The sequence below is a fragment of the Pollicipes pollicipes genome, unplaced genomic scaffold (genome assembly GCF_011947565.3).
Source record: "Pollicipes pollicipes isolate AB1234 unplaced genomic scaffold, Ppol_2.1 Scaffold_4002;HRSCAF=4701_pilon_pilon_pilon, whole genome shotgun sequence".
Taxonomy (NCBI): Eukaryota; Metazoa; Arthropoda; class Thecostraca; order Pollicipedomorpha; family Pollicipedidae; genus Pollicipes; species Pollicipes pollicipes.
In genome coordinates this window covers 45224896-45339127 of record NW_023596420.1, presented here as the reverse complement: position 1 = coordinate 45339127, position 114232 = coordinate 45224896, and the positions used below count along the sequence as shown (strand labels likewise).

Sequence of the window (114232 nt, the reverse complement as noted above, 5' to 3'; positions counted from 1 at the left end):
GTGCAGGATTCATACTTGTACTCTGTTCTTATCGAGGGAGTTGGTTTGGAAAGTCGTGTATCACGGTTGAGGGAAAATGACGTCTAGTTAAGTGAGGAATGCTTACAATAAATTGATGCCTTTTGTTTTGAGGCGTCAAAAGTCATCGGCAACATTCAGATGCATTCCTGATTTCCTATCACATATCTTCCATAGCCCAGAGAGAACCAAAACCGCTCATCATAACGTATTGTGGAAAACGGCAGTACAGGTTGAGGGTTGGCGATGGCCCAGATTATCAGGCTGCGTGCACATTCGACTGTAGTGTCTGCTCGTACCGCTGGCAGGGCCCAGCAAGCCGCAGCACATGCTGGCACACTCATCTCTGTACATCAGTATGCGCATCGACATTCACCAGGTCTAGCTAAAGCGACGTACGACACTTGACTTGTCATGTGCAGCTGCACAGTGAAGGCGAATATGGCAACGAATCTCAATTCTGGCCAATCTATATGTTGCCAGCAATCGATGGCAAAGCAGACTGCGCCACGTTTTGCGAGAGCGATCTCGAAACGAGATGCTGTGGCCTTAATAGTAACGCCTGGGTCATGAGCAACAAACAGATGTGCAGCCCTGTTTATGATGACTATCCCGCCAGAGCATTCCAGTAGTTTACAGTGTTTTGGCCACAGCTGCCAAAACTGAAAATCATTGCAATCTCGTCGATGCGATCAATCAAAGCTTCCAAGTCTTGCCAGACACGCAGTCTGTCAGCTTTAACGGCGACATTACTGGGCTTAGAAACAAATTTTGCACCATAGGACCTCCTGGAATCCCAGACAGCGTTAAATGGATCAGTAGAATCGCTCGTCATTAGAATAGTAACCTCTACTCACAATGGAGTCGGTGAACTAGGAATAAACTGCGCACAGTTCGGCCCTGGACCATCAATAATCGGACCGATTTAACCCCGAAATGACGACTATATTGATGATGCACTTCCCTGCCACTGCCTCAGGCTGACTGACCGTCTCCACCGCTCGTTCCGTCCCGAATGCTCAGTTGTTTAAGCGCCTGCCTTTCCATCCACCCATCCGTGGTGAGGTGGCTTGAAGTCGCCTGAGGCGCTCGCTATTTACCATTCACAGGAATGGTGTGCGGCCGGTGGCAGCGGCCGCGCTAGCGGTCAGGTGACGTCAGAGGGCAGGACGGACCATGCCGAGCACTGTATCACGTTAAACTTTCGCCACCAGATCCCGCCATTGACCTGGAATTGCGTGATCGGATGGTATTTAGCAGGTAGTAGCAGGACTCACGCAGCAAGCACTGCTTAGCGTGACCTCTGATCTCAGAAATCTATCCGTTCAAAAAGTACAGCCAAAATATTTCTTGAATGGCCGGCCATGTCCGGAAAATACGCATGGATTCCTAATTACACGATCCCGTTGCAGACAAGTCTAACCATTTCATTGACCTTCACTTGTTGAATTTTCATGCATGGTTTATTTTCCAATACATTGACGAATAGTGTTGTTATCGGCATCCGGAAGTTTCTCGCTACATCAGCTTTTGGTGCGCCCCACGTAAGAACAGCTGACCACTCTCACGTCTGTCATCGCGTTATTCGTCTCACGCCGCACGAGGTGTCTCACAGGCTATGACCAGACATCTCGCCGGGCAGACGACGTGGCCACTAACGCGTAACGTTCCCAAACGTGTTCGGCACGAATACGAATGCATAAAAAATTTGCTGCAGCGGGAAATCTGCTGGCTGTGGACACTCGGATCATGCAGACTTCACCTTCACATGAAGGTTCGACAAGGTTTGCGAGAGTCATCCAAATCGAACCGAGGGCGGCCCGGCTGTCTCCAGTTCGTGGTGACCTGCCAGCGGCGGTGAAGCCACCTGCGTTCAAAGCCACGACCATGAAGGCTGGGCAGGGCTGGTGGTGTGGTCGGTGGTCTCCTGACCGCCGCAGCAGCGTCTGATGGTCATGCACGGCTGGAGCCTGCCGCCCGGCTACCAATGAGGGGTGCCACGCAGCGCGTGGACAGTGATGACCGCTGCTGCATATCGTGTGCGCTTTATCGCCGCAAGCCAAGGGTAGGGTCAGTGAAAGTGGTGGACAAGACCTCAGCGGCAGGAGGCGCGAAGTTTTTGTCCACACCCTGCCAAGGCTGTCTGTCACGGCGTTAACGTCGGAGATTCCTGCTCATTGGGGTCGGGGGCAGTGGAGCGTGTGAAGGCCTTTGTCAGAGACGTTACGCCAGCCCGTCTGGTCATCTGTTGACGACGAACAGCTGGCGTAATGGCACCGGAGTGACCAGACAGTGGTGTGTCAAAGATGCCCTAGCCCCTGGTACCGACTTATTCCAGATGACTCACACATCGCAGTGTCCTGTGTCAAAGGTAACACAGTTCCAGGTTGCCAGATGGAGCCAGCTAATTCCTCTCGAGCTGTCTCGCAATCTTCCTGGCTGTTTAGAAGTGTAAGGGATCCTGACCAGTATTTGAAACCCCCAATTATCTTGAGTCGAGCTTCTTTTCATCCCACGTGCGATGGCTGTCTCCACCGCCTCCGCCACGGCACCGACACCGTCACGTCACGGGACCGCCCCCGAATGCGTGTGCCCTGACCGCGCAGCACACATCCAATTTAGCCAACCTCCGCTACGTAATCACCGACCCTGCGAACGATTCAACATTGTTCTCCCGATCCGCAACGGATTCCCGCGCATGCGCGAAGGTCATGCGTTGCAGCGAGGCCGCCGTGGCCGTCAGTGGGTCAGACTCCACTCTCGCCGTGGCCGTCAGTGGGTCAGACTCCACCCTCGCCGTTGCCGTCAGTGGGTCAGACTTCAGCGGCGGAGGTTCCCCTGGACCAGCACGTGACCCCGAGCACGGAGGTCGAGGCGTCGGGGGGAGAGAGGCGCGCTGCCTTCGGCAGTCGGTGCGTGGCTAGCATTGGATGCCGGCGCGGCCTGGCACCCCGGCAGGACCTCCATTGTGTCTGGCGTCGTCGGCCCTGCAGGGTGACCTTGTCACACGTGGACGCCGCGTCGGCCGACGCGTCCGGCTGCCGGACAGATTATGTCTCTCGGCTCACGGACATTGTGCTGGCAAGATGGCAACGTTTAAGGACTGCGAACAATGCCTGTGTCTCAATTTAGGAAAGGGTGTTGCAGTGCGCCGGAAATATGTGCATTTTGTTTCCGTCCAGCGCGCACCATCTCAGGTTTATGCAAATATATCGCTGGTTTGGTTTGCGTGCAAAAGACAAAAGTCTCGCTTTTATCTTTTGACAGACGTAAGCATAGTGTTACGCCTTTGCCACCTACGAAGCAGATGAATTTCATTCGTGGTTGTGTAGACGATGCGCACATGGACAGATCGTAGCTTAACCAAGAAGAATTGCATCAATTCCGCCTTTCAAACACGCTGCATACAACACACGTCATTGCCGCGCTCTCAGAGCCTCGCACCGGCCTGGCTCTGCTGCAATCTGAATGGCGACTGATTACCGATCGTGGGGAGGTTCGGCGATTGCATGGCTCTACAGGGGGCTGAGCGCAGCTGATACAGCAGGTGGCAAAGCTTATCCAATGGCCCCCGACATGGTAAGGAAAGCAGCTCCAAACCGCTGTTTTGTGATGACGCAACGCCTCACTGCATTAGCATGCACTTCGCGTGTTAGCTTCTTGCCGGCGCGTCTGGTGAGCGAAACGGCGCGCCGCTCGCCGCTAATGGGTGCGGCGTGCCCCGCCGTCTGCCCGCCGCACGCCCCGCGCCGTGGCGAGAGGCAGCCGTCCCCACGGCACCTGCCGCACACGCGGAACGCAGCCGCAGGAAGCGTTGCTTCACATTCTGCGACGTGTAATCGCTGCATGAGCTCCAGGATCGTGCGTGAGATTTACCTACTTTGGGAGCAGTAATCCGACTGTTCCGTTGTTTAAGCCGTCTGTCTTCTGACGGACAATCGCGCCGAAGACATTATCAAGCCTCGTGGTCTGTCTGGCGTGGCTACTTCACAAATGCAGCGTACACGGAACTCTGCTTCTATACATTGCTTGAAACCGTTATCAGTTATTTGCGCTATGCTTTGATCGTAGCTCTCCTAAATAAGACATGACGATGCCTGTTGTCTGCCACGTCATCTGCTTTTGCTTTGACATCGCCCAGTCATGGTCAGTGGCTCACTTTGATCTCAAATTCAACGACTGAAGACTTCAAAACTTCATTGACATTAATTTGATCAAAGTTCAATGGGTCAAGCGCTCCTCGGGCCGGCCAAGCATAGCTCTTGTCAATGCAAGCAGTCATGGCAAAACAAGTTCTGGAATCAGAGGAACGTCGTCGGTAGAACGCCTCCTTTCCATTGGCCATCGCGGGGTCATGGGCTTCTTTGACAGCTGGCTGACAGCTGGCTCGTCGGCAGCTGTCACGATGGTCCCTTTTTATGCTGGTGCGGAGGCAGTCGGTCCTCTTTTTGTGTCGGTGATCGATTTGACCGAGTGAATGATGGCCTTTACGTAACTGCTGTCTTGTCTTCCGACGGAACCATGCGATTGGAGTACGTCAGAAAAGAGCACTGGGAATATGACCACTACCACCATCTCTACATGCTGGTCATCGCTGGAATGACACACTTGAGTTTCGAAAGTGGAAAGCAGTCTCAGTAGAAAAGCCGGGGACGGCTTGTGATCTATTTGAGATGGGTACTAGCTGACTCCCAGGCATCAACTGACACGCGAAAAGGAGGTCTTTATGGAGTCGGCCGCTGCGTTGAGCGGGGCGGTTCAAGTCCAGTCTGCCACACCCGGCCCACGAGCGTGCGCGGCGCGCAGCTTTCATCCCGTGAAGAGAGGTGTTTACACGGCCGTGTGCAGGGTGATTGGACTTGCCTCGCCCCCCTCGACTGGTGTCGCTCGGAGTCGGCGCCGGCGGTGCTCCCGGTTCAGTCCAATCACCTCTCACACCCTGTAAACCTCTCTTCCAGGATGAGGCTGGTGCTCGTGGTCGGAGCGCTGCTGGCCGGCGTGGCGGCGCAGCAGGTGTACCTCCCTCCCAACGTCGACTCCACGGGCAGCGGTGGCGGCGTGCAGTGTGCGCCCGTGCGCACCATCACCCAGTACAGCACGGGCTACGTCACCGACACGCGCTTCCGCCAGGTGACGCGCCAGGTGCCGCAGTTCGTCACCGAGACGGTTGTCTCCAGCCGGCGGCGTGGCCTCCGAGGTGGTGCGCACGTCCCTGCTGCAGAGCACGGCGCTGCTGCCGCGCGACGTGGTGCGCACGTCCGTGGTGGCGCGCCAGGTGACGCGCACGCGCACTGTGCCCGGCGGCGTTCGCCAGCTGACGCGCACGGCCGAGCAGGTGGTGGTGAGCACGCGCATCCAGCAGCAGGTGCGCACAGTGGAGACGACGCTGGTGCAGCCGACCACGCTGCTGCGCACGGCCTTCCGCACCAGCGTGCAGGTGGCATCCGTGAACGTGCCGCAGGTGCAGGTGGTCAGCCGGGTGCAGACGGTGCCCGGGCCGGTGGTAACGGTAACGCAGACGCAGCAGCGGATCAGCACACGCCTGGTGACGCAGCAGTCGCCGCCGGTGGTGTCCACGCGGCTGGTGCAGGACGTGCGCGTCATCACCAGCCAGGTGGCGGTGCCGGGCGCTGTGCGCACCTCCACGCGCGTGGTCGCCTCCACCCAGGTGATCCCCGTGCAGTCGGTGGTGCAGGTGCCGCGCGTGCAAACGGTGCAGGCCACGGCCACGCGCCAGTTCGAGCGCACGCTCTTCCGCACGTTCACGCAGCAGCAGGTGGTACCGCGTGACGTCGTCTCCACGCGCGTCGTCAACTCGCAGGTGGTGCGCACGCAGACCGTGCAGGCGACGCGGCGCCAGGTGGAGTACAACACGCGCCTGGTGACCGTGCAGCAGCCGGCGCAGCCCGTCTACAGCACCGTCTTCCGCACCGACGTGCGCGTCGTCACCGTGCCTGGCCGTGCCGTGCCCGTGGTGCGCACGCAGGTCGTGGACCAGGTGGTGAGCCGGGAGGTGGTGCAGACGCGCGTGGTGCCTCAGGTGGTGCGGAGGACCGTGCGCGTCACGCAAACGTGCCAGAACGGCGGCGGCGGCGGCGGCGGCAGCGGCGGACGCGGAGTCGGAGGAGGAGGAGGAGGGGAGGAATAGGAGGATTCATCAGAGGAGGAGGAGGGTTCATCAGAGGAGGTGGAGGAGGAGGAGGAGGAGGATACAGCGGAGGAGGAGGAGGAGGAAGTGGTGGTGGTCGTGGTGGTGGATACAGCGGAGGAAGAGGAGCACACGGTGGGAGAGGGGGTGGATACAGCGGAGGAGGAGGCTTCATTCGGATTAGTGGGCCTGGCATTGGCAAATCACACAGCTACTAGAGGGGGGCGATAGATCAAAGCAAAAGAACTCGGCAGAACCATACGCAAACCGTATATTCGGACCAGTCGCTTTGAAAGGCAAAGCGTTCCAGATGCAGAACGTGCAAGCTGGTGACTGAGCAGAAAATGGTATCAACCGGTCGTGCTGAGACAATGAGCCCATCGAAACATTGAACTTCATGATCTTACTTAAGTCGTCGGCCGCCGAGACAGCGGCAAAGGTGATGAGAACGCTGTTTGTACTATTCGCTCGTATAGATATACTCGGAGAGAATACACCTGAACGTTTAGCATTGCTGTATGGGTAAAGAAGCGTAATCACACACTGAATGGGAGCATTCGGTTTTGGGGGGGCTTTTAAAGCTATGGGGCTCAATATGATTCGGTGCCATTTTACATAGTTTTTTACATGGCTTTGATGCATTGGCATAGCTCACGGTCAAAGTACAAAACATCCGGTAAGCACAACGGTTATTAGGGCCAGGTGCCCGCCGCCCCCTGTGAGAACAACCAGGGTCTAAACAGGAGTACGCTTGCGTGTCCATGGTCTAAGAAATGTCATCCTTTGGGGAAGTGAAATTCCGTTTTCATTGCAACTTTCAGCTGCGTTATTTATGACGCATCAGCTCATTTAAGAATGGCATAGAAGTTCCGCTGTGAGGCCTGCAGATTACCAATCTTAAGTTCAAATAATCTATGTGGGATCCTGAGAAAAGCACATCTGTTGGAGACAGCCATAACGGTGAGTAATATGTAGGTGTTCATGCCTTTTGTGTTATTGCAGTGATACTTTTCAAAATATACATCACGCCGTCTTGTATTGGCTCATGCGTGACGCGTCGACAAATCGATATGTTTCCACTGAACGGCCTCACGGTGGCCTCAGGTACCCATCGCAAATATGGAAACCATACACCAGTCACGTGGCTGGGCTACTGCGCCATCACCGTGGATCATAGCAGCCTTCCTCCCAGCCAAGTGTCTCCCAATGGCGTCTGTCAGTGGGCGCACGGCCCGCGTCCGCCTCAGCGTGTGCCCGCGGCCCGTGACCGCCGCGTGACCCGCGTTCCCTCCGCAGGATGAGGGCCATCGCGCTGCTGCCGTGTCTGCTGGCGGCCGTGCGTCCCTGGCCGCAGGACTACCCCAGCTATAACACGCAGAGCGCGGCCAACGCGGGCGGCCTCAGCCTGTTCTCACGCGCGAACAGCGGCGCCAGCAACACCCAAGGGTTCGGCTCCGTCTTCTCCACCGGCCAGTCGGGCGCATCGTACGCTGGAGGCTCCGGGGCGACGGGCTCGGGGGCCCTGTCCGGAACGGCGCTGTCCAGCAGTGGGCTGTCCGGCGGCTCGTACTCGGTGGGCACTGGATTGTCCGGCTCCGGGGTAGCGGGATCGGGGGCCCTGTCTGGAACGGTGCTGTCCAATAGTGGGCTGTCCGGCGGCTCGTACTCGGTGGGCGCTGGATCGACCGGCTCCGGGGGGTCAGTGGTCTCCGGTTCCGGATTGTCCAACAGCGGATTTTCCAGCTCTGGATTGTCCAGCACTGGATTCTCTAGCTCTGGAATTTCCAGCACTGGAGGGTCCAGCTCTTTTGTAGGCGACTCGGGTCTCTCGGGCGGTGGTCAGTTCATCTCGGGCGGTGGTCAGGTCATTTCCGGTGGCGGTCAGGTCATCTCTGGCGGTGGTCAGGTCATTTCTGGTGGGGGTCAGTTCATTTCCGATGGGGGCCAGGGCATCTCGGGTGGTGGCCAGGTCATCTCGGGCGGTGGTCAGGTCGTCTCGAGCGTTGGTCAGGTCATCTCGGGCGGTGGCAGCGGTGGCGGGTGGTGGTGGCGGCGGCGGCGGCGGCGGCGGCGGCGGCGGCTGTCCCCAGGACCAGGTGGTGACGTTGCCGCGCCTGCAAACCCAAGTACAGGAGGTGGTGAGCACCGTGGACGTGCCGGTGCGTCAGACCCAGTTCGTCACGCGCACCACCGTCGTGCCGGACTTCGTCACGCGCACCGTCGTGCAGACCAACGTCGTCACGCAGACCGTGTTCAACACGCGCACGCAAACGCAGTTCAGCACGCAGGAGGTCGTGTCGACGGTTCGCCTGCCCGACGTCGTCAACACCGTGACGCAGACCCGCTTCCGGACGCAGGTGCAGACGCAGTTCCGCACGCAGACGGTGCTGGTGACGCGCCGCCGGCTGCGCACCGACTTCCGGACGGTGACCTCGACGCAGGTGGTGCAGAGCACGGTGCGGGTGCCGCAGCTGGTGCTCAGCACCAGCGTGGTGCAGGTGCCTGGGCCGGCTCAGACGCGCGTGCGCACCGCCTTCAACAACCGTGAGGTCACCAGCTTCGTGGTGCAGCAGCCGCGCACGATCGTGCAAACGCAGACCAACGTGCAGGTGAGCCCCGGTGGGAAAAGCGAGGAGGCGGCAGAACGGCGGCTGCGGCGCGTGGGGACGCGTGTCGGCTTGCATCACGCCTCAGACGCGCGCACGATGAGAAAGGTGCCCGAGGTTTCGTGTGGTGGGGCGGACCGAGGCTGAGCTCGCCAATTGGTGTAACGCAACGACTTCTCGGCAAAAAGCGCCACGACCGTTGGCATGCTAAGAGCACCACGCGATCGCCGATTGGCCTGCTGCTCTCCCGAGCTGAGGGCAAAAACTGCCCTGAGACGGACATGTCAATGTTTTGTTTCCCAGCGCAGTAGGTGGTTAAATGCTCAAAGTGGTAGTGATAATTGTTGTAATGTTTTTCGATGCAGGTTATTGAATTGCCGTTGGTCATGAACATTGCAATCGTCAGCAGTGTTGACAGGGATGGTGAAGCATGCAGCACGAGGGCCTCATTATTGCAGTTGCAATTCAAGTAATACGCAGGCTTCAGAGTTCTTCCAGTCCAAAATCTGAGGTGTCAGTGACGATGTTGAATGTAAGGGTGGGATGCTTGTCTTTGGCGACCGACTGATGACCCCAAATCGGTCCCACCACGTCCACTGCATACAGATCCTGCATTGCCGTACACAGAGCGCAGTATTCAGGGCACCGTCACACCAGCGGCTACACCGGCTCTCACTTACCCCACCCCCAAAGCCTGAGCTCCGACCTCACATGCCCGGTGTGCCGACAGGTCAGACCCTGGTGACCTGACCTCACATGCACCTGTGTGTCGGCAGACCCAGGTGGTCCGACCTCACATGCCCCTGTGCGCCGAAAGACCCTGGTAACCTGACCTCACATGCCCCTGTGGTGTCGACAGACCCAGGTGGTGACGCAGCAGGTGCGCCAGCCGGACCAGTTCGTGACCATCACCAGCGTGCAGGTGGTGCCCGTCACCTCGCTGGTGGTGCGCACTCAGCTGGTGCCCCAGCTGGTCACCGTCACGCGCACGGTCGCCAACACGGTCACGCGCACCGAAGTCACCACGCGGGTGGTGCGGGTGCCATCCGTGCGCGTGCGCACCGTCCTCCGCACCAACTTTAACACCCAAGTGGTGACACGTACGCAGCAGGTGGTGCAGACCGACTACCAGGAGCGCGTGCAGACGGTGCGCGTGCCGTCTCAGCCGCAGACGCTGGTGCGCACCCAGGCGGTGGTGGTGACGAGCACGCAGCGCCTGCCTGACACCTACACCACGCGCGTGGTGACCGTCAACAACCCGCGTCAGGTGCTCAACACGCGCTTTGTGCAGCGCGTGCAGACGCAGCAGGTGGTGGTGACTCAGACCGTGTCCGGTTACTGTGGGGGAGGAGGAGGAGGTTTCAGCGGAGGAGGCGGCGGAGGAGGCTTCAGCGGTGGGGGAGGAGGAGGAGGAGGACGCTTCACGGGAGGAAGCGGAGGAGGCTACAGCGGAGGAGGAAGTGGAGGAGCCTTCAGCGGTGGGGGAAGAGGAGGAGGAGGAGGCTACAGCGGAGGAGGAAGCGGAGGAGGTTACAGCGGAGGAGGACGAGGAGGAGGAGGCAGCAGCGGTAGCTCGAGTGTCCGGGACTACCCGAGCTATGGCTAGCGGTCCTAGACACAGCCACAGCCCGTGGCATGCTGCAGTAAGATTCTCGTCAAATCAGGCAGCGTGCGAAGAAACAGACTGGTCCAACAGAACGCATAAAACTTTTTGACGACCAATATGTGGGATAAGTGTATTGTATTAATCATATAAGCCATAATAAACCGGCGAATGAGTAAGTGCATATTTTTACGACACCCTAAGCCACTGGCTTCACGCTCGTCTGGCATGCAGAGGCAATGAAGTGATAGAATCGTGAAATGCCTAACACTAGTCTACATTTATGCTTCTTCATTACGGGCCGTCATTAAAAAACTGAGGATTGCTCAGAGCAAGTTGCTGCCTCACACGCGGTTTGGTAACCAAAAAGACCGTCTGTACATAAAGCATCGCGCTTGATTTGCTGCCCGGCGCTCCAGACTTCAATGGTCAGAAAGTACAGACGCTCCATCACAACATCCCGCAAACCGGTGAGAAGATGCGAGGTTACAAGGGTTGCAAGAGGGTTTGAAATATAAAGTCCCTTCACCAACAAAAGTTGAGGAAAACATCCGCTCTGACTACAGTTAGTATCTCCTTAACAGGAATACGTAGTGTTTATATGCATGGTATGAACGCAATATCACATGTTACAGGCATGTTTTACACCATAAGGCTGCAACGCCTAAGTTTTTACGATGGAGGACACTGCAGCGAGTGAAAAGGAATTGCGAACCTAGAAGGGTTGGAGCTATGAGTCGTCCTTCAAATGGTTCAAGAGACCTTTCTGGTGTCCGAACTGCTCTTTGAGTAAAATGTGATGAAAACTAAACTTTATTGAGAGATTTCAATGCCACGCTAATAAATAAGCTTCCACGAGACTTCCAGAATCGCCTAAAGACTAAGGGTCAGGCAAGAAGCCCTTGCTGTTGTAAAATGGGACCTCTTACGCAAAAGCGTGTAGATAATTCTGATAAAAGGCAAATATCGGACCCCAACAGCAACATCATGGGACGCCTCAAGCAAAGCCGTAGGGCTCCTCAGATTGTGGGGTCCCCCGGCAGCCGCTGCTCCTCGCCTTTGACGAAAAACCATGACTGCGTGCCTGCAGACAGGGAACCAGCGAGCATCTGCCGTTCCGTGCGTTCGTGATATGGCCGCAGTCATGGACGCGCCATCGAGAGCGACGACATTTGCGCAGCGTCCGCTGTTTATTATAGCGTGAGCGGGCACAGTCCTACCGAGCGCGGCGTGATTACGCGCCAGATGAAAGAGATTATCGGCATGAATATGGCACACCATCTCCGCTGGTGGCGGGTCCCGCGTGTAGAAGTGGGATGGCGTGAAATGACCGGGCACATGCGTTTGGCCCTTTGACGGTGAAGTGGGTCACATAATACTAAATTAAATCAAGAGGTCATTCACCAAAGACTCCTCCAAAAGACTACAAGTGCAAATGGTGTAAAACATGTCTGACTGCAGCATATGGCATTGCGTCGATAACTATGTATGTAAATACCGCTTATTCCTCTTAAGGAGATGTTAGGTGCATGTTTTTGGGATGGGGGATGGGGATGTTCTAGGGATGTTTTTCTCAACTTCTGCGGGTCATGGGGCTTTTTATTACAATCTCTCTTGCAATAGCTAGGGTCAAGCAGATGACGCATTAAACAGCTACCGTGAACCTGCGTCAGACTGGTGTCATTGAATACCAGCGGTAACGACATTGTTGAGGCGAGTCAGGTGAACAGGTAAGATTACCGGACTGTGACGAGGCTGCGTCTACTTTTGGGCTTCGAGCACCATCCCGACATATTTTGTTTGCAATCTGCTCTGTCGTGCACCTCAGCGGCTGCGGGAGCAGCGATCAGAACGCGGTCCTTGGTAATGGCGGCTTAGGTTATTATTCCGGTGGCGGCGATCGGCGGCCCGGTCGTGTGGGCCAAGCCATGGTTCGCAGTCACTCGCCTGGTACGCGTGAGTCCTCCCATCCCATCATTCCGCTACCTTTTACGTCACGCCAGCATTCTAATTGTGCACCATACCGATGTGCGTACTGGGCTGGTCGGCTGCGGAGAGTAGTTGGGCGCATACAGCCTTGAGAGTGGGCGTCAGCGGTGTACACGAGGCAGTCGTACGTGTCTGGGTGTCGGGCCGGCGCACGAGACCGCGCAGCTCGGTGGGCGGGACGCTGTTCGCGGTTGGGGCGCCGGCCGGCGCACGAGACGGCGCAGCCCGGTGGGCGGGGACGCTGTTCGCGGTTGGGGCGCCGGCCGGCGAGCGAGACCGTGCAGCCCGGTGGGCGGGGACGCTGTTCGCGGTTGGGGTGCTGGCGTCGGCGGGTTTGATTGTTGAGGCGCCAGAGGCTGCAGTCATGTCGACCTCATGTACACGTTCGGTGAGGCATTTCTTCTTTGAAAGCCGGCACCCGAAGAAGCGAGAGTTACCGTCTATTACCGTGCTTTCACGACATGCCCAGAAAAGAAATGTCCTTTGGTATGTGTCATGGAAGCAAGCATTATCCTGCTCTTTCGCGCACATTGAACTACTGTCGTGACGAAAAGAATTGCATGTATTTTGGCTTCCTTCATATGAAAACCAAGTGCATCGTTTAAAAAAAAAATGTTCGCCATCGGCAAAGCCTTCAAAAGCTAGCAGTGTCAAACATGACATGTTTTTTTACCCAATGTGGGTGACTGCGCACATAACTTTCGTCTGGTTTATTTGCGTGCATCGTCATACCGTTCACGTCAAGCCTTTACAAAAAATAAGGCACCCCTTTACTCCCGACGTCCCTGGTTACGGCTTGTAAGCTTACAGCTATACGAGAACACACTGCGCGGAAAAGACGGCAGACCACGTGCAGCCGACAATGCATTGCGACCTGAGAGAGGATATGGCATGAAGCTGTCTGCAAACTTCAAAACTGTGCTCAAGCATCGAGCTGATCATCAGGGAACCAAGCCTACTTCTGCCTTTGGTTGTAAATGTCACCAATTAGGGAAACGGATCATGTGAAAGTATGCCCTATTTGCCAGCTTACATCGGGCAGCGACGCAAACAGCATAATAAGTTGCTGATGTTAGCAGTTTCGACACTACCTTTCTTAATATGAGTTCCAAAAAAAATCCAAACAAGGACAGTTGCAAAAGGCCCCTGGACATCTGCGACCTGTCGTCGAGTAAGGATCAAGTCAGACGTTAAGTGAAGGGCTTCGGGTCCGTCAGTTGCATTCCAACCGGTGTTGTTGGCGGTCATTACACATAAAGCACGCAGAGCATATTCGTGCCATCAAACTCGCAGCGATAGGCAGACAGCAATGGCCGCGCCTGCCAGCACTCGTGAATCGCTCTGACGTCGTCACCCCTCGCAGCGAAACGACCACATTCTCTCCACTGCCGGGGGACCTCCCACCCACGATTCCTGGATGTATTTCGGGATCAGGCAGTTTACCGCCCCGCGCTGGTGTGAGAGGTCATGACCCTGAACTCTGCGTATGGAGGATAATGCACTGGAGCGGACTGGAGCAGGCCCCCACCTCGGCGCCCCACCCCGGTCCTTCATCACTGGCCGGAGGCCGTGTGACGGAGATGGACTCTCTCTGACGCGGTGCCCAACGACCTTGACTCGTACTCCCGTGACCGCCGTGGCCGGCTTCTCACTCCCTCCCACTCTCACTCTCTGTCGCACGCGCGACGCTCCGCCCTCTCCCCGCCGCCGTCGCGCCGCCCTGCGATTCAGCGCGACTGATTCTCCCGGACCCGGTGATAGGGCGGGAGCCGCGTGGTATGCGGGACGGGCGTCAGTTTGGTGACCCGGCGTTTGTGCAGCATCGCCGCCCTTCGTCAGGCGGCCGGGCGGCCGGCCTGATCATTGATCAATGCTTCGGATGCGGCGGGCAGTGTCCGGGGCTGGGTCTCGCGGCGTCACCAGGGCAACTGTACTACGCTCGAATAACATGTGACAGTAACACGGCGCACGTCACCCGCGTCAGCACGCCCGAGACCCTGCGCCGTACGCTCAGGAGCACAGCCAAATGCACCATGCTTCGAGAACACAGCCAGCTGTGCCGTCCTATCTAGAACACAGCCAGCTGCGCAGTACTCCCGAGAACACAGCCGGCTACGCCGTCCTCTTGAGAACACAGCCGTACTCTCGGAGCACAGCCAGCTGTGCCGTACTCCCGAGAGCACAGCCAGCTGCGCCGTCCTCTAGAGAGCACAGCCAGCTGCTAGCGGGTGTGAGCCAGTGACACAGTTCAGACCAGCCTCGGCGACGGACACCACTCCGGACGGCACCCGGGACGGCACGGGTGACGGGCCGGCTGCGGGCCTGCCGACGGCCGGCTGCGGGCCTGCCGATGGCTGCAGCGGGCCTGCCGACGGCTGCAGCGGGCCTGCCGACGGTCACCGGCGGCGGGCCTGCCGATGACCGGCTGCAGGCCTGATGACGGCGACGCCAGAGCGGTGAGCGCCGCTGCCGCCGGCACGGTTGGCAGTGACCTGACCTGAGTGCTCTCAGAGTTACACGCGATTATGACACTGAGTTGAGACGCCCGGCTTTGTAACACAACACCACACACACACCACACACACACACCACACAACAACACACCACACACACACACACACACACCCACACACACACCCACACCACACACACACACACACACACACACACACACCACACAAACACACACCACACCACACACACACACACACACCACACACACACACACACACACACACACACCACACACACACACACCCACACCACACACACCACACACACACACACACACACACACACACACACAACACACACACACACACACACACACCACACACCCACACCACACACACACCACACACACCACACACACACCACACACACACACACACCACACAACCACACACACACCCACACACACACACCACACACACACACACCCACACACACACACACACACACACACACACACCCACAACACACACACACCACACACACACACACACACCCACCACCACACACACACCACACACACACACACACACAACAACCACACACACAACACACACACACACACACACACAGCACGACACACAACGCACACACACACACACACACACACACAAGATATATATATATATATATATATATATATATATATATATATATATATATATATATATGCGTGTGTGTGTGCGTGTGTGTGTGTAGTTGTGCATATATGTGTGCATATGAATATCTATATTTATAGGCTGTTATGAACCAGAGGGAAAGAGAGCGGTGATTCCCAGAATTGTTGTTACGGCAGTTGAACTGTGGCAAAATCGTTTGCGGCAATGGGCCATTTTTTCAGACGAAATCGGGATCGCTTTAAGTTGTGCTGTGCTGTTTGAAGTCGGTGTCAGAAGCGACCACACGCGCTGTCAGTTGGAGACGGAATATATTCAGCTGATGTCGATTCAGCTGATTCAGATGACTCGTGCTTGAGCCTGATGGCCAGACTCCACAATTTTTGTCGGAGACTCGGCCGAGTGTGCATTGGCTGGTTTTTGGTAACTTTGGCTTTTGGTTTTTGACCACGATACTGCGCAACACGTGGTATCGTTTGTGAACATTAGTTACGATACACTTCGTGCAGGCCCCTGCAAACTGCTAACGGTGGCAAAAAAACCTCATCTGTTTATTTGACGTGGGGCAAACCTCTAAATGTGCTAATTACCAATGAATTCACATTTCATTGCGCAGTTTCAAGCACAGTTGGATGACTGAGCCTCTCCGGAACGGCGTTCAGCCATAGCACCTCATAAAAAGGAAGTTCCCATCCGTCAGCCGGTGTTGACCTGGCGTCGTTGCAGTGGCATAACAAACGGCGTAGTTTCTTTCGGCTTGGGCCATAGCGCATCAGTCCGAAACAAGCCTTAGAAAGGCAACATTAGATGTTTCCGGCCGGTTACAGGAGCCGTTGTTGATTGGTAGTGTTACGTTGGTTTTGTGATATGAGAACAAACACGCTCACCTCAGCATGCAGTTGGCTTTCTTTTTTTCGGTGGTTGCCACAGCCCAACACCAGCCCTTAGAAACGCCTCTAAATCTGCGAATCGGGGCTCTCCGCCACGTGCTCGTGACTGGGTGCGCACACCAGCCCACGCTTGTCAGGGCCACCGTCCGTTTCTCATCCGTCAGCCGGTGCTGATCTTGCGTCGTTGCAATCTCAGGTGGACGAGACGGGGGTCATGCTTTAACTCGTGTCCTACAAATTGTTCGCAACTACCGCAACGCTGGTGTTACTGAACGGGAATATTACACTTTCGTGCGGTTGCAGCGTTGCAGAAAACCCGTTTTTGCTCGAACAGATTAAACGGAAATACGTTGAAAACATCAAAGCGCAGTTTTTAGAGTCGTACTGCTTGCCGCTGAGCTCGGCGTGCCAGTGCGATCATTTGTGGCAGAGATGCAAGCACGTCAAAAGCCGGAGAGGCCTGGCCGCTACGGAACGCTGAAGCATCTTCTGGTTACTTTATGTGGGGCAAGCTTCTAAATGTGCTAATTACCAATAAATTCACATTTCATTGCGCAGTTTCAAGCGCGGTTGGATGACTGAGCCTCGCCGTAACGGCGTTCAGCCACAGTACCTCCCCATCAATGCGTTCAGAGCCGTGCAAATCAAAGTTTAGTTTTTTGTCCTCTCTTTGGCCATACCTGGCCACATCTGTTAGCTCAGCGTATTCGCGAGTAGTTAAGTGGAGTTACAGCCCTCATATAACCAGTACCACTTTTCCAGTCATACACCACCCACGCCGCCTGCACGTGGAGGCTGCTCATGCCCGTCGGTGCAATGCTGCCTAAAATGGTTGCGCAGTACGTGGGATTCGAACTACCGTCGTGAGGTCACTCTTTGGACGCACTGCCGATTGACCAGTTCTGGATATCATATTGACGGGTTCTGGACATAATGTTGACGAGTTCTGAATATTGTGTTGACGATTTCTGGATATCATGTTGACGAGTTCTGGATATCACGTTGACAAGTTCTGGACATCATGTCGACCAGTTCTGGATATCACGTCGACCAGTTCTGGATGTCATGTTGGCCAGTTCTGGACTCGAACCCCCCGTCGCCCAAGACTCCCCCCGGACTGCATGACCGTCCGCCCCCAGGACTGGGCGATCTCAGTCACACGTGCCTGGGCCGTCCTTCATTCCGCCACAACCAGCGGTGTGGCTGCGAAACAGACGCCCACCGCGGTCAGCCAACGATGACTCGAGACGGGCGCCGGCGCGCACGGTGTGCGCCACACCTCACGCGCGGCGATAAGGGCGCCACTGCCGCAAGTACGTACCTAGAAGCTGGCATCTCCTCGCAACTGAGGTCGATTATTTTCAGCGGACTCCCAAGTCATAACTCAGAAACATCATGAGAGCGAGGGCTTTCTTGCCTTTATCAACTTCAAGCTCATGTCAAAGTGTTGGTCGCGCTGTTTATCACCACGGCCATTCTGGTAACCCATTTGGTCACCAGCCTTTACCTACTCGGCACTTCCGATCATCGACATGTCCGCTAGTGTTGAGGTCACGTACGTTCAGTTTCACTTTTAGGTTTAAGTACTTCTTGGCATTAAACATGATACATTTTGGGAGCTTCTCCAAATAAATGGTAGAATATGCAATCTGCTCTAGTCTGCACGGGTAACTCCAAACCATTCTGCACAGAACTGTATTTTTGCGCCCCGATTGCTTTTCATAAATGTTAACGGGACCTATTTCCGGTGATCATGTTGTACCGCCTTACCAAGATGTTTTCTATTAATTGCACCCAATTAAAAGCTTTGCACAAAGCTGAAATTCCACGTGCATTTGATAAAAGAAGTCAACCTCCTGTACAACAATCTTCGCCCGGTCGATTAAAATTATTCCTGATATCAGGAAAGCATCGAAACTTCATGAGATCGAAATCCGGGGAGAAATCGGGTTTTGGCTATAGGCTAGACCAGCCCCATCCAAAATCAATCTTAAAGTAATAAGTGATTTAAAATTGGCACCTCTGCTCACATACGCACCCTGGTGTGGTCAGCACACCACAGCTGTTCCGTCATCATCAGGGCTTTACGATGCACACAGCTGCTGAGGCCATATGGCGCCGCCTGCCCCTTACCCTGGCAGGAAGAGCGGGCGCCGTGAGAAATCGATCTCCGTATCATACCCGTTCCTCTCGGGAATCCTGGCAGTGTCTCGTCGGCCAGCATATTATATGAATGATGTGGAATGCATCCACAACTGATGCAAACACAGATTGTCCCTGGAGCGTAATAAGCCTTACCATGGTGAGGGACAAACTGCCCACAACACCTGTTTACAACCCCATGCCCCAAACCTTCCGGACTGATGGGCGTAAAATACTTACTGATAAATGTACCATTTATATATATATATATATATATATTATATATATGATATATATATATATATATATATATATATATATATATATATATATAGATATATGTTGTGTGTTTTGTGTGTGTTTTATGTGGTGGTATATATATAGTGATTATATATAATATATATATATTATAACAATATAATATGGGTGTTGTGTGTGTGTTAGTGTGTTGTGTTGATATATATATATACCACCAGAACATAATAACACAACAATAACAACAGTCAAAAACCTGTTCTTTTCAAAACATGGTGACCTTGGGTTTGGTCAAAGGCCACCAAAAGAGGCCGAATTCACCTGGAATTAGTTTGTAGACAACCCATTCTCTGAACCTATGGGGCCGAACGGCACAAAACCATTACCAATCGAAGTGCCATGGTCGATGACCATGCCTGTTCAGAACATGGTAGCCTTGGGTGACGTCAAAGGTCATAAAAACGCCCAAAACCAAGTGGAATAAATTTGTTGACAACTCCATGCTTCGAGACCATGGAACTGATCAGCAATAAACCTATACCAATCGATGCGCCACAGTCAGTAAATAATCGTTTTTCAGAGCATGGTGACCTTGGGTTATGTCAAACACCACCAAAAACAGTCGAATCCACCTGAAATTGATTTGCAGTCAACCTCTCGCTCCGAACATATAGAACCGATCAACACAAAACTTTTACCAACCTAAGCATCATGGTAAATGTCCTAATCTGTCTAGACCACGGTGATCTTGGATAAGGTTAAAGGCTACCAAAAATGCAAGAAAGAAGAAGAAGAAAAAGTAGGTTTGTATACAACCCATGCCTCGAGCCTTTGGGGCTGATCGGCACAAACCCATAACCAATCGATGTGCTACATTCAGTCAATAACCCACCGTTTCCTAAATATGATGATATTTGACCTGATCCAAGGTCGCCATGTCCTGGAAGGGATATCATGTTGACCATGACAAATCGATTGGCTAAGTTTTGTGCCGATCAACCCCCTCGGCTCGGAGCATGGGGTTGTCTGCAAGCTTTCAGGTGGTTCGGCCGTTGTTGGTGGCCTTTGACCGGACCCAAGGTTATCATGTTTTGGCAAAGATAGGATATGACCATGACACATCGATCGGTGAAGGTTTTATGCTGTTCGGTCCCTTAGGCTGGAGCATGGGGTTGCCTGGACTCCTATTTTTCCGATTTTTGGTATTTTTGGTGACTTTTAACCTTACCCAAGAATACCCTGGGAGGAATAAATTATCGATCAATCAGCATCCAATAGTGAGGGTTCGGTGTTGGTTGGTGCCATAGGCTCGGAGCATGGGATCGCCAATGCGTTTTGTCGACCGTTTAGTCCCTCCCCTTGTCATGTGTTTTTAATGAGTTGTTACTGGTGCTTGGGGAAGCAAGAAGCTGTGTCCCCCAACTGTCCCAAGCCCAATTTTTCCCGCAACTCACACTCTTTACGCATTAGCATTCAAAAATACACTTTTCAGGTTAAGCTTCCACTGTGTCACAGACGTGGCAACGCCCATTGCTGTTGGAAACACAGCATGAAATCTTCTGCAACTTTCTCAATCATGTGCATAAGTGACGTACTCTGACGTCATAGGTCAGCATTGCAAGCTGATGGGGATCTCCCTTTTCTAATAGCCTGACATAATAACAAAAACCTTGAAACGATACCGGTGTTATTCGGGGATTTGGGGGGAAGTCCAGAGGGAGGGCATTGCGTTGGGGTGGCGGTCGGGACTGTGTTCGAGCGGCATCAAGCACGCGATTTCAGGCTGGTGTGGTCAGATCTGTGTATTTCTTACAGTAAGTGAAGCCCGTGCGAAGGGTAAGGGCTCAACTTGCAATATCGGCGCCGTTCTCACGCAGTTCTCTGGTTCCCACGAAACACCGGTAGGCGAAATATACGCATTGATATTCTTTGTTTTATTCCACAAGCTGTGCAAGCCTAGTGGAATAGAGGATGCGATGCTTGAACATTCTAGTTGTTTTTTTAGAGGGGTCTGATAGGAAGAGAATGCTTATCTTCTCATTGCTGATCAAACTGCCTAAGATGAAACCAGCTGGAAAATGTGGATGCTCTGGGGTTCTTGTGCCTAGGCACGATATTGCAAAAAATTGAGTTTATGCTGAAGTGTGCAGCATGGCAATGATATGATGGCAAAGTTTGAGGACATTTATGTCATAAACATCAAATCAGAGTGCTCAAAGCTTGGCACACAGTTGCCACCATTTTTAGGGCATAATAAATCGTGAAGGTGGGTAGAGGCAAGAATATGCTAGAAATATTTTCACTGAAAATTTATTTAAGAATATAATGTAAAGTAGCATAGACCGAGTCAGGTGCAGATTAACCAACCCAGTGCCGACTGCTGTGGCATGGACATGTGGATGGCACAGTAGATCAATTTTTTGTGTACTTGCTTAGGCAAATATCTAAATAATGCCCATTTCTTCTGGCTGGCATTGATTGTGCTGTAAAAATGGTATCCTGATCATTGTTGCAACATTACTATAACTATTTCATTAATAACAATTGCATACTCATCTACCATTTGTAGTCTACAAAAACATATCCACTGCACTGGACATGTACCCAACACCAGTGCACTGACTTTTGCATGTGTGCTTCAAACTCAGGCCTGGCCAAAATACACCAAGCTGGTATCATATTTTTTGTGAAAAAATCATATTGGTATTGCCTGAAACTACCTTTGCAACAACAGAACTTCTCAAAGCATTGGCCCCATGCAACTAAGCTTGTGCTGACCATACACCAAATTATGAGAGTTAAAATATATCACATGCATGCACTGAGATTTTTGCAGCAATATCATGTCCATGTTCAGCATACCATTCTTTTTTTGCAGTCTGCAATTAGTTTACATTTCTGTAATGTTTGGATATGTGCCAGCAAGATGTGAGGGCATGAGTGATTTTTGAGGTGTCTGGCATTGTAGCTGCCTCACACATATTGTGGGCATCCTGACCAACATACCTTGCTGACTGACTATGAGAGCTATGCATTTTTGATATTGTTACTTATGGTACTACTGGTGCAGCTACCAGTGAGGTTGTTCCTTCCTGATGTGTTTGGCTAGGCATGTGTGAAATCTGAAAATCATGAGTAACAGATGAAAAGATATGTTTGTGTGATGCAGTTTCCTCCTGATTAGTGCTTACTCAAACTTTAAGGAAGGATGAATTAGGATGCACTTTATAGGTACATATCCCTGTACTCCATAGCTTTTATTCTGCAGGGTTTTCTTGTCTTATTAAGCCCATAAAGATAGCTGAAACATTGGGTGGCTCTGGGTACCCTGCTTTTATAATCACATGCCCTTTGGTGTAGTAATTTACTTTTAGGCATGTAAGTGTTGTCACCCATACTTGGTTTCAGTTCACATTGATTTTTAACTATGCCATGTGGGAGTGGACATACCTGTAATGGAATGTAATCATGCATAGCACAAAGACATAGTGGCATACATATTGAATGTAGTTGTGCTTGGTGTTTGTTTTTTGTAGTAGAGTTCTTGGAGCATATGTTGCATGATTATAATATTTTTAGAAACTGACATTTTTTCATCAGTAAAAAAATCACATGTATCTCTAGCAGTAGCATCAATAACTGGCATTGGTTAAAGTCATTGGAGCCATTCTGCTTCAGTTGGGCTGCTGCTTCCTCTGTCTCCCTTGCCACTGCGCCTGCTGGTCACCTGTGTAACACTTGTGATCTCCATGAGCCCCACTGATCTGCCTGCTATGTGTCGCCGGGCAGCGCCGGGCCGGCCGTCTCCGCCAGTGACCGAACGCCAGCGCCGCCGGCCTGGGCGCCATGTCGGCCGGCCGCCGCTCGGAGGAGGAGCCGGCCGCCGAGCCGCCCCGGCTCAGCTGCCAGCCTCCCAGCGCCGACAGCAGCCCCGACGGCGAGGTGTTCTTCGACACGCGCGACGAGAGGCTGCGCCGCGCCGCCTCGCGCCACGACGGGTGAGCAGCGGCCGCCGGCGGCGAGGCCACCTCCGGCAGCAGGACGTCACGCGCGTACTCCAGCGGAAGACCTGTTGCCAAAATCTTTAGTTGGTTTAAATGGAATTGCTTTCAACTGGAGTCATTATTATGGGGCAGATGCCTTGTCTGGGTTGGTTGTGCATATGTTGGCTTGCACATCAAACAAAGTATTGCTTGATAATTTGGCATGGTTGTACAGCATGGATCTTGCATGATTTTTGGTGGTTTCACCTAAGATGAGATGCACAAAGCATGCTGTAAAAGTGCTACATGCTGTTGGCCTAAGTAGACATAGTATTACATACCTAAATGTAACTGAAGTGCATGCTCCAGCTGTCAGACCATGAAGTGAAGCCCAGCTTGGGTAGGAAAAGAGAAACGACCACTAATCCCATATCTCACCTGCAAAATCGATTCTGCCTCATGTTCTGTAACATTCAGTTGATACGCGATTAGGTTTGAATCCATTGCTCGCCAAACCTTGGTGTTGGGTGTGGACACTATGGAGCCCCAGCATGGTGCACAGGACTGAGCAGGGTCTGCACTCATCCTACTCTCTACAGAGGTGCATGACAGCATGTCCGTGGCATCCATCTTATGCAGGTGTCTGAAGGAGGGTGTAGGCTCAATGGGCAGCCCTAAGAGGCACAGGCTGCGGGCGCGAAGTGTCTCACTCACACAGTTGGTGCGCAGCAGAGAGATGCTCTCATCGGAGGAAAATAAAAAGTTATCATTCATGACCTTTGAGCTTCGTGATGGAGATTAGTCTCCGTGATGTCCAATCGGTTTTCGCCGCAATGATATTCGCCTGTTGTTATGATGAATGCTTTGTAGAGTGGGCACAAATTGCATGACTTCGTGAGATTTCTTGAGGTCCATTGCCTTCCATCTGCAGGTCTAAGCTTGGCCCGGCCAGATCCGTGGAGAATCTTTCTCAGGCGGTATCATCCCCACATCTGCCCGTGCATGAAACCAATGGGTAAGTGCGACGCACTGGTGGCTTGTGTTGTACTATTTTACCATTAATCAGCATGATCTGATAGTGTTTATTGACATCATCAGCCATTTGAAACGCGATTTAGGATGTTGAGGCTTCATCGAGATGCGACAACGAACGCTATGGACCCGCTTTCTCACGGATGCAGGCCTCGGCTTCTCATGCGGTATGATTCGCCAATGGCTCAACTTTTCCGCGCTTTTTCGCAACTTTTCGTCGCCGCGCTCGTGACCCGCGCGGCGACGGCACCGGCCGTGCCACACACCCAGTGCAGCGCGTTTTGCTGTGCGCCGGCCAGGTCGCAGGGCACGGCGCCGCCGCTGCAGCGCTCCAACAGCAGCCACACGCCGAGCGGTCTGCTGGGCCGTGCCGGCGGCGGCGGCCAGCCGGGTCTGAGCCCGGACCGGCCGGCCGGCTCTTCGGACGCCAGCCTCGCCGAGCTGGGCAGGCAGGTGAGCCGCGCAGGCAGCCGCCGCCGCCGCCGCCGCCGCCGCTGCGCCGGCGCCCGCCGGCGTCGCAGGACGGCCGTGGCCGGCAGATGCGGTGACGTATTTCGTAGGAGCGGCCGTTACGTCAGAGGCCGTGCTCTTCGTGGGGCTTTCCGCAAAGTACCGGACCGCGCAGCAAAGCAATGGTGATACACAAGATTATCCTTTCTTCGCATTCCCGAACAACGGCAGACGATCTCCGCGTGACATGCATGGCCATGAGGAGAGCCCTGGGCTTTGGCGGCCTGACTATCTCGCTTTATTGTCAGCTGATAACGTATCGAGTCGCCTCGACACCTTCTGAAATGCAAGCCCACGTCCTGTACAGGATCGAGTGATTTGTCTTCTATCACTGAGTCACACAGGCGTCAGATGCCACTGCTTTGCCGTGTCGCTCTGTGCGCCCTGATCTGTTATCTGCTGTATGCTACGAGTATGCAGACTTCCCATACTATGTGTGTGGGTGCACGTGTGAGTGCATATTCGTGTGCGTGCGTGCGTGCTGATGCCTTTGCTTGTGTCTGTGGATGTGGCTCCGCTGATCCACTAATGTGTCTGTCCACATGCCCGTGCCTGTGCCCGTGCCTTTGCCTCCATCTTTATCTGGTCTGTGCGTCTCCATCCATGTCTGTTCATCTGCCTGAGGTTGTGCCTCTGTCTGAGCCCTTACCTGTGCATGTGCCTGTATTATGTCTGCTCCTCTACCTGAGCTTGTGTCTGCCTGAGTTCGCACCTGTGTGTGCACCTGTATGTGCGCCTGGGCCCGTGCCTGTGTATGTGCCTGTATGTGCGCCTGGGCCCGTGTCTGTGTAAGTGCCTGTATGTGTGTCTGGGCTCGTGCCTGTGTATGTGCCTGTATGCACGCCTGAGTCCGTACCTGTGCAAGTGCTGTGTGCGTGCCTGGGCCCATACCTGTGTATGTACCTGTATGTGCGCCTTGGCACATACCTGTGTATGTGCCTGTATGTGCGCCTGGGCCCGTGGCAGTCGCACCTGCGCTGACCGGCCGCGCGTGCGTCGGTCGGCAGGAGCTGGGCAGTGAGGCGAGCCTGGCGACCCCAGCCCCGACGCGGCCCGAGTCCACCCGCTCCTCCGACTCGGGCCGCAAGGACAGCAAGCGCGCGCGCCGTACGCCATGGTACAGCCTGCTCACCAACACGTACAAGCAGCGCTGCGACGACTTCCGGCGCACGTTCGACGTTCCGCCGGACGAGCGCCTCATTGTCGGTGGGTGGCGCCGCCGCCGCCGCGAGCCCGCGTCCGCCGGTGCCAGCCTGGTGCTGCCGCCCCGGGGCGAGCGCGCGTTCGTCTCCGTTTACCGGGGGTCCTGTGCTGACATGGTCTTGAGTGAAATGATCGTGAAGCTCTTGAGAGACTGTGTTTGGTTGGCTTTTCACTAACATCTGCATTTTAAGGTAGCGATTTTCACGTCGCGTTATGAGCCTGTGCCGAGGGTGTGGCTTAAGCTGACGTTTTGCGCCCCAGACTACTCGTGCGCCCAGGTGGACGTCGGCAAGATGATCTACCACGGCCGACTGTACGTCTCACAGAACTACATCTGCTTCACCTCCAACATCTTCAAGTGGAATGTCGTGAGTGATGAGAAGCGAAGAAGGCATATGTGACCGCGAAACACGACCGTAACACGAAATGATAGTCTGACTTAGAAACATTCCCACATGCGTGCGCGGAAGCATTCGGACACATTCGCGGACGCCCAGGTATGCCTCATACTGCAGGCGCGCCACAAACTGACCACGGGAAATCCAGTCATGCCGACGCTCAACGTGTCGAACCGAGGCCAGTCCTCGCCCGTAGTGTCCGCACACCTCGCGGTGATGACACCCCCCCCCCCCTCGGCCAGGCGACCGCGTCCTGGGACTGAGCGGTGTGTCAGTCGGCTGACGCCGTAAGAGGTCCGTAGTGCTCCGTACACCTCGTGGTGATGGCACCCCTCCCTCAGCCAGGCGGCCGCGTCCTAAGGCTGAGCTGTGCTCGTCAACCAACTCCTTAGGAGGTCCATAGTGCTCCACGCACCTCGCGGTGGTGGTATCTCCCTAGGAGGTCCGAAGTGCTCCGTACACCTCACGGTGATGCACCCCTCTCTCAGCCAGGCGGCCTCATCCTGAGGCTGAGCTGTGTGTCAGTCAGCTGACGCCGTAAGAGGGGCGGCGGCGCCCCGTCTCGACTCGTACCCCCAGCGGCACCCGCCGGCGGTGACCGGGCGGCGCCGGCTCTGTCTGCAGTCTTTCTGCCTGCCGCTGCGGGAAGTGCGCGCCATCACCAAGATGAACGTGCTGGTCTTCCCGTCGGGCATCAACCTGGAGACGGCCACCGAGAAGTACGTGCTGAGCTCGTTCGCCTCGCGCGACCGAGCCTTCGTCAACATCGAGAACATCTGGCGCAACTGTATTGATAAACAGGTGGGGCGGCCGGCGGCCCTGTGCAGTCACAGCGCGCAGCGGCGCAGCGGGTGGGGGCTAGGTTGTTTGCGGGGTGCAGGGAGCTTGTTTCAGGTGCACACGCTATGTGTTGCTCATTATGGCCCTGTTTCATGCGTGTTTTTCGTGCCGTTTTGTCAGGGGCTCCTCCCCATTTTAATTGACTCCACTATTGGAAGGTGGAGATTGGGATTGATGTCACCGTGCAGACTTGAGCCGCAGTACATTGCACCATTGTTGGCTACTGCGCGTCTGGGAAACCAGAGGTACGGGGTTCAATTCCCCGCGGTACCCGCCCTTCCGGCCAGGGTGAGAGGCAGGCGACGCCATATAGCCTCAGCAGCTGAGTGCGTCGTAAAGCCCCCAATGAGACACACATACATTGCACCATTATGAGCGATTGTACTTAGCCGTTTTAGTTTCTTTGTAGGGGACTTATGTATTTGGCAAAGATGCGACCGTTTTCGTGGTTCGCGCCATCATCTTCCTTACTGGCTGTGCGCACCACATCAGCACCGCATCTCCGACCTGTGTGCTAGCTCCTGAATGTCTTGAGCACAACTCCCGCGCCATCTCCCTCAGCTATGGCACCCGTGCCGCTGCTGGTGTGGCTCGTATCAATGCTCTTGCCTTTCTTTTGGTTCATGGTCAAGGACAGGATCCATGGTCAAAGACAAGGATTCATGGTCCCGCGCCATCCCCCTTAGCTATGGCCTCCGTGCCGCTGCTGGTGTGGCTCGTTTCAATGCTCTTGCCTTTCTTTTGAGTCATGGTCAGGGACAGCTCTTGTGCTCTCAGAAGGGGTGAGAAGATCAGTCTTAAACAAGCGTTCTAGAAGAGTTCCCCCAAAACAGTTTTTGTGGACGTGGGGTATCAAGACGGCCATGTTTCACTAATGCTCACTTTAAAATAAAATGGTCATATAACTCGTGGTCATTAATTGAAAAGACTGTCATAGCAAATTTTCGGAGCCCTCAACACCGTTTTCTCTTGAAAACTCATTTACAGAAAGCTGTTTATGTGTCCGCTGGTCACTCGTGCGTGTGCGTGTGCCACACGGGACGGGTCGGGTGTCTCCAGTGTGCGGTCACACTGGAGACGCCCAACCCGTCCCGCCCCGTGTAGGCTGGGCTGTTGAGATGCGTCGTCAGCGCGTTTCACTGACAGCGCGCAGCCTTGTTGATCAGACGGTGGGACTCACCGATCTTCCGTATGCTGGAACGGCTCGTGACGCGCGCCGCATCCTTCTTCTGGTAGCTCCGAATCCCGTGGACATCTAACCGTGCGCGTGGGAGCAGCCCCCAGTCGCGACCCGCATAGCTGCCGGAGATTTTCAGTTGGCGCTTGTGTTTGGCGCCGTTGCCTGGTAACGGGCCTTGTGCTGTGGACCGCTGTGTTTGCCGTGCGCCATGACAACCGCGCTTGTTGGGACTGGCTGCTTAGATCATTAGGCGCCGTGTTGCCCGGCGGGGGGCGGCACGCGCAGTAGCGGTCCAGAGCACCAGGGACGGGTGTTTGGGCGCGCTATCCCTGAGGAAGTGCCTGTAGCGTCGCCCACAGTCGGACAGGACGGCCTGCGTGCGACACAGCTGTCTGGTAGTGACGGCTCGAGCGATGCCAGCCGTTGCTGACTGGTGCTGCGGACGTGCCAGCGCCGCCGGACGGTAGCGGTGATAACGCCCGCTGCCGTTGACAGGTGCTGTCGGCCTCGCAGCTCTGGCAGATGGTGCATGAGCTGTACGGCTCGGAGCTCGGTCTGACCAGCGACGACGACGACTACGTCGACCCCAGTGCCGAGGACGACTCCTCCAACAAGGCGCGCGTGCGCAAGGCGGCCAGGGTGAGTGCCGCGCGCCGCGCCGGCCCCGGCCGACCGGCGCCGCTCAAGCCATTAGGTGTCGTTGCCTGGCCCAGCCGAGGCGCCCCGGTTGACCTGGGAGCCCGTCTCTCGATATATTGTCCTGGTTGGTACCGGAGTCCGTTCCTCGATGTATTGTCCAGGGAGCTACCGGAGTCCGTCTCTCGATGTGTTGTTTTCGTGGGAGCTACCGGAGCCCGTCCCTCGATGTGTTGTTTTCCTGGGAGCTACCGGAGCCGGTCTCCCGATGTGCCGTTGGTATGAAGAGAATGGCTAGGGTAAAGTGCTCCGGCGCCGTGCCTGTGCCCACCCAGTCTGCGCATTGAACACGGGATTTGGGTGCCCGCCAAGTGGCATATTGGGGAATCATTATTGCTTCACTAGTTAGGAAAGATGACTTCGAGAGCAGGGTCCTTACTGAGTAAGGCATGGTGCTAAGACCCCGATCGTGTCACCCAGTGAAGCAATGCAGCTGTAGCGGTTCATGCACGGCCGGCGCTGTTGTGTGGTGTCGCATCCTCGGTCGACCCCGTCCCTCGCAGTGCCGGGATGCAGGGAGAGGCCTGAGGTGGTGCGGTATAGAACCAACGCCAAGCCCCCGCCGAAGTGTTACCTCCCCGTATTGAAGGTGGCGCTCGTCCGTGGTTGGACGGTGCTAGTCCCCGGTACGGCTCGAGCTCGACGCTTCGCCAGGGGCGGGTGTGAGCCGCCCTGTCAGGTCACATGGACCGAGGACTTGCGTGATGCATCCACGTTATGCTGATATTCTCACAGAATGTCGGTGGGCTATTTTGGTCGCGCAAAACGCGCGTTTTGTTTTTAATTCCCCGCAGTCGCGCCAAACCCGCAACAAACGGGTTTAATTCCCCGCAGTCGCCGCCACTTCTGCCAGGATGAAGGGCAGGCCACGCCGTAGAGTCCCAACAGCTTTGAGTGCGTCGTAAAGCCCCAATCACAATCGTTAATATATTCTGCACCGGTCGTTCTCGCGGACAGCCACTTGGCGCTAGTGTGTTTCGACGGCATGTTTACGACTGGGACACAGTATGGCTGGCAGCGCCGTACACCATCAGTCTGGCCATGCGCTGCAGCTGTGAACTGGCTGGCCAGTGAGTGGAGTGCCTTAGATTCAACGTTCATTGATATTTGTGGCGTGTTAGAGAGGTTTGTCACGTCAAAAAGGTTTCCGAGTTTGTTTTTTCCAGAACAAGCAGAAAATTGTCGCTTGTCGACACGGCTTTAATAACGAGGGGCGGGGTTGTCCCTCCTTGCTCCGCCACGCCTTCCTTATCATGCGATGCTCCCAGACAGTGGCGCACGCAGGGAGAAGGCGCGGGAGCACGTCCCCGCCCCCTCCCCACTCGGGTTTTTAGGGGTCTGGCCCCCTCGGGACCGAGTTTGGGGTCCCGGATTGCTGGCTGGAGGTCGTATTGACGGCCCCGGGCGGCAGGGTCGAGTCGCCAAATGTCAGTCAGAGGGCCCTTTGCGCCCATTGAAGCTGCCTGTCGGCCATGCACCACCAGTACCGAACAGTCGGCGACGAGTCAGTCTGGGCCTGGGGCCCATTTCCCAAGCAGGCACAGGGCCGTGGCCCGCGACTCGCATTGGTCGGGGACCCTGAAACAATGAGGGGCCCTTGCGTCTGGCAGAGGCCCCGAGTCCCGACTCCCTGAGTCCTAGGAGAATCCTAAACCTCCGTCATTATATCCAGTCCGCTGTACGGCATTCGCCGGCCGTGGGGTCCGGGGTGGCACCAACCCTGTAGAAATATTGCAGCGTAAGGAATCAGCAGTAAGCAAAATTAACGTTATCATTTCAATGAGAAAGCGATGCCGCCCGGTGCGTGATTAACCCACAACAGACAAACAGACCGAACGTATTTAAACCACCGAAGACTTACGACGTGGCGTGTCGGGAGCAAGATAAACACGAACGTAGCCAAAAGTAAGCCACCTTCACGCAACTGGCAATAGCGTACGGACAATCTTCCACGGCGTTGCGACGTCTCCTGTGTATATCCCTAGCCTTGCTTTGTTGGCGTTACGGGTGTCATAACATATGGCCATAATACATGCTCGCATAGCCCCTTCCCACAAGCTCTATGCGGTTTTCGTTGCAGACCTCCTCGCTTTGGGCGCAGCCAACTTCAATTGTCATGTCGTGTTCTGCTGATACTCAGGTTTGCGCATGCGTGGTGACCTCGACCGGAGGTGCAATGAGACGGAGCGGTATGGGCCTTCCTGGCCGCGGGTGTGACGCTCGGCCTGACCCATCTCTGACGGATCCTCTCGCCTGGCGAAGCCGCATACTCCGCGGTATGGGGTATGCCGACATATCACATGGTATGCCTTACTGTGGGACGCCCTGTAATCACATGGTATGTCCCATTGTGGGACGCTCTGTAATCACATCGTATGCCCCATTGTGGGACGCCCTGTAATGTAGCGAGGCTCGACTAGGGTGGGATCGCCCACGCGCACGCGTGTTTGCGGACTGAACTCTGAGTAGACCAGTCAGTTTGCGGCTGCTATGTAGACAGAGACGCACAGGTATAGTCATGCGTAGGCAGCACCTGCAGACCACAGAGCGCTTACGGGATGGCTGCCACGCCCTAGCCGTTGGAATGGTGTACGACTCTGACGGGGTAGCCGTCGAGGAAACCCATCATTCCGACGGACGGAGGGCGGTGACGTCACCGCTTCGCCCCGGACGGAAGAAGGTGACGTCACTGCTGCGTCTTGGACGGAGAGCGGTGACGTCAGTGCTTCGCTTCGGACGGAGCATGAAACGTCACCGCTTCACCTCGGGCGGAAGACGATGACGCCACTGCTGCGCCTCGGACGGAGGGCGGTGACGCCACCGCTTCGCCTCGGACGGAGGGCGGTGACGCCACCGCTTCGCCCCGAACGGAGGACGGTGACGCCACTGCTGCGCCTTGGAGGGAGGGCGGTGACGCCACTGCTTCGCCTCGGACGGAGGGCGGTGACGCCACTGCTGCGCCTCGGACGGAGAGCGGTGACGCCACCGCTTCGCCTCGGACGGAGGGCGGTGACGCCACCGCTTCGCCTCGAACAGAGGGCGGTGAGGCCACCGCTTCGCCTCGAACGGAGGGCGGTGACGTCACCGTTTCGCCTCGGATTCGGATTGGCCTGGCTCAGTGGAGGGATTCACTCGGCCTGTCTACCTGTGCCCGGAGTTGGCCGCACTGGGGAGGCCGCTGTTTACGGCCTCGTGCCGCCCGCCGGCGGTATGACGGCCAGCTCAGCGATGTGATGGAGACTATAGCCCGCTGTGAGGCAGACCTGGACTAGATCAGATGAGGCGGGGGCGAGGCTGCTCCAGGCGTGTTGGGAGCCCTCAGTAGCGACAGTCCCTCAGAGGGCGCCGTCCTTCGGTGGCGGCCGTCCCTTAATGACGGCCGTCCCTCATTGGAGCAGCTTTCAGTGACGGCCGTCCCTCAGTGACGACCGTCCCTCAGTGACGACCGTCCCTCAGTGGCAAACTCACTCAGTGGCGAACGTCACTCAGTGGCGACCGTCCCTCAGTGGCGACCGTCCCTCAGTGGCGACCGGCCCGTCAGTGGCAGCCCAGGATCACGTCCCTCAGTGGCGACGGCCCTCAGTGGGCGCCGGCCCTCAGTGGCGACCGTCCCTCAGTGACGGACCGTCCCTCAGTGGCGACCGCCCTCAGTGACGACCGTCCCTCAGTGGCGACCGGCCCTCAGTGACGACCGTCCCTCAGTGGCGACGTCCCTCAGTGACAACCGTCCCTCAGTGGTGACCGTCCTCAGTGGCGACCGGCCCTCAGTGGCGACCGGCCCTCAGTGGCACCCCCACGGTGGTGTGTGCTGCGCGGCGCGCCCGTCCGTGGCGCCGGCCGGCCGCGTCATCGGCGCCACCAGTGGGCGCCGGCGGCCGCCAGTTGCAGGACGCGCCGGCGGGCGCGCGCCGCCCCCGAGGGCGGGCCGTCGCCGCTCCAGATGATGCGCCGTAGTCGTCGGGGTCAGTAATGTACCAGTCGGCAGGGGCCAGTCAGTCTCGTACAGTCGGCGGGGGCCAGTCAGTCTCTGTACAGTCGGCAGGGGCCAGTCAGTCTCTGTACCAGTCGGCAGGGGTCAGTCAGTCTCTGTGCCAGTCGGCAGGGGTCAGTCAGTCTCTGTACCAGTCGGCGGGGGCCAGTCAGTCTCTGTACCAGTCGGCGGGGGCCAGTCAGTCTCTGTACCAGTCGGCAGGGGATCAGTCAGTCTTAACACTGGTGTCTGGGGGTCTCAGGGCCAGTCTCTGCGCCGGTCGGCAGGCACCGGTGCGTTGCGACCTGTGCTGCGGTGCCGCATGCGCGTCCTGGTGCCTGACGCGCTGCCTCTTATGTGGGTGATGCTGCTGCGCGTTATGGTGGCGTCGATGTTCACGCTGCGTCTACGTATTCCAATTTGTTTGGCTTGTCCTTTAGTCCAGCTAACATCACTCGTGTGGACTGGAGTGTAAACAAAGTGTTGGGAGGGTCACGCCGTTGTATGCGCCCGTGTCAACTCCGGCAGAGTTTGCTCATTCATATTCGTCACAGAGTACGAATATGACCGAGCGGAGGGTATCCAACGCCGTTGGTCCTTTCGGCGGCCGCTTTGCGTCGAGTTGTCACCGTGGCGCGGCCGACGTGGCATGGCGTGTGCCGAGGCAGTTGGGCTGTGTCCGTTCTCGCTCCGTCGGACGCGGTTCGGGGCTACGAAGTCCGCGCGGTCAAACTGAAGAGCATGAGCTCAGCGGCGGTCCACACTGACCGAGCATGACGCGACGGCCACCACTGACGAGCATGAGCCCTGCGACGGCCTACTATATAGCGCGAGCGTCGCGGCGGTACACTGACTGCGCGAGCGTCGCGGCGGGCCATTACTGACCAATCAGGAGCCCCTTCCAGCGGCGGCCACGCTGACCAAGCAGGAGCATCGCGGCGGCCACCACTGACAAGCCAGGAGCTCGCGGCGGGCCACCTGCCCAAGCAGGAGCCTCGCGGCGGCCACAACTGTACCAAGCACGAGCCAGCGGCAGCTGCACTGACCGAGCACGAGCCCCGCCGCGCTTCACTGACCGAGCGCAGCGGTCACACTGCGGTTCGGGGCCACGCCCACCAACGCAGACCGCTTACACCTGTCCGGTCCGTCGCCAGATGTCAGAGCGCGTCGCGGACCATTCCGAGTTTCGTGGCAAGCCGTCCGGAGTCCGTCCGTCGAGCAGTGTGGACCACAAACCAGTCCGGGGTCGTCCGGATCAGGTCGCAACTGTCGCACTCGTTACTGCCACCCATGGGTCGCAGTTCCGCGTCTGCGCCGTGGATACAGGTTGTCAGGGCCCACGGTTGTCTGAGCTCGGAAAAGGAGCGATCAGACGCGAGCGCTGTGTTTTGGCGCGCGGCGGGCTCAGCCGGCAGTGACCCAGAGGCCCGCGCCGTGTATAAATACCGGTTGGCGCGCAACGCGTCCGACGGCGGCCATCGGCCACCGAGCGCCGCCAGAGGTCGGGCTAACTTTAGACGCGGCGCTCCAGCCGCAACAGGCCGTAAAAAGCTGTTGTGGGCGCGAGCGAGTCCGCCCTTTGGTCGCCAGGACGCCGTTTCGACCTTCGGCAGGGGGGGAATGTTGGGACTGTGAGTTAGGTGACGTTTCGTGTGGCCGGGCAGCAACGTCCGCTGGCAGCGTGTTGTAGTTGGCAGTTGTGGTGGAATCGTATCTTCCACGGTCATCGCAGATCCAACGTGAAATTTGTGCGCTGACGTCGCTGCTTTGGAGGAAAAGCTCGCCTCGCCGGGTGTGCATGCGGGCGCCTCGCTCGCTGCCGGCACATTGAAGGCTCACGTTCTCCGGGACAGCCGGCGTTGGCCGGGCGGGGGAGGATTTCATTTGGCTGGAGAGCGCCCGTCAGCAGGTATTTGCGTCCGCTGGTCAGTCAGTGCGTCAGAATGAACGGTAGCCGCGCGGCCAGCCGACTGTTAGTGCGGCAGTTGCTGGCGTGTACCCCCGCCTGGAGAGTCGATGCATCAATGTGGCGGCTTGCCGGAGTGGTTCGTATTACGGTCAAGCTCATCGCTGCCGCGTATGGTGTAGTAACGCGCACCTCCGCGTTGGCTTCGTTAGCTGGCGCGAGGTACGCGGCGCGTCGCGGTGCTCGCCGGCGATCTGTTGCCGCCGCTGACCTCGCCCGCGGGCACCCGGGTTGGCCCCGGTCATAAGCCCTCCGGCGCCTGCCCTGTGTCTGCGCCGCCGTGTCACCGGGCAATCGACACCGTGCCGCCGCCGTGGGGTCGGCGGATATTGCGGAGTTTGACGCGAGGGTTGCATGTTTGTACGGGCCAAACAGAGGGAAACATTCAGACTTTACACAGACCCTTATAGACGTACGTCACTCCATAGTGGTCTGCTTTTTTCGAAGCAGACACTCATCAAGTAATTGTTGGTGGATGGCCTTTATTTAGTTTGTTACACATGTTTCGTTTCATGTGAAATAGTTTTTGAGGGATGACGTCATAAAGCTTCGGTTTTTATGTTTACATTACACTGACTGGCCAAGAACCTGAATGGATGGAGATGCAACTTCCGAAGTCTCGTGAAACTGTTATATCCAGTGTAAGGAAGACATTTGAGTTTTGCTCCTAGAATGCAGTCTTTGCATTCCGAGCTTTCGTTGCGATTAAGGTCGTGGGTCTCCGTTTCAACGTGAATTGTTGATTGAATCCCCCCTTTTGGGGGGGAGGGGATGAGCGGGGGTGGCATAAGTCATCACAGGAATGCGCCGAACAAGATGTTGAACCAGATATTTTTTACTGAAGAAATATCTGTTGAACTTTTTGCCGTCGATTTCTGATGTTTCAAAGTCTGTGGTTGTGAAGCCTTTTCCTGCCCAAATCGTTTTTCAGCCGTGGATAACACACGTGAGTCTACATAAGGCATTATAAATGTTTGTGAAAAGCCGGCTTTGTTGGCAATCCGCCTTGTCTGGAGCGATGTGTGGCGATCCGGCGTTGTGGCGGATAGAAGTGGGCGGTGCGCCAGGGGCTGTCAGGTGATGCTGGCGGCCGGCCCACTCCCGCGGCCCCGTCCCGTCGCCGGCAGTCGGTGGTCCGCGCTGGCGCGGCCCGGGCGCCGCTGCGGTCGGCGGAGAGCGATCCTCCCGCGGCCTGACCGGCCGGCACCCTGACGGTGACGGTGATCGACCGCGGACTGAGGTGCGTGCCGCCGCCGCCGCCCGGCCGGTGTGATGGTGGACCAGCCGGACCCGCAGCCGGCCGCTGACGTACCCGAGGAACGCCAGGTCGCGCCGCTGCCAGCGGCGGCGGCGCCGGTGCCGCCCTCTCCCGGCCCGGCGGCGGTCCAGCGTCGCGAGCAGGTGTCCGACCTCTTGCTGCTGGCGGATATGACCGGCGAGGGTCTGTGCCTGCTCGAGCTGTACCGGGCGCAGTGATGCCGCCGCAGCGCCGCCGCCGCCGCCGCGTCGGCACCGCTTCGCTGCAGGTGGGCGCCTCGGCGCTGCCGCGTGCGCGACACTCCCATCTGACGGCAGACTAGCGAGGCTGCAGTGCACCAAGCCGCCGTGTGTCACATGTAGTTTTGGATGGGTTGTTTATCTTACTGGCAAGCGTGTCGCAGCCATGTACACGGCGCATTTTCCCAGCTGCCTCGGCATTTTCACATCGAAGTAACAGCCATCTCCACTAACCCGATAACGTCGCCCCGGAAAAGGAAGGTCGATCACTTGAACCATGCCTCGTCCCGGCTCTCGGCCGTTTCGGCGAACCTTGCCGCTGAGTCAGAGCAGACGGGGTCGCGCACGTGCCAACGGTCGGCCAGGGTCACTGTCTCTGCCGTGACGCGACGCCGTGCCGGCCGGCTGCGCCTGGCCGTACGGCCGGGCCAGTACGGCGGCGGCGACAGCGGCGCGAGGCTCCGACCAGGAGGCCGGCGCGGCTGCGGCGGGACGGACCGGGCCGCGGCCCCGGACACCCGGCTGTCAGGCCCGCGCCTCTGGGACCACGCCGGCGCGAGGGCGCGCCTCGTGCAGCCGGAGGTCGCGCGGCCCAGCTGCGAGCGGAAGGGATCCGTGCTGCTGACGCCGCGCCCGGATGGTGGCGATCGCCGCTGATCGGTCCCGGATGTGGCCGTGGACGGAGCGCCGCGTACCGAGTCCGGAGTCGGAGCCGGCGCGGTGGCGGCGGCCGCTGGCCGGCCTCCGCGCCCGTGCACGGACGAATCGATGCTCGGAAGCCCCGCGCGCTGGCGGTCCGGCCGGCGCCGGCTGCCCGCGGCTCAGCGACGCCGCCGTCCACAGCGAGCCGGCCATGGCGTCGGGCGCGCCACGCGGCCGCCGCTGCCGCACCGTCAGCCGCTCGCCGCCCCGGCCACGCCGCCTGCCCAGCGCCGCCCGGCCCCGCACCGTCCCGGCCTCCGCCGCGGTGAGTCTGACCTCCGCCGGCCGGAGAGGTCACGCCGCCGGACTCCGAACCTCCCCCGGGTGATCTGGTCACGCGGCCAGCTGGACTGGGACTTGCGCCTGGAGCGGCGGTACCCTTACCTCGTCAATGACGGCACGCTGCTGTCGGTGGGACCCCCTCATGCCTCGGAAGTGGTCGTACTACGCTGCCGACAGCGGCCAGGGTCCGACCCCAGACTGTCCCGGCGGCACCGCCGTCGTCAGTGGAACCTCTCCTGTCATGGACGCGGCGGTGCTGCGCTGCCGACAACGGCCGGTTGTCCTACCCCAGTCTATCCCGGCGGCCGACAGCGGCCAGGGTTTGACCCCCAGTCTGTCCCGGCGGCCGACAGCGGCCAGGGTTTGACCCCCAGTCCTGTCCCGGCGGCCGACAACGGCCGGTGTCCTAACCCCAGTCTGTCCCGGCGGCTGACAAGCGGCCAGGGTCTGACCCCAGTCTGTCCCGGCGGCCGACAGCGGCCGGTGTCCTACCCCAGTCTGTCCCGGCGGCCGACAGCGGCCAGGGTCTGACCCCAGTCTGTCCCGGCGGCCGACAGTGGCCAGGGTCTGACCCCAGTCTGTCCGGCGGCCGACTAGTGGCCAGGGTCTGACCCCAGTCTGTCCCGGCGGCACCGCCGCAAGCTACACCGTCCACGTCGGTCGGACCGTCTCCCTCATTCTATAAGACCTCAGTGGGCTGGATGCTGCGGCTGAGCGGGAGCTGCCTTTATCAGCCGGGCGACACGGCCGCGGCGCGCGCTGCCGCAGCGGCCGCTGAAGCAGCGCGCTCGTCTCTGCTCTGTGCTGCGCCGCGTGCTCTTATCACGCCGGGTCGCTGGCGCACCCGCAGACTGCCGTGCTTACATTGATCCGGAAGCTCGCTGCGGCGGTATACCTCCACGATTGGCTGCATATGCAGCCCGCCATGTTCCGCAGGGCTTTTAGTCTCTCGCGTCTTCACCGGGTGATCATATCGCAGCCTCGTGGGTTATGGCGGCCGGCTCGTATCCGCCTGTCGTCAGGCACGTGTGGTCGGTCGGCAGGTCGTATTGGCCGTTGCGTGCTCCCGGGTCAGCCCCGCCGTGGAGCGCCGGCGTCGTGATTACCTTATCGTGTGCGTTAGCCGTCTGATCGGGTCTCTTGAAGCCCCGATAGTCGGACTTCTCGACCCCAGCCGGCTGATGATTGCACAGAGCCTGCGTGCTTGATACGAGGGACAGATACCATATCGCTGCGGGGATTGGTGTTTGTATGGTGGTCGTAACATACCATCTCGTATGCAACGGTTGGAGATCCCGTGAGAACGACTTTCGGGTGTCCCCTGTGTACATCTTTTCGACCATGTGCCGGTCCCCGAAGCGGACGACGTCTAAGCATGCCGGCGGACGTGGTGTGGTCGATTTTGCGCTTTCATACCATTACTCGGTGCAATATAGCAATATTCAGGAATCCCTTCCCAACGATTGGGAATTGCATTTTGTTCGTCCATTGAATTATATATTCAATTATATATTCAATGCAATTATATATTCAGTTATATATTCCAGCATCCATTGAATTACAGATTATGCGCTGGAAGTCTGTCAAATTATGATCTCATCAAGTTCTTTCCTAGTATGCATGAATGACGTCAAAATTTTCACGTATGTTTCTATATATATATATATATATATATATATATATATATATATATATGTATGTATGTGTGTGTGTGTGTGCGTGCGTGCGTGCGTGCGTGCGTGCGTGCGTGCGTGCGTGCGTGTGATATGAGAATGTGAAGTATATATCACTAATACAAATATAAGAATATGCATAGTTATACAACATGAACAAGGCAATGATGTTGGTGTAGGATCAGTTGGGGCCATGTGCCGACGCCATAAATATGGCACAATTCTAAATTGACTTAGCGGTACCTTTTTATCGCGAATCCCCGCCCTGCAACTTCGCTGAAGTCGCATATAACGCCGGCCTCCGCAGTGGCCGAGGTCTTGAAGTGCAAGTGTTTGAAGAAATTGGCAACGCGTCGGTTTGTGGTTGCTGCGTACCCCGGCGCACAGTGTAGGTATGCGGCGTCACGACGGCCTGCGGAGCCTGCGGACTGCGCCTGACCTTGAATACCGATGATCCAATACAAACACGCGCAGGGTTACCTCCAGCGTGTTCCACCCGGGCGTGGGTGGCTTTGAAACCCGGGCGCGAACACGCCCCAGACCTAGCGGTCATCCGCGGACGGCGCGCGAGCCGCGCCATGCTGCCAGCGGCGCTCGAGTCACCGACAGCAGACAGGTCCCGGCTATGAGAGCGAGTGCAAGGTGCTGTGAGTGGTCCGCAAACCTCTGGCCGCAGACATTCAGCTGGCCGCAGGAGCCGTTCGGCCCCGCCGCCACATGGTCTGGGATAGGAGCACGTGACTGACGGCCGCCCTGCATCGGTGCACTAATGGCAACTCTATCCGTTATGATAGCAAATCGCCTGGAGTGAGAGCTGTCTCCGCCCCCGCGAGTCGCGGCTCCGCGCAGGCGCGGCGCCGCCGCAATCCACCAAACCGTCGGGCCCATTACGAGTTGAGCTTGTGGGCTGACCGGGCTGCGGGCCGCTTCGCTGACCGCGGCCGCCACCAGATGGCCAGCCGCCGAGCCGGCCAATGAACGGCCGGCGCGGCGCGCCGCAGCGGCCGCGGCCCGTCCAGCCGGCCGCCGGCCGCGCCAGTCAGGTCGTCGCCGGCCCCAGCTGCTGGCGCTACCATGAGGCTGCGGCGGCTGCGGCGCAACCGCGACGCCTCGGCGGAGCCGGCGAAACCGGCGCCGGCGCGCTTAGGCCCCGGCGACTCGGGGCTCGGATCCAGTCAGGTCAGGTCAGGTCAGGTCGGGTTGGGTCAGGCGAGCAGAGGGCCGGCTTCTGTATCATAGTGCGTTGCTCAAGTGCGGCTCCGGCGGCCTCTAGTCCGGTTCGCATCCGCTGCGCCGTCGTGACCGTGCGTGAGGCACGTGTGCCGGTTGTCTTCGGGTCAGGTCAGTGACTGAAGGGCACCTTAGGTCAGGATCCTCCCACGGCCTCGGGGCTCGTCCTGCGCGCGAGGCGGCGATTTCCCGCCGGCTCTCCGCGGTTGTTGCGTTTCCATGCGAGCTTACGCTGTGCGAGAGAGAGTGTACGGACCTTACGGTGCGAGGATCTTGGTGCCAGGGAGGTTGTCCCTCTTTCCCTCCCAGCATTTTAGGTGGCGGACTCGTAATGCTTTAATCCCGTGCAATCATAAGCTCTTGATCAAAACGGGGCGTAGTGTACATTTTTTTTAGAGCTGCCGACAGCTGTTCAAACTCCGAACTTAATTTGCTCACATCTTGTGAGGAATTTCACTTTGAGTAAATGTTTGGTTACTTCTCCATACCCACCCTCATAACCTCAGCACAGCGTCTTGGCCGACTGCCTGTGAGGTGACGGGCGTGGCCTGTGGTCACGCCGGCTCGGCTCACCGGTGGATCGAAGGGGTCGACGGCCCCCCTCTGTGCCGACTCGTCCGAGGCCGAGACCGCGCGCTGTCGGGGCGCGTGCGCTCAGGTGGAGGTGCTTCACAGTAGCGCAGAACGCCGTGCGGTAAGCTCGATTCTTGCTTGGTTGTGATAAACAGAACGTTTTTGAGACGTCGCTCCCACTTCATTTGAGGGCGTCGCTCCTACTTCAATCGCAGGAGTGAGCCGGTGCCAGTGAATGCTAGTGAAAATGCTCCGCCGTTGCTTCCCTTTTTTAACGCAAACATAGTTTGCACTGGTAGTCTCACTCCTCGGCGAGGGAATGCGCGGACCTGCGGCAGGTCAGCGGGCGCCGCGTCAGTGTCAGACTGGGTCAGCGGTGGCTTCGGCCGCTGCCGGTGGCCACCTACAGTGGGCTCCAAGCCATCTGAGCGTCAGCGGGGCAGCGGTGTCCGCCGCTGTGGTCAGAAGCCCACGGAGTGAGAGTGAACCCGCAGTCTGGTGCGATTGAACGCTTCCTCGCCCGCTGGTGGATACTGTGGACGGCGGCTGCGTGACACACGCCTCGAGGCCTGGGAAGGAGAGGAACCTTGCCCAGGCGGCGGTGCAGGACCTGGGGTCAGGTATGTGACCTGGAGTGGCGGTCTGATTTCGTCCCTTTGCGACGTCGTCTGGGTCCGCCCTCGGCCGCTGCCTCAGGCTCCCGACAATAGGATTGCGCCCGCCAGCCGCGCTTTGTCACGTTGGTCCTGGTCGTGGCCTGGTTTTGTCACGTTAGTTCTGGTCGTGGCCTGGGTCGCTCGCCAGGGATTGTGTGGCCCCCGCGTTATCGTTCCGACGCGAGGTCGCCATGTAAAACACGACTCCGCGCTGCTTTCACTGCGAGATCGTGCCAGCGGCCTTGACTTTATACTCTGGCTGATGGCGCGGCTGTGTAAACTCGCATCGTCGTCGGCGAAGGCTGCGCTGGATTCCCTCACGCTAACCGACGGGGTCTGTCCAGCTCCGGACGCGGCGAGGCCGGCTGTGTTTACGTCGGCTCGTGTCATGGTCCGTCGACGGGCGCGGTCGTGCTCCACCTGTCAGAGGCCGGCTCCGCTCGTTCCGCCCGTCAAAGGCCGGCTCCGCTCGGCCCGTCCGCCATAGGCCGGCTCCGCTCGGCCCGTCCGCCATAGGCCGGCTCCGCTCGGCCCGTCCGCCATAGGCCGGCTCCGCTCGGCCCGCCCGTCAAAGGCCAGCTCCGCTCGGCCCGTCCTCCATAGGCCGGCTCCGCTCGGCCCGCCCGTCAGGGGCCAGCTCCGCTCGGCGCGCCCGTCAGGGGCCGGCTCCGCTCGGCCCGCCCGTCAGGGGCCAGCTCCGCTCGGCGCGCCCGCCGTAGGCCGGCTCCGCTCCTGGCAGCTCCAGCAGAGCGGCCGCTGCCAACAGCTGCTCCGCAGGGAGGCGACACATTCTGGGCTCCTGACACATGGAGCCAGTGCCACCTGGAGTGCCGCTGACGGTTATTGCGCCGGCGTCCAGCCCAAATGATGGAGGTGCCTCGCTCCGCCGCCCGCGTTTGCAAACAACCCCTTGACGTCTTTCGGCGCGCAATTGGAAGTAAAAAGACGACTGACCTCCGCTGGGCCTCTGTGGTCTTTTCGTGCAAGCACTTTTTCTCTACCCGCGTATGCACTGCACCGACGGCTTCGCGGTACAGGAACCGAGCACGCACGCAAAGACCTGGCCGCCAGTGCCGGTATTCATCAGCTGTTGTCCGGCTTGGTTCAGGCCTGGTTCCATCCACGCGGCGCCCGAGCGGCGCTGGCCGGTCTGCGCGCGTGTGTGACGTCAGAACAGGATTGCCGCGGGGTCCTCTCGGGGCGAGGCGGGCGCGCGCCGCCGTCCAGCGAAGCTCGACTTGCATCGCCGTCGACGCGAACGCGCGGTGACCGGTGTTGGTGTTTGCCCGGAAACAGCCGTTCGTGCGGCTCGCGTCTGTCGTGGGGCGTGTGACTCAGCGCGCCGCGGCGTTGACGCTATCGCCTGGGTACGGGATGTGCCGCGCGTCTCGGCACACGTATGACGGGGTTATCTCGGGTCTATCGTCACCGGTTGCGATAGTGGGGCTGGTTGGCCGCGTGCCATGGACTTTGGCCCGCGCTCGCACTGCTGCTGTTTGACTGTACGGTTGGCGCAGCAGGCTAGTGATGCCCGTGACGTGGGCGGCCGGGCAGCGGCTCAGCTGCTGTCTGGCTCAGCGGCGGCTCAGCTGCTGTCTGGCTCAGCAGCGGCTCAGCTGCTGTCTGGCTCAGCAGCGGCTCAGCTGCCGTCCGGCTCAGCGGCGGCTCAGCTGCTGTCTGGCTCAGCAGCGGCTCAGCTGCTGTCTGGCTCAGCAGCGGCTCAGCTGCTGTCTGGCTCAGCAGCGGCTCAGCTGCTGTCTGGCTCAGCAGCGGCTCAGCTGCTGTCTGGCTCAGCAGCGGCTCAGCTGCTGTCCGGTTCAGCAGCGGCTCAGCTGCTGTCTGGCTCAGCAGCGGCTCAGCTGCTGTCTGGCTCAGCGGCGGCTCAGCTGCTGTCTGGCTCAGCAGCGGCTCAGCTGCCGTCCGGCTCAGCAGCGGCTCAGCTGCTGTCCGGCTCAGCAGCGGCTCAGCTGCCGTCCACAGCGGTCGGGAGAGCCCCGCCCAGTCTGTCATTGGGTTTGGCATAGTGGGCCAATGCTGGGAGAGCCTGCCCCATCAAGTGCTTGTGATGCATGACTGCTGTGGGCACTTGGCCATCGAGCTCTTTGGCCGTACTCTAGTTGTAGGATTGCCAAAAAACAACGAACATCGTGAAAACATCACATCGTTGGTGTTCACAAATGAAATAGTGCTTACCAGGTCTGTCACCAGGAATCAGGCGGTGTGCCTGCTACCTGTGTCTATGAAATCACCCTGTTTTGCAGCTACTGACAGACTGTGTTGTAGGCAGTCGCTACGTAGTGCTACCTTGTGACGGCATAGTGTGATTATGATTTTGCTTATTATTTATGTTCTGTACGCATTTTTGCTAATTACTTTCTGAATGTGCTTAACGTTTTGACCTCGGAGTATCTTGTCGGTTTATTTATAATTTAGCTTTCTTGTCAGAAATCGCAAAGCCCCTGTCTGTGCCGTTATTAGATTGCGTGTAAATTTATCACTGACCATGAATATATGACTTCATTTTGGCTCACTTTCGGCATGTTCCCCATGTACAGCAGTTTCGTTCCCTGTCGTTTTCGGCCCTTTTAGTTTTCTCCTGGTGAGTTCGCCGTACATGTCCGATGGGATTATGAACTGGCGGCGGTCGCTAGCTGCCGCCGTGGCACGGTGAATGCGGCGGGCGGCGCCGCCCCGCTCGAGCACCAGGCTGGCTGCCCGGTGCAGGAGTCGCTCCGGCGTAAGAGACGCTTGCGGCGGATCGCCTATTTGCAGTGGCGGAGCGTGGCATGCAGTGGTTGCAGGGTTTCTATCGTGACACCGGCTGGTTCCGCGGCGGCGCTGTGTTGAGGTGACCGCTTCACCGAACAGCCGCGTCACCACTGGTGTGCTGTGTAGCGGCGCAAGCGTCCGCGATGTCTGTTGTGATGCTCGAACTCATTGATATGCTCTGCTGACAAGGAGGATGCACTGACTGCTACGACCGCTGTGGTCTGGTTCGACGGTACCCGTGTCGTGCCGTGCCGTGCGCCGGCGGCTGAAGGCTGACCCATATGGTATGCTGTGCCGTGCCGTGCCGTGCCGTGCCGTGCCGTGCCGTGTCGTGTCCGTGCCGTGCCGTGCCGTGCCGTGCCGTGCCGTGCCGTGCCGTGCCGTGCCGTGCCGTGCGGTGCCGTACCGTGCCGTAAGACTACGTGTGCCGGCGGCGGGAGTAGTAGGCTGTAGCACACCTTGGGCCGACAAGAAGCCGACCTCCATGTTGTGCGGGGCCGTGATATGATGTGATTGCGGTGCTGTACCGTTCCATGACAGTCTTTACCAATACAGGGTCGTTTTTACCACAGGGGTAGTTCTCCTGTTCTTAGCTCTGGTGTACTCTCAAACTTCTGCTCCGGCGCATGACAGTAAATATGCCTTGTATGGGCCTGCAGGAGATCTGCTGCTCCCGTGTGCTGTGCTGTGCTGTGCTGTGCTGTGCTTTGTTGTGTTGTGCCGTGCTATGATGCGATGTGATGCAGCGTAATGTGCGGTCCCGTGAGCCGCTGTATTGGCTGGCGGCAGGAGTTTTACCACTCAGTGGGCCGACTGGAAGCGGACTCAGCGGCGGGCAGCGACGCGCCAGCCACGGCGCCACCGTCGCCGCCCAGCCAGCTCCGTCCCGGCCGCGATGAGGATGAGTCGGACACAACCGAGGACGACCCAGGTACGTGCCTCTCCCACGCCGCCGAGGATGACCCTGGTACGTGTCCTCCCACACCACCGGGGACTGTTGCGGTACGTACTCTCCCCACACCGCGGAGGATTATGGGCGCCACATGACCAACGTAGTCGGTGCGCCCCAAAGCCCAAATCACCATCCTCATCACCACGGAGGATGACCCTGGTACGTGCCCTCCCACACCACCGAGGACTATCGCGGTACGTTCTCTTTCCACACGACCGAGAACGACCCCGGTACGCGCCCTTGTGCTACCGGGGTTTGCCTATCACATGTTGCATGGTTGACTGGTTCCGACCTTCGGCCAATCCCACACAGTCAAGAGTTATGCTGCGTTGGCTGGAAGCGGCGGTGGCCGCTGCGCCGCCCCGTCCTCCAACTGTGGGCCCGCGCTGCTGACGAAGCCGTGGCGGACCCGCGTTTCGAGTGAGCAGTCACGTCCGACCCAGGGCTTCACACGGCGCCGCCGACGCCGCCGGCGCCGCCGAGCGGGGGGCGCGAAACACGCGCAGCAAACAGACGCCGCACCCGGGCCGCGCCGCCCGGGTCACAGCCGCGATGCGGCCGTGACGCGGGTGACTGTGGGTGTTCGCGTTCCATTTGTGGCGCCGCTCCTGTGACAGCACGTGGCTGGCGCCAGGTGGCACCAGAGCCCTCTGTCTGCTGGCCGGCGGCGGGAGCTGCTGATCGGTCAGCGGCACCAGTGGATTGTCAGTGGGAAGGGAGATCACAGCCGGTCGGCCGCTTGCCGGACTGGGCCGGCTCCGTCCTAGCCATGCGTGGCCAGTGCGCTTGCCTGCAGTCGCCGGAACATCGCGGGTTAATCGGCGCTGACCGTCGCCGTGCACCGGCGGCGCCGTGTCCACGCTTCCGGTGACGTCAAGGCGGCCTGACCGCCGGTGGTGTGCGTCGGTGCGCCGCCCCAGCCGTCAGCCCACGTCGGCGGCGGCCGGCACCAACGGACCGCCACCGCCCCGGTCCGTGATGACGCCTGTCCGCCCGGCAGCGGCCGCCTGCTGCGACGGCAGCCAGCACACGGGTCGCCACGTGACGTCACTAGAGCTGCCGCTGCACGTGGACCAGGTGTTCACGCTGCTCTTCACCCACTCCGACTTCTCCGAGGCGTTCCATCGCGAGCGCAAGTATTACGGTGAGTGGGACACGGCCGGCCGGTGCCGGCGCTGGGAGGTGGGCGTGTCCCGCTGGGATGCGGTCTCCCGTTTGTCGTCCGTGTTTTACATTGGCGCTTGAATCAGCGGGGGGGGGGCTGATTAAGGTCCGTTCTGATGTTTTTGACGTGGTTTGCTTTGTCAGCCCCCCCCCCCCCCGCCCTCCCTCCTTCTCATCCCCCTCCGACCCGCATACACACGAGCGGAGGGGGTACTTCTGCAGGGTGACTGGGTTTATGGCTCTTTGAAGGACTACATCACTTGTGGCGTGCAGCAAAATGGCATGCACCGCTGGTGGAGCTGAGCTTTTTCCGGCGTTTTTTAACGTTTAGGCACGGTTGGCATTCCATTTTAGGTAAACCACAGCAGAACTTAACGCGATTTTAAAACACTCCGATCAAAGCGGACATCAAATAGCGACTGTTCTCATAAATAGAAATGCATTCGGCACAGGTCCCTGCGGTTGGCGGGGCCGGGGATGGACCTGAAGCCCAACCCGGGTGTGGCCTTTGTCGTTGTCAAGCCGAAAGCCTCGCGTTACGGGGGATGGAAGTGCTTTTTGGTCCGGTCTCGAGCCGGCATTTTTATCAACAATCGCTACGGGGCCTGTTGTGGCGGACTTGTTAAATGCATTGCGATCGGGCCAAAACGTAGATGATCGTCCCCCTCAGCTGGAAACGCGTCTCTCGGTGTTTGACACATTTACTGCATTCGGTATAAGGGAATCTTGCAAGTTCTTCTTGCATGCCTTTTATAATTTTGCGCTGACTTCCAGCCGTTCCGCACCGTGCAGCTAGCGTGTCAACCGTATGCGATGCGCATGCTCTTATCGAGTGCGATGTGTGTGTTTATTGTTAAAGTACCTGGCTACATAAGCTGCGTGGCCAGGAGCAGCTAGGTACTATCCACTTGTTGCTGCGTTCCACGATTGTGTAGTCACGATGAAGTGCATAAATTCGCAAAAAGGCTGGTGGAACTCAAGTCCACTTAAAGCCGTTAAAACTGGCGACGGAGCACGTACGAGCCTGATCAGCATAATCGCTTCACAATCGTGACGTGTCAGGGGACGTCAGCTCCCTGCTGTCTGCTGCTTTTACACTCTTTCGGATGTGATGCCGCACCTGCAAGCCGCAGCAGGCGGCCGGATAATGGCGAGAGCTGGCGCAGCGGCGGCCGGGTAGTGGTGAGAACTAGTGCAGCGGCGGCCGGGTGGTGGTGGGAGCCGGCGCAGCAGCGGCCGGATAGTGGTGAGAGCCGGCGCAGCGGTGGCCGGATAGTGGCGAGAGCTAGTGCAGCGGCGGCCGGATAGTGGTGAGAACTAGTGCAGCGGCGGCCGGGTGGTGGTGAGAGCCGGCGCAGCAGCGGCCGGGTAGTGGTGAGAGCCGGCGCAGCGGCGGCCGGACGGTGGCGAGAGCCGGCGTAGTGGCGGCCGGATAGTGGCGGGAGTTGGCGCAGCGGCGGCCGGTCGGGGCTCGCGACGCCGCCGACACGGGTCGTGGCCGTTAGCGCACCATCGCCGACGAGCCGCAGACCCCGGGTCAGGGACGGGCGTGACGCCGAGGGAGCCATGCGGCGCTCCCCCCTCTCCCTCCCCCTGACGGCGCCCCTGCGTGCAAGTTTCGAAAGCCTGTCCCGTGGGTCATGTCGGTCAGTTGTATGGGGACGTGGTCATACTGCGAGCGGTTGACGTAATGTGCACCAGGCGAGGTGGCAGCCGTCTGGTGGTGTCCCCGGTTTGCGGGGAGCTTCGGCCGGCGGCTGACCTTGGCTCCCGCTGGCCTCGCAGACGTGGTTGCCGGCGAGTGGCAGGATGGCGAGGGAGGCACCAAGGTGCGCAGCATCCGCTTCCAGCTGGACGTCAACCACCCGCTGGGGAAGACAACCACCGTCACTGAGGAGCAGGTGCGGCAGTGGGCGCCGCCGCTCGTGTGGGTCCGCCGCCGGTGCAGGCTGGAGGTCGGCCCCCGTGGCGCCCCGCCGCGACCTCTGTCGCGCTCGGGGCGACCCGCGCGTTTTGTGTGCTGGAGGCTGCTGCACTGCCCACATACAGTAGCCATGTTATTGTGTCGCCGTTTGGCGTATTCGTGCCGTTGCTGTGGGTTGATGATTATGCGTTGCTTATTCCTTGATGTTACAGTTGTATTGCTTGATGTTGATGTGTGGCTGAATCTTTATCCCGCCATATGACTGTCTGCTGACCTCGCCACGTGGCTGCCTGCTGATCTCATCATGCGATTGCTGACCCCGCCATGTGACTGTCTGCTGACCCCATCTTGTGATTGCTGACCCCGCCACGTGACTGCCTGCTGATCTCATCATGTGATTGCTGACCCCGCCATGTGACTGTCCGCTGACCCCATCTTGTGATTGCTGACCCCGCCATGTGACTGTCCGCTGACCCCATCTTGTGATTGCTGACCCCGCCATGTGACTGTCTGCTGACCCCATCTTGTGATTGCTGACCCCGCCATGTGACCGTCTGCTGACCCCATCTTGTGATTGCTGACCCCGCCATGTGACTGTCTGCTGACCCCATCTTGTGATTGCTGACCCCGCCACGTGACTGCCTGCTGATCTCATCATGTGATTGCTGACCCCGCCATGTGACTGTCCGCTGACCCCATCTTGTGATTGCTGACCCCGCCATGTGACTGTCCGCTGACCCCATCTTGTGATTGCTGACCCCGCCATGTGACTGTCCGCTGACCCCATCTTGTGATTGCTGACCCCGCCATGTGACTGTCCGCTGACCCCATCTTGTGATTGCTGACCCCGCCATGTGACTGTCCGCTGACCCCATCTTGTGATTGCTGACCCCGCCATGTGACTGTCTGCTGACCCCATCTTGTAATTGCTGACCCCGCCATGTGACCGTCTGCTGACCCCATCTTGTGATTGCTGACCCCGCCATGTGACCGTCTGCTGACCCCATCATGTGATTGCCGACCCCGCCATGTGACCGTCTGCTGCCCTTGCTGTCATGAGGCCCTGAGTTGATATCTGGCGCCGCGCGGCCAACAGACGATGCACCCCGTCAGCCAGGCGGGCTGCCTGTACGCCGTTGACTCTGAGGTCAACAACACGGGCGTGCCGATGGCGGAGGTGTTCTACATCATCAAACACTACTGTCTCATCAAGCTGTCCAGCCGCAAGACCCGCCTCAACATATGGTGCCAGACCAAGTTCAAAAAGTCCACCCTGTTCAAGGGTGAGAGTGGTGATCTCCTAGCGCGGCTCAGGAGGAATCCCAGTACCCCTGTGCGTGTCCTGTCATTGGATCAGCGCTCTTCAGCGGTACCCGTTTTTGGTCAGGCCTGTGACATAGCGTCGGGATGTGTGTGACTTCAGTCCACAGTCGTGCCGCGCGCCAGGAGAGCCCGGTCCGTGTGCTGCTGGTGCGTCGGTGAGGGCGCGCCGACGTCGTGTGCCAGGCGCAGCGGCTGCTGACATTCGCCGCCGGACGCAGGTGCGGCACCGAGCGCGCGCCGGGGTCACGAGCGCCTGGCGGCGGCCTCACACCCGATCCGGGCTCACCGCCTCCTGTCGTTCGCGTCCAGGCTTCATCGAGAAGACCTCCAACGACGGCATGGACGAGCACCACAGCGTGCTGAACCAGATGCTGCTGGAGACGACCGGCGAGGTCAGCAAGCACAAGCGGGCCAAGCGGCGGCGCGCCGGCAGCAAGGGCGGGGGCGCTGACCTGCTCAGCGACGGCCCGGCGACACTCAGCCCGCGCGGCGTGAAGGGTGAGCAGCGTCGTGAGGTGGGGGCGACGTGGGTGCTTCCTGCGTCCCGTTGCTTGCGGGGTGGTCCCCTGCGCGTGTGTTTCCTGGGCCTGCCCTGGCTCAGCGCCCTGCCAGCATCACGCAGTGCTGGAGCCGCGTGTCTCTCATGCGCACAGCAGCGGCGCGCAGCCAACTTGGACGGCCAGTGTTTGTGAGCTGATAGAGCGTGATCGCTGCTCTCACCATATCCTGACAATGAACTGGACTGGAGGTCTCTTCGGCTGCTGCCTCTCGCACCGCCCCGAGTGTCACTCGTGGCCGTGATCCGCTCTGGCGGCGCACCGGCCCGTCCGGTGCTCGGCCGGGCCCCCAGAGCCCGAACCCGGACCCCCGGAGCCCAAGCCCTGGCCCCCGGAGCCCGAACCTGGACCCCCGGAGCCCGAGCCCGGGCCCCCGGAACCCGAGCTCGGGCCCCCGGAACCGAGCTCCAGCCCCCGTAGCCTCAGCCCGGCCCCCGTAGCCCGGGCCCCAGAGCCTCAGTGCAGCCGTCTGGCGTGTCCGGCAGGCGGCGGCGCGCCCGGCGAGCTACGGCCGGCCGCCTCCGACCGGCTGCTGCTGCTCGTGCTCGGCTTCATGCTGGTGCTGGTGCTTATGAACGGCTACCTGTACCTGCGCATGTCGCGGCTCGGCGAGCAGACAGAAGCGTTCGCGCACCGGGAGCTGCTCGTGGCGCAGATCAAGTGAGCCGGGGCGGAGCGGGGCTCAGGTCAAGTGACCGAGGGCGGTGGAAGGGGAGGGGACGGCTAGCGGAGACGAACAAATCGAAAGGCAACTCTGACAACATGCCAACCGAAACCTTGTCTCCGGTCATAGAACGTGATTCGTACGTGAAAGTCGCCTTTGTCCGTCCCTTGCTGGCATATCGCCTGATCCCAGCGACCTCCGCATAGCAGGCCGCTATGATGTGGTTGTGGCGACTACACACCGTGCTTATGACCCGGCCAGTCGGACCGGGCCAGTGCGGAAGTGGCTGACGGTGACGCCTCGCCCCGCCACAGGGGCCGGCCGCGGAGTGTGGACGACTGTCTGCGGCTGGTGCAGCACCAGGAGCTGCTGCACCGCTCCGAGCTACACAAGTGGCAGCAGATCGTGCACTCGGTCACAGCACTGCTCAAGCAAAGCGAGACGGCGCTCGGCTCCCTGCAGGTAAGGGGCCGGCGGGGGACGCTCGGCTCGCTGGAGGCAAGGGGCCGGCAGGGGACGCTCAGCTCGCTGCAGGTAAGGGGCCGGCAGGGGACGGTCGGCGCGCTGCAGGTAAGGGGCCGGCGGGGGACGCCCGGCTCGCTGCAGGTAAGGGGCCGGCAGGGGACGCCCGGCTCTCTGCAGGTAAGTGGCCGGCAGGGGGCGCCCGGCTCGCTGCAGGTAAGGGGCCGGCAGGGGACGCTCGGCTCGCTGCAGGTGAGGGGCCGGCAGGGGACGGTCGGCTCGCTCGCTCGCCAGTGTTTGGTGGACGAGGAACGAGCTCTAGGGGTTGCGGTCTCTTCGTATTACACACGTGTCAGACATGAATACCGGATGGTTCCCCGTGTCATACATATGTCAAAGCACAGGCGGCCCATCAGCTGTTTCCCCGTAGTCAGGCACTGTGGAGGCGTGAAGGCTCGGCCGGAACCAGCTTGAATCGGCGCGGCGGGTTTAGTCAATGTACATCGTCGCCTTGGAGATGCCGCCGTCCGGACGCACTGTGTCGCCCTGACCCCGCGGCTGTGCGGCGGAGGACCGGCGCGCTGACACGACGCTTCGCTCGGCAGGCGACGCTGGAGTCCCACCGGGCGCGCGAGTGGCCGTCGCCGCCAGGTCCGGGTCCGGACGCGGCGGGTCCGGGTCCGGGTCCGGACACGGCCACCTGCGACTTGGGCCACAGCTGTCCGGTGGGCAGCTAGTGCGGCACCGACAGCAGGCCGCACCCGCAACCGACGCACCGACGGAGCGCCGACGCTCTCGGACGGCACCGCGCCGGCGGCGCTGCGCACCGCTGACCCGTGTCTGTGATAGCCTACTTACTCGGCGGGCTCCCAGGTCACACCGCTTCAGGGCACGTTCACGCGTGCGGTGCGAGTGTATCTGTTTGTCTGTCTGTCAGCCTGTCTGCCGCACTCGGCGGAGGACCGGCGCCCCCCGCACGCCCTGCCCGGCTAGTGATTGTTGTCTGGTTATAGGAGTTTTATCGAACGTTGGCTGGCGTACCTGGAAGTGGGCAATAATGCAGTTGCAACAGAGGAGATAGGATATCGCCGCAGGCTGCCTGCGGCGCCAGCTCGGCGAGTCACGCCTGATATGAAGCCGGTTTGGTCCGGAGGTTGGTGGAGCACGGCGGCGCACCCAGTTAGGAGTGACGCCGAAGACGTTGGACGTTACAGTCGTATTGGTACCTAGTACGCGCTGTTGGACCCACACGTCAGTATTGGTGCGCAGGCGCCGTCCCAAAGCGGGGTCGGTATCGGCCGGATGTCTGTATCATGTAAGTTACCAGCTGGTTGTCTGTGGCCGCTGGCGGTCTGTCGCCAGCTGTCCAGTCAGCTGCCGGCCGGTCAGATCGTCCTGGGTGGACCGTCGCCTGCCGTCGCGCGCCGACGAGCCGCAAGGACGACCGGCGGGGGTGCAGCGGCTGGGTGGCCGAACCCATCCCATCTGGTCTCCGCGCCGTTTTTTTCACGCGTCACAAAATCAATACGAGGTTCCTGTGTCTGTCCTCTGCCGTGTACTGTCGTCGGAGCCGGCGGCCGTCGCCAGGTCGCTTTTGCCGCCGGCGGCGCTGGCCTATGCGCCCCCTGCCCCTGTGCACACGCCGGCTCCGGTCGCCCCTCGCAAGGGACAGTCGGTCGCCGCCCGTGCCTCGTGTGCCCGTCTGCGCCGGGCGGACCCGCACGCCGGGTCACCAACCGGTCGTCGCGGGCTTCAGCCGCCCGACGCGCTCAGGAGGCCCGACGCGCCCTGGAGGCCCGACGCGCCCTGGAGGCCCGATGCGCCCTGGAGGCGCGATGCGTCCTGAGAGCTTGACGCGCCCTGGTGGCCGGTTTACCGGCCCCTGTGCCGCTGGCCGACGACACCCGCCACGCGTTGTATCCGCGCGTGGACGCGTAGTTGTGAGCCTGATCCCGTATAGGGCATGTAATAAATCATGTATGTCTTTGTGTGTGGTTCACATCGTACAACCGACGAGGTGGGCTACAGGCTGGGTCAAGTTTACAGGCCGAGGCATCGAGGAGTTCGGACGTGCGGCGTCCAACGCCACTAAATCACGACTGTCCGAACGGGCTGGGCCGGCCGTCTGTCGCTGCGGAAGATCTCGCCTGAATGCGAGCGGTCTGCTCAGAGGGCCGGGCTGCCGGACCACGGCTCAAGAACAACCTTGTATTTGGCTGGCAGGCGGCACATGGCTGTTAGCTTTGCAGATGCGAGCAGATGTACATCACCCAGGGCGCTACATGTGTTTAGAGAAACGTCTGAGAAGCTGTTCAACGTTGGATAACGGGGCGGTCGAAATATCAAAATAGTGTTAAATTTGGCACTCAAAACACACGCATGTTTCACAGATCCACGCTATTATGACGTAACACCGGTCCTTCCAGCCTGCGAAACACGCATCTCAGACACAAGGTACACCTGGCATAACTCCCGCCGCTGTCTTCCAACACGTGACTGACGAAGACCGCCAAACCGCAGGCGTCATCGAGGCAAAGCCGGGGCGAGGGCTTCGTCCATCGGCAGAGAGACACTTTAACACAAAGAGGTGCTTCATGTTGCTCGGGAGCGCGTGGCGCGGCGTTATTAATGAAGACACACGGCACGCCCGCTCAAGCCCGGTCAGTCCAGCTCGTCGGGACGCACCGGGTGCTTGAGAGGTATCATCGACTTCTTGCCCGGGTCCCGGGACAAGGCTTTCCTCATATCTGGCGACGGAGCCAGGCGGAAGCGGTTGTTAACGGCAATGTCGTGTCAGGCAGAACGGAGTCGTCGCACCGCGGTTGTCACATCCAAGCCAACGTTCACGGGAATAGAGGTACGCTTCTAAGCACGCGTGTAAAAAGATAGTTCTTTACCAAAAACATTCACGCCAAACAAAAAGCGACGTAAGTTTGTCACGTTCATGTTCATGTTCGTCGAACTGAAAAATTCATTTAGCACTGAAAAGCTTATCCCAGGTAGTTTTGACAATGCAATCCCAATTTAAAGTACGCAAATTGAAGTGTTGGCAAGGCTTACCGAATGCATCTTCGTCACCGGAATAATACTCCAGTACTCTGCGGTACACCACGTACCCCAACTTTCCGTACATGTCAATGGCCACCTTGTTGCTGACTCGAACAAACAAGTCGACAAAGTAGGCCCTCTTCCTGAGAAACGCAGGCAAAATTAGCCTCCCCGTCTGCCTCAACGTCAACAAAAAGCACGCTTGGTACACGTTTTGATCCACGAGCACAGCCATTGAAGCGCGAACTATCACCGCCTGCAACACCCGCCAACATCGGCTACACGTCACAACCTCCGGCCAGCGGCTTGCCGATCTCGGGCCGGCCACCACTCGCCTGCAGTGTACAACTACTCGCAAAGTTCGGAAAAGCTATCACATTTCCATAATTTTTCCACTTTGAAGAGCATTTCTGTTACTCTACAGGTACCAGAGCTACGAATGGTGACTTTACTGGATTGAACTCTACACCTCAACTTAAAGGCACCTAAAAACTGCAGGTTAAGGTCTCTTCCATGGCTAGGGTATATCTTGACTTAAGAATGGGGGAATCATTCTTCTGCCAGGGATTGCACTGCCTTCTCTCTGCAATTAGTGCGTCTCTTAGTCTGGCCCCTCGGTCCGTTTGTAAACTTGTCAGTGATACATTTCACATTTTACTTGACATATTTCACTTAAGTGCAGGGCTGCCATCCCATAGGGGTTTAGTGATCCTCCAGGGGCTCAACTCACCGCTCGGACACGTCCTCCAGGTAGTCCATCAGCTTGCGGGCCAGCCCCAGCCGGCGGAAGGTCGGCGCCACCGTCACAGCAGTCACGTGACCGTGCCACTGCTCGCCGTGCCCCTCCGTTTTGCCCATGACTGGCAAAGGGCAAACACACACTCAAGGATGCAGCACTGGGCTTCAGTGGTACAGGGATTGTTGCATGGCCATGGATTTGTGATGCACTTCTGCCTTTCAAATATGTGTCATTTTGACCATTTTGACCAGTGAAAGAAATGTGAGCATTCATTAATATGACATTTATGTCCAGCATTATGCAACACAAAAGTAAGTCATACATGTCATATAATGACAAATTGCCAGTCAGGTCAACAGTGGTTTGCTTACTCTTGGATATAATTTAAGATGCACATGTTTCACCGGACAGGGAAAAAGACAAGATTTGTAGTCTGATATAACCAGCGAGCATGTTGTTGCTAGTAATTTTTCATGACCTTTGGTGGCTTGAGCCACACACTGACAAGCTAATATGTGCTGAGCAAGTCACATCCCCTGAAAGCAAAGTGAAACTCCACCTAGCTAAGTACTCCCAAAATATGTTATACTTCATATATTTGGAGATTGAGGCTAGCGCTACAATGGTTCTATCTGCTGCCATCTGTGCGTATTACTAATAAGCAGCATCCAGAGGGAATGACATGCTGCAGGATTTCCTCCCTATACTCACTGTATCCCATGATCTGGCCACTGGCAGATTCTGCCACTTGCATATACTCTGGCCAATGGGCCATGTACTGCATATAGAATGACATCCCATACTGCACCAAAGTCAAGGCAATGCTATAAGTCACAGAAAACACATGCATGCCACTTCCCTCACTACCAAACATTATACACATCATGGGCAATTCCACAGGAATTTAGTGTCATTTGCAGGATTTTAGACATTTTGATGATTTCCCCATCTTCTTAGGAAATTGGGTAAGTGAGCCTGTGAGGAGAAATATGAACCTGTGAAACTGAGTAAAATAAAGTGAGGTGATAGGGGCAGGCATCTGGAGGTGTGACATCAGGGTTTACCATGGCATTACAATAGAGCAAGCAGCATAAGATTATTAAAGAGAGGAATGGCAAGTATATTCAGTCAGAAAAATAACAAAAATAATGAGAAAAGGAACAGAAAACACTCTGTGATATATATATATATATATATATATATATATATATATATATATATATATAAATGTATGTGTGTGTGTGTCTGTGTGTGTATACAATATGAACAGTAGATATTTAATCAATAACAAAACTAGATTCTTGATGGTCAAAATTAATTTCCATTCTCTTTAAAAACCACTTAGAACCTTATCATTAACTATTAAGATCTAAATATGCTGAAACTTCAAGACTTGAAAGGATACAGTCTCAGTCAGGGGATCCAGATTCCTGAAACAAAAGTCTGGATTAGATTTATGTTTACACCCATTTTACTGCCACACACATGCTATTTCCAAATGCATGCCAGTGGTGCAGAACTTTATACCTTAATTCAAACTGACCATGTGCATTTGGATAACCTAAACATACAATTAGGCTCTGCAGATGGTCACAGAAACAAAACCACATCATGGACAATTATATTCCTTTTAGCATTACATAAATGTTGCACATTCAATAAGACCTCCAGTAGCCTTGTTGCAGCATACACTCAAAATCCTGTCAAATCCAGCAAAGGAGCCCAGTGATCAGTGGCTCACTTGGACATCAAACACACAAAAGTGGGACCACATCCTGATGTTCAGTTTATATCATAAATACGGATCGAATATGAGGGTTAACTGTCACACAGTTTCTGAAAGCCACCCAAATGAACTTACACCAGGTTAAACTTGAACAAATCATCACAGGTCATTCGCCGGATTGTTGTCATTTTGAAGCCAGGTATAAACGTGAATACCAATGCACAATTGTTGCAGTGAGCCGCTCAGCTCTTTCTCTCTCACACGTCGACGACGCTCAATCCTATACCGTCGCCGGGAACAACACCACGGGTTTCACTAACATAAAACGCCTACTTGAGCATCATTCCAAATAACAATCGATTACGATGCCGCACCGGAGTCCGATGCAAGCACGGAGCCTTAGTGCAAGCACAAGAGATCAAAACTTTTAGTCTTATCACGTTCAGTAAATACTCCGATCGTCACGCGAAATTTGCCAACGACTGAGGTGAGGACCTATCTGCACTAATCACATTCGAAGCATCTACCCTATTCCAGCTGTATACGCAGGCATCGAACAGATGGAAATCTACTGGTTTTAGTCAGACGTAACGCGTATGAGACGAATGAGCAAATGCAGAGCTTGCTTTATGATGCGTTTTCGATTACGAGTGATCACGCAGGCGTCTTGTGTATTATGAGGTAGGCATTTTTTTCGGCGATGTAAAATATCTTTGTTGATGTAAACTAACATAAAACAGAGGAGAGTGTCAGATTTGCAGAAGCTGTATTCTCTTCTAACTTTCACACTGTTTAAACATTGCAACTATCCGAGGTGTTGGAAATGTATGAAACTATTTTATATAATTTGTTGAGTGTGATGCCAATGTTGAAAATTTGTCCTTTTCTCAGAGAGTATGGCGACCATATCATGCCGCATCAGCCAAGCCAGAGTCACGCTGCTCAGAGCTGGCAGCAGCATCAGGTCCTGCAGGTTTTCAAGCAGTCTAACCTCAGTACATGATGCTGAAGGTGTTCGTAACATCACCATGACTGCACCCAAGACAAGGAATGCTCTTTCTCTTGGCATGCTTCATGAATTGCAGGTACACTATAGCACACTGTGTTTTAAAATTTGTTTGTAAATATGAAGAGTTGGAATAGTTGCCACAAACTGGAACAAGTGCTGTTTTGAAATTTTGTGTGGGATGACCAAATGCTGCTGTTTGTCATCCAAACAGACACCAAATCATCAAATATTTCAATGCAATCTCAATGTCACAGCAAAGCTTTAACTGTACTATCCACAATGTCTGGGACTTGTGACCTGCACAAGTGAATCACTAATTTCTGTTTATCCCTATGCTTAGTTCCTCAGGTCCAGACTGACACCTTGTCTCTTTGCTCAGGAGCACATGATTAGACTGCCTGCTGAGATACGCTGTGTGGTACTGAGTGGCCAGGGCCCAGCCTTCTCTTCTGGTCACAACCTGAAGGAATTGACAAGTGCACGGGGCCGACAACACCACCAGCTGGTGTTTGAGACCTGCTCCCGGCTCATGCTTGACATGCAGGGTCTTGATGTGCCCATCATAGCACAGGTACTGGTTTTGGTGGACACTGATGTCTGACCTTGCTGTGGGGCTGGTCATGCTGTCAAGATCATTAGACTGAAACAGTATTTGTATCTACAAATCTTAACTGCCAGACTAGAGCTGGTGTTTACCTATGAGGGTTGCCTCTGTATTCTGGTGCTTTTCTTCTGTGAATCATGATGACTCATTGAAATAGGCAAGTAAATTATTTTTTAGGTCAATGTTCAAGAAAATCAGCAGATGTGTTCTGTTTATTTGTTGCTAAAAAGTGAGCAATGCACATTTATTTAATAATTGAACAGCAAGTTGAGCTACTGGTTATGCTATGGGACTGTAATGCTTCCTTGCCCCATCACAAAGATGGGGCATTTAAACTGAGACATTTAAACTGATACATTTAAGAACCATAAAGCTTTAATAAGGCAATGATGTGTGTACAGTATTTTGCTTGTTTTGAGCTGTTTTGGGGAAAATGATCATTTAATGTTTCAGGACAAATGAAACTGATTGAGCTGTTTAGCAGGCCTAGTTTCACTAACATGGGCAAGACATAAGTATTTCACCAACCATTCAAGGCTGAGGCTGACACTTGTGTCTTTCCAAAATGTTTTGCTTGGTTAAATGTTTTGTGGAGACCATATCTGCTCTGTATTGGGAACTCAAACAATGCACAAGCCCAGTGGTTGGGGCTACCATGATGCTTTGATGTCCCACCACTTCAGCCCTATGGGCTTGCATAGTTGCAGCCTGTGTCAGTGTGGTGCCAGAGTGACTGCACATGCTGGTCCCAGGAGCCCACCCCAACCCTGCAGTGACCTGCCACCGGACGCCGTCAGGTGGACGGCGTGGCGGCGGCGGCCGGCTGCCAGCTGGCCGCCTCGTGCGACATCGTGCTGGCCACGCCGCGCTCCAGCTTCTCGACGCCGGGCGGCAGCATCGGCCTCTTCTGCTCCACGCCGGGCATCGCCGTGTCGCGCGCCGTGCCGCGCCGCGTGGCCGCTCACCTGCTGCTGACCGGGCTGCCGATGAGCGGCGAGGAGGCGCTGCGCGCCGGCCTGGTCAGCCGGCTGGTGGAGCCCGAGCAGCTGCAGCGCGAGACGGCGCACACGGCCGCCGCCATCGTGCGCAAGAGTCGCGCCGTCATCGCGCTCGGCAAGCGGTTCTTCTACCAGCAGCTGGAGCTGCCGATTGAGGAGGCCTACCGACTGGGCAGCAAGGTCATGGTGGACAACATCGCGCTCTGCGACGGCCAGGAGGGAATCCGCAGCTTCATCGACAAGCGGGAGCCGACGTGGACCCACTCGCACGAGAAGGCGCACGACTGAGCGGGCTTTACGGGGGTGGGGTGGGGGGGGGGGGGGGGTATCGGGAACCGGGTTCGAGGTATGATTGAACAGGCTGTGGATGAAATATTGTCGCGGGTAAGGGGAATCCGGCAATAGTGGTTGCTGTATCTTAATGCCAACTTTATTTGCATGTTGAAGAGGTTGCTGATTCTAGAGTAGTGCCAATTATGAGATGGTTTGTATATCTAAAGGTTTTTATACCACGGTTTATCTACGTAAGTTAAGGGAATAGCTTGAGATGTGTTTGCCTGGCTCGTAGAAAGTAGTGGAGTTCTCCACAGTGGTCTGATGCTGGATTCCATCGCTTTTACTGTTGTCATGTGTCCCATAAGAAAGCCTTTATTCAGGTATCTTAAGACGGTCCCTTAAATAAGCAACATAGCATTTTTGGACGTGGTCGGTCGACGAAAGCCACCAAAAAATATTCAGCTGATCTGCCGGTCGAATCTTACCACAGACCTTATGCGTACCATGTTGCAGATATTGCCGTTTCAGTTGATGTAACAATATAATGGTCAGAACACAAGGCATCACGGTTGGTTGGAGTCTCGAGCCCCTGTTGTGCACACCAGAAGCTGGGCAGGAGGTAATAACTATCACTGGCTTTCGTTAGCCCGAAGCACCCACGACTGCTAGTACTCCTGCCGCGCCGGCTGCAGTCGCACGATAAGCACCAACACCAGCGTCCGAAGTCATAGAAAGTACTAGTAAAGAGGTCGCGCTGAAAGTCTCTGGTCAGGGAGGATCTACCCCTTTGGACGTCTTGGGAGGGACGACTCTTACTTGCTGAACGCAAGTCAGTTGTTTTCATTTCTTTCAGGCGTTAAGTTTTCGGTATTTTTTCTCCCCTCTAGTTGAAAAACGTTGCGCTTGCCTATCTTAATCATGCGCGCAAAATGACCTCCGATGTCAGCGCGCCCCTAAACTCAAATATCTCTGTCATGACTATGCAACGTCGCGATGTAAAACCCGTCGCACATGAAAAAATCGGAAAGAACCTAAAAGAAAAAGAAGGACTATCTTTGCCACTATAGAGAAGATTGGACGCCAATGGTCCAGGTTGACCGAGGCGGCGCCGCTACCGTCAACGACCGCCTACATTGGCCGATCTGCGTATGCCTCTGACGTGGTGGGGCTACGACAATTTCATCCAGGCTTTATGGTTATGTTTCTGTCCTCGCCGTCACCGATCGTAACTGCGCCTTTGGGTACGCATCGTGGCAGTGTGGCATCAGAGTTCACCGCCCTCCCCGGAGTCCTCGGCCTGGAGTCCAGCTTTGGCCTACATCGATGCGCTCCGAATGTCCGTGGTATCTGTTGACGGAACACGTAACCTAAAACGGCCTTGTCATGGAGTGATCGTCCTCATATATGAGCCGTCCGCAGGGGCGTAATTTTGTAGTCATTTTGGGGAGGGGGCGAAGAATTATGAAACTTACTCCCAGAATTCGCCGACAAACGGGTTTCTGCCCGGATTTGGCCCACTTCTCCCACAAACTTGGCGGGGGGGGGGGGGGACTGAAGCTGCCCGAACGCATAGGAAACTGCATCCCTGGTTCATTGAAAATGTCACCCATTGTCCGCGATTTTCAACCAACTTCCTCTGGTCACGATGCGAGAACCCGAGAGTGGGGAATTTGAGCCCTCGATCGGATACGTTTAAACAACGATCCGGCGCTTTGCAATGTTGAGACACTTAGTCTCGGTAAACTGTGACATCGTCACGTGCATTATTTCCAGAATGATTGACAACACAATTGTCCCTGGAGTAAAATCGTTGACGGCAATAAGCGATTAACTTGGCATTTTGGTGTGATGTGTAAAGTACTTGATATGTTACCGAATGCTGCTCATTAAATACATTCAGCTGGGCGGTTCATAAAATGCGCTGGGCTATAACTGCTCCCCCAGATCGTTCAAACGTGGCGCTAATGCGGTGCTTTATCGGAAGCGCATGGATTATTATATTCGGATATAGTAAGCGAGCACCACTCTCATTGATTTCTGAAGAAGTCCCCCATATATTCTTGGTGCTTTGTGTAGCTTGTAAGCCAGGTAGATAGCGAGTTGAATGTGGGCAAGGTTGTAGGTAATCAGTTTAGATTTCAAACTAGGGCTCAGTTTAGGTTTGTTTCTAAGGCAAAGCAAGCACCATGTACACTCCTCAAGTTTCATCAGTGTCCTGGGACTCATTTTCTGCCAGAGCATCCCCAAGAGCATCTGGGAAAAAGTCCAAGTCTGCCATCAAAACTCCAGGATTACTTCGCTCATCGTTCACTGCCAGGTATTTATGACACTTATTTGATTCATTCAGTAATGTGTAGATGCATTCCGCCAGCTCCGGACAATTGGACAGACAGAGGTAAATGTATTCTGTGCATCAGTGTTAGCATGTCATTTCCATCACTATTGAAATATGTGGAAAGGGAACTGATGTTGGTCCTCACTTATGATTAAGTTAATGATAACTCAAGACTAGGGTAACTAACCCTGCTGCCCATGTGGATTTTATCATATAATAGTTTGGTTGGAGTATTGCTAAATAGGATCAGATTTTGAACTTATTGTAAGGATATGACCAAACCAATCTATACTAGAGATTCCCAGCTGGGATACTACATGTTAGTTAGGAATCAGATTGTGTTTTTGATCAGCATTATGTGGACTGTATCTGCCACTTATTGCATTCAAAGACTGGCTTGTAACACATCACATCAGTAGAACATATTGTAGGTGGGTTTAGCTTTGCCAAAAGCAGGGTGCAGGGATACTGTATGTAAGCTTTGTTTCTGGCTCATTATGTATGAATGTTTTTATGACATGTGGATGTTATGGTGCCAGTGATGAAGCATGTTCAACTGTGACTTGAGGATATGTCTTAGTTGTAACCCACTCGCCTAACTGCAGATTCCTGCAGTCACTACTTGTTTCCAATAACTGTTTGTTTTCAGCCCTGGCCTTCATGCATCCAGGATAGTGGAAGAAACTCCAGAATATATTTTAGAGTCATTGGGACCACCTCTTCCAGTCTTGGTTACTGAAGTTCTTGCTTCATCTGATAGTAAGTATACTATTTTAAGAAAAGGGATATAATTTAAAATTCATTTTTGTATTTTGTTACTGCTCATACTTGGTCCAAATACATTTAAAACACATCTGACATTACCATATTTTCATGTAATTCTGGGTGCAATATCCTGTTTTAGCTGACATATGTAACAAAGTTTAAGTTAAGGATTGTGTGTTGCATTGGTTTATATGACCTTAGTACTCATTTTGGTAATTGCTATGTACCTTGCATGAAAAACTAAGCTTTCCAGCTACTGGTATAGTATGCATGCACAGGAAGGCTACCCATAACAGTGTAAGGTCTAAAGTATTTGTGTTTGATTGACATTTATATGTATATGTATAATGTTTATATAGCAGATCTATAATGTGACTATGTGATATGGTTGCTATGCTGGGATAGTCTGCCAACTGCATTGAGCAAACAGAAATCACATCATCATAACATGGCAAGGAAACTGCTGTCTGAGGCAGTATCATGACATTTGTTGCACAATGCAAGTTCTACACCATCATAGGGTTCATGGGCTATGGCCAGTGCATCCAACAGCATGGACCTTTGGGTGGCAGAGTCAATGTCCAGGAATAAATCCATTTTCAGGAAGGGGCAGAATCCTGATTGGGCAATGTCTTGATATCCCATGTCTGGTGTCGCTGACGCGCGCCCGCCGCGTCTGGTCCGGCAGGAGGGGGCGAGGTGAGCGCCCAGGTGTCGGAGCGCGGCTGGTGCTGGCTAGTATGCGGCCGCCGGCTGCTGGTGTGGCGGCTCAGCGGCGCCGACGGGCCGCGGCGCGTGGCGTTCTGCCGCGAGCTCACGCTGCCGCCCAGCGACCTGGCGCACAGGGCCGAGCTGGTCCAGGTGAGAGCTGGCGCCGGCGTCCTGGCTGGGAGCTGGACTATGTCCGGGAAGATTATCATCACCAGTGAACTGAAGGCCGTGTCACGACCCTCAGGTCACCGTCCTCCATGCAGTAGCTGAGGGTGGTCTAGTGATCACGGAGCTGCTTGCAGGGTATGATCGTCGCATGTCCTCATCCGTGAGCTCTCGTGTCACGTGGCATTCTGTTTGGTTTTCGGCACGCGTCTGTACATCGCCACCCTTGCTGCATTGCACTCGTTGCACTCTTCACCTGTTAAAGATCATGGTGCAGCTGCTCTGGATTGTTCTGTGGCACTTGCAGCTGCTGTTTGTTCGCAGGTGCTGGGCGGCTCGGAGACCCACGTGCCGTGCTGCCTGGCCGTCTCGCCTGAGGGCACGCTCCGATTCTGGCCCAGCGTCATCTACGAGAGCTCCAGCATTGAGAGCAGTGCCGACCTACAGGTGAGTGGAGCACGCGTGCGCCGTCACGCGTGGAGGGCGGGACGTCACAGAGGTGGCGCGGCCGGCGCATGTGCTCAGATGAGACGTGTAGTTCGTGGTTGGTTGCGCAATTCGGAAATGGAATCTAGGTCTTGGAAACGTCTGCCGCATTTTAAAGTGATGGGCTTTGGAAGGGGCATGGTGCGTGTGGTGGGGTGTTTTGTTGAATGTACCGTGCTTGTTTTTTGCTCACTTGCGGTCGTCGGAAAATCCGCATGCGTGGTTCGATTAAAAGATTGTGAGGTTTGATGGCTGGGTAACGCTGGCCTGACTCTGGCGAGACCGAACGCCCCTCCAAGTCCCACGCCGCAGAGTAAGCCACTATCGTCACACGTCATGGGCGGCGTGGTTACCGCCTGTCACGTCCTATGTATCGCGCGTCCGCCACGTGCATCACCCGTCTGTCGCGTAGTCTGTCAGGCGTCATCGCCTGCCACCTGTCTGTCACCCGTCTGCCTGCCTGTGTCTGTCTGTCTGTCTGCCTGTCACCCGCCTGCCACCCGTCCGTCATCCGTCTGTCATCCGTCTGTCACCTGTGCCTCCGCCACCCCCGCCAGGGCCAGGAGTGCGAGCGGCTGGTGTCGCTGGGCGAGGCCGGCTGCCTGCTGGCCACCACCACCTCCACGCTGGTGCTGGTAACGTGGGAAGGTGGACTGGCCTGCCGCCGCCTGGCGCCGCCGGCCGGCCTGCTCGGCGGCATTGGACGCCGCGTCTCGTCGCTCATCTGGGGCGCCATGCAGGCGGCAGGCTCGGAGGAGGTGAGCGCGCGCCCGCCACGCCCGTCCCAGCGTCGGGGCGCGGCCGACGCGCAGCGCCGACTGATACACACCGCCGCCGGGGGCTGTGCTGGTTTCTGTGTGTTTTTAGGGCGTTGTCATGCTATGGATCGTGCTTGTAATTTCCTGAAGTGTCACTGTCGGTTTAGCGTGCTGCGTAAGCCGGGCCTTGTGCGCTAAGGTTGTTCGATTCGAGGTAGATAAAGCTTGATCGTTTTGGCGCCAAACGAACGCAGACGTCGGCACTCCCCAAAACCTCGACTATCATCATCAAGCCTCGCCATTTATCGCCACCTTGGTGATGTGTTGTAGGGAGGGCTCCGTGGGCTGACGCAGCGCCCTGGCGTGACCTCCCATGCCAGCCGTGGCACGGACCAGGTCGGAAACTGTCTGAAACAGCACCCAATCTCTGCGGTACGGCCGCATCAGTCGTCGGCGCCGCTGAGGTGGCGCCGGTGACAGCCGGCTGGCTGTGCTGCTGCTGTATGTGACCGGGTCGGTGAGGGCCGGCTGGCTGTGCTACACTGTGTGTGACCAGGTCGATGTGGGCCGCCAGCCGCTGGTGTCACTGTGTGCCGCGCCGCCTGAGGAGGGCGCCGACGCGCCGGCCGGTCGCACGGTGTTCGTGTTGACGGCGCGGCACCTGCAGCGTTGGTGGGTGGATGCCGCCAGCGATGCCGACCGCATGGATGCACAGACCGACCTCGTCCGCTTGGCGCGCGACCGCCTCCTGCAGGCCGACTTGGTCAGTAGCCGGCACGCGGCGGGGCGAGGTCGGGACCCGCCGCCGCACCGTGCTAACGGGCTGGCCGGGCGGCCGCAAAACAGGTCATGGCTACTGACAGTTTCCTTAAGAAATAGTGCGTTGTGCCAGTCGCCTGGCACGATTTATTAACAGACATGCCAATGCCTGTGTTGTCCTGTGGACAACTGGACATTGACCACGTACCGTTCCCAAACCAACGTACGTAAAACCTATGTTAAGAGGGCTGGAATCATGGAATTCTTGCTGTAGTTATATATGTGTGGAGTGGCAGCCAGTTCGCGTTCGTGATATATTTGTAATTGTCAGCCCATCTTTTCGCTCCGTCGCTTTTAGGACACGGCATTTTCGAATATTTGTTCTCACGTTTGCCGCGTGGAAACTGTACCCGCTAAATCACAGCTTTACCGCTTAATACCATGGGGTCAGAGCGCTGTATGCCGAACACAAGTTGCATCAGTGGCAATACTCTCGTTTCTCTGCCTGTGTGGGTTTTAAAATGTGTCTGTGACACATGCCACTAACTGATTAAGTAACTGAAAGGCGCGCGGGGCGCTAGTCGTTCTGTTGTTCACGTCAAGTATGTGTTTCTGGCGAGGTTGCTCTCTGCTTATGCAGCTTGTGCTTGGCCAAGCGCTTGTCACACCACTCGCCGGAACCAGCCGCTGTGCGCTGCGCACTGAGCTCGTGCTCAGACGTGACGGTGTCACGCTCGGTTACAGAGTCGTGAGACCAGCAGTGCCGACCAGCTGAAGGTGACGCTCCGTGACCTCTGTGTCACGCGCCACGGCGTCCTGGTGCTCATCACGGCCCAAGACCCGCCGCCGTCCGGTGCCACGCTCCTCGCTCTGGGTGAGGCCATACTCTGCTCTGGGCGAGGTCACGCTTCTTGCTCTGGGTGAGGTCATGCTCCTCGCTCTGGGTGAGGTCATGCTCCTCGCGTGATGTCACGCTCCTCGCTCTGAGGTCACGCTCCTTGCGTGATGTCACGCTCCTCGCTCTGGGGTCACGCTCCTCACTTTGGGCGAGGTCACGCTCCTCGCCCTGTGTGAGGTCGCGCTCCCCGCGCTGTGTGAGGTCACGATTCTCGCTCTGTGTGAGGTCACGCTCCTCGCTCTGAGGTCACGCTCCTTGCGTGATGTCACGCTCCTCGCTCTGGGGTCACGCTCCTCACTTTGGGCGAGGTCACGCTCCTCGCCCTGTGTGAGGTCGCGCTCCTCGCTCTGTGTGAGGTCACGATTCTCGCTCTGTGTGAGGTCACGCTCCTTGCTCTGGGCGAGGTCAAGATCCTCGCTCTGTGTGAGGTCACGATCCTCGCTCTGTGAGGTCACGATCCTTGCTCTGTGCGAGGTCACGCGCCGCCGCGCGGGCTCCTACCCGGCAGCCAAGCGGCGTCGCACCGCAGAACAATCCAGGCTCATACCGATACTCAGCAGGAGATGGACAAGTATCCAGAAAACAGGCGGACGATGCTCCGTGACTGGGTCAACCACGAACCTAAACGCAAGGGTGACAAGGCTTAAGAGCATCGTGTGCGAAAAGGGCGCAGCGCACTGAGATCACTGCTGCCGTACCAACTCTACCACGAAGCATTTCATTGTAGACGGCCTGGATTTGTCTTGGACAAATCTCTTCGGGAGTAAATAGGGAGCGAGGTCATTTTAAAATGCCCATCTCAATAGTTGATCCCGAGAGATATTCGTCCGGTGCGCCTAGCTCATCAAAACATGGCAAAAATCGCAAATAGGAGATATTCATGTTTTCTTACAAAACAACAGATTGTGCACACAATGCCAGTAATAGCACTTGGCAGAAGCGAATTCAGAGGCTAGCGTTAGACAAATTGTGGCGACCACGTCGCTCGAACCAGCTGCAATACCAATGTTTGGTACGCCTGGGTACTGTTTTTTCGTCAACAAATGCATGCTGTTGGGTCAGAAATATAGATATATGACGAGCTGAGATATGCCGTTGACACAGTGCGATTTTGAAGTGAATAATGGTGGACAAACATTCCTCAACAATATGTGAACTCGGAATCATTGCTTCTGATCACGTGGCGATCCCACGGCCTGTATCTACGAGCTACACAGATCAGATAGAAAAAAAAACACATTGGCCGCTTTTCAACATATGGCATGCCAAACACTCACAGAATAAGCATAGCGACTTACGCATTCACTCGCGCCACCGGCCGCTCCCACAGCAGCAGCAGTAGCGTGTGTCCCGTGCTGCGGCACTCCAGCAGCACGTATCAGACGTTTCAGTTCAGTGTCTCTCCCTTCGTCACACGCGCCTCGAGGTACTCGATCTTCCGCTCCAGCTTGGTGAGCTTTTCGTTGAGCACGGCTAGCCGAGACTTGCAGGACAGGTCGAATGAGTTGAGGAACTCCGCGATCTTCTTGATGCTGTTGGTGATGACCTCAATGTACTCGCGGTTGGCCCAGTCCTGCTGGATCTGCATCTGTATCGCCTCGCGGTGGTTTGTGGCCATCCTCTGAAGGTCAGGGCAATATGACGGGGCATTGTCAATGCTCGCTGCGTTGGTTCACAAAATATGATCCCCACACACTCTGTTATATCTGAAAGTCGCGCTCACGAACGCCAGAACATGTTTGCCTCAAAATTATCTTGTTCATGCATGGCTAAATCCCAGGCAAAGCCTTTTTATGCCAAGTTGGTTGTCTAGTGAAGCCTGGCTAGCTGAAACAATACTTATAGATGACTACTGCCATGCCACAGATTTACCACACCAGCCCTGATCTAACATGTGCCCTGGTGGCTGGTTGAATACCCTTTGCTTGGGTGGGGGTCAATTCTCCCCCTCCCCCCCCCCCATAATGTCTCAGAAACAAGAGAGCCAGAAGCACCAAATTCACAGGGTGTGTTGGCCAGAATGTGAACTCACTTATTTCAAAGTTTGGAGTTCATAGGGTGTGTTCTTCAGGTCAAATGAAGTCAAGTAAGTTCACACTCCAGGTTGGTGTCCAAAGTGTCCCCAGAACTCAGATACCTGTTCTGGGAAAAGGCCACTGGTGCTCACTTAAGGTCAATGACCTTTTTGACCTTTGCAGGTCATGGTGACTAAAACCATACAAGACTGTTTTGAGTTTGGTGTGGCCATGTCACACTATTCAGAAATTATTCTTGAAAACCCCTTGGGGGGTCAAATTTATCCCCCACCTCTTTTGAGTGCATGTTCATGGAATGCATCATTATTCCCACTCAGAGTGGAGAGATATGAAGGCTGCTTGGGCTGATGATTTTTTCAGTATTTCTGATCACAGTCAAACTCAACTCATGCCATGCTGTATGTTAACATGTGGGGGTCACTTTGACCCCCCTGCCTGAGCATGTGTTAATAGAACACTACTACATCACACCACTCAATTGCATGTCATGTGTCACAAAAGCCAGTTTGTTGTTACTGTTCAAACCTGTAAAAACACCAAGATACCATTGGTTGGACAGAGTCAGTATCCAAACAGTACCAGGTGCAATTTTTCTGCAAATTTTACTTCAATGAGTCTGGCTATTCCTACTGGGAGTTGAAATGAAGTGGTATATATTTATTAAACCTGATTCCACTGGCACTAGTAATCTGTCGCTGTTTATTTGGGGCTGCCACTATAAATCATCAGTCAAATTCATGGCAGTCATGTTTCATGTATGTACCAGCCTCTGGCACCATTTTGTGAGGAAATTGTACTTCCTCAGCATCAGTGGTCACAGCTAGGTTGATGAAGTTTTGAAGACAGGCATGTGGATATAGGTGATTGTGATATGAAGTATAGCTTGGCAGTGAGATGCAAATCTATGGAGGATGTTAATGTATGAATACACAATATATGGCTCAAGGCTGGTTTTCTGGTTTTATGTCTGTGGTTAGTTTTTCAGGTGATATATGTTAATAACTTGTGTTGAAGCCCAGAGTAGTATCTCATGCTATCAATTAAGCCTTAGTTAAGGCATGAACATTTATCTCTTCATTTATTTGCATGCTGATTATCCCAATTTACTTGGTTTTTGTGTGACCAAATGTTAAATGCTCACTTTCATCTTGTGAACAGCAATATGTTTAATGGCATATATTCTCTTGATGGCAAGCTCAGTTTTATATTTACAGTCATAATCATCATGTCACATATCCAGAATTCTGATTTTTTCCAGCTTAAGGTGTTTAATCAGATGCATTCTCCATTGAAAACTTACCTTATCTTGAGACTAGCTCCCGGACTGACAGGAACCCCTCACCCCTCAGATGCCTGTTTTGACTTATATTGTGTGCAATGCAGTCCCGTGGGTTTCTTGCCAACTTCCGTATACCCCCACCTGATTTAACTGGTGACTCGGCGTCTAACCGCACAGTGGGGTGACAGTTGATGATTTCGCCCGCCCTTGTGTTCTTAATTACAATAATGGCGCGGTGTAGACGATACCTTCAAGAACTGGAGCTAAAAGACTGCAAGAATTTGCTTTGTTTAGTTTCGTACGATTGTTTAATAATCAGTCGTGAAATTGATGGCTTTTCCTTTTAACTCAATTGATCTTCTGGTTTTCGTTTCCCAGAAACCAAATTTCATATACAGGCTGCGTTTTATATCAACGGTTTATTGTCATTCAGTTGTGCACCCGTGGTGAAGTAAGGTGGTCCGCCAACAGTTTTCCAATTGTATTTTGGCTCAAAGGAATGATGGTGCTTATTTTAGAAAGCACCATCCTAGAAACTCACATCAAAGAAACTCACACATCCTAAACAGCCGAAATTCTACCACTGTCTCACTTTGTTGTAGGCTGTAGCACCATGAAATAAAACAGTTTTTTAAAAGTTTCGGTAAGTGGTGCTTTTCGAGAAAGTCCTGACTCCTTTAATCCCTTTGTGCAATCCAGGCAGCGAAGCAAGTTGGTGGCCAAAGTTAGGCGTGTCGCAATGCTTGACACGGCCGTCCTGCCCTTTGACGTGATCCGACCTTCCTGGCAGCCGCTCCCACCGGCCGCATGCCATGCCTATTACGGGCAAATAGCGAGCAAATGAAACGACTTGTACCTACCCCGCCACGGTTATGTTGATCGGAAGGCGGGCACTCGTACCCATTAACCTATCAGACCGGAAAAATCCTCAAGAGTCAAAATAAAAATGACTCCGAATAATTTTTGAGCGTGCGTAGTTCTTTTGTGTAAGTTATTTCACACCCCGGGTTGGTGAAAAGCTGGAAGTGTGTTCACTTTCAGCTCTGTTTTATCTGCACTTCCTCGCTCTGATCGCCGTCCCTGCCCCTCTAATGAACAAAGTGTTGCTGGAAATTTGAAGTGTGAACTGGAAAGTGGAGAGTGGATGTGTAATACAAACTAATTCCTTTGCCTTTCGCATTGCGAAGCACCCACCACATGTCGGGGGCAGCAGTTGGCTGTGCTGCACCGCTGTACTGTCTCACGGACCGAACTGTGTGTGGCCGAGCTGGACTCCGACGGTGCTCGGACAGGTGCAGTGGATGACGTCAGCGCCGGCGGTGCGGCCCATTGGTCGTGGTTCGATGTCATCCCTCACACGCCCAGCGGCGACGAGTGTGCCGCCGAGCTGAGGATGCTGGCTGCCGGCGACAGGGTGTTCATCCACGACCGCCGCCAAATACTATGCGTCAACAGTGAGTGCCGTCCATAACAGATGCCGGCTCACAGGTTTTCGGTTTGTGGTGCTGAACGGCATGTGCCGATGTGGCAGTTTCAGTGCTCTTTGATGTGTGTGCCGACAGTCAGAAATGTTGACCGCGGCTGCTGGGCTACGTGTCCAATCTGATGGTTGTGGCGTTTGTTGGTGTTTGACCATGCTAGGGAAGCGGTGCTGGTTAACCGTCCATCGCTGCCCATCCATGCATCCACGTCCAGCTGTTGCCGGTTGGCCGCGATGCTGGTGCGTGTGCCCTGCCACTGACGGCGTTGGACCCTGTGCGTGTGTCTTGCAGTGGCGCCGGCGTCGGAGCTGAAGGACGCCGTCCGGCTGTCGCCTCCCGGGGAGCGCATCATCGGCTGGGGCCTGGGCGCCGACGCGGCCCCGCTCGTGCTCACCAGCCACCCGGGCCTGCTCCGACTGACGGCTCGCACCGCACCCGGCGCCGACCACAGTCAGACGTGCGTCGCGCACTGACTACGCGTCACGTCACGTGGTGACGCCGCAGACGCGTCACGCGGTGACGCCGCGCTACGCGCCACACGCTTACCCTGTGCTAGACGAGCTACGCTCACCCTGCGCCAGACGCGTTTCACGCTCAACCCGGTAGACCGTCACAGCGCCCACCCCGCGCTAGACGGGCCACACGCTCACCGTCTGCCAGACTCGCCGCCGCTCCCACTGCGCTAGACGGCCACACGCTCACCTCGTGCAAGACGCGTCGCACGCTCACCCTGCGCCAGACGCGTCACACACTCACCCCGCGCTAGACGCGTCACGCGCGACGCCAGCCGGTGTCGGTCAGGCGTACGCCACTGACGGCTTTCCGCAGCTGCCAGTTACGCAGGCGGCTGTTTTCGTGTAGCTAATAGGCGCCGCGGCAGCAGTATGCGTTGGACTTAAGCGGGGATCGACATTCTTCAATTGATGTCACATTCACCAGTCGGGTTTGTGTTGCCACTGCTTGCCGCAGTGTTATGTTAACTGATCGGAAATTTCGAGTTTGCATATTGATTTTATATAAATGCCATTAGAATGTGTAGCTTACTCTTTCGTTTTGGAGATGTGCTGTCACAGTATGGACCACCATGCGTTTTCGTCGTAACTGCTCATACCGCACTGTCGCTTGACTTCAGGATGAATCTGTCGCTGCTGGGTCTGGATCAGACGGCGCCGCTGTCCCAGTCCTTCAACGTGTCCTTGACCCAGGTCGACCTGGAAGAGCTGCTGACATCCAGCTCGGATGTCAAAGCCAAACTGCGTGCTGCCTGCATTCTCTTCTGCAAAAACGATTTGGTGAGTGTTGCCGCAGAGCAGGGTGAGCTTGCATCGATCTTGCAGAGTGTGGCTGTCTCGACGAGTGGTTTCAGGGTGCGCGTGGTGATCGTAGAATGCTTAACCGCTATTTTTGTCAGAGAGAGAGAGAGAGAGAGAGAGAGAGAGAGAGAGAGAGAGAGAGAGAGAGAGAGAGAGAGAGAGAGAGAGAGAGGGAGAGAGGGAGAGAGGGAGAGAGGGAGAGAGGGAGAGAGGGAGAGAGGGAGACAGAGACAGAGACAGAGACAGAGACAGAGACAGAGACAGAGACAGAGACAGAGACACAGACAGAGACACAGACACAGAGAGACCATATATTCTCGTAGGATTTGACAGTCGACGGTGCTGAACCTGGGTATAATTCTGAGTAAATGGTGATGGTCATGGTAAATATTTGGCGAACGGCGAAAGCCATGTGCAGCAGCGCCAGGCAATTTCGAGTTTGTTGCATTATGTAGCACGTTATGTCTGCAAACTTTCAGCAGCCATTGTTTCAGTTGGTTCTGTGCGGGATCTTGGAAAATCTATCTCACTTGCGCACGGGATTGTCGTGATTCACTGTGACATAAAAGCTTTAGAGGCGGTTTTCTTTAGGTAGGTTCCGATTAGGACCAAATGCGGCAACACTGGTTCGGTCGGGAGCTGTGCCGCCGGTCACGATTGTGCTACGTTGCCGGGCTGGTGACGGCGCCCGTGCCGCCGGCAGCCGCGGTACAGCGCGCTGGTGGAGGAGCTGTTCCCGCGGAGTGCGGCGGTCGGGCCGGACTCGGAGCTGGACCTGACGGTGGTGGCGCTCAGCCGCGACATCATCGACGACTACCCAGCCGCCGACCCGCGGTGGGCCGAGGCGGCAGCACGCGGTCAGTGACGGCCCGGCGTCGGTGCACTGCCACACACACACACACACATGTACGCACGCACGCACGCACGCGCGCACGCACACACGCACGCACGCACGCACGCACGCACGCGCGCACGCACACACGCACGCACGTACGTACGCACGCACGCAGGTGGGGGCGCCACACTACCACACACACGGGGCAGGGGACGCCTCAGTGCCACACACATACAGAGTAGGGAAGGGCGCACTGCTGCCATACAGAAGGTAGTGGGTAAACACAAGGTAAACACAAGGTAAGGGCCACACCGCCACACACAGAGAATAGGGGGAGTGCCCCACTGGCACACACATGGCAGGGGTCACAGTACCACATACACATGATGGGGGGGGGGGAGAGTGCCACACACGCAGGGCAGGTGGACACCATACCATCACACACAATGCCTGTCTTTTTCTCTGGCGAGTGCAGGGACGCTGGGAAGCGCCGCTGGGTCTCGAGCTCACTTGCTGGGGGTGAAGTGGTGTTTACAGTGATCGGTGATCCCGACGGAGTGGTGGGCCTCAAGCTCAGTCGTCTCCTCGTGGTAGGGTGACGGCGAGAGTGGGACCTCTGGCTAGCCCGCCACAGACTGCTCCAAGGTAGTCAGCTGGGACCAGTCTGCCTCAGACGAATGGAGGGCGTACAGGTACGGCGGTGTGTTTCTCGCCGAGAAGTGTCAGACGCCGTCTTGCGGATGCCCCCGCTGCTGACGACGAGGACGTCCGTCTTGCTGCCGGCGAGGGGGAGGGGATGGTAACCGGCGCCCGCCTCTGTCGTCAGACGCGACCGTGTCATCAACCACCTCGCTGATCCTGCTGCACCAACTGGACGATAAGCGTGAGGCGCACCGTCTCTACGTGGCCTTCCTGAAGGCGGCCGGTCTCTGGGACCGGGTGAGGCACGCCGGCTGTGGCGGACGCCTGTCGGCGCGGCCAGCTCCGGCCGCTGAGGCACCGCCGCCGCTGCCGCGTCCGTCGTGCGGCCTGGTGTGGGCGTGCGCCCGTGGTCTGTGGTGCCGGGTGTGATTTTCGCGTCAACAGAGAATCGGGCGCGTTTTGGATGGTGCTAGGCTGGTGTGACTCTGGGGGCAATATGGTGTACTTTTAGGAACACTGTGTATCTTGGAGTACCACCGCTCATCATGTGGCGTGCCATGTGGGAAGTTTGAAAACTCGCTGCGTCTAGTTCTGTTTGCTCAGAAAGGTTCGATTTCATCTGTTTCTATGCAGTGCCGCTTGATCCGTGCCAGTGGATATAGGACTCGTGGAGCTAACCGGCGTCTTTTCCAGCTGACCAGTGTTACCGACCGAGATGCAGTGGTGACCACGACGGAGCTGTTGCACGAGCACCACGAGAAGGTGCTGTCAGCCATGGCGCTCGCCAACGTGTCACCTCAGTGAGTCTCACTGGCACGACAAAGTTTCGGCACTTGTGGCAATTACCCAATCACCTTGTAGGTTTTCTAGCTTCCATTTTCAACCAGTGTTCTCCAGACTGGCTTTAGTCGGTGGAGTAGTGAACGTGGGGTGCTGGGGTGCATTGGTGACCTGACGTGCCATGTGTTGTTCCAGGCTGAGTGGGGTAGTGAACGTGGGGTGCTTGGGGTGCATCAGTGATCTGACGTGCTGTGTGTTGCTCCAGGCTGAATGAGGTGGTGTACTGGGGTGCATCGGTGACCTGACGTGCTGAATGTTGCTCCAGGCGTAGTGAGGTGGGGTGCTGGAGTGCATCGGTGACCTGACGTGCTGTGTGCTGCTCCAGGCTGAGTAAGGTGGGGTGCTGGGGTGCATCAGTGACCTGACGTGCCGTGTGTTGCTCCAGGCTGAGTGAGGTGGTGAGTGCAGCCGTGACCCGAGTGGTGGAGGAGCGTGGGGAGCTGCCCCTGCGACCTCTGACTGCCCGCGACGTCTTCTTCTGTCATCTTTCGGCCGTGGACGACATCATTAGTGCGCTGATCGGCCGCGAGGAGGAGCTGATGACGTCAGGGGCCACTGCGAACGAAGTGGTCCGGCTGGTAGCTGAGACCAACAGCGTAATAGTGGTGAGGCTCACCAGCTGACGGTCTGGGCTCGGTATAATTTTTCTTCTGCGCCTTGTGTGTCCCTCCAGGCAGTGACAAGCAATGTTGTGTGTTGTCATTGCTCAGGCAGGAACAAATAATTTGCTGTTTGCAGTATCATCCGAAATTCGCCTCATTGGGTTTAGTTTGGCTCCAACTTTTCATTCCACATTGAACACATAGGCTCCACAATCTCCTGGTGGTTATTTTGTCCAGACCCATCCGGAGATACCCTGACGTTCTCTAACGCCGTGTTATAGCGGATGCTGACGGCGGCGGCGGCCGTGCTGGACGAGCTGGAGCCGGAGCCGCCGGCGGACGCCGCACGCGAGCGCCAGCCGCGGGGCTCGGCCGGCGTGGCGCGCGCCCTGCTGCTGCGCCAGCACGAGCTGACGCGACGCCAGGCACTGCCGGCCACCGAGCCGGGCGCCGAGCGCACCGGCCTCTACCAGCAGGTGAGGCGGCGGGCGGCCGCGCTGCCGTGGCGGGATGCCGACCCGTGTCTGACCCGTGACGTCGGCGTGGGACTGACCGCGGCTGCGACTGCGGCGGCCCGGCTGCGGCAGTCGGGCAGCTGTGGCACTGCCGCGGCGTCCGCTCACCCGGGCCCGGCGGACGAGTGCATGGTCTCTGTCCAGGGTCCGGCATAACGGGATGGCGGTCATTGACTCATTAAGAGCGGCCCGTCTCTGTCATAATTATCTCCGTCGCCGAGATGTTGCTTCATTACACCTTTCACCTGCAGCCCCTCCTCCTGCTGATGAAGATGAGCTCGCAGCCCCAGGCTCTTCCGAGCGTCCCTGCTTTCAGTGGGTTGGGTGGGAGCCGCACAGCGCAGTTCCGGAGGTTCTGTGATGACGTTCTCGTCAGACACGTTGGCCTGCGATCATCGCTTGCCAAGTCAAGCTCGTCGCTTAGCTGTCGGTCCCGCTTCTCGCTTCAGAGACGACCAGCAATCGTCTGTCTTTCCTGTTCTGCCCTGCCTTGCCTTGCCCTGTCCTGCCCTGTCCTGCCATGCCATGTCATGCCGTGCGACGCCATGCCCTGCCCTGCCCTGCCCTGCATGCGATATGCCCTCAGCTGAGGTCTTCACGTGTCCGCTTTCATCCTGATCGCGAACAGCTGATGTTGGCTGCCCTCTCACCGACCGGCCGCCTCCGCCGATTGCCCCCCTCCCGTGTGCCTGTCCGGCTGACGCGTGGGCCTCCGCCGCCGCCAGCTGCTGGAGCTGGCCGACCTGGTGCTGGCCGGGTATACGGCGCAGCTGGCGGCGCTGCGCGGCACGGAGCGGCACGCCGCCGTCCAGGCCGAGTTCGAGGCCGACCGCTACCACCTGATCGAGCCGCTGCGTAAGTGAGGGCCTCCCAGCGGCGGGCTGGTGACTGGCTGTGCAGCTGGGATAGTCTTGGATCACGCGCTCGCCGACCCGCCGTTTACTGCGGTGCATCGTTGCGTGTGGCGCAGCAAGAATAAAATTGGGTCGCCCCACGGGCTGGTTCGTCAAAGCGGTCGTGGTTGGTCGATAGTGTCTGTGCTTGCGGTGCGCGCTGCTCCAGATGGGTCAGTGTTACGCGCGTGCTGAGTCGCATAGCGCTCCGTCGTCATTTCAGCCTGCGTCCCAACAGTGCTGTGGAATATTTGCATCGCCTTCACAATGTCTAGTGTCGCTGTTTGAATCCCGTGAGCGGGTGGGCCTCGGTGCCCGGCTGCGACGCTCCGTTGGACCCGTGGCCGGGCGCAGTAACGAGCCGCTCCGTCAGAGACGTGTGCCCGCCGCCGCAGTGGAGGCGGAGCAGTACGAGCGGGCCACCAGTCTGGCCGAGAAGTACGCCGACTTCCGCGTCCTGGTGGAAGTGTGCGAGCGCACCAACAGCACTGAGAGGCGCAACAAGTACCTCGCACAGTTCGCTGACCAGGTGAGCCGACTGGCCGACTCGCCCCACTCTAGCCCACCGCTTGTTCCTTCGCTTGCTCCTGTGCTTGTGTGTTCGCTTCCTCGCCCGTACACTGCCTGTTCGCCCACTCCCACTCACTCACCCTGTCATTTGTTCACTCAGTCGTCCTTTCAAGCACTCGTTCATGTGCCACTCAATCACGCATTTACCCATTGGTCCACATCCCCCACTGATTTATCCCCCAACTTTTTCCCCCTACGCCACATTATTGCCGCCATTGAACCCTGCATTCCCGTCGCCCGCGTCGCTCGCTTGCATTGCCCTCTCAGTCCGGTTTCCTTCCGCGATAAGGTTTGATATTGCAGAGCGCCATTCGTGGAAGGGCGAAACGACGGCTGAGGCTCTCTTCGGTCCTGTACCTTGCGTAAGCGGCTGTGTCACCTTTGGTGGAGCGCAGTCTGGTCGGCCTGGAGTTATCCGCTCTGGTCCGTTTTTCCTTGGGCACTACTTATCGAAACGCCCCAAGGTCAGAGGGTTACGGGAGGTGGTTGCTGAACCTGTCGCCTCATCATCTCTGGCCGTGTCGGATAGGACTGTCTCAGCTCAGCGCGTAGGGTCCGTTGCGCCCCTGAGCTGCCGAGTATGCCCGGAATCTCGTCGGTACGAAGCCGTGCCCCACCGCACGTTCTCGTCTCGGCAGGGATTCGCCAGCTTCGTGTTCAACTGGTACCTGGACCAGGGCCGGCGCGGGCAGCTGCTGAGCCAGTGCCGGCAGGCCGAGCTGGCGGGCTTCCTGCACGATTACCGCGGCCTGCGCTGGCTCAACGAGCTGGAGGCCGGCCGCTTCGCGCAGGCTGGAGACACGCTGGCACAGTGCGCTGACGCCGAGACCGAGTTCCTGACCAGGTGAGCTGCTGCTGCGGCCTGACGAGACAAAGCTTCGGACCAGGTGAGCTCCTGACCAGATGAGCTGTTGACCAGGTGAGCTGCTGTCCATGTGAACTACTGATTAGGTGAGCTGCTGACCATGTGAGCTACGGATCAGGTGAGCTGCTGACCATGTGGGCTACTGACCAGGTGAGCTGCTAACCACGTGAGCTACTGACCAGGTGAGCTGCTGACCAGGTGAGCTACTGACTAGGTGCGGTGCTGACCAGGTGAGCTGCTGACCAGGTGCGCTGCTGCTGCGGCCAGACGATACGCGTCTCGTGAGTCCGTCTGTGCCGGTTGCCTGCCACCCCTGCCCTCCGCGCGCTGCCGTACCGGCCACTGACGTGCCGCCGCTGGCCTGCTCAGGAAGAAGACCTACCTGAGCCTGTCGAAGCTCTGCGCTTTGGCAGGCCAGCAGGGCGATGAGCTGGAGGTTCGCCTGACCAAGCTGAAGCCGGCCATCGAGCTGAGCCAGCTGCAGGAGCAGCTGCCTTCCTCCGTGCTGGAGGTCAGTCGTGGCCGTTGGCACACCGCGCTATTTCGCTGCAGAATGGTGCGCGCGTTGCGGGCAGGACTCCATAGCCTCCAGCCGGGGGCGTTTTTCCTCGCACCAGCAGGTTATGGTATTCATGAGATGGACTTTTTCAAGTGGATCGGAAGGCGCCGTGAATGATCGCTGAAATGGTGGTCGTCGCTCAGCGTTCCATGTTGGTGAAAGATGGCCGGCCCACCTGGTGCCAGCGTTGCGTGCGAAGTGGCCGGGGGAAGAGAGCTGAGGGACGCCTGTAGACTGGTGAGGGGCGATGAGGGGGGGGGGGGGGGGGGGAGGAGAGCGACGCTGGGCCGGCGAAAGTGTTAAGTTGCAAGCCGGCGTGTCATCTCGCATAGGCACTGCCTCATTCAAATCACGTGGCGTCCCCAAGCATGCCGCGAAGACAGGAACTCCGCTAAAAGCCCACACCGTCAAGGGCTTTTGACCACAAGCCGCCGTTACTCACCGAAAGTCGCGAATAAGCGGAAACAGATACACAGGAAAAAAATTATTGACAGAGCGCTATCTAATCATCGCGCAGTTGTCCGGTTGGCCCAGAAAACACGGTTAACATGCGGTCCGCGCTCCCTCTCCACCGCCTGGCTGTGGGGAATGACAGGTCACCTTCGGACCGGTGTCGATTTTGAGGCCAGCCGATGGGATGGCCAGCTGATAGCTCGGGGTCCGGGGCGGTGGTGTCAGCGCTCGCTCGCACAGTGGTGCGGGATCCAACAGGCTGACATGCAGGCCAGAGGTCGGCCGGTGTGGGAAGTTAGGCACGTATCACGTCAGTCACGCCGCACGATTGTCGTTGAAGTGGTTGTAGCGATGCGGACAGTGGTTATCTGGCGAATGAAACAGTCGTTCTAATTTGACATGCCTTACGTCTCGGGTAAATGTGTATTGGACCGATCTTGGAATCGAAGCTGACGTGCAAGGATCTGCTCCATTCTGTCCTGCTGCGAACTTCAGTCGCACGCCCTGACTGTGCTCGCTGCTGGAAAAGGCAATACTTGTTCATCTCGATTGGCTGTCCTCTTATTTCCGTGAGGGTCCTCCACGTTGCTACCCTGGGCCAAGGCGACGCTCTTCTGCGACCCTTGACCCCTGACCTGACCTGACCACAGGCGCACGGGATCGACGCTGAGACGATGCACGTGCTGTCGCCGCGCGAGCTGATCCTGCTGTACGTGTCGCCGGAGAACGAGGGCGCCAACGAGTTCGACTTCGAGCGGGCGTTGGAGCTGGCCGAGTCGGCCACGCTCGAGGGCGGCGACGAGGAGCGCGAGCAGCTGCGGCTCGAGATCTGGTGCCGCGCCGTGCTGCGCGACTTGTGGACCGGCCTCGACACGGACCGGCCGCTGGAGGCGTGCCGGGACACCCTGCTGTTGCGCACCATCAGGGGTCTGCAGCGGTCGGGCCGGCGGCCGCTGCACCTGCTACCGGAGCTGAACCTGCTGCTAGACTGCAAGCAGCTCAGTAAGCTGCGCGGTGACCGCGACTTTGCGTTCCTGCTGGGTGCCGTGTACGAGTACGTGGAGCGCTTGGAGGCCCACGTGGGGGAGCAGGCGTGAGCGGCGGCACGGGTGGCGCACGCTGGGCCGGCTCATGCGAACAGTGCTCGTGCCAGTGTCCGGAGCAGCGACTGCCGTCATCGTGGTCGAGGATCTTGACGTTCCCGTGCAAAAGGACCTGGTTCACGGCAGTGGCGCCTTCATCGTCGCGCGTGAAGCGTGCCGCACACCGTGTGCGCCGGTGTCCGTCTCGTCCCTCTCGCCTCGTTTCGTCCCTCTCGCCGCGTCTCGCCCGTCTCGGTCATCGTTGGCTGGTTGCGGTGGACGTCTGTTTCGCAGCCACATTGGCCGCTGGTTGTGGCGGGCTGAGGGACGGCCCAGGCACGTGTGACTGAGATCGCCCGGTCCCCAGGGGCGGACGGTCATCCAGTCCGAAGGGAGTCTTGGGCGACGAAGGGTTCAAGGCCGTACAATACTGCCACTGCCACATCCTTCCCGTGCTGGCAAATGATGGAAGGTTTCGTTCAGTTTGGAATCACAGCCACGGCTATCCGAAATACATGGTTCTGTTTGTGCCGTTCGTTTATGTAACCATTGGTGACATGGCTTACCCAGCGCAGAGCAATGAGTTCTGCACATAGTCTTACCGGACCGCGCTATTGTACAACAAACCACACACGCCTAAAAAAGCGGGGTGGAAAACGACTGCTCCAGATGTGCGCGACTTCGAGCGCAGTATCGGAGGAGGTGGTGCTGTTGAACGATGGTCTGGAGGGCCCTGATTCCCAAACGCGTTTGAAGCTGCAGCTGTAAACGGTGCCTGGTTTTGGATTGATGCATCTGGAGGCTTGCCCGCGTCAAATGACTAGAAGTGTAGATTCTTCACCGCCCCGGTCTGGCCCAGCCGCTTCGGCTTTTAACGTGGTTTCTTTTCTGGCACAACTGATGTTTTTTTATGTTTTCAGCGTATTTGTACGCTGTCTTTTTGATCAAAGTTGGATTTTTGCAACACTGCAGCGCCGCGAAAAATGTCCTTTTTCCCGTCCAGCAACTTTGGCGGTGCGGTAACCGCGAACAATCTGGAGAGCACGAGTCGAAACTTGGCGCTCATCTCAGCAGCCCGAGATTGCAACGACGCGATACGTGCGCCGGCTGACAGACGGGAAACGGACAAGAAACGATTGTACTGACCCAGACTGATGTTGACCTTCACTGCAGTAGTGAATAGTGATCGAATCTCTTGTCACCTCTGCCCAGGGCATTGCATGTGGTAGGGATAAAGCGTGGTATTTGTGACCAGTTTAATAAACGCACTGGAGGCGCGCGTTTGCGGAGGGCGTACACACCGCCATGAGAACACGTGGTAACCGATCCGCAGCAATGGAGCATAGCAAGGCAGCTACTAAGTCCGAAATGTAATCGACGTTTATCCATATCCATTTTGTGTCCGTTAAATGATTTTCCAATGTTACTTATCGCCGTCGAATTTTCACCCCAATGGCTTATTCCGAGTCGTGTGTTGTCCCTGGTGACTTTTTGTTCATTGGTGTGCTTTCAATCTTTTACTACCACCGTCTTCTCTTTCATCTTTTGCTTATCCTACTTCGACGTCTTCGACGACTTTTTATCCCTCCATTTTTTTCCGATTTCACTCTCATCCCCACCACCTTTTTTGCTTTCAGCTGTTTTCGTTCGCTTCTCCGTCATTCGGCTTTTTCATTTGACTGCGGAAACCCCGGCACGGTAGACGGGGTTCGCCCGCACCGGAGCCGGCGGCGTCACGTGCGTCGGTCGCTGCCGACCGGAAGCCGACGGGCGCCGATGACGCTTGCGGGGTCTTACACCTGCCACCGGAGAGCGCCACCGGAGGGCACGCCGCGTCACCCATCGCCGACAACGGCAGCTCGGCTGCATCAGCGCCGGGACCCGCCAGGCCGGGGCTGTATGGCCCTGTCAAGGCGCATGACCCTGTCAAGGCATCCGTGAGGTAAGTGATGGTAGTTTTTCTTGTACCATAGTAGACAGTACAAAATCCTGAAATTATCTAGATATAGCAGTTTGGTTGGCCGCGAGAGCTCGTGTCACTCGCTGCGATGCAACTAATGGAAGTGCACGTGACTTTCAGTGTCCCTCGACTTTGCAGACGACCGGGCGTCTCGTCATCCTGCTACAGAGAAAAACGTGCTCGCTAAAGTTGGGTTGGTTCCGTTTGGAAAGCACGTCTGCACATTGTATTCTCGTCGGAGCTGTGTCTCACACCACGTTGCTAAAGATCGCCCAGATCGTTTTTACCACACACGATGTTGACGACGTGCGTTTGACTGCTTTGCTGCCATGTGTTAGACATAGCCGGGGCAGACCATGGACGGACCCATGGCTGGGTAGGCCGGAGGGCTTCCAGGGACGGTCCAGATGTGACAGCTGACCACCTAGGATGTAGTCCTCCGAGCCATGTGAGACAATATACGGATGAAAGACAACCGACGCTGCCAAGCCAGATCATCCATTACCGGAATGATAAGCGCTCTGGCCAAAGAGCTTCCGGTCTATGCGGAGCCGGCGTGCACGTCTGTGACGGCAGAGCGGCGGAGCCCAGTAACGCAAATTCAGCTTGTGTTGCTGTGATCTGCTGGCTCTGGCGGTCACACTTCGACGTTATATGTACGTTGCGCATTCGCATCACTGGCAGTGCCCTTAAAAACAAATGCACTGTACCGCCCGTTTAAGAGATATAAATTTTACGTTGCACGTTTGTCTCACGGTGTGGCGCATAGTGGTGTAGCGCTACTGGACATATGTAGCTCTTGACAGGTATGGCCTGCGGCCGGTGACTGCGGCTGTGCAGAAGGTCAGTAGACGTCAGAGGGCAGGACGGACCGTGCCGAGCATTGCAGCATGTTAAACTTTCGCCCCGACCTGGAATTGCGCGATCGGATGATAGCGGTCAGGGCTTATACAACAAGTGCTGCTTAGCGCGCGCTCTGATCCCAATAAATCCATCCATTCTAGAGATTCGGATGTAATCTCAAAAATATCACACTTGCAATGTGCTGGGTTAGTGTAAAGATCATACCTGACAACAGTTCAGACTAAGGGGCCGCATATACACAGATGGTGTCGCCGTCGTTGTCATCAATCTTCGCAGGTGGCGCTGCTCTCGATGTTGGCGAACATCAATATAGAATGAACCATACCCAGCATTCAATGGTGGAGAAGCGTTCATTCACACTGGCGTCGTTGAACGACGACATACCTGACACATCAGCCTCTCGCTAGGGCCAACAAAACTGAGCGGTGCATGAAGCGAGCTCCAATCCGCGCGAAGCATTGCTCAGCGGTTCAGGACCGGCTGCACTGAGCGCCATAGGCGATCGCCGGTGTATCCCCTGTCTTCAGTACGGTAGATAGCATGCAGCGCAATAGTTTCTGTGTGACGTGTCTGGTCGCCATCCTGCATCGCGTGGTTCAGCTGTCCCAGCAGCGTACTAAGAGAATGACGCCGAGCGAGGTCAATATATTGGCAAATTGGATTCCCAATGTCGGGTGGCGCTCAGAGAAAAGCATGGCTTACTTGCATCATAACATTAGCCGGTCTCCACAACGGCGTTTCTACAGGTCAACTGTGATGTTAAGAGCAGGTATATCCGCGGTCCACGTTAGCTTCCTCCCAGGGCTGCAGGACACGCCGAGTACAGACGGGTATGGGCGCCAGTGGCCACGAGAATGGGCCCTGTCGTGTCATGCCCATCGCACCCAGCTGGCGAAATAGCGTGAAAAGATGGTTAAACACGGTCACTTTTAATGTTATAAGAGTTGGCAACTACACTATTTTGAACCATTTGCCCATCACACCAAAAAATCCGCAGCCTCTTCGCGGGCATGATGTCCATTTTCTTTCCATTCTTATGTTCGGAGGCATTATCGTGTGTAGCAAATGCGATGTAGCTGATTGACAACACAACACCAGATGTCAAGGCATAAAGCATTTCCGTATTTTGCCATTGATTAATGTTGACTCCGGCAGCGGCATCACGCCAGCTTCTCCCAGTGCTCTCCGACGGCGTCAGTTGGCATAGCGTTCAGATTTTGGAGCTCCCCAAAATAAGCTCACCTGATGCACTCTTCGCTCAAACGGGGCACCCGTCTCATTTAACCAACGCACCCTCACGGTGTTGCATTCACGTGTTGGCACACGTTAGCAAGTCCAGGGTTAGCAAGCCTCCGCCATGCTTTCTTGATGAACAAAATCTGAAATTCATAAAAGGTCGTACCCCTACTGTCCCTTCACTTTGCGCCGTTCCTAGCATACTATCCTACGAGTTATAACAAAGGTATAACCTAAGCCTATAATCCGAGCCTCACGCTGAGCATCACTTTCACTGCCACGATGCAACGGTTTCAATTAAAAATGGATGAAACAAACATGCTTATTGCAGGACGCTGCCATCAGCATTATTGTGCATTCTAGGATGTATTTCTGCGGCGAACCTCGTTCGCTCCAACATTCGCTTCCACTGCCCTTCCATCGGAGGCACATACGTGCGCCTCGGCAGGCCCACGTCACAGCTCAGCCCTGCGCGAGACAGCCGGTCCGCGCCCGTCGCCGCCGCCGCCACTACAGCACGTAGAAGCACCAATACCCCACATTGAACAGCACAAATGACACGGGAAACACCACACGCGAATACTTGTCGATGCTGTTGACGTCACGAATCCGCGGCAGCGAGCGGCCGATTGCCGACGCGCCTCGCCGCAGTGACGTCAGCATGCGACGGCGGCCGGGCGCGGCGCGGACCAGCGGGCGGCGAGCGCGCCGCGCCACAGTTGCCGCGGTGGCGCAGCGTCGCTGGCGGCGGGAGACGCACGTCGCGCAGCTCTATGATGCCGTCGTCACGGCCGGCGCGCCAGCCGTCGGCGCCGCCGGCCGCCTTCTGCGCCTTCTTCTTGGCGCGCGCGCCCCAGTAGGTGTAGTTGACGGCGGCGTACTCGAGCAGGGCGGCGAACACGAACACGAAGCACATGACCAGGTAGATGTCGATGGCCTTGACGTAGGAGATGCGCGGCAGGGAGGAGCGTACGCGCCCGTGCTGATGGTGGTCATGGTGAGCACCGTGGTGATCCCTGCCGGACAGAGGGCGTGGGGGGTCAGGGTGTGGTGATGTCTGCCGGGCAGAGGTGGTTCGGGTATGGTGATGTCTGCGGCAAAGTGGAGGTCAGGGTATGGTGAATGTCTGCCGGAGAGAGGAGGTCAGGGTATGGTGTGCTGCCGGATAGAGGGGGTTGGGTATGGTGATGTCTGCCGGGCAGAGGGAGGTCAGGGTATGGTGATGTCTGCCGGAGAGGGGGTCAGGGTATGGTGATGTCTGCCGGGCAGAGGGGAGGTCAGGGTATGGTGATGTCTGCCGGGAGAGGAGGTCAGGGTATGGTGATGCTGCCGGAAGTGGGGTTGGGTATGGTGATGTGTGCCGGACAGAGGGGGAGGGTCAGGGTATGGTGATGTCTGCCGGGCAGAGGGGGTTCAGGGTTATGGTGATGTCTGCCGGGCAGAGGGGAGGTCAGGGTATGGTGATGTCTGCCGGGTAGAGAGGAGGTCAGGGTATGGTGATGCCTGCCGGATAAGGGGGGTTGGGGTATGGTGAATGTGTGCCGGACAGAGGGGGGAGGGTCAGGGTAAGTGGTGATGTCTGCCGGGCAGAGGGGGTGTCAGGGTATGGTGATGTCTGCCGGGCAGAGGGGAGGTCCAGGGTATGGTGATGTCTGCCGGGTAGAGAGGGAGGTCAGGTATGGTGATGCCTGCCGGATAGAGGGGGGGTTGGGGGTATGGTGATGTGTGCCGGACAGAGGGGGAGGGTCAGGGTATGGTGATGTCTGCGGGCAGAGGGGGTTCAGGGTATGGTGATGTTCTGCCGGGCAGAGGGGAGGTCAGTGTAATGGTGATGTCTGCCGGGTAGAGAGGAGGTCAGGGTATGGTGATGCCTGCCGGATAGAGGGGGGGTTGGGGTATGGTGATGTCTGCCGGGCAGAGGGGGTCAGGGTATGTGATGTGTGCCGAACAGAGGGGGAGGGTCAGGGTATGGTGATGTCTGCCGAGCACAGGGGGGGGGGGGTCAGGGTATGGTGATGTCTGCCGGGCAGAGGGAGGTCAGGGTATGGTGATGTCTGCCGGGCAGAGGGGGGTCAGGGTATGGTGATGTCTGCCGGATAGAGGGGGTTGGGGTATGGTGATGTGTGCCGGACAGAGGGGGAGGGTCAGGGGTATGGTGATGTCTGCCGGGCAGAGGGGGTTCAGGGTATGTGATGTCTGCCGGCAGAGGGGGTTCAGGGTATGGTGATGTCTGCCGGGTAGAGAGGAGGTCAGGGTATGGTGATGCCTGCCGGATAGAGGGGGGTTGGGGTATGGTGATGTGTGCCGGACAGAGGGGGAGGGTCAGGGTATGGTGATGTCTTCCGGGCAGAGGGGTTTCAGGGTATGGTGATGTGTGCCGAACAGAGGGGGAGGGTCAGGGTATGTGATGCTGCCGAGCACAGGGGGGGGGGGGTGGGGGGGTCAGGGTATGGCGATGTCTGCCGGGCAGAGGGGAGGTCAGGGTATGGTGATGTCTGCCGGGCAGAGGGGGTCAGGGTATGGTGATGCGTGCCGAGCACAGGGAAGTGCACGGTCCAGTGATGATTGTCGGAAAATGTCAGGTACAGAGACACGGGGAGACAGGGTCTGCCAGTGAATTTTCACCTCTGTCAGGCACTATTGTGAGTAGTCCGTAGAGATGCTCTTTTCTTCTAGGGAGAGAGTCTTTTGGGAATTGACCATCGGCTTTCTTCAATCATGGCTCTAGCACAATGCACGTATATCATTCATCAAGCAACTTACGTTGTGCATGAACTAGGAGATTCATATAAAAAGAAAATCTATTCACGGAAACCTGACAGAAGCATCGGATATTTTTGGAAAAAGACCAATGGACAGACACGTTCAATGAAAGCTAAGTGCTCAACGTTTAATGCTGAAGGTTCGGTGCGATATGGAGAGCTCCATGTGAATCCGTGAGCGGAGAAAAGACCACGCATGGACGCGGAGTCACGCGCCACGATACACTGCCAGGGGAGTAATGGTTGTAAGTCGCCAATGTCATCACAGCTGAACGTTACGTTTGGTTCAAGTCAAGTGTACAAAGCACGCGATGCATCCATTTGCTGTCGAGTACAGCGGGCTGGAGCGCGACCGCCCGTCACTCCGCGTGCATGGCCACTAGCGATCAATAGACCCAAGTGTCCCCCTGCACTCGTGCAAAGCTGCCAGCCTGTGTTACGCCTTCTCCTTGGCGCCCGGCACCACACATCGATTTGAAGCCGTCGGACGGCCGGGGCCTCCATGCACCCGGGCGAAGAAAGGATCGCGGCGGACGCTGCTGCGTCCGGTGCATCCGTGGACTAGGGATGCAAGTGCCGCTGTCGCCGGTGCCCTTCACAGCACGGCTTCGTCTGCAGATTTCGCTCGCTGAATAGCGCACCGTCGTGCTTCAGTCGGCACTGATCAAGAGACCTCCCGTGTGGGTGTGGCGGGACATCGATGAGACTGACGTAGCCCAAGGAACCTGGGATGGTTGGTGACGAGGCACGAGTGACTGATCGGCATCTCGCTCGCATTTTAGGCGCCAGCTACGTTCCCGTCGGCGCATCACCACCGCCGAGAGCTGACCTGGATCACGCGCACGATTCCGTATATATATATATATATATATATATATAATTCTCTCTCTCCTCCATCCTCTCTCCTCTCTCTATTCTCTCTTCTCTCTCTCTCTCTCCTCTCTCTCTTTCTCTCCTCTCTCTCTCTTCTCTCTCTCTGCTCTACTCTCTCTTCTTCTCTCTCTCTCTCTTTCTTCTCTCTCCTCTCTCTCTCGATTTTCTCTCTCTCTCTCTCCTCTCTCTTCTCTTCTCTTCTCTCTCTCGTTCTCGCCCCACCGTTGCATCGCCACTCACCGAGAGCCACGCGCGCGCTGGTGGCCTCGTGGTTGATCCAGAAAGAAACCCAGGAGAGCATGACGATCAGAATGGAAGGCAGATAGGTCTGGAAAACGAAGTAGCCGATGTTGCGCCGCAGCCGGAAGGAAAGCGACAGCCGCTGGTAGATGCCCGTGGCCAGCTTTTCCTTGCGGTCGTTGGTGGCGTGGCCGACGATGGTGAACTGGGGCAGCTTGGTGTCCTCCACGCCGACCACGGGCGTCTCCTTCCAATACATGACCACGTCCTTCACCGTGTAGCCATCTGCCGGTGTCGGGGCAGGTCAGAGATAGTGCCAAACATTACGGCCGGCTCCCTTCGGCACAGAGCAACAACCCTGTCCTTGCCCCTGACCTGGTCCCTGACCTTGTCGCTGTCCTCGCCCGACCTCGTTCCTGCCCCTGCCTCTGTCGCTGACCCTTGTCCTTGATCCCGACTTCGTTCTTCATTCCGACCCTGACCCTGACCCTGACCCTGACCCTGACACTGACACTGACACTGACCCGTCCCTGGCCGCTGGCCGTCTGTGGGTGTGATGAAGGGTCGGAATCGATGGCAGGTGCGAGGAGCAGCGCTGCGACGTGACAGTCCAACGCGGTTTTGTCAGACAAAGACATCTGCCTCGCGTGGGAAGGTTCTCTCTCAGCAAGTTCTCACCAAGAGGGTTCAACCTGAGAACGCCCAATCCGAGCATCGCTTGTGAACAAGGAAGTTCAGTCTTATGATGCCTCATAGGAGCAGGTTTCAATTAAGAACACTTAATCTAGCTGAGGATGTTTGCTCCAAGGCATTCGGTCCAAGGTGGTTCTGTCTACGGGAATTCTGCTGAGAAACTCTGAAGGGGGCGGCATTTATTTACAATGTAAGTATGTACACTTAATTTACCCGGTTATGTCATCAGGGCACAGACACGTGTCAGCAATGGTGGGTGGACCCGTCATGGTCAGCAAGCGCTCAAACACGGTATGTGCATATATGTAAGATATATATATATATATATATATATATATATATATATATATATATATATATAATGGCAGCTGAGATAGCGGCCACACTAGCTTTTCCCAAAGCAGGCAAAATTGTGAATTCGTCCATCCGAAGGTGCTCGCCTTGATAGCTTGACAGCAGCGACTTTTTTCAGAATTTTCCATACGTACCGTTGGCCGCTCCATAACTTGCGCCCACCCTACCCCCCGCCCTCTCCCCCGTCGTTATACCATATGCCTACATGTTCCGAGTTGTGGGTTTTTCCCATGCCGGGGCTGTAAATGCTCTTTTTTCCAGGCAATCATGTAATATACTGCAACATGGCGCTGTAGGCAGTGCATGCCTTGCAAACAGCTGATCCCCGCCAGTACTCTTACGTATTATCGTTTTGAAAGTGATAGGGTCGGAGTCTCCGATGCCCGGCACTGCGTGACTTCAGTAGGCGGAGTGCCCTAAAACCTCAAAAATCAATGAAAAAGTCGGACACAACCGAGGTGTCGTAAACGCCACACAACTTCGGCAAACGGCTGTTGGAAACGCATTTGGATGATGTTAAAGATATTGCTACTTAAACAGCGCGTTTAAGCGATTCAGGCATGTGCTCTACTGAGCCAGTCGAAACAGAGACACATTTTGCCGCGAGTCACTTGTTTTAAATATCATACTTCGTTCCCGGATCTCTTAGTTCAGGAACACCGCACCCGACTAGATCGGAACCTATCATTAGCTTGTACAGCTGCAAGTCATACAAAAGCTTTTGATTTCGTGTTTCCGTGTTCGTCATGGAACGCCATTCCGGGCGTGAGGCGTGGTCAGCCGGCGTTTGTTGTTTTGTTTTGGTTTTGTTTTGCATTGTTTTGTTTTTTAAGGAACCACTCGGGACATGACACTCTCCTGGTCCAGACAGCCATATCGTCGAGGCACGTGGCCGACAGGGGATTAAATGCCCGAGTTACGCGGGCGGTGCGCGCGAATGTGCCTGTCACGGGGCGGGGTTCCGGCGGGCGCTGCTGTCGACCCGCCCTCTCTCGGAGAGCCGGACTGGCAGCGGACGCGGCGGTCACCGAGAGATGGCGCGTCACGTCCGGCGCCCGCTGACGAGACCGCTCTGTCCGTCATGCCGGCCTTGGTGCTAATGACGCTTTTCTGACGATCAGCAGCGCATAGCTATTTGGCTTGACATTAGCCAACAACCGAGCAGTTTGGGAGTGAAGTGGCGTTTTCCAGAAATTACCACCGAACAGCAATGTCCCAACTACCGCATAGCTATACTCATGCATGACACCATTTTGTGTTATTGGCATCACACTACCCTCTCCCTCCCCGCCACTACACATCCATACTTATATTACTTATATCGCTGAGCAGTCGAAACCATTGCTATCCGAAACATGGACTCGCACCACCGCATAGGTACACACTCACCACTACATAGCTACCGTGCAGTACCTCACCACCGTGCAGCCACACCTTCACCGCCGCACAGCTACACTCTCACCATCGCAAAGCTGCGCCCTCACCATCGTCCAGATACACACACACCACCACACAGCTACACCCTAACCATCACACAGCTCTGCCCTCACCATCGCACAGATACACCCCCACCATTACACAGCTACACCCTCACCAACGCATATTTACACCCTCACCACCGCAAAACTACGCCCTCACCACCGCACAGCTAAACTCCCAATACCACACAGCTAAATCTCACCACCACACAGCTATACCCTCACCGCCCCACAGCTACATCCTCACCAATGCACATCTAGACCCTCACCATCACACAGCTACACCCTAACCGCTGCACAGCTACACCCTCACTACCGCACATTTACACCCTCACCACGCATAGCTACACTGTCACCATCACACAGCTGCACTCTAACCGCTGCACAGCTACGCCCTCATCACAGCACAGCACCTTCGGTACTCACAGCTCTCGATCTCGACAGTGCAGTTCTGGCTATCCAGCGGGTAGTTGTGCAGGTCCATCATGCAGGCCAGCGTAGTCGTGAAGCGCATGCCGTACGTGATGCTGCCATCGCCGTGCAGCCGCACCATCTTGTTCTTCTCCGTTACGTCGTGCAGGTAGCTGTGAAGGCATTTAGAGAAAGCCGGGTAATAAAGCGTACTCTCGATATTATCGTTACTGCTCCGTCAGGAAAATAGCGGTGAATGTGAAGTAGCTGAATGGCAAGATGTTGAATTGGCCTTCCAAAAAAGATTACAAGACAAATGTAAGCAAAGCCAATCTAGGCAAATGTGGTTGCAAAAATGTTCGTAGGCAAATGTTCATAGTGCAAACGCTCATCACCCAGATGTTCGAAATGAGTTATGCATACACGCACAAATATTCGTGTCGCATATGAATGCTAGTATTGATATGCATAAATTTTCGTAACTGTTCATGTTTGGGAAGCATATAATCGTAATCATAATTATGTATGCATGAGCAAATGTTCGTTTTACAGATATTCGTATGGCGCATGTTTGTAATCGCGAATTTTAGAAGTACTAATGTTCGTATCACAATTGTTCGAATATGCGTATGTTCGCATCGCATATGTTCGCGTCGCAGATGTTCGTTAATGGCTGCACAACATGTTTGCGTGCCACAGGTCTGTATCGCCAATGTTCGTAAATGAGAACATGCATTTGGTACATACTGACAACGCAGGCTAAAGACCATAAATTTGCTGGATCGAAATAAATGCAAAGCTCATTTGAGCCCAGAGCGTGTTGGCATTTTGTCGGGTAAGCATGACACGCTGCATGCTGATGCTGCATGACGATACAATGGTTAATGGCTATAAACATAGTCGCAAGGGGTCATCCGGCATGTAAGTACGTACAGACTGGCTCGGCCTGGCAAGGCTTTGATGACAGCGAAAACCAGACAACTAAATTCAGAACCTACGTCTGTCTGTCTGCCGGTGTGTGCACATTACCTTAACATGAACGAACATCCGCCATGTGTATATTCGCGTGCACGAGCACATTCCGTTTGAACGACTGCGGTACACATCGACGAACAGTAGCGGTACGGACATTTTCACTCACGGATGTGCGTGCTTACGAACGTCTCAGATGCGAACAATTTTGATGCGCGCATTAGTAGTCAGGACAATTAGCGCTTGTGAGCATCTGCGATACAACTGAATCGTGTGTACGTATATTAGCGGTTCCGAACATTTGCGCGTACCGACGGCTGCCATGCGGGAAAGTGCGATGCGACTCACAACGAAGGTTACGATCATTTACGTTTGCCAACAACACAGCGTGCGTAAATTTGCCTAGAAACATCAGCCCTACGCATATCTGTTGTAAGTGCACTTATCCGCTTACCGAAAAACAGTTGCGTTTATTTGAAAAGATCATGGTCACATGTTTGCGGAAATGTCAACATTTCTCAGTCGCTTTACTATATTTTACTTACTTGACACATGCCCGCGTGTAAAATTTTCGTTGTATCACCTGATACAACGTGAATGAAGGTAACATGATCATCGCAAAATTATCAGAACATATTTACGTTTTTTACAGGGGAGTATAGCTCGACATCATTATCACTTCGTGGGGTTCATTGGGCTTTGAGGTCAGATAAGGTCGGCCTGAAAGTGCCACGCGCTAAACATCACTGCTTATCGAGTGAAAGGGGTCACTTGACGTCAGGACAATGCGTATGCCGTTGCTGATGAATTCTCCGTGCGATGTGTTAAGGCCGACAAAGCTACTCAAGTTGGACGGGCTGAGGGGAAGAGAAGGCAAGAAAATACATTGTAAAATAATCTCGTAATTCAAAACATTGATGGAGACCTGTTTTTGTCGTTGTCGAAGTAGGTGTCGGGCACCCATATCTTTTCTGCAAAGTCGCCGGACAACGTGAGGATGTCGTTGTCGTTACTAAAGGATAGGCGTTCGTCCTTCCAGTACTGGTTCAGGTACATGGTGATGGTGTAGTCCTGGAACAAACGGCGGCGTCAGCTATCCATCAGCTATCTCGGTGCTGCGCTCCGTTCAGATCTTACCACCGGTTTACCAATTGCCCAAGTTCATAGATAATATCACCACATGGTGCACGTTTTAACATACTCGCGAGCGGGTGCTAAGGTATAACGCCATACAAGGCCAGTAAAAAGTGAAGGACCGATCTCGTTGTTTCATTTTTTGCTCCAGGTCGTAGATCGAGGAGGAAAATTGAAGACTGACCAAGGCCCTGAATAACTGTTCCAGCCTAATTGCACTTTTTTAATATCGCTAGTCCCAGAATGCCGCATTTCTCAGAATGCTTTTGGCAGTTTGTGTGAAAAAGTCGATATTTTGCTCGTCTTTTGTTTATAGTACTTGACGATAGCTTGCAAAGCCGTTGACCCAATTAATTATATGCCGCATACGTCCCTGGGCCCTTTTGGAAGATGCATGAAAGAAAAGACTGGCAAAACGTAAACGCTCGTCAGGTCGAAATCTTTGATCAAACGTCTTCACCTTGGGCCTCAGCGAACCGAAAATCTTGAACTGCACGCTTGTGCTAATGTTACAAATGTACCACGACATACAGGGGAGTTACTCTGTATACCTTCGGGGTCCTCGGCGCCCGCTCCAATGCTGACCTGGGCCCCTGAATTATTGTCTGGGCCCCCTCTGTGCATGTGAGCAAATAAGGGTATGCTGGGTCATCTAAACCGTTGGTGCACTAGATCCTAAGGTACCTAATCACATTTTTTATAAATCTTTTTCGAGTGGTTTGCATGGGTGACTTTGGGCTCAGCGCACCTGCTAAGCATAGCTTGTTGTGTGCACCTTGAACCCGCCACCCAAGTTGCGCCGTCCAGTTCAGCGGATGCTTTTGCCACCACTCTTTCGCCAAGCAGGCATGCAGAGAGCTTTGCGTACCGCACAATGCAGCGGCGCGGCCGCCCCCGGCCTGGGCTGACCCGTTGGCCAGTTGCCAGCTGACCTTTCCATTTCAGTCGGGTCAAACCATGCGCCCGCTCTGGAACCCGTAGCCAGTGCCGCTCAATCACGAGTCCAGCATCTTTCCCCTAGACCACGGAGGCAGCATGATGTTACTATCAAGGTCACGCTCACCTTGAACCAGATAACAGCTCACCATAGCCCCAGATAGTGTTATGTGGGCACGTAGTGTTTTTATCCTGTCAACTTTCCTGTATGTATGTATGTAAAGTCAGTCTACAAACGTTGGCAGGTTTTTAGGAGGTTACAGGTGGATCAGTACAAAAAGAGACTGCAATATGCAGCATATTTTTTAATTACAGGGTGGCCCAGATAAAACTAGATGCTTTCTGCGACAATGGCAAGTGTATCTGTTGCACAGTAGTGAATGTGGTGGCGTTTGACTGCCCATTCAAAGGCAAAACGCAAGTAACGACAATGGCGATCAGAGATTCCACAATTATCGGATATTGACTTCGATGGATACTCCAGATGGCCTCCTCGTGATCCAGGAGGCAAGCAACTGGAACTGCTGCATGCGGTCGGCCGCCCCGGTGAGCTCATTGACGGTGATGTGCTCCATCTCAAGTCTGAAGGCTGTCTTGAGCTCCCGAGGGTTCGCTGGCTTGCCCAGGTGAATGTGGGTCTTAGCATGAAGAACGGGGTGCATGATAGCATGAAGTCAAGCATGAAGTCTAGTGGCGACAGGTCGGGCGAGTGTGAAGCCACTCTGACATTCTTAAGCTGACTCGCATTCTAGGGAAATGTTCCTCTAACCAATCCAGGGAAGCCCGTGCCGTGTGCTGCGGTACTCAGTTCCGCTGGAGCCACTCCTCGTCCGCGTTTGATCCCGTGAAGTCGTCCAGGAACAGCCCAGAGGTGTATCAGGGCGGTACCGATGCAGCGCTCTGTGGTGATGCTGACAAGATCCTCGTTCTCGTTCTAAAATTATCCTCTGTAGAGTCACGATTTCACGAATGTGAGATCACGGATGATTGTCACTGATTGTGATCATGCTTAGCCATCGAATGGTCATTCGAGTGCACTTCAACCTCACGTCGGATAACTTTTATCTGGGCCACCCTGAATAAACGGTTGTCTCACATAAAAACAGTGTGTTTGCTTCCTACGTCTGCGACTTCTTTGCCAACATGATATTGTTTTATCGTCAAATCGAGATTTAGCGGCACAATCTCGAGACCTCTCTCAGTGTGCCGGGCACCCGTTCGCACAGAAAAGTATAGCAATTTCAGCACCGTTCCGCTCACATGATTACGGATCGGTAAGACATACCGCTCCCGCCTTTGTGCTATAAGGACTGCTGTCTCAGAAGCCTTGGGATATGCCGACTCGTCATGCGTTGTGGTTCTGTAATGTGATATATTTTTTGTTTAATCAGAACGAACATTTTGATCGGATGTAGCTCCGATGCAACCGCCTCGCTAATCACTGTTCGTTGAGTGAGCCCTGACCCCACCATCCGACCGTAAAATCCCGGGTCAACGGCAGAATTTTCGGCGGAAGCTTCACGTACCGTAGTGCTCAGCACGGTTCGTCCCGCCCTCTGACGTCACCTGGCTTTTAGCACGAGCGCTGCCACCGGCCGCGGGCCATCCCACTCAGGCACAAGCAGTGCACGCCGGAAGCGACTTAACCCACCCTGCCGTGGGTGGGTGGATCGGTAGGCAAATGCTTTAACCAACTGACCTATTAACCAACTCGGGACGGGCTCTAGCTCATATCGGGATGGGACGATTAAAAAATAATTCGGTGCTGTATCTTCCACCCCATTGCGCCACAAAAAACAATGTTAAGGAATAGAATCATCATAGTTTGTGCGATGCACTCCGGAGCAAAAAGTGCTGTGGTGGTGTTGATAAACTTTTCCGAGGAAATCTGGCCAAAAGCACAGCGTCCAAACCTTGGTTTTAATAACGCCTTAAAACACCAAAAGTCAAAGCCATGTCATGCCTAGGCGTCTTTCAACACGTCGAAGTGCTGTTCGCGCTTCTTTTTTAAACGGTCACCCTGGTGATCACACAGTCAATAGCTTTTACCTCCTACGTCGTTCCAATTATCTACACGCTCGTTGAGAGACCGTGCAGCTCAGTTTCAATTTCTGCAAGGAACATTCTAGCAGTGTACATAAATGGGTCTAAACTAAGCTGTGTGCACGCACCAAGTCACACCGTTCTGCATAAAACCGTCTTTCCTTAGCCTCGGACCACCAATGATGAATACAAAACAATGCATATATTGGTTGATCACAGTCGGTAGATTACGATTATCTGTTTCTTTGGATTGCATTTCACTGAAAGCATTTTACAAGAATGCTGATGCGCATTGGCCTCAAGCAGGAAGTCATTCTTCGTCATCAAAGTAATGTTGGAATCGACAACACGTTCAAAAGTTTGTTTTGCTCTGACATCGGAGACGAAACTTAAAATGTCCAAAAATCACGGAAAAATCAGTATTGGGGCAGGTTAGGTCACCCTCCTCTGCTCAGTCAGCTTGGAAACTAGCCCGTATCTGCAGTCCATAAATCCGGCGACCGTTTCAGTCTCATAACTTCAGATCCATTTTATCACTATCCGTGCCCTCCAATGTCATGGAGGTATTGCGAGCAAGGTCGTCTCTATTCAACTCGTTGTATGCATCTCACAGTTGACTATGCTAGGTCTGTGCAAAGTCTTTGGCAGCGTCGATCACGGCGTGCTCTTGGACGTACTGCATTGGCATGGTATGCAGTCGAGATGGCTCTGGAGCTATCTCAGCGATCATAAACAGACGGTGGCCGGCAGCTCCTCTAATCCCTTCCCACTGACCCTCGGAATAACTCAAGGTTCTGTTCTCGGACCAATCCTCTTCCTTCTCTTCACCAATGGCCTATCCTGTAGGCCGAACATGACGCCCACGGCCGACTCTTGTCCTGCTCTGACGACACCCAACTTCATGAACACTCCCCACCGAAGTCATCGGTCCATCCGGACTCAGAAAACGAGTCGAGAATTCGATCTCTGATCTCTAATTGCAGTTCCGCACCAACACGCGAAAGATAAATCCGATCAAAACTTTGGTGCTCTTATTGGGACCAAGAAGTCTCTCAAAAACGCAGAATCATTTCGCATAATAATATTGGGCAAAGATATGCGTCCCATTACAACCGTCAAAATTCTTGGCGTACTCCTTGACAAGCCTCTGACGTGGGACCCGCATATATCCATGGTGGCCTGTCGGTGTAAATCGACCTTATCGTCCCTCCACCATATCCGCAATTATTTTACATCCGACGTCCTCAAACTCCTCGTTCAGAACAATGTTTTCCCACACATCCATTACTGTCTTTCTGTCTGGGGAGGAGACACCAAGAATCAGCTTCGGCATGCTAAAAAAAAACAGAACTTTGCGGCTAGGTTTGTGACTGCGGTGCGGCGCTGGAAACACATTTCCCCTCGCTACAAACGCTGGGCTGGACACGAGTGGAGGAGATGGCGCGCCGCCACGACTGTACGCAGCTGCAGAAAGCTATTTTTTGCATCCAGCGTCCCCAGGCAACATCGGATGTGTTTGTTCGCTGGGCCCATGTCTCGTCGGGCAAAACCCGTGCTGCGGCGATCGGAATGCTGCAGCTTCTTAGATGTCGATTGCCCAAAACTCAGCGAGAGTTTGCATACAGAGCCGCATCATCCTGGAAACGCAGGCCTACGGAGCCGGACGCCGGGGACGGCAGTGCGTGATGCCGCTGCCCTGCGCTTGGAGGGTTTTGTCGTGCTGTGTGTCTTCATGGGGAGAGCTTTAGGCTGCACCTGCGTTTTGCTTTTGCTCTCGCTGCTTCATTTTGCGGCGCTCTGTTTTGTGTTCTGCAGCGTTGTGTTAACATTTGGACTTAATTCGTAGTAGCCACCAAGAAGAAAGTTCTCAGAATGGCTATGACCATGACTATGATGTCTCACGGACAGAGAAAACATTCTTCAGAGCCGAGGCTGGTGCTGCAATCTCTGCTCTAGACGGCAGATAGAGGGCAGAAGTTTCGCAACGACCAATGTCTTACAAATTATTCCAGGCTCACATGTGGTATGATTTTTACCAGATATCACTCTGACGGATCATGGATATAGATCTATTGTCATCCTTGCCACCATACTTGAGTTATGACAATGGAGAAGAAGACCATGAGGGAACAATCACAGCGTTTATTCGGTACAGCAGCGATAAAAGGCCACCATCTACGACCTTCGCTGTTATCAACATCGAAACTTTTCGGAAATACGCCACTTCACTGCAAATATCAGTTATCACCAAACGGTACTATATGTAGTTCTAAAGTTTGTACAGCGACATCTGCAGTCTGAGAGTTTGTACCAATTCCAGTAGTATTTTGTCTAAATGAATATCCGCGGCTGAGTCGGTAAAATATATTGATCAGCAGTGAAAAATGTTCTTCCCAGATCAAAAATCATAGTGGTAAAACTGAGGTACTAAAAGAGATTTCCCAGCATTTTGCAAAAACCGAATGGCACGCAGGTCGAATAATTGTTAAGGGCTCAGTCGTTGCTAGATTTTCTTCGTCGACCTTCAGAATCGGCGGAAATCATCAACGCCCTCACCCTACAATTATTTTACCACCGTCATGTGACATCGCATATTACATCATGTGTCAGTGTTTTTAGTAACACGTTTCACCTGCAACATGATGGACATTTCAAAATGCTTGAGATATTGCACAGGAGTGCTTGTGATTGCAGAAACTTGTGCATGATCAGCTCCACTTGCAAAGGATTATAAAACTCAATCCACATGTTTATAAAACACACGTCCAGACTACATTCAGGTACATCGTGGTGTTCGTACATTGCTGCGTTGCGCACATTTTGTGGCGAATTTTGTAGTGTTCTTGGACTTTAAAAACCGCACTCTAACCCTTCCCACTTTCAACATATGTCCGATAACATGCACAAGCGCCATATTTCCGGTCAGTGGACGACTCATCAAGGTATTACAAACCACTATCGTCATTAGCGCGAATATGTGCCGCAGTCTAACAAGAAACGTGGGAGGACCTGGCCATTGATCGCCATCGATGGGAGGACCTGGCCATTGACCGCCATCGGCGATGTTGGCACAAAGTCCAGGACCGTAAAATATCACCGGCCGTGGGCAGTCGAACTAAGGCAACCGTTCGTAGGGACCTCGTCGGCGGCAGGAGCATGACCGTTGCACGATATCAACTGCAGATCAAAACGCTCAGGTGCCAGGACCCGAGCCATTCGTAAAACTATACCTAGGTCACACTATTTGATCACTTTTTTGCAGGCTATATTTTTGGTGGAGGAAGCAGTTGCCCCATGGGGAGGGTCATTAACATGCACGTGTAGGTCCAGCTTGCACTCTTGGCTGACACCGCTACTTCTGGGCGATAACTAAACGTGCCGCTTGAATTCCAATTTTTTGAACTTCTTAAAGCTTCCAAAGTTTAATTTTCAAATTGGATGGGCGGGCGCAAAATATTTGGCATTTTCGTGCAACCGATATAACTGTCGGGTCGCATATTGGTATGAATCTCAACTTATTTAGTGCCGCTCATTTTCAAAATAAGCTGAGTCTGGAACATAAACAACCTATTGGCAGAGCACACCAGCAAATAATACTTTTTTGAAACAAGCGATAGGAGTCCTCGTCGCCTACACCGCGACGCATTCCTAACGCTATGGAGCATTCGCAGTTCGTACCAGTTTTGAATCTTCGTTTTTCGGTCGCCGCCTTTGCGACAACATCAAGGTTTTGAGGCTGGAAATTTTTGGACAACCCCATTTTCGGACACTTTTGGACGGACAGCTGAACCACTAGCGAGCTTTGGATGGGACTTCGAACAAGAACTTTCCGAAAACGGCACTGGCACTGGTGCCAGTGCAGTTGCAAGTGCGCGGCGAGGAATGTGCGACGCCGTGTGCAGCGTAACCCACATATCTAGAAATGTTCGTCGTTGGCTAGCAAACGATGCCCCTAACGGGAAATTGCCACCTTTTTTGCTTTTCAATTATGATTAGATCAGATGCGTCCGATTCGATCAGAAGCGCCTTTTTCAAAATCCTTACTAACGCGGAGTTTCTGTTTGAAATAGCTCTCCGGCAAGAGAAATCTCATCGGATTTCCTGTTCATCACTACGAAGATATTGCTTTCCATTTCCCTTGCTTTTTGCGTGTGTGTTCTGTAATGCCTTCAATGCACTAAGTGGTCAAAATCGTTGCGAGAAATGCTAAGAAACCTTGAAACACCGTATTAAAGGAAAATATGCACAAACATGAGGCCATTGCCTCGCAAACTCAACGAAACGTCGTGTCATGGCTTTCATTTCACCCCTGTGGCGTTTAACACAATGGCTCTTTTCGAAGCGCGTTTTGACCTCGGCAAACACAGGCATCGCACGCATTGGTTTAAAGTTCAACTTATGTGCTTCTCGATACATGGTCTTCACTACCCTCTATGACAGTCCCAAACCTTCGCTGATATTGATGCCATTCCTATCAGCAGAGGTGCTACTTTAAAGCCGGCCGGTGCGCAATGTACGGATTACAACAGCTCAGGAGGGATGCATTTAGTCCGTAACAGATGACGACGGTTCTTAGCAAGTTCTGCTGTCGCCAGTTGTCGCGGATCAGGGCCACACTCTGGGGCTACTGAGAAAGAAAGAAGTGTAGTGCTGTGATAACACGCTGACAGCGTAACTTGAGCTAAAAATTGAAAAGATCGATCTCGTCATTTTATCTTTATGGTGTGTAGTGGCACTAGCCAATGATATTATTAGATGCAACTGGTTTCGAGGTTTCAGCACAATATGCCTTTGAGATGCACCCAAAGGTGGAACACTGCATTTAAATCACAAATGTATTTGTTTTCAGCAATGCTGCACGCAAGATCCGCATTAAAATCATGTACTATATATTAAAATTATGTACTACAAATTAAAAACATGCACCGTAACTTAAAATCATGCAACAACAGTCCTCGTTCCTGTGTGAGTCCCACTCACCGGTGGTGCTGTGAAAATGAACATCACAGAACTGTTCGGTAAAATTTTGAGTTTTCATTTGCAACATTGCATCGACCCAGTGCATCGATTGTTATGCTGCCACACTAAATCTTATATTATGTGGGACTTATACTCCATTTGTTTCTTATTTTCTCGTGCTAGGGTATACTTTACTTTTTGGTTATGTTTTTCACTTAATGAACATGCGTTATATTATTATATCAACTGAATAATAGCAGGTTTAGCCTGAAACAGCATTGCTGCGATGTGCTCTGATTCGTACGGCCATGGACTATGGTGAGTAATATTGTATCCTCTGTGTAACCTGCTTGAATTTTTAGGCCATTTCAATAAATGGCCTGCAGGAATGCTACAGGAGATGGATGTTTACGTCATGGTGCTTATGCTTTGAGGTGTTTGTGCTAGTCGGAGGGTGCTAAAAAATCTCAGGCCATACTCACTGAGCGCACACAGCAAACTTAGTTAACAGCCCCGTCGACATATCCGCTTCAACAGCAGCATTGTGGAATCATCCGGCCACACCCAGACACATGGTCGAAATGGTCGAAACTAATGGCGGCCATTTCCCCATGCCAATTGGGTCCAAATAGCAACTGCGACTGTTTTCCAATACGTCATTTAATGTATATTTTGCCCATTGGGTAGATTAGTCAAGTGCCCTTCCGTTGTTTCCGGCAGCCCCCGCGGTACCAGGAGGTCGCCAGGGACACGGAATGCCCATCGGTACCAAGAGACGACAGAACCTCCAAAGCTGATACTTGTTATGATGTTCATGACGTCATTTTGACATAAAATGGTCATTGTCCGGAATAAACCATTGCTGTGTGTGTTGCTTTTATTCTGGCATGGTTATTTATTGAATTTTAAGAGCACAAGCTAGTAAACATTAGGAAAACACACAGACGAACAACGCAATCCACAATACGCATTATTCCGACAGCGTTTTACGACATCGAAAAGGCCACGTGTAGCGTATGTACTGTCGGAAGTTAATGATCTGCAATTCATGCATGTTAACCATCATGCTAGCTGGGCACCCAGCTAGTGCGTCCTCATAGCAATATTACCGAACATTTTTGAATCGTTACCAGTACGAACTATTAGAGTGCAAGAATGATATTCGGGGAATACTCCCGAGCCCGAGAGCACCAGCAGCGGGACGCACTGCATGCATCGCATCGAGCAGAATGCGCGCTGTGCTTCACGCTGCTGGGGCGGGCGCGGTGAGGCGGCGTTATTGCGGTCGCACGGTCCGGTCTGTCTGGGTTAAGTCAGCGGTTAGCGATGGTGTCTAGGGCTCGGCGTTGCCGTCAGCGTTGTCGGCCTCCTCGGCTCCACTCGGGGCGGGCGGCGGGCCCTCGCCTCCGGCTGCACCGCCCTCGCCGCCGGCGCCGTTCTCCTCACCCGTCCCGGAGCCGCCGCGGCGCTTCTTGCCTCTGCCGCCCTTGCGTCCGCCCCGCCCGGCCCGGCGCTGGCCGCCACGTCCTCCGCCACGTCCGCCGGTCAGCGGGCTGGCGTCGCCGTCCGCACCAGCCTCGGCCGCGCCCCCTGGCGGCCCACCGGCGCCGGGCGGGCCGAGATCAGTGCCGCCCTCCTCGTCCTCCTCTGAGGAGTCGCTGCCGCTCTCGAGACTCGAGCTGCCGCCATCAGCCTCCAGCTGGCCCTGGTCTGCCGGTGGGCCCCGACCGCCGCCGCCGCGGCGGCCGCCGCCTGGTCTGCCACTCCTGCCACGACGCTGGAGGGCACGGCGGGCTCACCGTTGGTGATACACTCAGCAGCACCGAAAGACATTATGTAGTCGTAGAGATAAACCAAAGTATCAGCAAACTAAATGCGAACAGCAAGTAAAATGCGCCGCGCGACATGGCGCATTTGGCATTTTTCGACATTTTTTCATGCACAAAGGTGTTAAAAATCGGCTAGAACCGAATATAGTCCTAACAAAATCTCTTGAACACAACGTCGGCTTCTGTAAACATCCACAATGCTACTCCATGAACCAAGTGAAATCGAAATTAACATGACTTCAAAACCTGGCAACTATTGCAACCGCCACAAAGCTGCTGACGGAACACTCAGCAACCGACATTGTCATTTGAACTTAACTGGCAGTGGCTCACATCTCTGACCCCCCCCCCCCCCCCCCCCCCAAAGAACCCGGTCGCAAACCTCCGATCTCACAACGCCCGTACTCCACAAAGGCACCTGCGCCCGTCTCCATGCGCCCAAACTTTTACGGGCCCTCGCCCCAGACCCGGCCACTCACTCGGGCATCGGTGGTGCTCAGCAAGAGCAGCGCTAGGCAGGCCAGCAGCAGGACGGTGGTGGCGCGCATGGTGACGACTGGGGAGTGACGGTGCCGACGGCGGCGCGGCGCCCTTTTAACGCCGGCGGCCGCCGCGGCCGTGACGCGGCAGCGAGGTTTGTGTACTCCCGCTGCCTAGCAGCCGTCATCGTTCGTCGAAGCGGCGGGCGCCGCCCGCGAAACACGGCGCCCTGCACCGCCGGCGCGGCGGGACGTGTGCTGGGTGTGATTTGTCGTGGAGGGTCGATGGACGCTCAGTTCTTGGAGACTGGAAGCTTTCGGTTTCTATTCAACGGTCCAGGCGAACCAGAAATGACGAATCTAGCCAGGATTAGCACATTCAGGCATTCCAGAATCACTCGATTGTGTAATCGCACCAGATCCGTTTGAATCAGTCAATTCATAAATCGAAATCATCCAGTGCATCACCAGAACATTTTTGAAACTTTCCCAATTGGTAACATCTATAACCAAATTTGCGTCCGGCCAGGCAGCGTCTGGATCCAATCCATATTCATGAATTCCTTCCAAGCTGATGCAATTTTAGCCCGATGCAAATAAGAACTTTTCTAATGAATTCAGACCGTAAGATCTTTCGCGTTAATTCATATAATGCTGCATTCAATAGTGTATTTATTTGAAGATGTTAAGCATTTATCTTTCTGTATTTGTAAGGTACCGAGTGCCTGAGTTGCATACTTCATATGATGAACCCTGGTATACAGGATTCAACGTAATCGCATCATTGCTCAAGACAAGCAATCTCAGGTAGCAATAGGCTGATGTTTATGGTCTCAGCCATTCATTGCCATGACCCCTTCCATCATTTTTAAAAATCCAATTTGACTGCTTTCTTTCCGCGAACACACTCCTTAAAATCAGCCGTGAGGGAAATTATTCAGAATTGGAAGGGGGTCGTAGCTCAGAGTCACTTCCAGTCATTCATTCCCACGTGGCACCATAAATATAACGCGAAGGTGATATTTAAAAGCAATTTGAAGTCCAGAGTCGCCACATAATTATCTAACCGCATTCAGATACAAGCAGGAGCCGTTTTTAGCACCCTCCGACTAGCACAAACACCTCAAAGCATAAGCACCATGACGTAAACATCCACCTCCCGTAGCATTCCTGCAGGCCATTTATGGAAATGGCCTAAAAATTCACGCAGGTTACACAGAGGATACAAGATTTAACGAATTACCAAGGTCATTCCGTGCGTACGCCATATTTTAGCCGCAAAAATGACAGCAACATATCCAACACCAATAATTAAATGCGGCAGGAAATTGTGTACAAAGACACTAGTATGCATTTTGTTTTAAGAGGAGCCTCTTGCGCACCATACAATTTTTTTTTAAAACATGAGCCTCTTGCGTACCTTACAATTTTTAAACAGGAGCCTCTTGCGTACCTGACAATTTTAAGATTTTCTGGATGAAAGCTACGGTGAACCAGAGCCAACAGACCATAGATGATACACATTGAATAACAGTCTGGTTGACAATTCCTGCTCGACCTCAGAAAACCACCCAGACTTGGAAATAAAAAACAGCACCTAAAGTATGGCAAGAAGACTATGCAACAGAACGTCTTAATATTTTGAACAATATTGGCCAGTAAATACTATTTGTGTCAGTGACATTTCAGGTCATTGTCAGTCCAAGGATGCAACACAGCTGCCAGGCACGCGCTCCGATACGAGCAAAAATAGTTATTAGTACCACGTGGTCAGTCTCATATTCTCGTGGAATGATTACCAGGACGCACATGATCACGACCCATAACCTTCCAGCAGACCGATAACTCGATTGGCGTGCAAAAAAGAGTCAAGTCACCAAAGCTAGACAATGTGTTTCCCACAATTCGGGCTGAAACGAGACAGAATAGTTGTGTTTTCCACCACCATGTATTCTCAAATGACCACATTGACGTTGAACCCATGCCACTGTAACACAAGTACAATGGAAAATCAGGTATTTTTGCGCAACGCGAGAAAAACTACACCGACAAATCGGTCTTCCTATTTATCATGCGGACGCATGCTACGTTTCCGGCGAAGGCCATCTTCCCCTCTCCCATCCATTTTTTATCGCTCTTTCGGTATACCGGGGGAGTTTGTGTACAAGATTCTTTTGTTCAAGGTGAAGCTTGTCACATTCGCCTTTCGGATGCATTTTACAGCTAAAATTACGAAACATTTATCGGACCGGGTCCTGGCGGGTCCTGACAGTTGGCATTATCTGGCTGGCGGGGAGGGCGGGAGGCGGAGGTAGGGTGGGCACCGCTTTTACTTTTACTGCAGGGTGGCACCTCTGGGCATTCTTATGAAGTGAGGCAGGCTGAGCGCCAGGCTTTGCTCCGGGTTCGGGGTAAAGGGGAGAGGGCCGGCATTTGCTTAGTAGCGGAAGAACTACATGGTGCATAGTGGGCAGCAGTTTCCAAGAATCCAATGTCCAGTGTCCTGTTACCGGTCCCAGCCCTTTTTGTGTCCTCCGTTGGCCCTTCTTTCCGGTTCGATTTTCTTTGAAAAGTAGGCCAGCCGGCCGGGGGAGTGGTGTTGACATTCTTTCTTTTATTGCTAGTAACGTGGTCAGTGAAAAACCTACGGTTCCATGCAGGGATCTCACCATCTGAAACTGGTTGCGGGGTTGAGCCGATCAAGTTTAGGTAACATAGGTCAACCTACGCTGTAATCCTGATGAACTCCTAAATTCTTGCTTTTGTCCGAATTTTGGTATCACGCTGCGTTTCTGGTGTGGTTATTCTAAAAACGCAGTTTGCGCGGCTTTGAAATTGTTTTGATGCTAAGGAATGATTTCCATCGCGAAGCCAATGTGAAACTGCATTTTTGTAAAACCCTACAGTGGGTGTAATTCAAAGAACAAAGCCTTAGTACATTGACCGGCTGCGATCAACGAAATAGGTGTTGTTTTTACTTTATCAAAGGTGGCCTGAGGCGCAAAAATCCGGCATATGCAGAACGGTGTTCCCTGATACGAGCGGATGACAGGCGATAAAAATCGTGTACACTGTCGGAATGCGCATATCTCGGGAATGAAACTGAACGGTACGGCCTTCTCATCGAGCATGCAAATAATTATAACAAAACGTAGAGGGTAAGGCCGGTGACTGTAAGGTCACCAGGATGATTTTTGGAAAGAGTAGTGCGGCGAATTTTTTGAAATGTGTTAGAAGTAACAAAAGCACCAAGATCCTTGCACTCTTGGTGCTTTGTAGTTATGGATTTGGAAGCTTTTGTGTTGAAAATAGCCAACCTTTGGTATACGCGAGGGTAGCGTAGGTAGTTCGATTTCGGTTAAGCGACATTATTCATCCAGCATTCGTTCGATTGAGAAGACCCTAAAAGCTATTTGCCCCCGACTGGAACGGCCTGTGGACGCACTAACGAGCACGTGATGTCTGAGAGCAGCACGAGTAGTGTTAGCATTCCTTTACCTAAAGCTTTCGTCGCAAACTTATTCGCCGAATTTTACGATCGGATGGTGAATTCAGGGCTCACGAAAAATGTGCTGCTCATCATGGGTGCCCATTTCAGAAGCGCATTTAATTAGAATGTTCGGGTTTTTTAACACGCACCGGGGTAGCCGGTTGAATGCTCTTTGTTCGGTTGAGGGTAAATTTGACCTGCTGAGATCTTACAAACTAAGAGAGCTAAAAGTATTAAATTCACCGAGTGTGTTAATTTGTGCATGAACTCACTTATGTCTAAATTTGGCATTCCTAGATAATCAACTTTGGGTCAAATAAGGTCAAAGAAGATCAAGCTTCGGATTGGCGTCTTAAGTGTCCCCAGACCCTCCCATGCAACCACCGTGAATCTAGATACCTGTTCTAAGCACAGGGCCAGTGATGCTCATTCAATGCAGTGACCTTGCTTGACCTTTTCAAGGACATGGTGACCAAAATTATACGAGACTGCTTTGATTTTTAATTTCGGTGGCGCCAAGGATTACGCTAGGCAGTACGTTTCTAACAACGAAATATTTACATGCGTCATTTTAGGTCATTGACCTATTCTGACCTTTGTTGAGTCCATGGAAGATACATAATGCGTTTATGTTGCCCAAAACTTAAAAATGAACACCAGAATCTACCCCATGCAGCAAGCCCGAGTGTAATAAGACAGGTTGGTTTTGACCTTGGTCTGACCTTAACCCTTGACTCTATGTCAATTGAGGTTGTTAATTCAATGCTCGCGTTGCCTGAGAAGCCATCTCAGAGATAAATGGTTTCGTCTAAAACTCCCTTGTTGCATCAGATTACACAATGCCCCATAAACTATGTTCGCTGAATCCATTGCCTGACTTTGACGTGCCGCATGTCAGCGGTCCTACATGGTGCAAATAAATTTTTGACATCTATCGACACACTATTCAATATTCTACAGCTGTGCAAAATTTGGATAGATGCAAAATTTGGCAGCAAAATTTGGCAGCAAAATTTGGCGGCTATGCAAAAAAATCGGAAATCATTTCAGAAAAATCTTTGGGGTTCAAATTGACCGCCAAGCACGTGCTAATAGTGGCCGCACGCACCGAAACGAATTATGATTCAGCAGATGAAAAGAGTACTAAGGAGGCAGTCCTTATATCATAAATGCGGACAGCGGTTTGTGTATTTTATGATCCTCAGTCATTCCAGCGTAATGGTGGAAAGCGTCCTGTCTTTTCCATCCACAATACACAGTACAAGGGTTGCAAAGTCATAGAGAGACAAAAAGCAAACAAACTGTCTCTGTATTAAACTCCCGTTTACACAGGGTGACCCAGATAAAAGTCAACCTGCGTCATGCTCAACAGTAACAAGTGTTTTTACCACGCAATCAAGACAGCGGAGGCATTCAAATGACCCTTCAATGTCAATGATCACAAACAATGACAGTCATCAGTGATCGCATGTTCGTCAAATCATCCTCTTCAGAAGACGTTTTGAGGACGAGAATGGGGACCTTGACAACACTACCTCGGAGTGCCGCACCGCTACCGCTCCGGTACCCTTCTGGGCGGCCCTGGGGCGACTTGACTGGATTGGTTGGAGGAGTGTCTTCTTAGAATGTCTGTCAGCTTAAGACTGTCGCGGAGTGACTTTACACTCGCCCGACCTGTCGCCGCTAGACTTCATGCTGCGCGGTAGCCAAAAGAGCCGCATTCACGTGGAGAAGCCAGTGGGCCTGTAGGAGCCAGAGGCCGCCTCAGACTTGAGATGGGACGAACCACCGTCGACAAGATCGGCAGGACAACCAAACAAGTAACTGCCGCATGTGCAGGCGTATTTTGGCACGTTTAGGCGCATTTTGTACCGTCAGAGGACAATCTGGAGCATCGTACATAGTCACTATTTAATGTATCATCCGTCAAATATAAGAAGATTCACGGAGTGGAATCTTTGATAACCAATGTCGCTCTTCGTGTTTTGCTTTACAGCCAAATGCCATCCTAATCGCCACTCTTCAACACATACACTAGCCATTATTGAGGAACACGCTGGCCAAATTTGGTTGGGCTACTCTGTACTGCAAAGAGCTGTCGCACACAGTAATTCACTGCTTTACCTAATCATCCTGATTGAGGTCATGAAAACTTGCCAAGGTTTGCAGACTGGCTTCGCATACGGGGGAGTTTACGTGATAAAAACACCAGCTACCTTCACGATGGCATTTGGTACAAAATAAGTATGATATTGTACAAGTTGTTGAGTGAATTTGGGAGAGCATTACGCATGTATCTAACACAGTACTAATAGCCTTATTCCTAGTAGAATAACCGGGAGAATAGAGGGATAGATGGACTGATATTTCGGCTACATCCATTTATCGAACAGAAATTTTAACCACTAAACTTCCATCGGCATCGACCGCTGAAAATTCGTTTCAATCAAGGCACATAGCCGAAATATCGATCCATCTACCCCTCGATTTTCCTGATTATTCCACAAGGAATAAGGTTATTAGCACCGTCGTGTGCATAAACAGGATGCTACGAATAACGGTGGCGTGTTCAGATGCCTAGCGTTTGTTTGTTGGCCTGCAAGCAAACAAAACAAAAGAAACACATACCCGCGGTATTTGGTGGATGATCCGCCCGCATGGACGGCTGGCTCGCCTCAGCCCCCTGTGTGGCTGAGCGGCCCCACCGTCTTCCCATGAAGAGCGACATCGACCGCTAGTCAAACACCGCGGCGTCGTGACCTTGTTCCGTCGTGGCCGCCCACTGAAAGCCTTGCGGCGGCGGCCGTGGGCCTGCATGCCCTGGGCAAGCACAACTGAATGCGGCGCATCGATCTCAGCTGGCTGGCTGGACCTTAACGTCGCGAAGGTTGCATGCCGCTCGCCTTGTTCAGCCCAAGTCGATAGTCGCTACAAAAGGGTCGCGGGTCGTTCATGGTAACGCCTTACCGTTGTGAGCCAGGGAGCTGGGCTTACGTTTTAGGCCGATGACACCGTGCTCGTTTACACGTTGGTGACAGCTGCTTTCCAGTCACAAACTCATTCCAATTGGAAGCTTTCGAGCGAAACACCACTTGAAATAAAAACCGCACTCCACTGGTGCCGACTACGCGTGGCCACATAAGCACCCTTTGACGCAGTTCGATCGCAGCCAACGTACCGCGGCCACCACTCACAAGACACCCTGGCGATGGCCGCATGCGACCCGGTGAGGCGACCGACCTGTCGCTGCACCGCGGCCACCTTTGGCGTTTGGCCGGTGCCAGTCCGCTCCCCAGGGTCGGCGCGTGTTGGTCAAACCCCGCCGCCGCCGGCTGCCGCCCGCTGCCGCACGGTGTCCACCGACAGAATCCGCCGGCGGCTAAGCCTGCACAAATCCAGCCCGTGTAGGAAGGCATCCATGAGAAGAAACCGACCCGAGAGTGCGACAGGGGTCAGCTGTGTATTTTGGCGGTTTGTACTAACTGTGCACGCTTCTGTGCATGCTCATCTTTTTATATTTACGTATCCTTACGTCTTTTGCTAGAATGCCGTTTTGGGGGGCTGCCTCGCCCGTGTTCGCCCGTGTTCACCCGTGTCCCCCTGTCTCCTGCGTTCACGCACGGGCTCCGGTGCATCCGGTCCACATCCCGTTCCTCGCGCCTAGTGTCACGGGCCAGTCAGAGGGTGGCGCTGGCGCCGAGGCGGCCCCGCCCGTCCGGCTTAGCGGGCTGCGTCATGCTCACTCATGAGCGTGCATTCATGCAGAATTGCAGCATTGCACACTGTGCCATGCGTTTGCAATGACAGGTGTCTGCGTCGTGATTCGTGTTTGGCGCGAATCGTCAGCTGAGAGAATGAGGCACATCAGCAAACCATGATGCATTTACACGGAGCCTGCTGTCGTTGTGGTAATTGGGGCTTTACGACGCACCCAGCTGCTGAGGCCATGTAGCGTCGCCTGCCTCTCACCCTGGCAGGAAGGGTGGGCACCGCGGGGAATCGAGCCTCGTACCTCTGGTTTCCCAGACGCGCAGCGGTTAACGCAGACGTGTTAATCACTACACTACCGGCGCCCTCAGCGCGAAGCCTGCCTTGTGGGTGCTAAATAACGCACAGGCGGCAAACTTGCGACATAAATAAATAAAATAACGTAAACAAATAGTTCATGGGTAGCAAACCCAAGACATGAATCAGTCGCAGGATGTTTGCTTTCGCATAAGCCCATCGTTTGTGAATGCTCGGGTGGGGATGGGGCGGGGTGGTACTGTAGATCCATTCCTTGCAGTTCTATGTAAAATGTAGGGCTCGATTTCTCATGCCGTCCAAACATTGTGTGACTGCTGCGCACTGCCCTAATACACTGCCGGTCACAAGAGTTTTCTTCTGGTCCTCCGCACTGCCGCACCTGTGAGCCGATGACGTCATTTCCAGACGGACACGTCGGCAAAGCGGTGACGAATGGCGGAGACCCGACCCTACACCGCTCCCCCTCCCCCTTCGTACGAACGGCCAGGTCGGACCATGTCGCACGTGATAGTCGCGAGAACAGCAGCATAGATCGAGAGACCCAGAATACCAGCTAGCCGCTAGGATCCGCCAGTCACCGCCAGCCTCCGCCAGCCTACGGCAGTCACCGCGAGCCTCCGTCAGCCTACGGTAGTCACCGCCAGCCTCCGTCAGCCTACGGCAGTCACCGTCAGCCCCCGCCAGCCTACGGCAGTCACCGCCAGCCTCCGCCAGCCTACGGCAGTCACCGTCAGCCCCCGCCAGCCTACGGCAGTCACCGCCAGCCTCCGCCAGCCTACGGCAGTCACCGTCAGCCTCCGCCAGCCTACGGCAGTCACCGCCAGCCTCCGCCAGCCTACGGCAGTCACCGTCAGCCTCCGCCAGCCTACGGCAGTCACCGCCAGCCTCCGCCAGCCTACGGCAGTCACTGCCAGCCTCCGTCAGCCCCCGCCAGCCTACGGCAGTCACCGCCAGCCTCCGCCAGCCTACGGCAGTCACCGTCAGCCTCTGCCAGCCTACGGCAGTCACCGTCAGCCCCCGCCAGCCTACGGCAGTCACCGCCAGCCTCCGCCAGCCTACGGCAGTCACCGTCAGCCTCTGCCAGCCTACGGCAGTCACCGCCAGCCTCCGCCAGCCTACGGCAGTCACCTCCAGCCCCCGCCAGCCTCCGCCAACCTTCAACACTGGCACGGCTGCCTGTTTTCGCCAAAGCACAAAGTGAAGGTACTAAGGCGCACACGGCGAGGTCGTCCCAGCGGGCGTTGGCTGCAGAGCGGCGCAGCACACTCGCAGCTGCCGGACTCCACTGACGACGCTTGCTCTGCCTGCTTCTGTTCGCCCTTACTTGCCGACCTTCCCCTTCACTTCACTTTACTTCTATGAATCGCGGTTCTGATGTGGTCGGAGCAATGCGACACTTGTGTGAGACTGGTTTGGCGGTTCGTGAAACAATCGCCTGACTATCCGCCAGTAGCAGGCCTGAGATCGAGGAGCTTGTTTATTTATTTGTGATATGGCTGCTCATCTGTACCCGCACCGTTCGCCCCGCACCGTTCGCCGGAAGCGAATAGCATCGCATAACCAGCCAACAGATGATGCCCTGCTGGCCAGCCTTCTGATTCGTAGTGACAAGTGACGCTGCCCGCGAACGTAGACCAACAATCTGTCACGGTAATGGTTTCTGGTCACCTCTCCTGCGACCCAGCATTGGAGATGAGTAGAAATATCGTCGTTTGTTTGCGAACGCCATGAAAAATCGGTTTAGCGTGATGAACGGGCCGGACCAGCGGCGTTTTCCCACGGGTGATTCAGCCCGTAACGACTGATGATGTGGGGTGGTCATCACGATTGTCGTGCTTCCGTGATTCCGTGCGTTGCGGCGCTTGGTGGCGGCGGAGCCCCGCGCCTGGCGCCGGACCGACCCTGGTCGATGAGCCACCAGTGTCTGCCGCTGCCATGAGGGATGGCTGCTTGCTGACGACCGCTGCTGCCCCAGGGATCGCGGGCGATGTTTGCTGAGAGCTCGTCAAATACTGAGCAAGGCTGGTCCAGGCCCAGGGACACTGAGCAAGGTCGTCCCAGACCCAGGGACATTGAGCAAGATCGTCCCAGAACCAGGGACATTGAGAAAGGTTGGTCCAGGCCCAGGGACGCCGAGCATGAGCAAGGTCGGTCCAGACCCGGGGACACTGAGCAAGGCCGGTTCAGGCCCAGGGACATGAGCAAGGTCGGTCCAGACTCAGCGACATTAAGGAAGGCTGGTGCAGGCCCAGAGACACTGATAAAGGCTGGTTTAGGCCCAGGGACACTGAGAAAGGTCAGCCGAAGCCCAGGGACGCTGAACAAGGTCGATCCAGACCCAGGAACACTGAGCAAGGCTGGTCCAGGCCCAGAGACACTGAGCAATGCTGGTTCAGGCCCAGGGACACTGGCTGATTCAGGCTGATCCAGGCCCAGGGACACTGAGCCAGGCTAGTCCAGGTCCAGAGACACTGGGCCAGGCTGATCCAGGCCCAGGGACACTGAGCCAGGCTGGTCCAAGTCCAGGGACACTGAGCCCGGTCCGAGCCCAAACTCGCTCATTGATAAGCCACGTGGGATATCGGTCGCACCTGGCCCAGGTTCACCACAATTACGCGGCGTGACCGCTGCCACATGCAGCAGCCGTGCTCTCCCACCTTGCCTGCAACATATAGCCTGGAAAGGATAATCTAGGACAAAAGTGTCGCGTCTTTCGAACCTTGCGAAATCACGGTACCAACGCAAGCACTCAAATCCTACTGCAGTACATATGTGTAATCTGGATGTTCCTCTTCAATATTTGGTGGCGCTGTTCCATCAACGCGCGCAGGTATCACCACCCATTACCATTACCATCCACCCGAATGCTGCATTACCATTACTACCCGATTGATTGATGGCACATCTTTGTAAGGGCAGGTTTCGCATGAGATCATGAAGTAGCTCAGCTCCAAATGGCACACACATTTCCAGAACAACATGTCTGAATGAGTTCAATTCCGACCTGAGCAAGCAATACACCGTATATGTCTCCTTTGACCGTGCCTGCGCCTTCGCTGCGGATCAGCGATATGCAGTTTTATTGGCACGAGCCTTTCTCCACTACGAACCTCCTCCACCTTTGTAGCTCCGGCATGCTGCCTGGATCAATCATTCGAACGTGTTCGCGTTATCATGCAAAGGGGCTGCAACCATGTTACCGGATGGTCGGTACGATGTTGAAGTTGAAACCAAAAGTCGAGCTGGCCTGCGTGAGGTGGCGCTTA

General features: G+C 55.3%; 8 protein-coding genes, 1 long non-coding RNA gene and 1 pseudogene across 10 annotated transcripts in view; 7 read left to right on the top strand and 3 right to left on the bottom strand.

Annotated features, from left to right (window-relative positions):
- LOC119094570 (nuclear pore complex protein Nup133) overlaps window positions 1–403 on the top strand; it is a 12665-nt gene extending 12262 nt beyond the window's left edge. The window contains exon 11 of the mRNA XM_037217630.1: window positions 305–403. Coding sequence (XP_037073525.1) covers window positions 305–403 — 99 coding nt within the window. The remainder of the gene's footprint in view (window positions 1–304) is intronic.
- Window positions 404–4977: 4574 nt separating this feature from the next.
- On the top strand, window positions 4978–10623 carry LOC119094569 (uncharacterized). Its single transcript, XM_037217629.1, has 7 exons — window positions 4978–5184; window positions 5333–5521; window positions 5687–6090; window positions 7463–7739; window positions 8257–8775; window positions 9632–10106; window positions 10610–10623. Exons 1-7 carry the CDS (start codon window positions 4978–4980, stop codon window positions 10621–10623), a joined length of 2085 nt encoding a protein of 694 aa, XP_037073524.1.
- Window positions 10624–22648: 12025 nt separating this feature from the next.
- Window positions 22649–52972, top strand: LOC119094568 (protein Aster-B). Its single transcript, XM_037217628.1, has 15 exons — window positions 22649–22777; window positions 23694–23777; window positions 24094–24247; window positions 25312–25510; window positions 25769–25875; window positions 26530–26706; window positions 28421–28564; window positions 44729–44870; window positions 45892–46035; window positions 47841–47956; window positions 49076–49262; window positions 49612–49800; window positions 50345–50519; window positions 50838–50985; window positions 51591–52972. Exons 5-15 carry the CDS (start codon window positions 25801–25803, stop codon window positions 51720–51722), a joined length of 1629 nt encoding a protein of 542 aa, XP_037073523.1. The 5' UTR covers window positions 22649–22777; window positions 23694–23777; window positions 24094–24247; window positions 25312–25510; window positions 25769–25800; the 3' UTR covers window positions 51723–52972.
- Window positions 52973–53173: 201 nt separating this feature from the next.
- On the bottom strand, window positions 53174–56940 carry LOC119093316 (N-alpha-acetyltransferase 20). The gene is made up of 6 exons (XM_037216262.1): window positions 56634–56940; window positions 56178–56202; window positions 55484–55574; window positions 54764–54893; window positions 54046–54176; window positions 53174–53732 (listed from the first exon to the last, which is right to left on the bottom strand). Exons 1-6 carry the CDS (start codon window positions 56684–56686, stop codon window positions 53647–53649), a joined length of 516 nt encoding a protein of 171 aa, XP_037072157.1. The 5' UTR covers window positions 56687–56940; the 3' UTR covers window positions 53174–53646.
- Window positions 56941–57141: 201 nt separating this feature from the next.
- On the top strand, window positions 57142–59402 carry LOC119093825 (enoyl-CoA hydratase domain-containing protein 3, mitochondrial). 2 transcript variants are annotated; one of them, XM_037216833.1, is made up of 4 exons: window positions 57142–57179; window positions 57390–57583; window positions 57887–58078; window positions 58909–59402. In XM_037216833.1, the coding sequence occupies exons 2-4, from the start codon at window positions 57395–57397 to the stop codon at window positions 59395–59397; spliced, it is 870 nt and encodes a 289-aa protein (XP_037072728.1). In that variant the 5' UTR covers window positions 57142–57179; window positions 57390–57394; the 3' UTR covers window positions 59398–59402. The 2 variants fall into 2 exon arrangements, with proteins under 2 accessions (XP_037072728.1, XP_037072729.1); XM_037216834.1 differs by lacking the exon at window positions 57142–57179 and adding an exon at window positions 57248–57264.
- A 119-nt stretch (window positions 59403–59521) lies between these two features.
- Window positions 59522–59944, top strand: LOC119093951 (uncharacterized). The gene is made up of 2 exons (XR_005093724.1): window positions 59522–59765; window positions 59801–59944. It is a non-coding gene; the product is annotated as an uncharacterized LOC119093951 (long non-coding RNA).
- A 1449-nt stretch (window positions 59945–61393) lies between these two features.
- Window positions 61394–64753, top strand: LOC119094567 (nuclear pore complex protein Nup133). The gene is made up of 6 exons (XM_037217627.1): window positions 61394–61702; window positions 62370–62479; window positions 63174–63346; window positions 63686–63808; window positions 64405–64440; window positions 64715–64753. Exons 1-6 carry the CDS (start codon window positions 61572–61574, stop codon window positions 64751–64753), a joined length of 612 nt encoding a protein of 203 aa, XP_037073522.1. The 5' UTR covers window positions 61394–61571.
- Window positions 64754–67130: 2377 nt separating this feature from the next.
- LOC119093279 (putative protein BRICK1-B) lies at window positions 67131–69792 on the bottom strand. Its single transcript, XM_037216218.1, has 2 exons — window positions 69599–69792; window positions 67131–67883 (listed from the first exon to the last, which is right to left on the bottom strand). Exon 2 carries the CDS (start codon window positions 67878–67880, stop codon window positions 67650–67652), a length of 231 nt encoding a protein of 76 aa, XP_037072113.1. The 5' UTR covers window positions 67881–67883; window positions 69599–69792; the 3' UTR covers window positions 67131–67649.
- Window positions 69793–70970: 1178 nt separating this feature from the next.
- LOC119094566 (nuclear pore complex protein Nup133) lies at window positions 70971–80725 on the top strand. Its single transcript, XM_037217626.1, has 14 exons — window positions 70971–71031; window positions 71350–71515; window positions 72191–72350; window positions 73075–73205; window positions 73841–73851; window positions 74033–74145; window positions 74542–74648; window positions 75074–75266; window positions 75695–75766; window positions 76531–76660; window positions 77094–77227; window positions 77907–78112; window positions 78503–78644; window positions 79796–80725. The coding sequence occupies exons 1-14, from the start codon at window positions 70971–70973 to the stop codon at window positions 80240–80242; spliced, it is 2073 nt and encodes a 690-aa protein (XP_037073521.1). The 3' UTR covers window positions 80243–80725.
- Window positions 80726–83695: 2970 nt separating this feature from the next.
- Window positions 83696–94715, bottom strand: LOC119094565 (gamma-aminobutyric acid receptor subunit beta-like; annotated as a pseudogene).
- Window positions 94716–114232: the final 19517 nt, after the last annotated feature.

Bases quoted from the DNA above. Each gene is read 5' to 3' on its own strand.
- LOC119094568 (XM_037217628.1), top strand. From the start codon at position 25,801: ATGATCTACCACGGCCGACTGTACGTCTCACAGAACTACATCTGCTTC. The intron at 25,876-26,529 runs GTGAGTGATGAG...CTCTGTCTGCAG, and splicing joins ACATCTTCAAGTGGAATGTC to TCTTTCTGCCTGCCGCTGCG. The intron at 44,871-45,891 runs GTACGTGCCTCT...TCCGCCCGGCAG, and splicing joins CACAACCGAGGACGACCCAG to CGGCCGCCTGCTGCGACGGC.
- LOC119093279 (XM_037216218.1), bottom strand. From the start codon at position 67,880: ATGGCCACAAACCACCGCGAGGCGATACAGATGCAGATCCAGCAGGAC.
- LOC119093825 (XM_037216833.1), top strand. From the start codon at position 57,395: ATGGCGACCATATCATGCCGCATCAGCCAAGCCAGAGTCACGCTGCTC. The intron at 57,584-57,886 runs GTACACTATAGC...CTCTTTGCTCAG, and splicing joins GCATGCTTCATGAATTGCAG to GAGCACATGATTAGACTGCC. The intron at 58,079-58,908 runs GTACTGGTTTTG...GGACGCCGTCAG, and splicing joins ATGTGCCCATCATAGCACAG to GTGGACGGCGTGGCGGCGGC.
- LOC119094567 (XM_037217627.1), top strand. From the start codon at position 61,572: ATGTACACTCCTCAAGTTTCATCAGTGTCCTGGGACTCATTTTCTGCC. The intron at 61,703-62,369 runs GTATTTATGACA...GTTTGTTTTCAG, and splicing joins CGCTCATCGTTCACTGCCAG to CCCTGGCCTTCATGCATCCA. The intron at 64,441-64,714 runs GCCGGCTGCCTG...GTGTGTTTTTAG, and splicing joins GGCTGGTGTCGCTGGGCGAG to GGCGTTGTCATGCTATGGAT.
- LOC119093316 (XM_037216262.1), bottom strand. From the start codon at position 56,686: ATGACAACAATCCGGCGAATGACCTGTGATGATTTGTTCAAGTTTAAC. The intron at 54,894-55,483 runs GTGAGTATAGGG...GCCCTTTGCCAG, and splicing joins TGGCCAGATCATGGGATACA to TCATGGGCAAAACGGAGGGG. The intron at 53,733-54,045 runs GTAAGCCTTGCC...CTCCGTCGCCAG, and splicing joins CGGTGACGAAGATGCATTCG to ATATGAGGAAAGCCTTGTCC.
- LOC119094566 (XM_037217626.1), top strand. From the start codon at position 70,971: ATGCTGGCTGCCGGCGACAGGGTGTTCATCCACGACCGCCGCCAAATA. The intron at 72,351-73,074 runs GTGAGTGTTGCC...TGCCGCCGGCAG, and splicing joins TCTTCTGCAAAAACGATTTG to CCGCGGTACAGCGCGCTGGT. The intron at 78,645-79,795 runs GTCAGTCGTGGC...ACCTGACCACAG, and splicing joins TGCCTTCCTCCGTGCTGGAG to GCGCACGGGATCGACGCTGA.
- LOC119094569 (XM_037217629.1), top strand. From the start codon at position 4,978: ATGAGGCTGGTGCTCGTGGTCGGAGCGCTGCTGGCCGGCGTGGCGGCG. The intron at 5,185-5,332 runs GTTGTCTCCAGC...GGCGTTCGCCAG, and splicing joins CGCAGTTCGTCACCGAGACG to CTGACGCGCACGGCCGAGCA. The intron at 8,776-9,631 runs GTGAGCCCCGGT...TGGTGTCGACAG, and splicing joins AAACGCAGACCAACGTGCAG to ACCCAGGTGGTGACGCAGCA.